The sequence below is a fragment of the Pipistrellus hanaki genome (genome assembly GCF_964339955.1).
Source record: "Pipistrellus hanaki genome assembly, chromosome: 9".
NCBI classification, from domain to species: Eukaryota; Metazoa; Chordata; class Mammalia; order Chiroptera; family Vespertilionidae; genus Pipistrellus; species Pipistrellus hanaki.
In genome coordinates this window covers 73,328,389-73,469,277 of record NC_140511.1, presented here as the reverse complement: position 1 = coordinate 73,469,277, position 140,889 = coordinate 73,328,389, and the positions used below count along the sequence as shown (strand labels likewise).

General features: G+C 44.6%; 1 protein-coding gene across 13 annotated transcripts; it reads left to right on the top strand.

Moving 5' to 3' along the window:
• The first annotated feature begins 49,098 nt into the window (after nucleotides 1–49,098).
• Nucleotides 49,099–130,525, top strand: CD44 (CD44 molecule (IN blood group)). 13 transcript variants are annotated; one of them, XM_084894440.1, is made up of 16 exons: nucleotides 49,099–49,358; nucleotides 82,594–82,759; nucleotides 85,993–86,126; nucleotides 91,827–91,895; nucleotides 93,723–93,953; nucleotides 101,198–101,323; nucleotides 103,835–103,948; nucleotides 104,381–104,497; nucleotides 108,242–108,379; nucleotides 110,799–110,900; nucleotides 112,927–113,016; nucleotides 113,835–114,026; nucleotides 117,608–117,661; nucleotides 121,145–121,216; nucleotides 123,145–123,223; nucleotides 129,568–130,525. In XM_084894440.1, exons 1-16 carry the CDS (start codon nucleotides 49,289–49,291, stop codon nucleotides 129,767–129,769), a joined length of 1,956 nt encoding a protein of 651 aa, XP_084750566.1. In that variant the 5' UTR covers nucleotides 49,099–49,288; the 3' UTR covers nucleotides 129,770–130,525. The 13 variants fall into 13 exon arrangements, with proteins under 13 accessions (XP_084750566.1, XP_084750572.1, XP_084750571.1 ...); XM_084894441.1 differs by having other exon boundaries at nucleotides 49,106–49,358; nucleotides 112,927–113,025; XM_084894446.1 differs by lacking the exon at nucleotides 104,381–104,497 and having other exon boundaries at nucleotides 49,101–49,358.
• Nucleotides 130,526–140,889: the final 10,364 nt, after the last annotated feature.

Genomic DNA, 140,889 nt, shown 5'->3' with positions numbered 1-140,889 from the left:
TGTTATAATCTTGTCATTTTTTAATTAACTTGTCATCTTTATTTTCTGCCTCTCACTTGACTTCCAGCTCCATGAGGTCAGAAATTTCTACTTTGTTTATTCCAGTTTCCCCAACATCTAAAACAAGGCCTGGTAGGCAGTGAATTCTCACGCAGTATTTACTCAATGAATAATGACTCCTTTGTCACTTCTACGTTATTGTCAGCATCCCAGCTTCTCTCTCTCTCTCACGCCTCCCTTTAATTCTGCATCCTTTCCTGGCAAAGCAAACACAAACAAACAAAATACCACAAGATGCTTTTAGTCTCCCCTTTCCAATTTCATGGGAATTCTGGTGTAAGTGTATTTTATTTGGGAGACTTGGGGTGTGGAATATCAAGGGAAGAGAATTTGGAGAACTCTTGACCAGGCGGGTCTCTCTCTGTCTTTCTCTCAGCTCCCCATTTATCTTCCCTCCGCCCTTGCTACTCACACTGTCCTCACATTCCTGCCTGCTGAGTTCTGCTCTTCAGAGGTGGGGTTTGGCCTGGGATGGCTGGAGACCACAGGTTTTGGCTTCCAGCATCCGCTCATTGACTGGGTGTGTAGCATCGGAAACGTGGGCGAGGCTGCTTCTTCCAAGGGCCAGAATTTGGAGGGGGTGGTGTGTTTGACTGAAGGATACATCACAAACACAAATCCAGAACTCCGGAATGGAGACCTGGTAAGGGGGAGGGCGGTTCAGCTCCTCAATGCTGACTGATTCTGTTTGTAATTTCCTCTTGTCACTATAGCAGTGTGTCCGGTTACCAAGGAGATAGAGAGGAACAGTCTGATGAGAGGCTCCACATGGGTGGTGGCAGTCAGTCAGTCATCAGGACAACACCCTAACCCTTGGCTCCACCCCTCCTCCCGCACCCTCCCCGCAAAAAACCCCACACATAAAGCTGAAGTTCAAGAGGCACTCCAGGGTTTGCTCACAGGTACTCTCTGGTCCTCTGTGCCTTTTTAAAGAGGAGGTTCTTCCTGTTGGCTCTGCCAGCTTCTCTAAGTCTTGGGCGTGTATTTGTATAACAAGAAATCACCTGGGTTTTTCAAAGGGCAAAAGAGATTGGCAGCTGAGCCGTTCTGTTTCCACATAGATGTCAGGTTGGGAGATGGTGCCCTGGATCACCACAGAGACACCAGTAGAGTGGAAGAAGATGGGCCAGGAACAAGGCCACCATGGTGGGGATTCCTCCTCTGAGCCCAGCCTTCAGCAGAACAAAATGAGCCATGGTCGGCAAACTGTAGCTCGTGAGCCACATGCAGCTCTTTGGCTCCTTGAGTGTGGCTCTTCCACAAAACACCACAGCCTAGGTGAGTCTATTTTGAAGTAGCATTAGAAGAAGTTTAAGTTGAAAAAATTTGGCTCTCAAAAGAAATTTCAATCGTTGTACTGTTAATATTTGGCTCTGTTGACTAATGAGTTTGCTAACCACTAGTCCAGAGACATCCACACCAAATCTTGAGGAAGAACAATGCCCCTAATCTCTAACTCTGGTGAGGAACCCTGCTCCTACATGCCAGTGTCTACACAGCGTACAGTAACTACATAACAATGCTGCTCAACGTAGCTAGTGCTTTCATCTTTACAGAGCTTGTCCATTCTCATTCTCCCTACATGATCAGGGGTTATGTCTCCCATTTTACAGAGGAGAAGGTGGAGGCAGAGTGAGTCACTGCTACCACAAACATAATAGGAAAGCATTTCAAACCCGGGTCTCCTGTCCCTATAGATGGGCTGTTTCCCAGTCCTTCCTGGTAGAAGAGTTTCTTAAAAATGAGCCTCCCAAGTCTGAGGCCTGAAACCACAATGCTTACTGATGTGGCTGTGAACTGCAGCTCTGGGCCAGAGCGAGCAAAGTCAAGAAGAGGAACCAACCACTTTGCACTGGAGGACCTTTGCCTGTCTCACACATGCCGAATATTTACATGTGTTCCCCACATGTCTCTATAGCAACTGGCAGAGGTGCAAAAATGCTTCACTGGTATTTGCGTGAGGGTGAGAAGAGAGCGCTCCAAGATCCTCTTTCTCCCAGTGGGCAGGGCTATTTCCATCCACCCGCTGGCTGCGTGACTTCTCCCAGCAGTCATTTGGCACGAAGCTTTCAGGCAGTGGAGAGCCAGTGAGCCAACGCAATAGGCATCAGGATGGAAGGCTTCATCTGCCCCCTCTCCGGGCAATTACACACAGCGTCAGGAAGGGATTTTGTTATTAAGAAATCTCAATAGGAGGGAGCTGAGAGGTTGTGGTTTCCAGCCTTTACCCACAACATTTAAGGCATGTCTTCATTTTTCTTATAGTTTCCAAGGGCGCATCGTTACCTAATTCTCCCTTAAGAGTGGAAATTGCTTTATGATGCGTATGCATCAATGATGTGAGCTGAGCCAGTAAACATCTTTCTCAGAAACCTCCCTTCTCCTCCCCTCTCTCACATTTCGAACTTGAGATGATCCCTTCTCCCCTTTCTGCCTGGGGCTCCAGAATGAAGTCTGTGTTGGCTATGATTAAAACTGTCATTCATTCAACTCCGCGTATGTGCGCCAGAAATATTTGATCTCTTGGCATCTCAGGCTGTGACTCCTGTGGTTTATGTGGTGTTTGCTGGTGCATTTGTGTCAATAGCACCATTCTACGTTCTTTGGGAGAAACAAGAAGAAAAAAATTGTTGAACATCAACTATCTTAGGATCTTGTTTAGCTTAGCTTTCGCAGGACATGGAACAAAGCAATACACACTCAACATGTGACCAACATGTCTGTTAAAACCTATATGGAAAACTAAGCTCCTATGCATACATCCAGGCAGGGAAGGATTCATGGGCAGACCACCCAGGCAGTCTCCCAAGACTCATGCTCAGAAGACCTTGCTTAGGGTTTTAACGCACTACCATTGCTGTCTTGCATTTTTAAATTTATCTTTGAATGTGTCTTTTGTAACAAAAGTCTGATGGGACAGCCGGGACCGGTTTGGCTCAATGGATAGAGCGTCGGCTTGGGGACTGAAGGGTCCCGGGTTCGATTCCGGTCAAGGGCATGTACAGTGGTTGCGGGCATATCCCCAGTGGGGGGTGTGCAAGAGGCAGCTGATCGATGACTCTCTCTCATCGATGTTTCTAACTCTCTATCTCTCTCCCTTCCTCTCTGTATAAAATCAATAAAATATATTTAAAAAAAAAAAAAAAAAAAAAAAAAAAAGTCTGATGGGACAATAGAGTCCTGTGACCACACCTCCAGTGTCTGGTGTTCCAGACCTTACCTGCCCTCCTCCTGCCCTCCTTGACTGTTGCCATCCTTTGCCCAAGTGGCTACCAGTTAGCCAGTAGGCAGGGAGACCCCATTCTATCTTTTGCTCCCTGTAGGAGATCTGGGAACAGAAGTAGGCAGTGTTGTGGTTGAGTATGCACCCATAGCATCTTGGAGAGGGGCATGGGAGTATTTGACTTGGTAGGGGCCTCTCACCCACCCCCATCTGAGTAGCTAGTGTGCTAGAGGTTGTCATCCCCAGAGGGCATGATAGGGTGAGGCAGCAGGCAGCAAAATGGGTTAATTCTCAACTTCTGAGCCACATGCTTATTTTTGCACTCAAGCCCCACAGTTATGTCCCAGACCAAATGGGCCCCAGCGACTCCCTCCTCTCAATCAAGGCAGGTCTTGAACAACTGTCATAAACATAGCCTGTGGAAGCCTACCCTGCTTTCCTATTAGCTCAATGAAAAATAAATCATGTTCAGTTCCTCAGAACCCATTTCAACCATAAAAAGTACCAAAACTGATTATGAAAGTAAGATGTGAGTACTACGAATTTGCCCTGTGAGTATATTTAATCTACTTGGTAATTTGGAATAGACAATATCATCATCATGATCTTTAGAACTTACTGTCTGTATAAAATGTGTTCCACATCTTTGTCTTCAACAAACCTGTTTATTATGGACAACCAAATTCAATGTAAAATTTACATTCTCAATGTGCCTCGTGCAGATCCTGGGCTAACTGAAGCTTTGTTCTCTAAACCCGGGCAGACATTTTAAGTGCTGAAAAGTGTCATCTTGATAATGATTTCTTTCAACACTCTTCCAGCTTTGGAAAGGAAGGGTTACAAATAACAAGGCATGAGATACCCCTCAGAGGTATGTTTTAGGAAAATAACATCTTGTAAACTTTCCTCTTTTTGCCTCATATGCGAGGCAACTGCATACGAGGTTGTTTCAAGATAACACACATTTACTGGACATCTGCCACCATCTGAGCTGAACCTGGGAACATAGAAGGTGCAGAGATAGATAAGAGGGTCCCTGACTCTAAGAAGCATATGAGGTCTGGCTGGTGTGGTTGAGCATGGACCTATGAATCAGGAGGTCACAGTTCGATTCCTAGTCAGGGCACACGAACCAGTTGCAGGCTTGATACCCAGTAGGGTACATGCAGGAGGCAGGTGATCAATGGTTCTCTCTCATCATTGATGTTTCTATATCTCTCTCTCCCTCTCCCTTCCTCTCTGAAATCAATAAAAATATATAGTTTTATAAAGAAGTGTCTGAGACGCTCAGCTGAGGAAAGGATATGACTTTGTAATTGTGGAAAAAAAGCTGGCTAAGGTCATGTGTGCCTGGTGAGACTTAGTGGCTACTCCACCCAGAGCACCATATTGTCAGCAGAAGGCTGCTTGGCCCAGGCTGGCTGTGGACAGGGCTTCATTTGTCCATTGGGAGTTGCTGTCCACAGCCTGACACATAGAGAGAGCCTGCTTCCTATCCTCCACCATGGAAATTGTTTCTGGAAAGGCACCATTTCTCGGATAGCATGAAGAGGACCCTGTGGAAGATCCTGAAATAGGAACTCTTATTATTAACAAATAGTACTGAGGGCTTGCTGTATGTGAGGCACCATGCCAGATTCCAGGATTATTATTGCCTCTGCTCTCGAGGTGTCATGGTGAATTAGAGGAGATGTACATGTAAGCAAATGACAAGATAAAGTGTGCCTAGAAATCGTGCACAGGGAAGTGATGGCCAAAGTATTTAACCTTGACTCTCAGCTCTGACCAGATGGCTCAGTGACTTTCGTCGAACCTTGTGACTTCTCTGGGTTTGTGCTTCTTTATTTGTGAAATGAGTTTGTGGCTGAGGGCAGAGAAGTTATCTATCTGTGTTTTCAAGTTGCTTTTCTGTTTAAATGGTCTGTCTCTTTGAACCTCCAAGAAATAAGCTGTGCTCCATTGGCAAGATTCTCTTCGACCTGTGTGTAAGTGTTCTAAGACTGCCGTAGCAAATAGCACACGATGAGTGGCCTGAACAACAGGAATGTACTGACTTACAGTTCTGGGGGCTAGAAGTCCAAGGTCAAGGTGCTGTCTGGTTGGCTCCTTCTTTGGGCTGTGATAGCCTCTTTCATTCCTCTTTCCTAGTTCCTGGTAGTTTTCTTGTCTTATCTAGTGCTGTCTTCATGTCTATGTGGTGTTCTCCTGGGTGCGTTCATAACCAAATTTCTCTTTTTTTTAAATAAGGACACTGGTCTTACGGGATCAGGTTATATATCTCAGTATAATTTCATTTCAATTGTGTAACCTTATCTTTTTTTAAAAATATATTTTATTTATTTTTTACAGAGTGGAAAAAAGAGGGATAGAGAGTTAGAAACATCGATGAGAGAGAATCATTGATCAGTTGCCTCTGGCACACTCCCCCTCGCCCCCCCACTGGGGATGTGCCCGCAACCAAGGTACATGCCCTTGACCAAAATCGAACCTGGAACCCTTTAGTTCGCAGGCTCTATCCACTCAGCCAAACCTGTTTCGGCACCTCATCTTAATTGCATTTGTAATAACCCTGTTTCCAAATAAGGTCCTGTCAGAGCATAGCCCAGCAGGAGCCCTGAGTTGTTCTGAGCATCTCTGAGTGGTTGTGAGCCCATGTATTCTTCTAAATTCTCGTATCTGACTATGCCAGGGCTGTTCTTCTCAAACCCTGCCCACTGTGCTAACTATTGGGAACTCAGTCCAAGCTCCTCCTTTATCCCCTGCTCATTTGTAACAGGTGTTGTTTCCGAGCCCCCTGCCTGAGACTGGACCTCCTAGGTCGCTAGGTCTTAGATGGAGAAGCCATGAGAGGTTGTGAGTATATAAGAATGAGTCTTTATTGCAGAAGCCAGTGGCCATATAGGCAACAGACAAGAACAGTCCTCAGCAAAATCCATACAGGCAGGCAGCTGGACACTAGCTGGTGAACATGTATCTTTCCCATAAAACAGCATCAGTCTCTATACCCACAGTTACTATCTGATAGCCGCACGCTGCCTCCTAGACTCATCACCTCACATCGTAGCGGTTCCTGAGTTCTCCGGCTCAGCAGCTTCTCCTGTCTCTCCTGCCCAGCTGCTCTCTCTCTTGCAGACTTCTTCACACACTCCATCCTAGTTGCTCTCTTTCCATACTCCTGCAGACTTCTCACTCCTGCCTCTGCCCACTCCATCTATTGTAACTAGCTAGTCAATAACCTATTTTTATACTATTTAGACAAAGAAGGCTTCGTGCCCACAGTGATATCGATCATATTTGCTATAAAAAGACACCGTGTACCTGTGTCCTTGAACCCGCTCATGGTATCTTGGCCTGCTTAGAATTCTCAGGCTCAGAGACCTTGAACATTTTTTTAGGCACATGCCCAGAGCGGCCTTTGGTCATTCTGGTGTATTGATAGCAAGGCCTTTGTTCTCCCACTGGCCTTGACTATCTGGAGACCTGGCATGGTTTCCACACTCCACCCCTTACACCAAGATGGCCATTCTAGGGGTGCTCTGGCCTTCTTGCCAGTTCCCTGAACTCAGAGTTCAACACAAACTGTAACATGCTATGGCGGGTACTCCGGCCATAATAGCAAAACCTATGGATTCCATCCCTCCTGCCCTATACCCCTATATCTTGTAGGGTACTGTTACATTGCCAGGTTTGACTCAAGAGGTGCGACTATAACTTATAGTTGTACCTGGTTCCCCAAGGGAATGGAAGGGTTAATCAGGGTCCTTCCCTAGTAACAGACCATAGCTAGGTCTATACTATGTTTCTTCCCTCTCTGCCTAAGGAAAGGTCTTCACAAAAGTTCCTCTGTTACTTATATCTGCACATGCAGCATGAGGATACTTCTGTAGTAGGGTTCCCTATACGTGACCCATCCTTAAGCCACACAAGGTCTCTGGGAGGGGCAACACACCCTTTCAGAACAGGAAGTGACTCCTCCACATGAGCTTTATCCATAGGGTCTCACATGTCACAGGACCTCACCGGGTCTATAACTCCTGTGACAGGGGGCTGGTACTCACCACTTCCCTCTGTTCCAAACAGGCCTCCCCCACTTTCCTAAAGTTGAGGTTTGTGCCACCCCTGATGGGCATTGTCACACAGGCCTGCAAGGCAGCCCACTCGGCTGCTAATTGTCTACCAACAACAAGAGAGCATTGGCTCCCAGTTTTCCGTCATAACCTGGACCAAAACCTGATGGATAGCCTTCTCTACCTACCTGGGCAACTGCCCTCTCAGCAGCTAGGCACCCTCTACTTCTGGGGTTCAACCCCACGTAACCCCCTTCCAAGACAGCTAACACACGGCCATACCAATGGCGCTCTGTGTGGAAAACTGAACACTTGCCAGTTACTCCCAAAGACTACCAAGGTCTGTAGACCAACAAGGTCTACAGCAGCTGCATGCAACCTTCAAAGATTAATACAACATATTAACACAATGAAACATACTATTTGCACTATGGCTGCTTCAGGCAGCCAAATCTGGGGCTACCAACCATGACACGTGGTAGGACTCTAAAATATCTTTGAGGGAGGGCAACTCAAGTTCACTATCAACCCTTCCTACACAAAGCAAAACTGTCCTTGACTCTCTGAAATCACGTCCATCACGTAGGGCCGTGGTGGGCAAACTGCTGCTCGTGAACCACATGCGGCTCTTTGGCCCCTTGAGTGTGGCTCTTCCACAAAATACCACAGCCTGGGCGAGTCTATTTTGAAGAAGTGGAGTTAGAAGAAGTTTAAGTTTAAAAAATTTGGCTCTCAAAAGAAATATCAATCATTGTACTGTTGATATTTGGCTCTGTTGACTAATGAGTTTGCTGACAAGGCATTGCTCTACTGCCTGCTCCATGCACTTTGCTACAACCAGCACCTCGGAGTGTAGCAGGGGAGTCACCTTGCTCAGTCCTCTGCAGGCCACTGTCAGGGCTGTGCGTGGCCGTCGCTTCTTCTCTCTAGCCACAAACACATTTTAGTCCAATCTCCCTAAAATGCACTCTGGCACGGGAGAAAGTTGTTTGCTGCATACAGGCAGCTTAACCTCCACACAACAACTGGGCTCGCACCTCTCCCAGCAAACTGCAGTCTACAAGTTCAGCATGTGGCCTCCAGTCCTCCTAACCCAACGGGGTCTTGGCCAGTCCCTCAGTCAGACTCCTCCTCTCTGGGGGAGTCTGAAAGTCCGAGCTGCTCTTAGCTCTCTTGTTCAGAAGGAATACCTTCCCTCTGCCCTCTCCAGTTAACCCTGTTTACCAGTTACAGGGCCTTGCCACACCTGTCTCTCACCACTGCTTGGCTCCTAGAGGTGAGCCAAACACAGCCGGGGCTGCAGGGAGAGACAGTTTGCACATAGCAAAGCGCTCCTGCAGTGGTGGCCTGGGCTTCAGGCCCTACCATGCTGCATGTCCTCCTTCTTGACAGCTACTTGGCCTCTCCTGTGGGCTCCCTCCTCAGAATGGGGCATCTAGCCCCTTCCCTCCACCCAGGTGTCTTGGCCCACCCCTTAGTCTAAGAGGTTAACTCTTTCTACTTCTCCAGGAGAGTTCAAAGTTCTGAGCCCTCCAACTCAAAGGAGTATCTTCTCTCCTGTTAACTCCTTGCTGCACTAGCAGCTGCTGCTGAAGTCTTAACTCTTTTAGGACAGTTACAAATGGGAATCTTTACCAGCTTCATCCCCGGCCACTTTACCAGATCCCAGGGCCCGTTGCTTGTCTCCCTTTAACCAGCAAGCCAAATGCTTAAGACTTTTATTATGTGTTGTAAAACACTCATAACTCATTGGGCAGCAGCTCAGGTGTCAGGTCACTGCCTGGCATCCCCCACATTCTCGCTTCTGCTTCTCCAGGTGGCTGCAGGGCACTCAGGCATCCAGCCCCTCTGCCTTCTTTCACCTGGTTCCATGGGAGCTCAGTCTTTGATCTGGCTGGCAACCAGCTCTAAATCACCCAGATGGCTGTGGACTTGAGCTCCGTCTCTCCTCCGCCGGCTCCTGGAAGTTCAGTTTCTCCCAAGCTATGCCTGCTCCAAGCTGCACTCTGGGGATCTGCTTCTAAGTCCCCTAGGGGTGTCACAGTCAAAATAACCTCCCGACGGGCACTTACCCCCAAAGTCCTATCATGAGGCGGAACATTGGGACTCACTGCTCCTGAGTCCTCTGCTCGAACCTGCACATCTTCTGGATCCCTGTGCCTCAGTTTCCCATCCTGCCGACTATGCCAAGTGTCAGAGCCAGCAGCAAGAACATCATACAGCTCTGCTGGTCTGACTGGCTCTGAGTCTGGGTAGAGCTTGGCAGAGGGTCTTGGGAGACGGAGAAGGAAGGAGATGGAGAAGTTGTAGGTGTATATAAGAATGAGTCTTTATTGGAGAAGCCAGTGGCCATATAGCCATCAGACAAGAACAGTCCTCACAGCAAAGCCCATACAGGCAGGCAGCCGGACACCGGCTGGTGAACATATATCTTTCCCATAAAACAGCATCTGTCTCTGTACCTACAGCTATTATCTGAGCAGCCACATGCTGCCTCCTAGACTCACCGCCTCGCATCGTAGTGGTGTCTGAGCTCTCCAGTTCAGCAGCTTCCTCTGTCTCTCCTGCCCAGCTGCTCTCTCTAGCAGACTTCTTCACACACTTCATCCTAGCTGCTCTCTCTCCATACTCCAGCAGACTTCTCACTCCCGCTCAGTCTAGTCCATCTAACTAGCTGGTCAGTAACCTAATTTACATTATTTAGACAAAGAAGCGTTCATGTCAACAGTGACATTAGTCATCTTTGCTATATTATAACAGTGTACCTCGTGTCCTTGCACCCGCTCATGGTACCTTGGCCAGATTAGGATTCCAAGGCTCAGAGTCCTTGAACACTCTGTTTCGGCACATGCCCAGAGCGGCCTTTGGTCATTCTGGTGTATTGATAACAAGGCCTTTTCGCTCCCACTGGCCTTGATTATCCGGGGACATGGCATGGTTCCCACAGGTCCCAATCCAAAGGTTAGACTTCAATGTATGAATCGGGGGAGAGGTAGTCACTATTCAACCCATTTCATTCATTTCCACTTTGGAATTCTTGGTTCATTCGATGGTAAATCTCTTTCACTTTAGTTGCCAGCTCTGAGTAATAGGAATGAGTATCTGGAATGTTGCACAGAGAAGGGGTGGGAATTGACATCCAGGATTAATGGGAAAGTTTCCTGGAACTGGCTTGGAGTTTTTTCATGGGTATAGGATATAAGGAACAGGGTTTGTCGTGTGTCTTCTCAACCAAGGAGCTGGGCTTAAAAACCCCGCTGCTCATAACTGAAGCAGGAACCTCCCCAAAAAGTGAAAAGCCTGCAAAAGAACAGCCTTTTTTTTTTTTTTTTTTTTTTATCTCTTTATTTGAGATGATCACCAAATGCTGATTGCCAATTTGCAACAATCTTTGCAGGGCCTTCTATCGCAGCTCATGAGAATGATCAAATCTTTAACAGGACTGAGCTAGTCCATGATGAGAGGGAAGGGCGTTAATCTTTCACAGACATCATCAGTCCGAGCTTTCTGAATGTTTTCCCTACATTCAGAACTTGCTTTGCCTGAAGAGTTGCAGCTGGAACCAAATAGGAAGCGAGTTTCTGGAAGCGCCAAAAATGAACTCTCACTCCTACTCTTGACACCTACAGCATCAAAACCACCAGAGGAAGGCAGCTGCTGTGGAACTCTAATCAAGCGGAGGGGTGCCCAGCTTGAGCTAGCCAAGCTGGTAGTGGAGCCAGGAGAAGGCAAATGACAGGAAGCCAGCTGTCTGTGCATGTGGGTACAAAGTGTACTTTTAGAAGAGTGACTGGGGACTTTAAAGATAATCTAGGGTAGTCCTTCATTTTTGTTTCAGCTGCTGAGGTCCTTGAGACAAACCTGGCAGACTGACCGAGGCCAAAGCTCACTCACCACCAGTCCTTTTTTTTTAATTTCAGAGAAGAAGGAAGAGGAAGGGAGAGATGGAAACATCCATGGTGAGAGAGAATCATGGATCGGCTGCCTCCTGCAAGTCCCCCACTGGGGATCGAGCCCACAACCTGGGCATGTGCCCTTGACCAGAATTGAACCTGGGACCTTTCAGTTCACAGGCAAACGCTCTATCCACTGAGCCAAACTGGCTAGGGCGAGAATCTTTTAATTGAGGGAAGACACAGGTAGAAGAATTATTTCGCTAACAAGTCTTTAAGACACTGGGGGCACAAACTCTCCAACTTTGGGTTGCCCTCTCTTTGCTCCATCTTTGACTGAGGTGGTGCGGGACTTGTTTTTTTCCACATCTGTCTAAACAGCTGCAGTCATTTATGCATTCAGCAAACATTGAGGGGAGGACATTGCATTAGATTACATTGAGGGGAGATAAATGCTTTCATAAGGTAGAATCCGTGCCCATGAGATATCCACAGACTGATTCACATTTAAAAACAGGTTGTATCTTATTGACTCTGATAGATTGGTAATGGCTGCCTAGAGCACTCCCTGAAGGAGCATTTGCTAGGTCTCATCCTAATTTGGAGGAGTGCTGTGGATGACTAGTGATGTCTACTTTGGCCACCTACTTACAATCCTGGTGGCCTAGTTTTATGTCTTATCTCCTTAGTAACATTTGGTTGTAGACCCATGAACTTCCATGTACTATATGTACCACCCATCTCCCACTGCCTCTTCCTGCCAAGGCTAAGTGACAAAGGATGGATATGATGCTGAAAAAGGTGGTTCAGACTTAGCATTAATTTTGTGTTTGTTTTTTTGGGAAACAAAGGAGCATGATCTTTTCTCTGTATCTATTTCTGCTCCTCCCCTATAAGTTCAAAACAGAGGTGGGGTGGAGTTGAGTGTGGAGGAGAAACCCATGGGCAGTGACAAAAAAGCTCTCCCTTCTTCCAGAAGAAGAATATAGGGTTTGGGGGTTCGGAGACTGTAACCCAGCCTTGAAAATAAGCACTGAACTAGGACCAGCCCATACTGACTTGACATTACGTGGGCAACAAAATACAGGAAGTGCACTCAGTCAGGTTCCTTGTATTTGTCTAGTCTGAATGTGGTTAATGTGTTGACAGCTTGGCAAGTCTGCAGGACTGGACCACAGTGGGCGGAGCTCCCAGGGGGCATTTAATGAACTGTGTTCCGTAGCCCCGCTGAGGAGCTCAGTCTGGACTTAGATGCACAATATTCAGACAACTGTGGGGTGACAGAGATTTTAAAATTCACTGTGCTACCCTGTCCCTGAAAGTCTGTTGGTTTTGTGAGCCATCTAGACCTCAAAGGCTGAGTTCTTAATTAAGTACTTAATCGAATATGGATTTTTGTCATCTGCCAGATCTTTTCTCAAATCTCTGCCATTCTCTACTGCAGTGAATTTGGGAAGATGCCTTCACGCTCAGGGTCTTCATCTGAAAAACAGGGATAATAGTAGGACCTACTTCTCAGGGATTTTGTGAAAATAGAATGAGCATGTAAAGGGCTCAATAGGAAGTCTGGCATATAGTCAATAAATGATGGCCAGAATTAGTAGCAATGAAACTCTGGGCCCTTTTGGAGTATCCCCCACACCCCATCCACTTTCTGCCTCTTCTTTATACTTATAAGCAGTACCAGGTTCTAACTCCCCATGACCAGAAACTCTGGGCACAGTCCCCCACACTCTCCCGTGGATATGGATCTCCCTCTCTTCTCCAGCTGTGGATGTTTGTCTCCCTTCTCTTCCCCAGCTGTGGACATGGGTCTCTCCTCTATTCTCCAGCCCTGCCTCACCCCGCCCTGTAGACACACACCATGTGGCGGTGCTCGTGTTTCCAAAAAAAATATGCTATTTCCTCAGCAGCTCAACTCCCATTTCCAGCCAAAGCCCAGTGTGTATGTGAGGCTGGGCCATTGTGACACTGTATAATGAGAGGGATGGGCAGGGGAGGAGAAACCGGAGCTGCTCAAGCCAAAGCCAACAGCATCCTGGAAGCCAAAGTGCTCTGGCCAAGGGCTGTTTACACTTGGCTGTGACAGCACTTGCTCTCCAGAGGCAGGATCTCAACACCCTAAGCCATAGGGCCCAAGCAGAACCACACCTGCCAGACTGTCCCTCTGGGCCACAATGATCCGATCACCTGGCATGGACAGGGTGGTGGCGACAAGGTTAAAGAGAAGGATCATTGGATAGGGAAATAGGAAAGATGCCCTCTGGTTTGTTCTATGGGTTTCCATTTGCTTTACGCTGCAGGAAAACAATACTGAGAACTGAGCGCCTGCCCTGTTGTGTGAGCGTGGAGAAAGCCCAGAATCTGTTGGCAATGGCTCAGCTTCAACACTTGTCTCTGTTGCCTTCCACCTGCATTGTTTTAGTAGCATCTCACAGTCTCTCTGAGCGTCCTCAATTTCCATATCTGTAGGGAGGTGAGTCATCATTCCCAGAACAGCCCAGTTTCCAACCCTGAGGAGTGGAGGCATGATCCAGACAGTCTGAATAATGCCAGCCATGTAACTGTCTAATTGGGCCAACGGGTCTGGCCCCTCCCCTCTTAACTGCCTCAGAGTCACCAGTCCCACAGTGAAGATTATCTCCCGTATTTCACTTGACGTTGGTTTCCATGGCTTTCTTCCATCCACCCTTTTCAATGCAGGCTTAGAACCTGTTTAGTGAAAGTAACTCAGAGCCCATTCAGCCCCTCCCATGTCTAGTTTCGTTTACTGTAGAGCATCAAGCCCCTCCTCTATCAACACCAGTATTTCCTGTTGCGAATGTAACCCATTGGAGGAACCTCATGAAAGGGCTGGCAAGTTCTTCTCTTGGAACTTTGACTTTTCTTACTTATTCAGCTTAAAGTTTCATCATCTTCATTCGCAGAGAGCCCCCAGGCCATAGTTCCACCTTGGAGAGAAACACTACGTGATTCACATTTTCCTGTGGAGGAAGGTAGCAGAGTTGGCGCCATGGAGGCTAACTTCTTCTCTGCAAGACGCAGACTGACCTTCTCCTAAAAGCAGGGCCCTGTCATTGTCTGGAACCAGTTGCCTCTTACAAACCCTCTCTGGGGAGTGGACTTTCAAACCACTGGCCAAATGTCAAATATGTGCATTTTTTTCCAGTCGGTCACTGGAAATAGAGCCCAGGAAAGAGCCCTAAAATTGGAAAGTACATTGCATAGCAGGTTTTTCCACCTAAAAATAGAAAGGTAGCTTTGCCGTGTAAAAGGCAGGACTGGGGGCCCTAGACCAGGAAGGAGAGGAAGGCTGCCCTGGCTGGCAGGGTCTTATTCTGGAGAGACACCCTCCCCCAACTTCCTTACTTTGGAAGGGGTCTCCTGAGATCTGACTTCAAGACCCTGGTCATGACCCTCCTGTTACTCAGACTGCTATGTTCCACATGAAAGGTGTGACCCTTCCACCTGTCACTGTCCTGCCCAGACCAGTGCGTTCATTGCCAAAGATTGCTTTAGCATGGGTCTGGGTTTTTAATACTGTGCACTAGCTCCAAGAATAATCAATGTTTTGGAAGAGCCAGTAGATATTTAAGGTGGTGGCGGTGTATCTGCTCAATGGACAAAGATAAGGATTTGTATTCTCGCGTGAATTTAAAATGTGACCTGTGTTTCCCGAGACTGTGTCCGGCAGGTTGGCAAAACTGGGATGCAGGTGACATAGTCATAGTTCACTGGTCTCACCTCCTGTTACATACCTCAGGCCTTCTCAAAGTGTCCCTCAGGGATTTCTGAGCTTTCTTGGGGGGTATTTCAAATGTACTCATAAGCCAGCCTTTGTCATTTCCACTCGGTGCCTGCCATTGTCCTCATGTCCACCTCTGGCCTCTTCTAGGGCAAGTCTCATGCCCATAAGTATTCAGCCAATAGCCAATGGGAGAAGGCTCACACCCAAGACTTCGTCCGTGCGTTGCAGGCCACCATTCTGCTCCATCCTCGCCTGCAGGTCTGTGATGCTCAGGTTTTTCTCACAGCCCGTCTCTCCCCAGGACTCTGGCACTGAGACCACATGGGGCTGGGCTCACTGAGATAGCCAAGTGACATCACCACACTGGATCTGGCAGCATCCTGTCCTTCCCACAATAAATGCTTTGGTATCAGGCCAAGCTTCTCTATTGACATTCTCTCTCTCTCCTTAATATTCCAGTCTTAGCTCTGCTGCTGACTTGCTGAGTGACCATGGACAAAACATTTAACCTTTCTGGGTTTCATTCAAGGAATGTGTCTTTAAAGTAATGGGAGAGGTGTGAGCTGGTTGCTATTGTCCCTTCTGTGCCTGGAGCTGATGACCCTTTGGAGACACAGTGCCTTGTCAAGGATACACAAGATGTTATCAGTAACTTCCCTGGGCTAAACACTGACCAGGTGCTCTGTAAATAGGGAAATTGTATTTTATTTTCTCTCTCAGACAAAGAACAGAGCTCTCAGACCACTATTCTGCTTAGAACCCTCCTCGGCTTCCTGCCATATATAGACAAACACCAGACTCAGATGCATCCTCTCGCAGTGACATCAGTCATACTTCTCTCACTCTTGTGTAATGCATTCCAGGTGCACCAGCCTCCATCTGGCCCTGCAAGGTGCTGCATCCTTACCCAGGGCTTGTTCAAGTTCAAACTGTCCCATGGGGAGTGCTCTTCTCCCAGGCCTATGATTGGACCTTGCTCATCAGGTTCCCAGAGTGCTTTATTTGACATCCTCTTCCTAACTCCCAGCTTGTCCAATCCCAGGGCATGGCAAATTATGGTCAGGGGTCAGATCTGTTCACCTCCTTTCATTTGCATATTGCTTATGGCTGCCTTTGTATAGACAGCAGAGATGATACAGGATTCCTTTGCTTTCCGAAAGCATAAGGTCCTATGAAACCTTCATAAGCTGAAATGATGTGGAGGAAGCAATCACCATGGGCTCACATAGAAAAGTCTTTGAGTGTTCCCAGAGCCCCAAAATAACCTACCAAACCATACCAGGTATGCTGCATTACGTCCAGTTTTATGCTTAGGGTTAACAACTCTCTTTCTATGATCTCTCTTAGGCTTTCTCATAGGGCCACATCTTGCTAACAGATGCACAAAATAACTGGAGGTAAAGCCCAGATGCTCGCAGACACAGGTCTCAGGTCTGGCAGCTTGACACCGAGATGCTGAGTGTGGATCCCTGAGAGTGACCTTGGCGGGTCACTCTCTCTGCTCAGGTTGCACGTCGCCTCTGTGACCGCTGGTCACAAAACACAGCCTGAATGTTTTATCAAGTATTAAAGGCTATGTGTCTTTATTTTCAATTCAGTGGTACCTCAGTTATTGAGTGAGGAGTGTTTCCTCGGTATGCTTCCCGTGATTGTTATTATTAAAGAGGATGTACCGGTGTGGCCCAGTGGTCCTCGGGATATGGTCCCAAAACCATTAGCATCAGTCTCATTTGGGAAATAATTAGGTGTGAAAATTCTCAAGCTATACCCCAAACCTCCTGAGTCAGAAACTCTGGGGTGGGTCCCAAAAATCTGTGTCTGAACAAGTCTCTAGAGTGTTCTAAGAACCCCTGATCTGGAATGGTGGCTCCAAACTCTGGCTGCCCTTAGAATTGCCTGGGGTGTTCTTTCCAAGTAGCAAAAGTTGGGTCTCACCACCAATCCACTGAATCCCAGTCTCTAGCAGTGGGAGTTTTTTAAAACTCCCCGATCACTTTCTGTTGAGCAGCTAGGTTGAGAACCATGGATCTAAATATTGGCATTCGGTATAATCATGGTACAGGCATGGAGGTAAGCAGCTCTCATGCCAATCAAACTGACAGCCTTTTAAAATAGAGTCACAAGCCGAAACCGGTTTGGCTCAGTGGTAGAGCGTCGGTCTGCGGACTGAAGGGTCCCAGGTTCGATTCCGGTCAGGGGTATGTACATTGGTTACGGGCACATCCCCAGTAGGGGGTGTGCAAGAGGCAGCTGGTTGATGTTTCTCTCTCATCGATGTTTCTAGCTCTCTATCTCTCTCCCTTCCTCTCTGTAAACAAACAAACAAACAAAAATATATAGAGAGTCACTAAAGAAAGTGCTGTGGATGCATAAGGAGTAATCAGCAAATACTGCCAAATGCTCTAACAGATATATGTCCAAAGCACTGGTTGGTACCATCGCACTTCCTTCTTGCTCCATGCAAGCCCAGGGCAGAGCTGCAGGTCTCAGCTTCACGCAGCCACTCGAGAGGACCAAGCTCCGTCCACCTTGTGGCTCCATCCATGCTCCCTTAGGTCCTCAGAGTCTTCCCCACCCAGCTGCTGAGTGCGGAGACACAGTATGGATCTCAGGTCCCCTGGCCCCACCCAACTGTAGGGGAAGGTATGAACCCACAAAGAGAAACTGAGCCCCCTCCCTGATACATTAGATGTGATTTTTTTCTAAGTGACTGTCAACAAACATCTGGAACAAGCGAGCCCCACGTTTGTTGGAAACATATGACTTCGCATTCTCATTAATAACATATAGACTCGCCATACTGGTCAAAGGAAGGTAAATGAAGTGGTTATATAGTTTGGATTACTTGGATATAGGAAAGGCATGAATGTTTTGGAGACAGAGCAAAAACAACAGTTTGGAGGAGAAGGTACCAATAAAGGAAAGAGGAGGATGAGGAGACTGAGAACCTTCCAGAACTCATGGACAGGGTAATTTTACTTCATAAAATAACCGAGATGCTTAAGATAGGAAAAGCACCTGACAATAGACCTGCAAATGCTTCCTTGTACACACTGATGTCTTCTCAACCAAGCCCTCATGTGGGATGTGCCCCTTCTCAGCTCTGATCATTACTTGGCACCAGAACCTGCCAGAGGGTTTGCGCGAGTGCCCTTCCGGGTCTTGTAGCAGCAAGTACAGGGCTGCCGGGATGGGCTGTGGGTGGTTTAGGAAAAGGCAGCGGTTCTGGGAGAGGCCGGCAGTTACTTACAGAGCTCATACACAGTGGTGTTGCATATTTTAGAAAACCCAGTTTTAGAAGCTAGCTGTTTCAAAGATGTGTCAATGGAGGTTTCAAATTGGCCGGAGATGATGGTTCCTGGATGGAAGGTGGGCTAGCTTCATCTAGAACCAGAACTCAAAGGGTTCTTTTATCGTTGATTCAAGAAAAGTACAGAATGTGGGATGTTTGCCAGAAACTGTTAGCTCAGAGAATGCACTGGGGATCAACACAGAAGCGCAGTCACCCGCCCTAGCAAGGTAGTGTGATGAATCCCCTGTGGGATCTTAGAAGGCATCCAAGGCGGCACTGAGTTAGTTCTTGGAGGAAAAGGTGTACTGGTTATAATTGTGCTTGTCTACCCCCACCCTAACCTCTCCCTAGGGTGGCGTGGGTGTGGTAGGGGGAAAGAAACAGTGGCTTGCACAATTAAAAATGTTTTATTGGGTCGGCAGCTAAGTAATTGCGGATTTTTTAAAGAAAATCAAAGACAATTTTTTCATGGAACTAAATAACTTTATTCTGTAATGTATTGCCCATTTTGATCAATGACCTTTTGCCATCTTTCAGGCAGCATCATAATCCCACGTTCAAAAAACTTCTGGTTTTTATTAGCAAAAAACTGAATCAGGTACGATTTGACATCATCATCATTATTGAAATTTTTACCATTCAAGGAGTTTTGTAAAGATCGAAACAAAAAGTAATCAGATGGTGCAAGGTCAGGACTATATGGTGGATGTGGCAAAACATCCCAACCAAGCTCCATTAATTTTTGCCGAGTGACCAAAGATGTGTGTGGCCTTGCATTGTCATGATGGAATACAACACCTTTTCGATTTGTCAATTCGGGCCGCTTTTCTTCAACTGCATTGTTTAATTTCGTTAGTTGTTCAATGTAGACATCAGAATTGATCGTTCGGTTGGGTGGTAAGAGTTCAAAGTAGACAATTCCTTTGTAATCCCACCAAACTGATAACAAAACCTTTTTTTGATGAATATCAGCTTTTGATGTTGTTTGAGTTGGTTCACCTGGCCTGCTCCACGATCTTTTCCACTTGATATTGTTGTAAACAACCCATTTTTCATTGCCAGTTATCAGTCGTTTTAAAAATGGATCATTTTCATTACGTTTCTTTAGCAAATCGCAGCTGCTAATGCGTTGCGTTAACTGTGATTCTTTCAGTTCGTGAGGAACCCATGTATCGAGTTTTTGAACATAGCCAAGTTGTTTTAAGTGATTTTCAATGCATGTATGTGATACATGAAGCTTCTCTGCAATCTCACGTGTTGTACTGTGACAGTCCGAATTGATTATTGCTTTGATTAGGGCGTCATCAACTTCAACTGGACGACCAGAGCGTCTTTCATCTTTGAGTGAAAAATCACCAGAACGAAATTTGGCAAACCAATTTTGACACTGCCGTTCTTTTAAGGCTTCGTCACCATAAAGAGCACATAACTTTTTATGAGCTTGCGATGCGTTTTTCCCTTTGCGGAAATAAAAAGGCAAAATATGACGAAAATGTTCCTTTTGATTTTCCATTTTTCAACGAACGCCAAACAAAAACTACAAAACAGATCAAAAAACTTTTTTTACTTATTAACAGCTGAATAGCCAACTATCAAATAACAAAATGTGTTTTACATTTGTACTACGTCTGCAAACCTAAATATTCAACTGAAGCCATATATGTGTGAAACCCGCAATTACTTAGTTGCCGACCCAATATATCCAGAAGTAAGCAGTTCTGGGCTATATGACAGCTCAAAGGCCTCATCTCAGTCATTCTTAGCATATGGGTCTTGTCCTTACAGAGCTCATACACAGTGGTGTTGCATATTTTAGAAAATATGCAAAATAGCTCCTAAACCTCCAAGCATCAGTTCTATCTCCCAGGCAGCCAGACAAGGAAAAGCAGATGGTAAAAGGCCAGATGCACCTGCTGGAGGTTTTCCAGCATCTCATTCCAATGCGGCCTTATCTTTTTTGGCCACGACTGTGTCCCGTGGGTCCGCTAGATGCCAGGATAGTAAGACATGGAGCTCTTGGCTCTAAACTGTGCCAGCGCAGACCAAACTGGACTTCTCTTCCCTGGAAAGAAGGCCAAGTGGCAACAGGGGAGGCAGTTACAACAGTTGGTCCCAGGGGTTGGGGTAGATGGAGGAAGCGAGAGCTGCACTCCTGACCCTGCACTGTTGCCCTGTGGTTCCTTTCATAGCTCGTGACCCAGTCTCACTCTGATCACAAGGCTGGAGCAGGTAAGCGGTATAGGCTGAAGCCTGAAGCCACTGCCCCCACTCCTGCCTTTTGAGGCAGACCCCCAAGCACTCTAGGCATGCTCAATGTTGGAAGGCAACCATGAGCGCCACAAATTTCCTGCCTTCCCCTGACCTCACATGTCACGTAGACATCGGAAAGCACCACCATCCCAGTTAAAGCAGTTTCATGCTTTTCTCCCACCTCGTGTTAATTCCTCTCAGCAAACAGCAAAGGAGAGCAAGCCTGTGGTCTCATTGTGTGCACAAGGACTCAGGAGCCCAGAGAGGGTTGAAACTTGTCCAAGGCCACACTGCTGGTCAAGGGCAAAGCCTGACGAGGACCCAGGGTGTCTGCTTCCCAGGCCAGTGCTCCCTCCTCTCCAGGGCCATGTCTTTCCCGGAGTGGATACCTGAGAGTGTGTGTTGAGCAGGACAGAGCGGAGGGAGACATGGAGAAGAGCACCGGCCGGGATCGCAGGTGCAGCCAAACTTGCCATCCGCCAGGTCGGATCTGTCCCCCTGCCCTGCTCTCACCAGGTCTTGCAAAGAGCAAGGGCGGTGGTTTCCCCACAACCAGAGATTTCAGCAAGGAGCTCCCATCTTAGCCTGTGGGATGCATCTCTCTGGGCTGGTTCATTCTCTCCTCCCAGTCAGGCCCGCTGTTCCTTCCCCTCCCTGAGGGGCTTGGGAAGGATAGCCTGATTCTGCTCCTCCTCGTTCCCCGTTCTCCCTGGGCCTCCCTGGCCATTGGCAGCATGTCTGCCTGGTTCGGTGTGGAGCTGCTCAGAACCAGCTTTGGGAAGGAGAGGCCCTGGCCATGCCCCGAACGTGCCTTTTTTCTTCACTCCCTCCAGCCAGCATTCACAGAAGTTCCCTCCCCGTGCCCGGTCCTGCAGCCATGGCCTCAGCATTAGATGCCAAAGGAACATTCACGCTCCTGCATGGCCCAGCACCTGGGCACTGAGCTTGGGTGCCAGGCCGGTCCTCATGGAGGCGCATGGAGGGGTCTGTGTGGACCAGGGTTGCTGGACCCCACCTTTCCACCACTGTTCCGCAGCCTGCAGTGCTTTTCCTGCTCTTGCCAAGGACAACATATGATGCAGGGCAAGTTTATCTCTCCTATGGCAGGTCTTTCTTGGCCCCTGCCCCCTCTACCATCAGAGTTGAGGGGATCACTCTCCACTGCCCACCGGTCTCAAAGCACTCACCCCTGGCTCAGTGTATGTGTGTGATGTCATGTCTCTCTCCTCCTGCCCCTTGGCTGTGAGATCTTTGCATTCTCCAGATTTAAAATAGTGCTGCCCTAGCTGGTTTGGCTCAGTGAACAGAGTGTTGGCCTACAGATTGAAGGGTCCCGGGTCAAAGGCACATGCCCGGGTTTTGGGCTCAATCCCCAATTGGGGGCGTGTCAGGTGTCAGAGACTACTGATCAATGATTCTCATCATTGATGTTTCCATCTCTCTCTCTCTCTCTCACCCTTCCTCTCTGAAATCAATAACATAAACAAATACATTTTTAAAAATAAATAAAATAGTGCACTTAGCAGGCCCTCAGTATAGATTGGGTGGATCAAGGGTGTACCGTGGTGCAGAACAGAACGGAGTCCTGTGGGAAAAGCTGTGTCACGCTTTTCCTGAGATACCTGAAGCTGAAGTACTTGCTGAGAAGGTGAGCAATCATAGTGGCCCGTGTGTGCCAAGCACTGTGCCAGGCCCTACTAGCGGCATGTTGCCGGTGTTATCTCACCAGATTCTCACAATAACCCTGTACGTGCTGTGCGCTCTCTATCTTGCTCTGTAGGAAACACAGGCACAGAAACATTAAGGAACTTGCTCAGGGTCCCAGAGCCTGGAAGTGGTGGAGGAATTTCAACTGCAGGGCACAAGCCATTAACCCTCTTCCGGGCAGGCTGCATGTTTGGTGCCAGCTTCTCTCCCTCCCAGCCACACAGGAGCCTATACATAGCATGGGCAAGGCATCCTTGTGGGGATCAAGTAGACAAAAGGGCAAGACGCTGCCTGCCCCAACCCTTAGCATCCAACCCTTGTCCTCGTGCTAAGGCAGGTGAAAGGGGGGAATTGCTGAGGAGGGACAGGAGGGACGCAGGGAGGAAAGGGTGTGTCCTCAGCAGCCCAGGAGGACACACAGGAGCAGGGTCTGCACTTCTGGCCGAGGAACTTGGGCTGTTCCTCAGTGATTCATCCAAGCCAGGCAAAGAGCAGAGAGTGGGCCAAGAGCCAGACCCATGAGGGGGCGGGAAGAGAAACCACCACCAGCTTCCCCCCAACCTGAGGACTAAGAGACTTCTCTTTATCAGTCAAGGGTTGGCTGAGCAGAGGTCCTAATGACACCACGCTGGTGTTTGAACCAGGGCAGGTTGTCTGTCTTCTACTCTGGAGCGAGGCAGAACTAGCTGTCACCATAAATGTCACCATAAATGTCTCCTCTCCTTTCAGATACTTCCATGCCCTCTGGAAAGCCACCACTAGTGAGAGATTTGGGAACAGGATCCCTTCCTCTTCTGTCAAGGTAGAGTTTATTTATGCAGCCATAGAACTTGACCGCTGGCTAAAGGTATCCAGGTTCCTTATCTGGCGAAATCTCCCAGCACGCCTAGGAAGCAGGCAGTGTCTAAGCTCCCAAGAGACCAGGCTGTTTGGAGACACTTCTGACCAACTGAGAAACCCCAGACGACTCATTCACCCTCCTGCCACCTTAGCTGTCTTTGCCTGTAGGCGGGGTGATGACAGTGCCTGCCTCACAGGACTGTTAGGATTAAACTAGAAGCCCAATGCATGGGGGCGGGGCGAGGATGGGGGGCCTCAGCCCAGGCCCGCCCCCCCCCTGCTGTTCTAATTACCTCCAACTGACCCCCACTGATGGCCTGCTCACTCCCAACTGGCCCCCCTACTGGTCTGCTTACTTCCAACGTCTCCTGCTGTCCCATCCTGGCCTGATCACACCCCCTCCCCACCCCACCCCCTCCCCCGTGACCCAAGGTCCTAGCCCCTCTTTTTTTCCAGTGCCTCCTTGAGAGAAGGCCAAGGCTGGCTGGAAGCAAGTATCTAGGATTTATTTATCTTCTATAATTGAAACTTTGTAACCTTGAGTGGAGTCCAGGGCCGGCCAGGGCAGGCGGGAATCTTGGCTTCTTTCATCACCCCCACCACCACCATTCACCAGCCTCCCAAAATGGCACTACTCCTTGTCATGTAGACAGGACAAAAATACTCCTGGTGGAGAGGATTAAAGAGAGGGTGATGAGAAGGGAGAGCAATGCTTGTTCATCTCCTGCCATGCACCAGGCCTTTCGGAACAGGGCTTAGCAGAGTTTGCTATGTCAAGGGACGGGTAGTAAATATTTCAGTCTCTGTGGGCCATCTGGGCCCTGTCACAGCCACTCCACCTGCTGCACACAGACAGGCACAAGGAATACAGGACTCAGAGGGCGTGGCTGTGCTCCAACAAGGCTGTAAGTACGGACACTGAATTTTGTGAGACATTCCTCTTCTTTTTACTTTTTTCAGCCCCTTTGACATATAAAAACTGTTCTTGGCTGGTTCCCCTAATGGGTCAGAGGAAGATGTCCCACTGCAGGGGCCCCTTGAGTGTGTGGTGGCATTTCAGCCAGGGCACTGGGCTGGGACCACAGTCCTGACCTGGCATGCGTCCTGGGGCAGTGGTTCTATCCAAACAACCCTTGTCGAGCTCCGTGGTGAGGGTGACAAGACCCCCACTCCCAGGGCTGTACTCGGCAAGAAGAAGGTTGGGAGTTCCCCATGGCAGGCAGCCCTCCTGGGATAACCCAGAAAGGTGGCTCGGTCTCAAGGACGTTGGCATCAAAGCGGGCAAGTGGCAACACAGTGTGCGTGTCTGAAAGACAAAACGAGGCCATGAGGTTTCCTGTAGGGTGTGGCCTGGGACTGGGACAATTCCCAGCAGGGCCATCTGGCCTTGATGTCGCTCTTCTCCCCCCCATTCCTGCCCCCCCCCCCCCCCTGCTCCACACAGACCTCAGGCTGGCCTCTGCCTCAGACCTCCAGACACAGCGGAGGCAGCGGTGAGGCCGGGCCAGGCCCTTCCTCCCGGTGCACACCGGAGACTCAGCCCTGGCTGCCCGGCCTCAGGTCTGAGCTTGTCTCCACTTCACCGGAAAGGAGAACGCCCCCGCCTTGTGCCATGGGTGCAGTCTGGTCTGGGAGCTTTGGCAAGCCCAGCCTGACTGAGGGAGGGTAGGTGGCACCCTAGAACATGTCTATTTATTCTGTACCTTTTGAACGTGGTTGTTACAAAAACAAACAGTCTCAAAGCACAAAACTTAGAAAATATGGATAAGACAAAAGAAGAGGCGAATGGAAACCCATCTCCTACAGGTTACTTTGTTTGGCATTTCCTTCCAGTCTTTTTTCTGTGCGTGCATGTGTGTGTGCACTTGTGTGTGTGTGTGTGTGTGTGTGCACGTGTGTGTTGTGCTCCTTATCCAAATGGGGCCATGGGATACATTCTGCTTTGGAGATGGTTTCTTCACATGGGTGAGCATGCTCCAATGTCCAAACACAGTTTTCTTGGCCATCCTTTCGCCCATCATCTGTTTGGGACTGGTCTTCTTTCAAAGGTGTGTGTGGTCCTTGGACTGTGGTCGCAGGTTGCACCTGGATCACAGGATCCAGGCCTCTCTGGGTAAGCATGTGTGATTCGGGGTCAGGACACAGCCCCCAGGCTCCCCGTTTGCATCCAGGCTTCCTGCCCCAGCCCCGCCCTAACTCATGGGACTGTCTCAAATTAGTCACACACCCCTCTGGGCCTCAGTTTCTTCACTGCTAAAATGGGATGGTTGGATTAAGGGCTTTGTCATCTCTAATGTCCCATGACTAAGCACTTGTAGGCTCATGGGATCCCAGAAGCCTCCGGGAAAGGTTTGCTGCCGAGGGGGAAGTTGCTTCTCCCCTGGCTGGGCTGGGGGCTCTGTCTGGAAGGCCTGACAACCCCTCTGTGTAGCTAGTGCCCTGTGCTAGGGTTTCCAGGGCTCCGAACCCCTAGGTTCTCTCAGCCTTCCTACTCTTCCCCCTTCCTCCCCCCAAAGTGGAGAGGGAAGCAGCGGCCCAGTGCCAGCACTGACCTCACAGCTCCGCCACTTCTCAGAGTATTAATAGCTGGAACCAGCGGCCAACAGCTGCCGGTTACATTCTGAAATGGAAACCATGTGACTGGGAAGAAAGCAGGCTGGGCCAGAGCTGGGATCTGGGAGGGGCCCAGGGAAGCATCCTGGGGTGGCAGAGCTTCTCCACCTCCCTCTCCTATCCCCACCCCCGTGCCCTGCTACCCTTCCTCGGTGGCTCCTGGAGCCTCAGCTGGCCTTCGTCTGTCTGGTTTGGGGAGTTGTTGCCATGAAACTTGGAGGCCAAAGCAACTGCTGCTTGGAGGCTCCGAAGGGGAAGGAAGATTATGAAATTGCAGCAGCAGAATCCCTCTCCCGGAGGCTTGGACTGTCTGCCTTCCCCATTCTCTTGTGGAAATAATAACAGGAACAACTGTGGTAGCAACGGCGCTACCATGTAATAAGTGTTTGCTGTGCGTGAGGCAATGGGCTGTTTCCCTCTCTTCATCGTATTCAATCCTCATCAGACAACTCCCCAGAGAGTCCGGCTATTGTTACCCCCATTTTACTGATGAGGGTGTTGAAGCTCAGAGGATAAGCAGAACCCACCCTCCTCCCACCCGCCCCATCCCCCACAAACACACAGCTAATGAGCTGCAGGGCTGCGGTGGACTGTCTGACCTGAGCTTGTTCTCTCTCTCTCTCTCTCTCTCTCTCTCTCTCTCTCTCTCTCTCTCTCTCTTTAAATATATTTTATTGATTTTTTTATAGAGGAAGGAGAGGGATAGAGAGTTATAAACATAGATGAGAGAGAAACATCGATCAGCTGCCTCTTGTACCCAGGTACATGCCCTTGACCGGAATCGAACCTGGGACCTTTCAGTCCACAGGCCGACGCTCTATCCACTGAACCAAACCGGTTTCGGCAAGAACTTATTTTCTTAAGAGCCCACCCCTCCCCCTGAATTTCATGCCGTGGGTAGGTGGGATCCCCGCACTGTGCCAGCACTTTCCTAGATGCAGGGATTCCCAGAGACCTCACAATTGTATCAGTTTCAGGAGTTTACGTGCCAGTGTCAGGTCCTGTCCTCACCAAGCGTGTACCTCAAAGGTGTAAGGCTTGGTCTGTAAGCCAGGAGTTTAAAATGTCTTTGATGAGGCAAGGGATCTAGAGCCTCTGGGCACTAGGATGCCCTTATCTTCCCATGGCATCCCAGAAAGAGGGCATGTTTTACAGCTGTGCTTCCTGCCAGGTGGATTGCACCTCTGCCACTTGCAAGTGTGTGTCTTTGCGCAAATTGCTCATCCTTTCTGTGCTCCAGGTTCCACGCCTATAATACAGGGATAATACTATCCATTTTACAGGCTGACTCTTGAGGGTTAAAGAGTATGTATATAAAGTACTGTCACCTAATACATAATAAATGTTAGCTCTTGTTATAATGACTGAAAGAATAGGGTCCTGAGACAGACAGCCTGGGCTTGGTTCTACCTTGTCTGCTTATCAGCTACAGGAGCTTGGATTGTTTCCTTGTAGCATTCTGTGCCTCAGTTTCTTCCTCTGCAAAATGAGCATAATAATAGGACTGTTGTAAGAAATAAATGAATGCATACATGTGTATCAGAGCAACAATAAGTGTCTTAAATATTGACACATATTAACTGCTCAATACATGCTCACTTACATCTCTAATTATTACTTTTTATAAGTATCATTTCAGTATTATTGACAGAACTAAATCATGCATCTGATTTATGAATTCAAAATCACCTCACTGACACTCCTAGATGACTATATTTCTATTCATGACACTACACATATGCGTAGGTCACCCAAATTTACAACTTCAGAATCATGTTTAATTCCCCCATCTCCAATCATCCTGTAAAGTCCTATCTGGAATGTTTCTCCCATGAAAATTCTCCTTCGCAGGCCCCCTGGTGTTATGTCCCAGCAGTCATTTCTGCTGGATGTGAATGAGAATAGTGGCTCCTCTCCTGGGAGCCATTTCTGATGTGGGAAGAAGACATGGTGACAGTGGGCACCTGGTAATTCCACATCCATTCCCCCTGCTTGGTTATTTCTGACCAAAACATCCCATAATCTCTACTCAGTTTTGTCGACTCTTCTGCTGAAAAACAATCAATAGCTCTCCATGGCTTTTATTTTATACTAGAGTCCCGGTGCACAAAATTTGTGCACTGAGGGGTGGAGGGAATGAATTGTCCCTTAGCCCAGCTTGCACCCTCTCCAATCTGGGACCCTTTGGGGAATGTCCAACTGCACCCTCTCACAATCTGGGACTGCTGTCTCCTAACCGCTTGCCTGCCTGCCAGCCTGATTGCCCCTAACTGATTCTGCCTGCCTGCCTGATCACCCCCTAACCACTCCCCTGCCAGCCTGGTTGTCCCTAACTACCCTTCCCTGTTGGCCTGGTGGCCCCTAACTGCCCTCCCCTGCCAGCCATCTTATGGTGGCCATCTTTGGCCACATTGGGGCAGCCATCTTGTTTGATGGTATGACAGTCAATTTGCCTATTACCTTTTTATTATATAGAATACAGATTCTAGAGGCTGAGATTCAAGAATGTGCACAGTCTGGCCCAAGCCCACTTGCTTACAGGAGTCACTGTGGTTGGCTCCCTACCTTGCATTTTGCTCAGGTAATTACTTTATACCATTCATGGCAGTTCCACTGTCATTGATTAGACCAGGAATGGGCAGTTCTAAGCCATTTAGCATCCGTGGGATGTGGGTAGAGGTTTGCTCAGGACGGGTGAGAGAGCAAAGCTATGTTTTCCCTATGCCCTGGATGCAGTTAGCCATTCCATAACCATGTGAATGGCCAACATGAGGGCCATGTGAAAACCAAGAGAGGAACTTGACCAAGTTGCTCCCGGAGTTCCCCTGCCTCGGGACCTCCAGCGCATGATACATTTATGTCTGAAACATACTTTCATTAGTTTCAGCTCAAGAACCCTGATGCACCCACCTTTCCGGCTTTATCTCTAGCCATACAGAAACACGAGCCTCTTCTGAAGCTTCCCCACAGACTCCTGCCTTGGTGCCATTGCTCCTCCTTTTCTTCAGATGGAATGCTCACCCCCAAGCCCCACTTGTTTAAGTCATTTGCACACTCCAAAGTCCAGATCTGAAAGCACCAGCTCATCCCCTCATTCTGAAGGGTGCTCTTCCTTCCGGGATCTCCAAAATGCTCTGTGTCCCAAGAGCAGCCAGCTTCCCAATGTGCTCCTTTGCCTCTCCCACTGGGTTGCATATTCCACAGAGGCTGTTTTTCTCTTATTACCTCTGAATCCCTTTGTCTGAAACCAGGTATCTTGGCTGACAATTATTGCATCCAAATGTGGAATTTAATACAAATGATCACTAAATCTCAAACGATGGTACAGTAATAACCATTGTTCTGTAAGAAAGGGTTAAGATCTCTATGGGCTGAGAGGCGAGGAAAAGGCTGTGCCCCAGTGGATGGGTAGAATTTGGACAGGTTGGGGTGGGAGGGATTCTCCCATGGAGAAGGCCAAGCAGGTGCCAGGCATCCGTTTCTCAGCTCCTCCAGCCACTGCAGGGCTGTAACCGTTGAGAAATGTGGTCTCAGTAATTAAGTTTTAGTAGGCAGGAGAGGAGGAAGGTAGGTTTTGATGTATTCATTTTTTTCTGTGGTTATAAACGAATAAACCAGAAGTGGCAGTTTGGAATGAGTATCTAGAGACTGTCTTCTACAAGCCCAAATATGTAAAACCTGGGAAGGGGAAGAGGGAAGGAAGGGGTGTCTTACCTACCAGCACTCTTCTTCCAGGTATTGAGTCACTCTCTCTGTTTCAGGGGGCTTACGTATTGTAGGTTGCTTTTTAGGGGGTTGTCCATGTAGGTACTGTCACAGACACATTGGTATGTCTTCACCAACCATCTAACTTTCTCCACAGACACACAAGACCAGCTGCATTTTTTGCCCCCCTTGTATCCAAGTGCTGCCATGTGACAAGCTCTTGTTTGCAGAATGTGAGTGGCAATGAGGTGTGCCATCTCCATGCCTGGCCCTTTGAATGGCCCGTGCAATTTCCTATGATCTCTCTCCTGACTTGCTGTCTGGCTAGATGCAGAAGTACCAGGGAAGAATCTGAGGGGGTCTTGGGACATGGCAAAGCCACCAGATGGAAGAAACCTGGATCCTTGAGTCACTGCTTGGAAGTGAGACTGCCCAGGAATGCTGCTTGACCAGGAACATCTGTGTTGAAAATATCTAAGAAAGAAAGAAAGACAGTTCTACGGTGATAAGCCACTAAAATGTTGAGGTTGTTTTCTAGCTAGCCAACTCTGCCTAATGTGGGTGGTAAAGAAATGGCTTAGCAGAATCTCTAGGCACAGGTGCACAACAGTTCTCCCAAGGTGATCAGCAAGTGAAGGGAAGAGGCCTTTACCTGACGCCAGGAGAGAGACAGCTAATCGAGGCCCTCAGCACTGGAAAGGCTCAGTGTTCACTCAACTGGCAAGGGATGTTGATGTTGACTGATGTTGACTGCTGGGCATTGCCTCAACCCCTGTTCTTGGAGGCCCCTCTGGTCCTATTTCACAATGGTTCTTCTTTTTACTAGTAGGTCCAATAGCCCTGCTACCAGCTAACGCACAACTGAATCTCCTCCCCTCCCTGCTTTTAACGTGGATAGATATTACTCAATCACCAACCACAGAAAAATAAGCCAAACTCAAAGTCCCATTTGTTGTTTATAGGATGGAGGTGGGTGCCTATTTCTTTTTTTTTTTTTTTAGTATATTTTATTGATTTTTTACAGAGAGGAAGGGAGAGAGATAGAGAGCTAGAAACATCGATGAGAGAGAGTCATCGATCAGCTGCCTCTTGCACCCCCTATTGGGGATGTGCCCGCAACCAAGGTACATGCCCTTGACCGGAATCGAACCCAGGTCCCTTCAGTCCCCAAGCCGACATTCTATCCATTGAGCCAAACAGGTTTCGGCATGTGACTATTTCACTCCATACTATCCAGCATTGCATATGATCAAACTTTAATTTTTAAAAAAAATTTTATTGCAGTAAAAGATGCATAACAAAAAAATTTTACCATCTTAACCTATTCTAAGTGTACCATCCAATGGCATTAAATGCATTCACATTGTTCAACCATCACCAGCAGCCAGCTCCAGAACTTTTTCGTCTTGTAAAACTTAAACTCTTCACTTGCTGAACAATAGCTTCTCCCCGCCCCCCCCACCCCCCCTCCCCCACGCCCCTCACCTCCCTTCAGGCCCTGGAAACCACCGTTCTATTTTTGGTGTCTATGAATTTGACTACTCTAGATACCTCGAATGAGGGGAATCATACAGTATTTGTATCCTTGTGACTACCTTATTTTCACTCACCATGTCCTCACGGTTCATTCCATTGGTCAGCCTTTCTTTTTAAGGCTGGCTATTGTTCCATTGTACATATACACCACATTTCACATACCCACTCACCCTCCAATGGACACTGGGCTGCTTTCACCTTTTAACTACTGTGAATAATCCTGCTTTGAATATGGTTGTGCAAATATCTCTTCAAGATTCCACTTTCCATTCTTTTGTCTACATACCCATGAGTGGAATTAGTAGATCACGTGATAATCCTATGTAGGCATTTTTTAAAATATATTTTATTGATTTCTTACAGAGAGGAAGAGAGAGGAATAGAGAGTTAGAAACATCAATGAGAGAGATATCAATCAGCTGCCTTTTGCACACCTCCTACTGGGGATGTGCCCACAACCAAGGTACATGCCCTTGACTGGAATCGAACCCGGGACCTTTCAGTCTACCGACCGACTCTCTATCCACTGAGCCAAACCAGTTTCGGCCTATGTAGGCATTTTTGAGGAACCACCATACTGCTTTCATCTATGACGATATCGTTTTACCATCCCAACAACAGTGCACAGAGGTTGCAACATCTCCACTCCTTGACAACAGGTTTTATCATGGCGGTCCTAATGGACGTGAGGTGACATCTCCCAGTGGTTTTGATTTGCATTTCTCAAGTGATTAGTGACCTTGAGCATCTTTTCATATGTTTGCTGTTTTAATCTGCTTGAATTTGTATTCCCCTTTTCTCCTTCATTCCATTTGAATGTCAAAGAGAACTCCTGTCCCAACAATGAGATGTTTGCACCTTGGCTTCCCAGAGGACTACCTCATCTTTGCAAATAACTGCTCACGCCTGGAATGAGTCACGCCTCGGAGGTGTTGGGGGAAGCTCATGGTCTGTTATCACACTCATTAGATGCTAGGCTTACCCCGCACTTCGAGGTTTACATGTTATCACACTTGTTTGTCACAGTAGCCTCGAAAGGTACAGAAGGCAGATGAGGAAATTGAAGTTCAGAGATGAAAACACAGCAGCAGGAGGAGAGGTTCTTTAAAATCATAACCACTGAAAAAATTGCATAGTTAGGCACAGCGGGTATGGCTGGCTGCCCACCCAACATGCACCCGCCCTGTGCCTTTTGGCAGGGCCCCGGTTTTGTGAGGTTTTCCACCCTCTCTACTCAGAATCCAGGACTAGGTCTGAGAGGGTAATGGCGACTACATCTTCCAGCTCAGAGATTTAGGCCAACACAGTGTGAGGGGGATTTTAGGAAAGATTTCTTCATTTTATAAAAGATAAAACAGAGATACGATGGCCCCCTTTACTTTTTCTGAGTGAGGTGGTTCCTGAGTGGGATGCCTGGAATTGCATCTATTTTAAGACCGCAAGTGGGACCAGTTTTAGGATGAAGCCAAGAGGCAGTTGACTTAGCAGAAGGATAGAAAGGACCTGGGTTCAATATCACTGAGTCACTGATTATACCGTAGTAGGATTTTCCCTTCTTGTGATGTGAAATAATACATTTTCTGATGGCTTGGCCCAATTCCAATTGGGATTTTTGTTTTCTTCTGTTTGTTGAGTGATATGATGGATGGAATTATGAATTGACATGAATGCAATGTGAAAACATGATTGAAGAGCTGTAAATGTCAGAGCCCAGGAAGAGGGACTGGCTGGGGGTCACAGGGGAGGCCAGGAGAGAAGGAAGGAGAGAGAGGGTCTCTCCATGGCTGTGAGACAGCACAAGGTCAAAATGCTGAGACTGAACCTAATCCATCATGTTCATCAAGCAAGTCAGCGTGGGATCAAATATTGGGTCCAGGAAAAAACCTCTAATTCCCTGCACTTAAAGTACTCCTTAGCCTTGCTGGCATGGTTCGGTGATTGAGCATCGACCTATAAACCAGAGGTCATAGTTTGATTCCTGGTCAGCACACATGCCCAGGTTGTGGGCTCTATCCGCAGTGTAGGAGGCAGCTGATGAATGATTTTCTCTCATCGTTGATGTTTCTATTTCTCTCTTCCTTCCTTTCTGAAATTGATAAAAGTAAATTAAAAAAAACACACACACAAAAAAAAAACAACAAAAAAAAATACTGATTTGGCTCAGTGGATAGAGCATCTACCTGTGGATTCGGGGGTCCCAGGTTCAATTTCAGTCAAGGGCATGTACCTTGGTTGTGGTCACATCTCCAGTAGGGGTGTGCAGGAGGCATCTGATCAATGTTTCTCTCTCATCGATGTTTCTAACTCTCTATCTCTCTCCCTTCCTCTCTGTAAAAATTCAATAAAATATATTTAAAAAACACACAAAGTACTTCTCACCTCTCTGATCATCCTTTTACCCGCTTCCCATTTTTTGGGGGGGACAGTGAGTTGGGAGAAAAATCGATCTTTCTCCCCTTAGCTCTTTCCTCTCCCTCTGTTTCAGATAAGCCCACCTTCAGCAATAGAAAGTCCACTCTGGGCTCCCATCCACTGTGACAAGTAGGGGAAGCCTGATGGTGTTTTTTTTTTTTTTTTTTTTTTTTTTTTTTTTTTGGGGGGGGGGGTGTACTTCAAGTTCACTTCAGGGAATAATATTAGAAAGTTTTCTATGGCTACATATTTGAGCCATATTCCTTTCTTCAGCTTTTCCCGATAATGAAGCTAGTGTCTTAATCTCCATCTCTCTGGCTTATGAATATGTTTCTTAATTTGTTTTGAATTCAGGAAGGAAGGAAGGCTCATTATTCATTGAGCCCCTAAACCTTAACCCAAACCACAAAAACAAAATCAGGAAGTATTTAATTTAACATAAAACATCAGGTTACACCTACTCCTCATGGCTCCCATATGGCCTGCTGTTCCTATCTATATATATATATATAAAAGCCTAATATGCAAAGTGTCACCATGAGAGTTCGATTGATTGCTATGATGTGCGCTGACCACCAAGGGGTGGTACGGAATGAAGAAAGGCCCTGGCAGGCAGCTGGCAGCAGTAAGGAAGGCCCCAATTGGCCCTGATCTCTGGCCAGGCCTAGGGGCTCTACCTGTGCACAAATTTTGTGCACTGGGCTTCTAGTATAATTATATTTCCTGCAGGATGGAGAAGGGGTGGTTTAAACATATCTGATGTGGTCCGGTGTATAGTGTCCAAAGTTAAGAAACCAGGGTCCCACAAAGGCCTTTAAAGAACCTTACAGGAGACCAAGTAAGAACCAAGATATGACCGACATCAGACTCAAGAGGGATGATAGATTTGTGAAGGCAGCTGGTGACTTGGGTGAGAGTTCTAAAATCTTTGACCTGTGAATGACTGCAAACCAGCCTGCATTGGCTTCTAGAAAAATATTTGGGTTTCAGCCACATGGTGTTGAATCATCATAGTCTAAAGGAACAGAAAAATCCTGTTAGTGGCAGTCATAGTCAATAGGACTAGTACTAGTAATAGCTAATGTCCATGGGATAGCAATTATTTCATTTCATTTAATGATTTTATTCACTTCTCACTATAACCCTATGGATTGAATATTATATCTCAGCCTTGTTTTACATTTGAGGAAATTGAGACTTTTAAAAATATATATTTTATTGATTTTTTACAGAGAGGAAGAGAGAGGGATAAAGAGTTAGAAACATCGATGAGAGAGAAACATAGGTCAGCTGCCTCCTGCACACCTCCTATTGAGGATGTGCCTGCAACCAAGGTACATGCCCTTTACCTGAATCGAACTTGGGTCCTTTCAGTCAGCAGGCCGATGCTCTATCCACTGAGCCTAACCGGTTAGAGTTAGGAAATTGAGATTTAGATTAAGAAGTTTTTTCCAGGTCACACAGTTGGCCAGTGCCAACCCTGGGTTTTTAACCTGGTCACTGGGATCCCACATTTAATACTAACTGCATATTGCAATAGAACTGCTCATAACCACCCCCATTCCTGGTAAGTTTTCTGAGGAAACAATTTGATAGATGACAAGGGTTACATGCATAAAATTCCCACTAAAATGTCTTATGCCATTGGGACCAGAGGAGGCAACGTACATGCACCTTGGCAGCAGGGAAATATTTTAATACATTTTGCTACATCTAATCAATGGAATACTGGACATAATTTAAAATAGTAATTATTTTGGAGCTTACATTGAAAAATGAGCATAATAGATTACATTACCAAGGGAACAAAACGAGAAAATGGTGTGTACACCATAACAGCAACTGGGTACAAAGGAAAAATAGGTCCACATATGATTAAAAAAAAAAAAAAAAAAAAAAAGCAAATATGCCAAAACAAAAATAACTTTTAATAACAAAAAATAAAAAATCCAGGTAATTTTTTTTAGTTTTTATCCAAGAGTGTTTTCAACATTGCAGAGGCGCTACCTTGTCAATCAAAGCAGACAAGTCTGCCTGGGACGTCCTGGGCAGGATCACGTGCTTGTACACCAGCTAGTTCATTGGTGAGGAGAGGGGTCCCTGGGCATCATAGGGGAGCTTCATGAAGCTCAGCTTCCTCCCAGCCAGCACCTTTTAGCCTGACCTTGAGAAGATTGCAATTCTCCTTTCCTGATCCCAGGCGTCCTGTAACTAGAGGCAGACATTGAAATCCCAAGAGCAGTTTCCCATAAGCATCCCCTGGGGGAATGAAACTGGCTCTGACTTCAGACCTCATGAATCCCAAAGATCCACCCAGCACAGCAGGAAGTTTTTTTCCAGAACTTGCCCCAGGCTCTGGTGACATCACTAAGATGTGGGTGGAGAAGTCCTTGGGGCAGGAGAAGTTGTCTACACCATAAAGCTTCCTGGAGGAAATGACATGCAAATGAGTAAAGGGAAGGACAGAGAGAAACAAATGCTGAGGTGGTGACAGGAGCCATTCTTGGATGGTTAAGATAGAAAAAGGCAGACTTACTGCCCAGTTTTCTCCATTCTCGAAGGCCTCATTGCAGTGGAATGAATAGAGGCTTTAGCATGAGGCCAAAAGGTTCCATCTCTGGCTGTACTGGTTCCTTGCTGTGTGACTGTGGGAAAGCCACATAACCTCTCTGATTGTCAGATACTTTATCTTGAGGCGGCCATATAACACAAAATTCAGCAAATGTCCCCAGAAGCCTTTCTCCCAGTGCCTCCCAATAAGCTAAATGTCTACTTTACTGTCCTCCCTTTCTCTCTCCCTCCATACAGACTCTCCTTAACCACTGAGACAGCAACAATACCCTGTACCCTCCACCCCCACCCCGAGAGATAGCTCCCTGTCAATCTCTCCCACAGGAGAAGCCTGTCCCTGCTTCGGAGGGGAGGGACAGCTGTGACACAGGCTGTCCTGGTGCTGCACCCCACAGCCATCCTGCCGCTCAGAAGGTGAGTTTCCAGATTGCATGTGATGAGAGTGGAAACACATGAGGGGCCCGCATCAGGCTGCAGGGGCTGACACTCTGTGGGTGGGGGAAGAGAAAGGGACAAACCCAGGCCGAGGAGGTGGCGGAGGGCAGGCCCAGGTGAAGGAAAGACAGTGAAGTTTTAAAAGGGGCATCAAGTGTGGCTGGTGGGAGAAGTCAGTCAAGTGTAGAAATGAAGGGAAGTGGGAGAGGTGGAGCGACGGAGTGACGAGAAAGTGAGGCGGGCCGGGGAAAGAAAGGGAAACACGTCAGGTTTAAAAGAGGAGAGAAAGAGTGGGAGTGAGAAAGAGGGAAAGTACCAGAGGAATTGATAGGACTCCCATCCTTTCCGCATCCTGCAGACTTCATCCACCCACGCCCAGCACAGGTATCTCATGAATTTCATGCACCAGGCCTCTAGTAATGTAATAATATTGTGGTCATGTTATTTTAAAGAGCCTTTATATTTTAGAGATAACATTGACATATTTGCAGATAAAAAGATATGACGTCTGGGATTTGTTTCAAAACAATCCAGTGGTGAGGAAGGAAGTAGGAGGGGCAGATAGATAACATGGGCCAAGTTGCTAACTGCTAAAACTGGGTGATGGGTGCATGGGAATTTACTATACTTTTCTCACTACCTATATGTCTGTATTTATGTTAAAATGTTCATAATTAAAAAGTGAAAATGTTTATTTTCCTTTTGTGCCATATGTTTCCTATCATTTACTTATTTAGAAAAAAAATAACCAAGAATCCCATCTCATATTCTTCCAATACTTTTTTAAATAGTACTTTTTAAATTACAGTTTACATTTAATATTATTTTGTTTTAGTTACAAGTGTACTGCATAGTGGTCAGACAATCAGAGTGATCCCCCTGATATTTCAAGTACCCACCTGGCTCCATACATAGTTATTACAATATTATTGGCTATATTCTCTGCTGTATTTTATAGCCCCATGACTATTTTGTAACTACCAATTGGTACTTCTTACTTCCTTTAACATTTTTACCCAGGCACCACTATCCCACTCCTCTCTGGCAATCATCAGTCATATCTCTGTATCTACAAGACTGTTTCAATTTTATTTATTTTGTTCTTGAGATTCCACATACACTGAAATCATGTGATATTTGTCTTTCTCTGTCTGATTTATTTCACTTAGCATAATACCCTCTAGGAACATCCATGCTGTGACAAATGGTGAGATTTCATTCTTTTCTATTACAGTGTAGTATTCCTTTGTGTAAATGTACCACAGCTTTTTCATCCACTCATCTATTGATGGACACTTGGGCTGCTTTCACATTTTGGCTTTTGTAAATAATGCTGCAATGAACATAGGGATGTATATATTCTTTCAAATTAGTGTCTTGGGTATTTGTTTGTTTGTTTTTCAGATATATATCCAGAAGTGGAATTGCTAAGTCATAAGGCAGTTCCGTTTTAATTTTTTGAGGAACTTTCGTACTGTTTTTCCATAGTGGTTGCACCAATCTGCATTCCCACCAACAGTGCATGAGGGTTCTCTTTTCTCCACATCCTTGCCAGTACTTGTTTGTGGATTTATTGATAGCTATTCTGACAGGTGTGTGGTATTTCTCTGTGGTTTTAATTTGCATTTCTCTGATGATTAGTGAGGTTGAACATCTTTTTATATGTCTATTGGACATCTGTATGTCCTCTTTCTTCCAGTCCTTCTTCTATACTTAGATAGACATAGAGATAAATTGCACTCTATTGGGATTTGTCACAATATGTTGAAAATAAGACCTTGTTTATTTGATCAACATTAAAATTGTGCACACTCTATTTGAAGGATTTCAAAATTATGTTTTGAGTGAATTTTTAAAAAAATTTCTGAAAAAAAAAAAAAAGGAGGGGATGTCTATAATTTGGAGGAAAACTGCATACCATGGCTTCCCTCTCTTATAATGAACATTAGCATTGGATTATATTCTATTGGAGACTAGGAACTACAGGACATATTCATCACTGATCCGCAGGGCTAAGCACAGAGCCTGGCACTAGCAAAACATTAAACAAATGGCTGATGGGTAAAGTCTTTCTTTAAAAAATAATAACTATAATTTCTGGACCCTACTGTACTCCAAATTCTGTTAAGCTAAATAGATATATAATTACTTTAATTTTCACAATAATTATAGAAAGCATTAAATGAAGAACTGAAGCTCCAGAAATTGAGTTAATTGCCCAAGGTTACACAGCAAATAAATAATGCTTTTTAGCATCATATACTATTATATCCAAAATTATAACTATCAAGAGCCAGGTAAATGCAAAGAGCCCATTTTGGGATGGTGGATGGGGGTGGACCATGGAAAGAGAAGGTCTTGAAGTGAGGAAGATTGAGCTAGAGGGTGACCTTCTAACAAAACTATCCATCAAGTTCTCACTCAGAGATTCCTTCCTGCTAGAGCCTTTCTGAAGTACATCAGTATCCCTCACAACTCTTTGAACTCCTTCATTATTTACTATTCATCCAGCTCATTACAAACTGCTTTGGAGGGTTACTGGATTTTCTCTAAAGTTGACTTATATGCTACATTTTTATTGCTTACTTATATGAGGTTCTTCTCTACCTTTAGGCACATTCAGGTAATGGAGAATTACCCTTCCCCGGCCTCTTTGCAATTTGATGGGGGTCATGTGACTAGTTCTAGCCAGTGTGTTGTGAACAGATGGCATATATTTTATCTGAGCAAAAGCATTTAAACACTGGTATGAAGTCTTCTACTGTTCTCTTTCCCTTATATCAGTGATTGTGTTAGAAGGGAGGTGCCATAAAATCAAAACACCCAGAATCACCAAGCTACTGCATAGGAACTGTCTTGGACTCACAGCAGACTTAGCATGGCAAGAAATCACCTGGGTGATTGTGTCAAACCATTGAGATTTTGGTGATGTTGTTACTGCAGCACTACCTGGACTATTCTGGCTAATACAACTTAAGATTTCATCCTGATCAGAAATGGCAAATACTGACTATTCATGTTATCATTTCCCCATCCCACAGAGGTGATATGTACTATTAACCCATCACTGAACTCCCACCACTTGAGCTGTAAGGTCTCAGAATCTTTCTCATCACAGTGACCTAAGCAGTGACAATAAACTAATTAGAGCTGAAAAAATAAGGGGAACCCCACCAAAATCAATGCACTGAAAACATCATAAAATCCAAACTTCTTATCATGAACTTCAAGGCCACACAAGAGCTAGACCTCATCCTCCTCTACCATCCCATTTTCTCAGCACATTTCCTACCACTGACCTTTTTCTTTCACTCTGATCCAGCCACACTGGCCTTTTCTGTTCCTCAAAAAACAAAACAAAAACAAAAACAAAAACAAAAACAAAACCAACAACCAAGAACATGCCTAGCTCAAGTCTTTACATTTGCTGTGACCGTTGTTTTTGCAAACCTTTCTCTCATATTTTTGCAAGTTTGGCTCAAAAGTCACCTCTTTAGACAGACTTTTCTGTTCACCCTATTCAAGTTACCCTCCATCCTCCACTCACCTCCTTAATGATCATAAAATATAGCTGTTTCTTTTCTTTCTTCCTTCCTTCCTTCCTTCCTTCCTTCCTTCCTTCCTTCCTTCCTTCCTTCCTTTTTTCTTTCTTTCTTTTTTTTTTTTTGCCTGTTGTATTCCTAGTGCTTAGAGTAGTGCCTGGTGCAGACAGGTGTTACTAAATATTTCTGAAACTAATGAAGGCAACTGATTTGCCAACACTGATCTAGACCATGATCTTTTGAAGACAGAGGGCAGGTCCAGTTTCTCTATGGCTTTTCCTCAATGCTTAGTTCATGTAGTGCATACAATAGGTGCCAAGTGAATTCCTGATAGATGGTTAGGAGACTTTTACTTTCCTTCATGTCATACTGGATTCCTGTCTGTGCCTTCTGTACTTCTTCACCTCTCTTATACTCTCTCTAGTTATGTCATCTTTCTCTCTCCTTTCCCTTCCCTCAACACATCCTCTTCTAATTAAGTTCAATTTGAGTCTCTTTCTTGCCCACCCAATGCCTTCTAAAGCAGCAGTCTCCTGTGGTTGAGGAATGGTATCCAGCAATAGAATGGGTCCTGGCCTGGCCTCATATCCAAGGTCAGCATCTACTTCCTTCTCTACCGGAGTTGATGGCAAGCCCCGTCAAAACTTGGCTGCACTGGAGCCCAGAAGTTGTGCCCTTTGGGTGTTTGGGAGAGAAGCAGCTGTTACCATTTGCCAGCTGAATGGGTTTGCCTTTGAAATAGACTGTAAGGCATGTTCAGACAGAAAGGGGCTTTCTGGAGAAGTCCTGGGAAGCCAAGACTCCGAATATCTGCCACTCATTTGGATTGCCATGCAACTGTGGGCAATCATCAGAGATGTCTAGATTCTATAACAGTGAAGGAGAAATAATTGCATCCTTTGGGTATAATTAGATAATATGAGGGAGGGGTTGTAGAGGAGGTCAGGTGGTTTTAAGACAATGGAACTTGGAACCAGAAGATCTAAGATTTAGAGTCAGAAGTCTGAATTCAAGGCCCAAATATAGGCATCCCCCATTCATTTGAGCCTCTGTTTACGGTAAAACAGGGTGATGCCCTCATATATTCAGTAAGTCTTGTTTGTTGCAACAGAAGCCAGTTTAAAGTTACCACAGGGAAAATAAAAAGGGTTTATTGAAGGCTATCACAGAAATCAGGGACAAGAATGGAGTCGCGTCAAAATGGAAAAAAAAGTGTTAGAACTCAAGTTTTTCTGCTTTTCTCCGAGCTTCTGCCTTACTCCTCTGTCTCCAATTTCTCCATACACATGAAGGTATACATCTAACCCACAACTTCCAAATTTGCTTACATATTCAGCCACACTCTAATCCCAATTTTTTAGAGTAAAGACCCTGATTGGCCCAACCTGCGTCAGCTGTCCAGAGGAGGGTCTACAATATATGGGCTGGACCAGCAATTCAGAAATTGCAGAGGAATGAACACTATTCTCTGTTTATAGCTCTTGAAAGTTTCAGGTCATGTAGCTATCTCCCAATGATATAAGGAATGAAGGCAGTCCTATGTAAACCTAAGTTTTTCTAGTAGTAAGTATTCAAGGTCTGAGTCTATGAATTTAAAGTTGCCTTATTTTAGGAACCTAATTTTTCATTGACAATAAATGTTCCCCACCGTCTACCGTAACAACTTTCTCTCTAGCTCCTCAACTCTAACAAAAGCTTCCAAAGGAGATCTTTCTTCTGAAAATAAATTTACTGGAATAAAATTCAGTAAAAACTAAGATGCCATTGAGTTAGCATTTGTGTTAGATCAAGAATCAAGAAAGGCTCAAAATTTTCTATTTCTACAATTCTTACTAGCAAGAAAGGTTTTCTTTAAGTAAAAAAAGAAGATGTGCCCCTGGATAAGTCACCTCACCTTCCTAGGCCTCAATTTCCATATCTGTAAAATGGAAATGAACTTTTCATGGGCTTGTTGTGACTATTAAATGTCATTAGACTTGATCTGTACTGGGTACTGGTGGTTAGCTGCAATGTTGATTATAATGGTGGTAGCGGTGTTGGTGTTGGTGTTGGTGGTTGTGGTATTGTTGGTGGTGATGTTAGTAGCAGTGGCGAAGTGGTGATGATTAATTATGACAGAATCAAGAATGTTAAATTTCTGTCAGCACATAACAATCACATATTGAATGAATAACAAGAACAAGCAATTTTCAGACAACCCCAAGGATATTAGTCACCAGGTACAGGAGTGAACAATAATAGGTTTACAGCTGTGAATACGTAAAACAGAGTTTATTCTTGTATTATTATGTATTAATTATTGTATTATTTATCATACAAACAACTGAAGCCCACTTTTGCCCACCCCTGTATATATTAACCATGGATGTGACCAACACAAAATGTGCTTAAATATTCATTATGCAAATCCCTTAAAATTCTTCCAGAAGGAACTTAAGTAACAATTTGTTTGGAGAGGAGAGAAGATGAGTAAATAAGAATTTTAGTTACTATATGTACTTAAAAGGAATAAAATTACATTTCTTTTAAATAATAGCGCAGCTCTAGGCAGTTTGCTCACTGGGTAGAGCAGTGTTTTTCAACCTTTTTTGGGCAAAGGCACACTTGTTTCATGAAAAAAATCACGAGGCACACCACCATTAGAAAATGTTAAAAAATTTAACTCTGTGCCTATATTGACTATATATAAAGTAATTCTCTTGAATAGGAATCAAATAAACACAAAGAAAGTATTTTATAATTACTTTATTATGAAATATTAAGTAAACAAAATAGTGAAAAATTATAAAATTCTTGTCTTGTCTGCACCTACGGCACACCAGGCAACATCTCGCGGCACACTAGTGCCGCGGAACAGCGGTTGTAAAACGCTGGGGTAGAGCATCAGCCTGCTGACTGAAGGGTCCTGGCTTGGATTTTAGTCAAGGGCACAGGCCAGGATTGCTGGCTCGATCCCCAGTAGGGGGCATGCAGGAGGCAGCCAATCAGTGATTCTCTCTCATCATTGACGTTTCTTTCTCCCTCTCCTTCTCCCTTTCCCTCTGAAATCAATAAAAATATATTTTAAAATAAATAAAAGTGCACACAATATACTCTTTCATCTGTCTTCCTCCCAATTAGCTTGCTACATAAAGTCACACATCATTAATTAAAATTTTGTCTTCAAAAAATGACATTTCTGTATTTGTTACCATCTACTTGTGGGATCTGGTCCTACTGGCATACTATTTTTTAACATCCCAAAGTCTGTGTAAAACCCGTTTTGCAACTGACATATCTAGAATCTAGAAGCACCTTGTCCCCTTGGAATTCCCAGGGTGCAGCGGTCACACCAACTACTTTATTTTCCATAATTTGAAAGCCTTAGTAATTCTAAGGCTTCCCAACTTCATAATCACACTTGGTCAGCTTGAGATTAATTAGTTACTCATTTACCGTGAAGATTGCTTCCCAAATTACTGGTTTATTTAGACTTTCCTAATAATTAGTTCACGAGAACTTTTCCTCCACTGCTCATTTGCATATAGAATCACACTGTGAGAGTGAACTAAGAATGGATTTTTTCTTTGGGTTAAAATTTAACTGGAATGGAACTTTTCTCTTTACCTTGACATTTTGCTCCTTCTCTGGGACACAGAATTGAATGCTGTCCTTTTATTTTATTTTATTTTATTTTATTTTTTTAATACATTTTATTGATGTTTTTACAGAGAGGAGGGAGAAGGATAGAGAGAAACATCGATGAGAGAGAAACATCAATCAGCTGCCTCTTACACACTCCCCACTGGGGATGTGCCCACAACCAAGGTACATGCCCTTGACCGGAATCGAACCTGGGACCCTTCAGTCCCTGGTTGGGCCAAGGGCACATGCCCAGATTGTGGGCTCGAGCCCCAGTAGTGGGCATGCAGGAGGCAGCCGATCAATGATTCTCTCTCATCATTGATATTTCTATCTCTCGCTACCTCTCCCTTCCTCTCTGAAATCAATAAAAAATACATATACTAAAAAAAACAAAACCGCAAGGGATGGAGGTTGGGGGGGAGGGGGGACGGTGTAAGTGTTCTAGTCTGATTAGATGGAGCTGGTTGTCCCTCAGACCGATTAGTGCTGGTCGTGGAGGCTGTGGGCTGCAAGCGGCTGTTATTGCTGGCCTGCAGTCTTGCCCTTGGTGCGGCTGCCAGATAGGGTAATCACTGGCTGTTCCATGACATGAGGCTGGGGCCCCTTTCTCATTCAGGACTTTCTGGTCCGCCTGAACCAAATGTCCTCTACTGGCCTGTTCTACAGGGGTCCTGCCTGAGGCAGGTCCTTGAATCCCCCAATGAGGCAGGCAGCCCCCCCGTAAAGGTCTTAATGCCTTCTTTCACTTACTTACTACTCCTAACAAACTGTGAGGAAGGTCTTCTTAGTCTTCTTTGGGGCACCAGAAGCTCCCAGAGGTTAAGTGACCGGAGTAAGGTCACTGGCTGATCATAGGGACAGTCGGTGCTCAGAGGTGGGCTTTCTCAGCTGTGGATTGTGTCCCTCTCCAACTTTCCTGTCAACCCAGATCAATCCATGCTCTCTCTTTTTTCAGTTCCCCACCTGCCCTGGTTTGGCTTGTCTGGTGCAACACCACACAACAGGTATTGAATGTCTAAAATGTGTCACTTTAAGGATTGAGTCAGTATGGAGGCTCAGAGAAGAGCATGGGAAAATCTTCGTGAGCCAGTGGTGAGGGTGGCGTGTCTGGACTGGAAGGAAGATGAGCGAGGAGCGCAGAGAGGTGATCCAGGAGTTCCCTCAGGCCGGCCCTGACTCAGTAAGTCACCAGGTCAGCTTGAAATGAGTCAGTTGTGGCGTGGGGGCTAACAACCTCAGTCCCTCAGCGAACTGTCGGGAAGCAGGCCAGCCGAGCAGTCCCCACTGGGAGAATGATCCTAATTACAATCCTTAGAATTTGCATGTCCCTCTATAGTTTACAAAGCACAGTCCACTTGTGTCTTCATTTGCTGACTGCTTCCTGTGCAAATGCAGGAGGGTCCAGGGTTTGAGATGACTTAGTAATCGTAGATTTTATATTTGTTTATAAAGTAAAACCCTTTGTCAAAACGAAATCTCACACAGTAGTCTAGTGTATAAGATGAACGGGGGTGGATGGGGACAAGGGGGAGGGAGGCACAGCCCATGCTTAATTAAGTCTTTGCTTTGACCCCTGTTTCTTGAGGGGTCTCCAAGGAACCTCCAAGTTTCATGAAAGGCAGTAGGAGAAACATTGTTTGAATATCCACCCTGCTCCACTCCCCTCCTCTAAAAAAGAAAAGCCGAATGCCCTGGAGGTAACACATCCAAGGTGACTGTCTAGAATTCACCAGGTCTGTTTTCTCACTGTGGTTAATGCCTGAGGAGCTACCTACCTGGGGGCCAGTTTGCCCTCCAATTGTCTCAAGAAAATGACTCAGAAAACAGCATTTTTGAAAGAGCCTGCTCTTCAGGTGGGGCTCAGAGGCACTTTCAGACAGGCCATCCCTTCAATCATGGAATGCCCGCTGAGTGGTTGGGGAGTAGGTTCAGTGATTTTTTTCAGTCCCAAACATTCTCCCTATCAGGATGCAGGCTCTCTCCAACTCAAAAACTGACATGGAACTTGACTGTGGTTGTTATTAGCTGAATGTTTGTTGCCTACACAATTCATCTGTTGAAATCCTAACAGCCCCCCACCCCCACCCCTCCCACATACATACACATCTCCCAACTGCGATGGTATTAGGAGGTATGGCCTTTGGGAGGTAATTAGGTCATGTGGATGGAGCCCTTATGAATGGGATTAGTGCCTTTATAAGAAGAGGCACTCAAGAGATCTTGCCACTACGCATGTGTGCACGCCCCCCACCCGCCCCCCTTACCTCCCTACTTCTCTCTTCCCTCTATCATGTGAGGTTAGGAGAAGGTGACCATCCGCAAAATAGGAGGAGTGTTCTCACCAGAATCCAACCACATTGCACCCTGGTCTTAAACTTCCCAGCCCCCTGAACTGTGGGAAATACATTTCTGTTAAGTTGCCCAGTCTGTGGTATTCTGTTATTTAGCCTGCACGGACTAAGATAACGGTGATGGTTGCACAATTTTGTGAATGTATTAAATGCTACTGAATGGTTAAAGTGGTAAATTTTATATTATGTGAATTTTAGCACAAACATAACAACAACAACAACAACAACAATTTAATAACAATAAGATATACATTGGCTCCCTATTTCCAGGGATGAAGTTCAAATTTCCTGGTATAGTTTTGAAACAGGAATTTTTGGGGTAAAATAGGACATGTTTAGGAAATTTTAGAAATTTTGGAAATTCAGGGGGCCATGGAGGAAGCACAGGGCTGCAGAGCAGCAGAAGGTATATTTCCATAGAATAGGGGAGCTGAAAAGGTACAACAGATACATTTCCATAGAATGAGGGAGCTGGGAACAGAAGAAGGTCTATATTTACAAAATAAAGAGAAGGAAGCTCTTCATCCAGAAGGAGAAGAAAGCCCAAAGGGAATAGGAAAACAATAAGAAAGGAGGGAGGGAGAGCCTCACACATCCTGTGTGAGGTTTGACTTTTGAGCCCAGGAGTTACTATACTAACCAGTCTAGGGAAATAGTGAATAATCAGAGGGTACATTAAGGCACCAGGATCTGCAGCCTTTATAAGCCACAGGGAAAAGGAACTCAGTGAGACCCTTTCCCCCTACCTACGTGGGAGTCCATTCTGTGGGACTCTTTCCCTCTCTTCCTGTGGGACTCTGTACTTGTTCTTCAATAAATCTCCACCTTTGCTATACCACTTTCTGCCTGTGGATTCACTCTTCGATTCCGACGGACAAATAATCCGGGTTCCAGTCCAAAAATTCCATTTCCGGCCGAAACCAGTTTGGCTCAGTGGGTAGAGCCTCTGTCTGTGGACTGAAGGGTTTGGGTTCTATTCCGGTCAAGGACTTGTACCTTGGTTGGGGGCACATCCCCAGTAAGGGATGTGCAGGAGGCAGCTGATCAATGTTTCTCTCTCATCGATGTTTCTAACTCTCTATCCCTCTCTCTTCCTCTCTGTAAAAAGTCAATAAAATATATATTTTTTAAAAATTCCATTTCTGTTTACAACCTGCCCTTGCTTACATCTCTAGCCTCTTGCTTGTTGTGTGCCTCAAACTCTTCATCTGGTCGAATGTTCAAGTCACTCCAAATTGCTCTCCATTGCTTCAACAAGCCATGCCCTTTCAGGTCTCCATGTTCACTCACAAGTTTGCTTTTAGTAATTAAAGCAAACACTTATCATAGTGCTTACCATGTGCACATATACATATATATGTCTGGTGCTTAATATATGCAGAAGGTTTGATTCATCAGTCTTTACCAAGTCCACGAAATATACTGTTATTAACCCCATGTTAGACTTGAGGGAATACAGGCACTAAAAGGCTAATTGACTTGTTTAAGGCCACAGAACCAGTAAGCAACCAAGGCAAGGTGTGAACCCAGGCATTCTGCCTCTTGAATCCTTACTATTGATCGCAACAGAGTACTGTCTGTGGACGCTCTGGCCCTGTGGTTTCTTCTGAAGACTTCCTTCTCCTTCTTCAAATATCTCTTCCACTGTGAAGCCCCCCCCTGGACATTCCCCAGGAAAGGGTGAACGCTTTTTGCTAGGATGGACAGCACTCTGTACACACATATTGTGTGGAAACAGCTTGCTCATTCCCTACCAATGTGTGAGGTCCTTGAACACAGGGCCGGTCTTATTTCTCCCGATGCCTCTGAGCACTCATTCCATATCTGATCAATTACAGATGGCTGAGTGCACTTTCTCTCCATTTTTTTTCAAATTCTTTCAATAAGTAACAGAATCAGAAGGGAGTTATGTTCCCTCAGAAATTGTGACGTGGCTCCTTCAGGGTCTGGCCACAGTCACTGAGCACCACTATCATTTTCTGGGTATCTCACCAGGCAAGACGTCCATTCAGATTTCCGTTCAGTAGTCCACATGAACAGTAAATACCACTTTTGATTTTCAGATAGTAAACCACACTGTATTAGAGGTAGATAGGAAATGATAATGCAAATGTGATTTTTTTCAAACTCAAAATGCATTCCTGAAGAATATGACAGCCTCCTTCCTTGTTGAGAGTTACTGGGTAGGATGGATGGGGGGAAGTGGATTAATGTTTGCACAAATAGGAATATAAATTGGAACAAGAAACTGTGGGAGGATAAGAGGACGGGTAAAGTGATGAGCAGATATGTGGATGATGGATGGATGATCCATGGATACTGATGGACAGATATGTAGGTGGATGGGTGGAGAAGAGGTTAGATAGTGTATAGATGAATGAGGGTTTATGAAGAAATGTGTGTGTGTGTGTGTGTGTGTGTAAGTACGGAAAGATAACTGAGAAGTTGTATGGGAGAGCGGTTGGATAAATGGAGGGACAGCAGGATGGATGGACATGTGGGCCCTGGAAGGATGTAAGGAAAGATGGGTAGATGGATGAATGAGTGGATAGAAGAATGGAGGAGAGGGTGGGCTAGAGTGTAGGTGCATGGATGCATGAATGGTGGGTGAATCCAGCCTGGGCCTGGAGGATACACATGGGTTAGTGGCTGATGCTAGTCCCCTGGCTGACCATCATCTTCCTCTGACCAGTCCTGATAAGAAGCAAAGCTCCTGAGCCAGGTGGACTGGGCTGCTCTTTCTCTCTCCACTGGGAAGAGTCACAGCCTTCCACCCTTCTTCCCCAGTGGGCGGGGAAGCTCCAGGATCCCAGCTCCTGTCCCAGCTGCCTGGGAAACCCTGAGACAAGCATCCCCCACCCAATTCAAAAGGAAACTTAGCTGAGAGGGGAGGCCAGGTGCTGAACTCAGGGGGGTGAGGTTTTAGGACTCAGTCACCCTCCTCCCTGAGGCTGCCCTTCCCCAGAGGACCTGGGGGCGGGAGCAGAAAGCCTGCTCGTCCACCCCCCACCCCCCCTTTCCCCGACCCCCTGCTGCCCTTGGGGCGCTGGCCCAGGAAACCCCGATTTACGATCTCCTTAGAGCACATGGTGAGGGCGCAGGGACTGGCTCAGAGGAGAGGGCTGGGACGTTTTCAAACCTCTGCCGACTGCTTAGTCACAGCCCCCTCGACTGGGTGTGTCCTTCGCTCGCTGGCTCCCTCCCCTCCCTCTTAGGTCACTTGCAACCCTCAAATAAAAACGGCGGCCAACTTCCGAGGCGCCCTCATTGCCCAGCCAGCCCCCAGCCTCCGGCAGGTTCGGGCCGCCCTCCTCGCCCCTATCTCTCCAGTCCCACAGCCCAGCGCGCCGGGACGCTCCTGCCCCGCTCCCTCGCTCGCTCCTCGCTCTCCTCGGTCCGCTCCGCTCCGCTCCGACACCATGGCCAAGTTCGAGTGGTGCGCCTTGTGGGGACTCTGCCTCCTGCAGCTGAGCCTGGCGCAGAGGATCGGTGAGTGCCTGCCTGCCGCCGGGGCAGCGGGAGGGAGGGACTGGAGGCGTCTGGACCGACCCAGCAGCCGCGCCGCCTGAGCTGACCCTGGGGACCGGAACCAAGGGGGGTGCTGCAGCTCGGATTTGGTTCAGGGGGGCTAGGATTTGCGCTAAGCTTGTTGGAGAGCTTGTTGGTTCGGAATACGCTTTGTGGAAAGGAAAAGAGAGAAGAAAGTTTGCCCGCGCGCAGTTTTGGGCGAGGTCGCCCAGCGAGAGCACCAGGCGGAGAGGAACTGTGCTCCTGGATGCGCGCAGCTTGCCTGCGCTCCCCGGCTCCTGTCCCAAAGGCGCTGGAGCCAGGCCGGGCTGTGGCGGGGCCAGGGCAGGGCTGGGCAGGGCAGAGGCTGTAAACCCGGTGGCCACAGAGGTAGGTGGCCACAGTTGCATGAATGAGAACTGAGAGCCACAAGCTAGCTTCCCGGGAAGGGGCCCTGCCTTCTCGCGCCTGCCCATTGCACCTGGGTTTCAAAGCTTTTCCAGTTGGCTCCAGTGGGGGACTCTCTCAGCGCTGGTGGGAACTGGAACCAGCCCGGCGGGGGAGCTCCGGGGTCTCCAAGAGGTGCCAGCCAGGGCCAGGGAATGTGAGTCGGCAGGCGGCAGGCAAGACAATGACTGGGCCAGCTGCTCAGCCCTTGCACACTCCTGCTTCTGCCAATCCGTTAGGGGAAATCCAGACGGTGATGTGGCGAATATTTCCTCCCTGGCAGCCTTGGAGGAGGGCCAGGAGCCTGGGCACCGGGGACCCCGGAGCTGGGGCTACCAGGGTCCCCTCCTGCCCTGGTTTGTGGCTTTCTGTGGTTGTGGAGGGGTGGCTGTGTGTGAGGTATTCTGGCCAAGCTGAGCTCCAGGTGTTTCTTTCCTTTGTCTATATACGTGCAGATAATTACATGGCTGATTTGCTTATCGCTAGGAAAATTAATTTTTCTTTTAAGGCGTGCCAGCTGGGTCATTAAGACGGCTCAGCCTATGGTTAATTCTACCCGGCAAGTGTTTATTAAACCCAGCTCTGGGGGTACCAGGAAAGTAAAAGACACTGTCCTAGCCACGGAAAAGTGGGGAATCCCAGAGTTAGATTCCTGAAATAGAAATAATAGGAATGCTAATAGGAATGACAAGCACTAGCAAGCATTTATTGCACACTTCGCTAGCCCAGAACTGTGCTAAATTCTTTTAAAAAATATTTTTATTGATTTCATAGAGGAAGGGAGAGGAAGAGAGATAGAAACATCAATGATGAGAGGGAATCATTGATTGGCTGCCTCCTTCATGCTCCCTACTGGGGACCGAGCCCAGAACCCGGGCATGTGCCCTTGGCGGGAATTGAACCCAGGACCCTTGAGTCCACAGGCTGACCGCTGAGCCAAACCAGCTAGGGCATTTTGTGTGTGTGTGTGTGTGTGTGTGTGTGTGCGCGCGCGCGCGCACGCGCTAAATTCTTTACATGTGTTATGTCATTTTGCCCTCATTCTGGCTCAGTGAGAAGTGGCCTGCTATTAGCCTATTTCACGGGGCGGGGGTAGGGGAGTTGGGGGGGTTACAAATGGAGGCTCAGGGAGGTTAAATGCTTATTTGCCCGTGGATCAGTGTCATGTGAACGCAGGCCTGCTAGCCTGAGCTTGAGCAGAATATGTTGGGCTCTGAGTATGGCATGGACAAAATAAAAAAGGCATTGGGGAAAGCGGGGTTGTGGTGGGCCAAAGGCCTCAGCAGAGGCCAAACCTGGAGAGCCAAAGAGCCGCACTTGGGAGGGGAGCGAGTAGGGAAACTTGGGTACAGGGAGAAGGGGGGCCTCTGGGGAAGTTTAGTTGTATGTTACCTTCCCTTGGCCACTTCTGCTTTGTTCTGAGGATTCGGGCTCCTGCCAATCTGTCTGTTTGAGTCTTTGAAGGGACCCCCTCCTCAAATAGTTGGCGCTATCCTGACCCTCGAGGTTCTCCCAGAGAATAGCAGACTCACTCTTGGGCCCGCGTGTACACACACACACACACATACACACACACCATTTTTTTATGGTCTCTTTGGGCAGCGGCATGTGGAGGAAGCACAAAAAGTGCCAGCAGCAATACCGGAACCCTGGCTTCCATGTGCTTGGAAAGTTGTCCGGAGAGAACTGAGACTCAGAAAGGAGAGAGACATCACTTCTCCGTGGGCTCAGGCTGGGAGGGAGAGAGCAGAAGCAGAAAGAGGAGGGGGGAAGGAAAGGCACCGTTGTTGCCCATTGCGGGGAGAGGGGGGGCAGGGGAGAGGGGGAAAGAAGGGGGGCCTCCAGCAGACAAAGAGGAAACTGAAAGGGGCGGGGCTCTGGGGAGGAAGAAAGGTCCAACCTCAGTATTGCAAAGCAAAAAGGAGAGAAATGGCTAAATGGCGGTAAAAACCACATTGGACCCAGAGATCCTGAGCTGGAGAACAGATACCTGGAACTAGGTCTCACATGTGGCAGAAAGAAAATAGCCTTGGGTGAAGGGAGGTGGAACGAGTCCTCCAGCACACATCTATCTCCTCTCGGTGAGGGCCAGAGGCCATTGCCAGAGGCCATTGCCAGGGAATCAAGCTCCTGGCATTGAGAAAGAGGGGTGCATCCGAGAGCCCTGGGGCTTGGGGCTGGCAGTGCCCTCGGCTGCCTCTGAGCATTAGACACCCCGCATGGGCATTAGAGCTTCAGCTGCATTTTCCTGGGTGAAGGAGCAAGGCAGCAAAGCTCCGTCGCAGCTGAGGTTAGCATCACCTAATTCATTGCCTCCCCGGATACACATCGGACATCTCTCCAGCACAGGCAGGGCGCCAGGTGGGCGTGTTTGAGGATGGCAGCCCGTAGGAAAAGGTTCCATTTACTTTTTTTTCCAAATGGCCTCACTCGGGAGGGGATGTTGGGCAGCATGAAATTCTTAGTTTATGACAGGCCCCTTCCATTCATTCAAGAAGTATTTCTTGACTCAGACCCAGAGATGGGACTCCAAGGATCTTTCAGAAAACCCCTTCTTTTCCCCCAGGAGAAAACAGCTCCTGAAAGACAGAGGCATGACTTGCCACTGAAATGCCACTATGGACCACTGGCATGAGCCCCGCCTCAACCCCCTCCCATGGGTGGGGCAGCGTGTGGTCTACTGGTGTTTCATGCCTTATGTAGTATCTTAAACAGGCATCAGTTTCTACATTACAATGTGGTGTAATACTCCACATTACACCCAGTTTGAGTTTAACCTGAGACTAAGGAGGTGGATGAAGTCTTACCTTAAAGCACCGTGGATGCTCAGTGAAGAGTTTGTGTACCGCCTGGAACTTCCAGGGCCTCCTGGATCATTGCTGGGTCCCTGAGAGCCAGGAGCACCCAGTTTTATGCGCCTGACTCTCAGCGATTGTACCGTATGCTTCTGCCCAAAGTAGGGTTGTAAGTCCCCAGGAAATACCACTGACTGAGCACCAAGTCTCCGCTAGGCCTTCAGCGACACGGATAGTGTAGGTCCTCTTATAGGAGCCTCACAACAGCCTCCATACATTTAGCTCCATTTTCTAGAGAAAGACATGGGGGCTCAGGGAGATGCTGTGACTTTCCCGAGGGCACACCGCCATGGAGCAGGGGTCCCCTGTTGGCTCACATCCCCCAGGTTAGACTGATGCCTGAGCTCCTTTACTGCTTTGCTTTGCCTGTGGGCGACTGTGTAAGTTGTGTGCGGATCTCCCACTCTCTCCACCCCTGTGGCCAGCTAATGTGAGGCCTGGCATGAGTGTTTCTCCCCCCCCTCCCCCCTTTGCCAGGCTATGGATGCTTGGCTGCCCTGTCTACCCTGCCCTGGCCTGTCTCCCCTCACGTTTGGCCACAGCTGTCAAGAGATACTAACCTAGTTATTTATTTCTAAAATAAGTCAGGGCCTTATCAGAGTCCAGCTGCCCTTCTAGACATGCTCTCATTCGCAGGCTTGGAAAAAAGGGAGAGGCGGCCTCTTGTCTCAGAGGCAAGTTAGGGCAATGCCCTGCACCTGGAAATGAGGGAGAGGCTCTGCGGAGGGAGGCTCTCACGTGGACCGTGTCAGCATTAGATGCACAGACCCAGAAAGCCCCCTCTGCAAATGGCTCGTTGGAAACCCTGGGTGCTTAGCAGGTTTTGTGGCCTCGGTGGGGGAAGGTCTTGAGGACCCGGGATGACACAGTTCTCTATGAAAGTCAAAGATCTTAAACTGAAAGCCAGCCTGGAGCCCCAGGTGACACGTGCACAGCCAAGTGAGATTCCAGATCAGCCTGTGATGTCAGATGGCTCCAGGCTGGGGTCCCATGGCAGAGGGAGGCGGTGTGAGGTAGTCTTTGCTGGCTGGGCTGGGGCTGGGGCTGGAGTTGGGGCTGGGGCTGGGGCTGGGGCTGTGTTTCCCCAGCACCTCCGGTTTAGCTGACTCCACCCAGCACCTAAAAGGGAAGTGGCTCTTGTAAAAGAAGGAGTGGAGCAGGTGGCAGATGCTGCCAGACAAAGCACAGTGCTCAAAGGGGATCTTTTCTGCCCCGAGAGAAATTCTGGGGGTTTGCACAGCAAGAAACTGATGACTCAATTTCCTTTGTGGCGCTGCGTGAATGGGAAGCACACAACTGTTCTTCAGAATTACCAGGTTGGCTACTGCTTCCTCCCCCAAATTTAAACCCCACTTTTCACTCACACAGGAAGTTGAAATTGTTCTTAAAGTGTGTGCTCCCTGCAAGCTGGCCAGCCAGGGTGCAGGAAGCCAGCCCAGTTTTCCAGAATAAGGAAGCGGTGCCTTCTGAAGTTTGTGGGTGCGGCCTGGCATGGCACAGTGAGTGTGCGTTCCTGACATGCCAGGACAGCTGGGATTTCAAACATGCAAATGCTCTTCCAGCTGATACGTAGTATATACTTTGATTAAATGTTTATGCATTTAATGCAAACAGATGCATGGCTTGGTGTGATTAGAACTCAAAAGCTTTGCAAGACTTTTTGCATAAGTACATTCATAGCTCTACAACTCCTTAATCCATCTAGTCGCTGATGAAGTTGAGGTTTGGTTCAAAGATGTGCACTTTAGGGAGAAATATTAGTATTCCTCTGTTCTCCATTTCTTGATCATCCCAATATACGAAGCACCAGGAAATGCCACATATTTGGTTCTTTCTTGCTAAGGTGGACATACACACGTGGAGTGTCTGTGTCTGCATCTGAACGCATATAATGTGGGTATTGCTGATCAACCGTTAAGCATTTGTAAGATGTCCTGCATGGGGCCCCACAAGGTGTTGAGTACGTTGGCGACTTAACTGTGCGAGACCTGAGCCTTGCACCCCAAGGACTTCTTGGTGTATGGCATAGTGCAGTCAAGTGACAGCCTGGACACTGTATAGAGGATAGAAATAGCATTGCCAAGCAACAGCACAGCAAGGAGGACTGGAGGAATGGATGCCAATGCAGACAAGGCAGGATTTGAATATGTGAAGAGGAAAGGGTGAGAAAGTAGTGTGCCTATTTCTGTTACCCTGCTATTAATCTATCCCCCCAAGTAAGTTAATTAATTAACTAGCCAAAGTATTCAACCAATGTTCAGGCACTGCCTACTCAGTGCATCAGGCAGTTAGGACTGGAGGGGTCAATGTCAGAAAGGATAGTCCTCACCTCTGCATAGCTAAGCCCAGTATAGGGTTTCCTGGGTAATGACTGACTACCACACGGTAGATTCTGGTTGTGTGCACCCCCATGCCAATTGTGACAACAAACAATGCCAAATTAGGGGGTGTTAAAGTAGCCTCACTTTGAGAACAGTTGGTGTCCAAGATGGCAGCCATCCCAGCAACCTCAGCTCTGACAATGTGGGATCTGGTGCCCATAGGTCCCAGTTAATTCACCGTAAAGCCTCACAGTAATATCATGTAGGAAGGCCTGTGGGGGCCACGGGGTACGAGTGACTTTCACACTTATCGAAGGGGGAAACCCCCAAACCTGACATATCTTCTCTTACTCATCTTCTGCAGTGCTATGGGAGTCCCCTGACATTAGGGGTCATTTTCATGGTTCATGCGCTCAGTGCTGGCCCATATTGTTCCCAGTACCTGTTGAACTGATGAACATCTAGAATAGAGAACTAACTCTATCCATCTTTAGGGTCAGTACACCTCAGAGGCGAATACCTTGATGTTCTATGATAACAGTGACAATGGCTGTCTTGCTCAGGGCAAGCCCAAGGAGGGTGCATGACTGGCCAGCTACCCAACATGGGACTCATGCATTTTCTGCCGAAAGAGGGAGATCACCCATCTGTTTGTGGCTTTGGTGGCTCCTTGCTGGGATGTCTATCTAAGGACAGGGTTACTATTTCTGAGCCAGCACAGGAGGATGATGACACCAACCCCCAAATTTAAGCCTCGAAATAGAGCGCTCCCCAGGAGCCGCCCGCTGAGAGGGCTGGTTATTTTGAAGATGCTTACCTGAGGTCAGACTCCCTGGGTGAGAGCCACACCCGTCCAGCCCCATGCCTACTTCCGGAAGGTGGAGGCAGCTGAAGGAGAAGCAGAAGAGCTTCACAGAAGGTTTCTGCCTTCTTGGTGGGTCTCCTGCAGCCACGAAACAGGGCAAATCTCAGGGAAGCATGGCATCTGATGGGGAACTACATTGGCAAGGACGACCCATGCCTCCTCTCCATAGAGCTTGCCAAGTCTGAAGTTGCCCACCATGGGGGCAGGTCCTGCCTACCCTTGGCCCATCTGCCCAGTGAGACTTTGAGACAGGGAGTCAAGCACAGAATGGGGATGGGATGTTGAGGGGAATAGGACCTTATGGCACCCAATCTCCCCGAGTTTGGGGTGCACTGCCTGTCCGGGTGTGTCCTCCTGGGGCAAGTACCCCTCTTACATGCAAGTGTGGGCAGACGGGTCCCAGGCAGGTGGAGAGGAGCTGAGTCACCAAGGAGGTGATTTGCAAAACGCAAACCCCGGAATCCTCCTTGAGTCTTCAGCTTTTGAGAGTAAAGGTTCATTGCAAAACTCCAGTGTGGAGAGAGTGTGTTCACCCAGGCTGGTAATTCTGAGCATTTGCAGTGGTGCCCTTGCCATTCTCCCTTGGTGGTGCCTAAAAGCTCATCTTTCTTCCCCACACCCTGGCCTCAGAGTTAGAGCGCTTGTGCCTTTTGCACTTGCATCTTTGCAGTGAGTTGTATATTTAAAAAAAAAAAATCACCCCTGATATTAGTAATAATAGCAAACACTTTTAAATAGAGTGCTAACCATGGGCCAGCCCCAATTCTAATCATTCCCTTATACTAACTTGTTCAATATACCAAGTCATATTTCTCCAGGCTAGTATATTCCTGTCTACTAACTTGTTTAATCCATATACCAACCTTATGAAGGCGTGCTAATATTATCCCTCTTTTACTTATGAGGAAACTGAGGCATAGAGAAATTAGCTTGCCCAAGGCTACAAGGCCGGTCAGCAATGGAGCTGGGATTCAAACCTGGGTGGTCCAGCTACTGGGCTCCTGCTCTTAGTGATTACATTACTGTGCTCCTCTTAGTATCTCAAGATGTCAGGGTACCCCCAGAGACTCAAAAGAGGGTACCTGGTAGCACTCCAGTTGTTTTCATGCGCTCCCTCTGGGAATCGGGTGTGGCTAGAGTCCTAATGTCCACAGAGCTGGTATTGTTCTCTTTTTTCTTTTTTTTTTTTACACCCAATTTCAGAGGCGGGGTTTGGAAATTAAAAAATAACAAAGAAGGCATAATGGAAACTTCTTCCCATTCATCCTCTGAGTGGCTCATTCATTCCGCTCTCTGGATAGAAGTTCTCTTCTGTGTGACCGGAAGTTGGGGAAGAGGTGGGACTGAAAGGGATGGTGAACTGAGCTGTTTGCTCATTAGCACGTCATGACCGGTCATCTGGATGAAAGGAGATTGCCGATTGGTATTTCTCCCTCGTCTAGGACCTTGACTTTTGATTGGGCAAAGCTGGAAAACGAGCTAAACAGCAGCAAAACTCAGCTTAAGAGTCCTTGGTTCCAGGGCCTTTTCTCTACTAGTAGGCACTGATGAGGGAGGGAGGGAAGCTCAGAGAGGAGGCCTCCAGGGATCAGGCTGCACTTGTCTGCACGCAAGGGATTGAGCTGAAGTTAGAAGGGTACTGCAGCCCCTCTTCGCAGCCCCAGCCCAAACCACAGGCCTGGCTTCTATTGGCCCAGCAGGGGGACCATTGCCTGGGGAGGTGGGTTTGGCCTGGAGACAGAGATTCATTATAAATTACCAATCTGTCTCAATTGCAGTGCATCTCTTTGCACGAGCAGGTCTGCAATGCCTTCTAGAACAACCCACACACAAGTCCTGGATCTAGGCAGCATCTTTTTCTATTTCCTCTCTCAAAGAAAACCCGCCCAAGATATTAGAGTGATGATTATAAAGCTCCTTCACATGTGTTCACCACTATGCAAATTGAGACACCAGAGAGAAACGACATTTCCACAAAGTCAACACCTGGTCTCCTGCTTCTGGCCTAGAAGGTGTTTCTGCTCAGGACACAACCCCAGTCCAGTCTTTATACCACCAGAAGTATTAAATAAATATCTACTATATGCAGTCACACCTGTTGCCATTTCTGAGTGTGTCCAGTCCAAGAGGCAGAATCCAGCAGCTGAGCATCATCTTACAGCCCCCAGGAGACCAGCTGATGTGACAGTTAGTAAGCCACACAGCCACCACTTCCCTACAAGGACAGACGAGGGTGCCTACAAGAGCACTAAACATGTAGATGCAGACAAAAGCTCAGCAGGGGAAGTGATGCTTCCATAGACGTCTCTGCCCAGAAGTTTGTCTTTGCAGTGACTCCTCTGTGGTAAGACTGTCTTCCCAATGTCAGCCTTAGTGGACAGGTACATCCTCTAGACTTCCTTGAGTGACTTTTACTTTTCCTATTGTTTCCTGGTTGTTTCTCCCTTACATTTCATAAACACCCTAAAAAGAAGTTCAAGGAATACCTCTAAGCTGGGTATGCCACTCTGTTCTTGTTGGCCCATGAACATATACGCCCTTTAGGAAGACCCCATGCTTTATGTACATTGTTGTATCTCCAGCCTCCCAGCTGTCGGCACAGTTCCCCACTTAGTAGGTGCTCAATAAATATTTGGCTAGCTGGCCGAATGAATGAAATTTCTAGATTTGACTAGCAAAGACATCTTTATCATTCCTTACCTTTTGTGATTCTTTTTCATCCTTTACAACCTCCCCCCCCCCCCCCCCCCCCCCGGTCTATAAAACCTTTTTATTTTGATATTCTAGTGCCTCCTGTAGTGATCCTCAAACTTCCTTGAAATTGCTTTTCTCTGCATACTCTCCAATTTGAGGATATCTTTCTTGAGGCTCACATATCAGGCAAGGTGTTGGCTTTTTGGTTATCATGTTAAAAGGGGGAAATAAAGAGGGTAGACGGGAGTTGTTTCTTTCAAGGGTTTAATACTAACCATACCAAAGACCAGCATATGTTGAGTGTGGTGGAATGGGAATGAAAAGGTTTGGCTTTGGAAGAGAGTTGTGTAGAAGGAGGAAGGACAGTGAAATAAGACCTTACTGTCCCTCTCTGCCACTTAAGAGCAGCATGGCACTGGTTTGGCTCAGTGGATAGAGCGTTGGCCTGCAGACTTGAAGGGTCCCAGGTTCAATTCCGGTCGAGGGCATGTACCTTGGTTGTGGACACATTCCCAGTAGGAGGCAGCTGATCAATGTTTCTCATCGATGTCTCTGACTCTCTATCCCTCTCCCTTCCTCTCTGTAAAAAAAAATCAATAAAATATATTTTTCAAAAAGCAGCATGAAGACAGTTGCACATGTTCAGTTCTAGACAATGTTTAGCACATAGAGCTGAGTGTTTAGCACATAGAAGGTGTCTCAATAATAGAAATGGCTATTATATGTTAGTTCCTCTCTGTTATTGATTCACTGTGTGAGGCCAAGTGAATCATTTCACCCCATTTGCCTCCAATTTTCCATGTGTAAAAGGAGAGGGTTGGATTCTCTGTGGGCCCACAAACACCTCAGCCTCACAAAAGTTAATGGAAAGAATGACGCGATTATAATGCAGTGCCAAAAAAAGGTGACGCCTTGTTTGCATTAAATGTCAGGCGTGAATTATTAATCCCTGTCAGAAACAAGGGTATTCACCCAGTTTCACCCTAAACTCCAGTGGGCGAGAATGACTCTTAGAGACGAGGTACTTTGCTCAGGGGATTCCACCGAATCCTCTCAACCACTTGAGCGTGGGCAGGTGAAGAAGCTCGGGCCAGAGCAGCTAGCAATTGTCTCAGTCACAGAGTTAAAAATGTAGGTAGCCAGTTCTGAGGTTAAAAATGGCAGGATCTGAAGGTAATATCTGCTATTGTACACTCTTCACAGCATTGTTTTAAGTGGCCAGAAAAGTCACCCCCTCGAGCAGAAAAGATTGGGTCCTTCACTTTCAAAGTTCCATGAGCACCTTGGATACCTCACCTTCCCTCAAGGGAACTCGGCAACATATTGGTGCGAAAGGAACCAACATATTCAGCCAAAATAGTGCTTAGAGCATGAGTGTCCCATGGGTGGCCATGGGCATCTAAAAATAAGAAAATAAAACAAAGGAATACACACACACACACACACCCCAGGGCACTGAGTCAGTGGGCCTTTGAGATGGTGAATTGTTGCTTCTACTAAGAACCTTCCAGACTTCCACTAAGATATTTTCCATGAAACCAGAGCAGCTCTTGCTCAGAAGAAAATAAAAGGGAGTCAGAAAGACTGCATTACTTAGGAGTTTGCCAAAACTTGTCAAAGACTAGATCTCATGTTGGGGTTCTCGCCTTCCATCAGTCACTCAAAGTCCTTAGTCAGATTGTCATCCATCCTGGATATGCCCATTTCATATCCATCGGAAATCTGCCGAGTAGAAGTTGAAATAAAATAGCAGATGGGTTTGGTTCTCATGTCACACACAGTGCTCCCCATGGTGGCTGGCTATGGTTCAGTCATCTGTATCTCCAGCCAGTCCCCCAGACAGCCCTCTAGGAGAAGTGAGAACCCTTGTGTAGCCATCAGGGGTTTAGCATTTCTCCGTCTCAGTCACAGGAAGACTGTGGGAAAGTTCTTCTCTTACTGATGATCTCTGCTTCCCTGGTTGTAAAAATGGTGATGAACTCGTCAATCCAATTCATTCAAAAGTACTCGAGGATTGGCTCTATGGAAAAAAAGTGAGGGGAGTAGAAGATTTTGTTTCTCTCCTTAGAGAGCTTACCATTTGGTGAAAGAAAAATTAAACAGAAGAAAGGACTACACAAGATTATATATCATCAAGTGTCAGAAGATGAGGAAAAGCAGCTATGTCTGTAAGTGGCAATTGTATGAGACAGCTTCATAAAGGAATGGAATTTGAGGATCAGATAAATGTGGGTAAGAAGATGGGCAGAGAGAGAGAGAGGAGAGCAATCTATGAAAGTGTCAAGCAGGAGCAAAAAGTTTGGCTTAATTGGGGTCAGGAGAGGGCTTAGCCTGTCTGAGTAAGAGAGTCTGTGTTGAAGAACAGTGAAGGATGAGGTTGGCCAGATTCCAGGTGATCAAGTAACATTGGCTCCATCTTACAAGACTCAATTCTTCTGGCACAGAGAAGTTCTCATGACATCCTCCTCAAACAGGGCTAGACAGAGTTCAGAATCAGGCCAGCTCCAACATTGGTTGAGATAGAACTTGGGCAACTTTGCCTGAGTTGGCTAGTGGCAAGTTAAGAGAATCCCCAACAAGCACTACAGCAGCAACAGCCTATGTCAGTTTCCCATTGATAAGTAGAGGCTGCCTGGAGGGCTGTGCTAAGAAGCCAAACCTTGGCTCGGCAACTGAGTTCAGTGATCCATTAGTGATGTCTGACACGGGCACAATATAGAGGATTTGACCTCAGGTATCACCTGTAGGTCATGACAGAAGAGCAGCAAACTTTTCTAAGTTATGCTTCTGATAGGTCTGGGTAACTCAGGGAATTTAGCCACTCAAATGTAGTCAACTGGTCCTACTGTAGACTCCACCTCCTTCCAGAGCAATATAAATGCAGTCTCATACCCAGAGGAATTGGAGTCGCTTGAGCCTTTTCTTATGATTCATTCCCACTGTGTTTTCCCATCATCACCCCAACTGAAGTTAGATTCCTGGGAGCCAGGACCAGGAATCTCCTCTGTGTGAACCAGAGCCAGACTTCCTGGCAAAGGGCCCCTTCTCCACATCAGCTTCTCCATCTGCAAACTGAGAAGACAAAAATGATGCCTCACCCACAGGGGTGATAGGAGGAATTACCAGCTAATGTGAGTGAAGCCTTTGAAGATGAAAGGGTTGTATGCACACGTTAATTACAACTTTTATCAGCCCTGGAGCCTCTGCATTCTCAGCTGCCACTCAGGCTTCTTCTGTGCCTCCCAAAAGCAGCCGGAGGCAGCATTCCACAGACTGGCCCCATGGGTCCCACTGGTAGCATCCAAAGTCAAGAAGGCTGGATTCTGAACTCAGACTGGCCAGCCCACTGTGGGCCGCTCAAGTTTCCCACTACTCATCCCCAAGGGAAAAAGTAAGCCCACTACCTGGGCGGGGAAGATAAGGTAGAACCAAGGTATAAACAAAAGGCTCCAGCAAACGTTGATTAGAAATAGCCCCCGGGTGAGATTAGGACACTCTGCTCTAATTCCCACCGAGTCAAAGCCTAATTGTGTGACCTTAAGCTACTGGCTTTATCTGTCTAATGCTTCAATACACTGTGAACCACCTGGGAAATAATCCCTCTGCCTCCCCTAGACCTCTCCACCTTTGCCTGCTGGTGTGAAAGTGTTTTGTGCTAGCTGGCAGAAGCATGTGATGTGGAACTACAAGGTCCTATTATTACCCAAGGTAACTTTCCTTTATCTCTGTCTCCTGTTGCTGGTTGACCCCAATCCTTGAAATTGTATTCTTTGGAATGCTCACCAATCTCCTCCGAGCTGCCGCCCCTCCTGGGCTGTGCTTATCTAGGAGGACCTGGTATGTGCTCCGGCTTCTTGGTTCTGTCATTTCCTGAAGCATGCAGAATGCTAACAGGCTGGCAGGGGATGGGGGTCCCTGCCAAGTAGAGTCCCAATGCCCTTGCTGCGGTAATTCAATAAAAATGCTAGAGGCAAGAATGGGAGGGTGTCCAGATGCTTTGTTGGGGCTCAGAAAGGGGCAGTCTGAACTGGGCCCTTACAGCAGCACCAAAGTATAGATCCAAAAAGGAGAAAGAGAAAAAGGACCCTAAGTGAGAAGTTATCATGGGGCTGGTGAGAAAAAGCCAGTGATGATGGCATATCAGAATGGGAAAGGGTGCTAGCCATAAGGGAAGGTCATCTCAAAGACTGTAAGTAACTTGCCCAAAGGCATGAAACTGGAGTCAAAACCCTGGTCTTCTGACTTGCTATCCACTGGCCTTTCCATTTCCCCCTTTGAGATGATAGAGGAAGAGCACTAAACAAGAGGACAATGGGCTGACTAGGGCAAGACTTGGAATGACAGAGAGGAATATAAAGGCATATTGTTTTTGCAGCAAAGTGGGAAACAGTATAGGTGGAGCCCACATTGTATACACGCCACTGCAACTTTCATTGTGGTTGGATCTGGTTTCCCACGCAGTACCTTGTGCATCCATATTAGATGTTTGTTTTGATCCTTTTTGACTTAATGAGCATTTTGAAACCAGAAGGTCCAGCATAACCTGGCTTGGCTTTTCTCCAACTGCTCTCAGCTATTCTGTGAGTCAAGTCAACAATTGATGGCTTTCAAAGGGTTCATTTGTTCATTCAACACATACTTATTGAACATGAAGATGTGCCAGGTGCTCTGCCAGGCACTAGGGATACAACTTTAAACAAGAGAGACTCGGTTTCTGCTCTCATAGAACTTATAGTCTATCTGGGAAGATGGAGTAAACAGCTAATTATGCTTTTATTTAATTACACTTGAGGTATACATACTGGGAAGGAAGAGCACATGTTCTTTAAAAAGCGTATAACAGGATAACCTCACCTGATCTAGAACATCAGGGAGGATTTCTCCAGACATGTGGGGTTAATAGTGGTAATTATGTTTTCAGGGTCTCTACAGTTCCTTGGGGGACCTGCTTTTTGGACCTCTCAATTCTACCAGCTCTCATGGAGACAGTCTGGTGGGTGGAGACAAAGCTCCCCATAGCAACTCTAGCCAGAGCAGCCTAGCCTTTCTTCTAACTGCCTCACACGTGGGTCATCTGAGAAAGAGAACAAGTAAAGAAAGCTCTTCTCAAAATTCTGTGAGCAACTGGTTTTTCATGTCTGTCCTGCAATAGACGGTGGTGGGAAGAGTGTTGGGAATCTCCAAGCTGACTCAGACATTTAGGAGCACATGTTGGGGCAGCAAAGGAACCCAAAGTCTGGGAACACTGTGTCATGTGATATCAGAGTTACTTTAAGCCATGGGGGGGGGGGGGGAAATTCATAATATTCTGGGGAATCTTTAGTGTTAAGTCTTAGGTTAGGAGGGGTCTTCAAACTACGGCCCGCGGGCCACATGCGGCCCGCAGAGGAGTCTGATCCGGCCCGCCAGGTTTTTTGGGCAGTGAGCGCAGCCGAGGTGTTACAGTAGGAATTAGTAGTTCATATAGTCCAGCCCTCCAGCTCTCTGAGGGACCGTGATCTGGCCCCCACTTTAAAAAGTTTGAGGACCCCTAACTGTTAGGTCATATCTCATCCATTTTATTGTCAGTTTCTTGGTTTTGAGCACTTCGGTAGCTGGAATGTGTGTGTAGGGGATGGTGTGCAGGATAATGTCCAGCAGCCATGCAGGTACATCTATGGGGTACAGACAGGGGGAATAGGCAAGAACCCTGGATGTCCAAGCACTTGGTTACAAGGCCCTCGTTCCTTTATCTTCTTGGTTGGTGGTAAGTACTGAGAGATGATCAGAGAGGAGAGTGGGACAGATATGATGTGGAAACAAAAGCCATCACTTAAGATGCTTCCAGAGGAAAGCATAGATAATAATGACAATATTTAGCAATTGGTAGAGTAAGGGCACCAGCTAATTCAAATGGTCAGTTATAAATAACTGTGTCTTATAAATGAGAACAGACTCAAGGATATCCCTCCAATGATAACATGACATCTGTCCACTTTTACTCAAATGTGCTTTCTTGGGTAGAAGAGATAGGGAGTTAAAAGCTATCACGATTGAACATAAGTACAACCCATCTATGCATCAAACTGTGATATCCCCATGAAATTGTTATCTGTCACATGCTTCTTAGTATACCCATATCAGTGTATGCCAGCTGAATATCTCTGTAAGTGTAACAGAGCAATCAACTCTCATAAAATGACATCTTCCCACAACAAGAAGTGTGGAGGTGGGACAATGCCAGGAGCTTAGTATTATCAAGACCCAGAATCCTCCCAGTTTTCTGCCACTCCCAGTGTCTTCCTATAGGTTAGCCCCCTTTTCACTTCCAAACTGACTCCCACAGTTCCAGGCATCCTATGAAAATCATCTCAACACCCATCACTGGAAGAAGGAAAGCTTATTCACAAACATCTCTTCTAAAAAAAAAAAAAAATGTGGAATAGCTTTTCCAGAAGTCCTTTTTCAGAAGTGACTTCCTTTTTTTCTCATTGGAAGAGGGAGCTCACATTCCATGGAATGCCCACACCAAAACCAATCATTGACAAGGAGTTCTCTGACCTCAGTGTTTGACTTAGACCCCTCATGGTCCATCCCATGGAGCTGGGAGTTGGAACCTCGCCTCTCCGGAAGTACAAGGTTGGGATTTGAGACAAAACCAGGGCTCTATGAGAAGAACTTTATTGCATTGGTAACAGTGTCTGTTACAAAGAGAAGGGCCTCAATGGGTGTTCACCTACTTGGTGGAATTGTAGTTGGATATGCTCTACAAGCTAAGGGGAAAAAGGCAAAGCGAAGTTATTGTGTTCCTAAGCCACACCCTCCACCTTCTGAGAAGACACACCTCATGGACAGAGTTCACTTGGGGGACACACTGCAGTTTGAGGCTTAGGTGATCTGTAGCTTATACTCTATCATAATGGCTATAACTTAATTTTTCCTCCTCCCAAGAAAAGCATATCAGGGAATAACTTTAAATCTGTTAACAATGTACAAGAATTCGTCTTTTGCACAGTTGAACGTTTGTTATTAGAACCTCACTATTGCAACCCTGATCCCCACCACTGGAGCTACACCACGCATTAGGACCACTGTCTGCAAGATCCATTTTAAATGAATCATTATGACCGTGGATGGGCATCTCTTCCTGTAAAGTATGAGACGATAACCCCGAGGCAGGTAGCTGGCTTCTTTTCCCTATAACTACTCCTAGCATGTTTTAACATGCTGGAAGTGTTTGCAACTCCATTATCTAATCTAGCCCTCACATTAACTTCATGGTTAGCATTATTACCCTCCCGCACAGGAGAGAAATTCAGTAACTTTCCCAAGGTCCTAGAGCTAATTAATGCAGATTCTGGATTCGAACCCTAGTTTCCCACCCCCAGAGCTGAAGTCCATGCCATCACACCATGTTGGCTCCCAATGGACAGGTCTTGCTTTCAAAGAGTCTAGAATGGACTATTGAAATTTAGGTTAATAATTGCTCTTTCATAAGCAGGAAAACTCTTATAGATTCTTTGAGTCTGAAGCTCGTGTCCAACATCCTAACATTTCAATAAGCCCAAAAATAACAGGGGGGGTTTTCTGGGCCAGCCCCATGCCTTCCTGTAGTTAGCTAAGGAAACTAAAAGCATGGGCGAGGGAGATATTAGGACTTAGAAATTTGTTTTCCATTCCTTACCCCCCCCCGCCCCATCTAAATACCACTAAAAGATTGATGATGACTACATGCAGAGAAGAGGAGCCCAAGGGATGTTTAATGTGGACTTCTAGGATGTGATTGCTTCTTATACAGGAAAGGGCTGCTTCTTTTCAGAATCTAATGATGAGAGAGAGAGAGGAAATAGATCCTATTAGACCAAAATGATGTACGCTTTATTTTGAAGATGAATTTCCTGACCGAGGCTTGCTGATTATTAGACCAGCCTGCTCATTCCCAATCCATCCCTTCAGTTCTCAGGGGAAATGACATTGCCTTAGAGAGGCATCTCCTGGGGACAGCAAAAGCTTTGTGGAGAAAAGGCTCCCCTTTAAACTAAATGCTGGCACCTTGTACTTTGTCACAACACTTACTGTGCTGTGGCGTGCACTTGATGAATGTCTGTCTTCTCTCCTGGCCCACAGCCTCCAATGAGACGTGACCTTGCCTACCTTGTTCAATGCCCTGGTCCCGGTGCCTAAAATAATACCCTGCACATGAGAATCACTGAATGAAACCTTGTTGAAGTAATAAATTTGGGACTCCATTATCTTTCCTGAAGGCCTGTGTTAATCTCAATGTTGGGTTGGTTTTATGAGATGGTGACATACCATGGTGGATTCAGGCTGTGATCAACTCAACTAAAAAAAAATTATAATAAAAAAAACCCTGTCTATTCTGTTCTATTCTATTCTATTCTATTCTATTCTAGAGATAAGAGCTTAAAAAGCAGATGAGGGTCAGCCCATAGGGCCATATCTTCTCTTATTCTTTCCTTGCTCTTCTCACGTCTGTGCTCCACCCAGTTCCCATCCCTTTTCCATGGCTGGCATCACCTAGGAAACAGTCTCTCCTGTGGCTTCTTGAGCGGGTGCCCAGGGAAGCTGAAGTGTACACTGTCTGAGCACTCAGGAAGGATATGAAAGACCAGGAGGAAACCTTTCTGTTTAGGGATGGGGAGGATTGGCCAAGGTTTGGGAATGCAAGCCTTGGGTACTTGAGACTTGCTGGGAGCAGAGGGAGGAGCTCCCCATGGCTCCCTTCTAGAACATGTTTTGAGCAAAACTCTTCAAACAAACCTCCTCAGATAATCACAGCCTTCCTTAAGGACTGTTTGTCAGGGTATAGAAAAAGTGCCCTATTATCTGTTTGAGCATCCTGTTCTTTCTATTGTCTGGAAGGCTAAAGTCAACAGCCACTCTGGTATTCTGCATTGTTTGTATTGTTCAAACCTTTGCGAAACTCATTTGGTTTCTTCTACAAATGAGTTTTCCACACCCCCTGGAACACATTCAGGAACAGGCCTCACTTCACACAGGCCAGCCCAGGACAGTGTCTCTCAAAGCCAGGCTCCCTTTCTTCTTCTGCAGGCTAGATTTGAGTGTGTTCCGTCAAGCCCACACAGTTCGGTCTCTGGGCCAAGCACCAGCTGTCAGAGATGCAAAGGGAGGCTTGGGCCCAGTGCCTCCAGCACTCAGCAAGGGGTGTGGGTTCTGGAGTGAGATCTGGGTTTGAATCCCGCCACTCATCAGTGATGTGGTTTAAGCAGCCAACATCTCTGAGCCTCCGTTTCCTCATCTTTTGAGAGTAAGAATAACTGCCTCTGTAGAGTTGTGTGAGGACTGCTGTGATCACGTGCCTGAAACTCGACGGAGTAACTGGCACGGAGTGAGCATTCATCCACAATCATTGTGATCCCAGTTGTTGTTAGAACTGGGACCCCTCCCCTCACCAGTCAGCCCTGACTGTGTTCCTGCTGCTCTTGAGAAACACTTCTTTCAGCTGCGGGGTGAGTGTGTGTGTGTGTGTGTGTGTGTGTGTGTGTGGTGGTGTGTGTGGTGGTGGTACATCATTAGCATTTCTGGGCACATCATTAGCCAATGAAATCTCATTTAATTTGGCAGGGAGGGCGCCCCAGAGTGCTGACAGGCACTGATGCTTACTGGAACAACTGTTGCTGAGTAGATAAAGTAGCAGCCGGGGTTGCTCCGGAAACCTTGGCTGTTGAGTGGCTCATGAAAGCGAATGGGGAAACCAAGCTCAGGTCCTGTCTTTACTTGCACAGCCAGTCGTCTCCCAGGCTGCTTGTCTCAGCAGGACCAGCCTCTTCCTGCCTTTGGTCCTGGCAGTTGGTGTTTGGGTGAGAGGAGGAGGTGGTATTTGCCTTCCTCTCTCTTGGGTGAAGTGTTTCTTTACAGCGTGGTTCCCTGGCCTCAGAGAAGGGAGGGGCTCTTAGGGACAGTTGAATGCAAGTAGCTTCCTTCTCAGTCTGGCAATTTTGGAGTTTTCCAGAGTCCACCTCTTCCCCAGAAGGCCATTCTTAGATTTTTCTGGTCGTGGATGGCGGGGGATCCGCTCCAAGGGCATCAAATGTCCATCCATCACTCACTGGGGTGCTCAACTCTCTCATCTCCAAAAATACCTGTAAATTGCCTTAAACTGCTTAGTTCTGCTCTCTTCTCCAGAAAGGGAGATCAGACCACGCCCAGAGGTGGCTAAGACTTTTACACCTTCGGGGAGTGTGTGTGTTTCTGTCAGGTTCTCATCTAGCTTTTATCTTCATGAGAACGTGGCTGCAGACCGTTGTTCATGTTGAAACAGACAATTACCCAAGCGCAAGTGATTTTTCATGGTATACATACAAGGTCACTTAGTACTCAGGGGTCCCCTTGGGAGAGCTGTGGCCAGTCATCCAAGGTTTTTCCTTCCCCTGATGGAGTGAAAAGTTGGACATTTTTAAAAGCACATGTTATAAACCTGGCTCAGTGCTGTTTCTTTATGAATATTTATTACCCAACTCTCATAAACCTCTCTTTGAGGTACCCAGGAAATATCCACTGAGTAAATGAATGACTGAATTTCCTTGGAGCCGTTTCACAGGCTGAGAAGCTGAGGCTCATAAAGGGGAAGTAACTTGCCTAAGAATGAATAGTTCAACTCCTACGTGGTGGGGTTGGAATTCAATCCTGAACTCCCCTTTCCTTTTAACATCACAGCACAAATTCCCATTCAGCTTTCTGGGGTTAATCCTGTTCTTCCATCCCCAGGACTGGAGGCCTTGAAAATCAAGGTGTTTCCTCTTCCTAAGAGTCTAGATTTTTCTTGCCAGTGAAGGGCCTTGAAACAATTAAGAACTGGGAGTTATCTTCAGGAAGGGAGGAGGAGGGAATGCCCCGCTCTCCTCCTTATGGGGACAGTGGAACCCCCACGACCACCAATGATCAGGAGCCAGTGGGAGGTGGGTGTCTGGACTCCCCATTTTGCCGGTGGGGGCTGCTTAGCAGCGCCTCCCTTGAACATTGTCTCACGCCTGAAGAATGGTTTGAGTTGGCCCACGCTGCTGAAATTCACTGCAGGGAGCTCTGGGGCTGCTTGTAGTAATTGAGGGGAAGTTTCTCTAAGGAAATCAGCAATTCTGTTCGTTTCCTCTTAATTGAAACCATTCTTTCCCTCCAGCTTCAGTTGGGGCAGGTTCTAGTCTCTGCATGTGCCGGAGGCGTTTATTTGGTGTAATCTGAGAGCAGGATGCTGGTAACTCGCTCTTGTTTTGTCTATTGTTTCTTTTTTTGCTGGCCAGTCCACTCTGCTAACTGCATTAATCACACCACTGCTGCCCTGATTCCCCAGTGAAATGCCACAATCCTGTAGGTGAGAGGGAGTCGCTGGGATTTCTGGAGTGTTGAGAGAACAAGTCATAAAACATAGCCCTAGATTTCTCCATATATAGAGAGGGCTGCGCTGGCTGGGGACCTGGAGACCATCAAATCCAATTTCTTCCTGGTCTGCTAAAGAAACTGAGGTCTCCAAGTACTGACAGCCTGTCACTGAGAAGTCCAGAATTAGACCTCAGGTCACTAGACTCAGCCTATTGCTTTCCCTCTAACCAAAGAAACATCGTTTAAGCTCCATACCATATATATCACACCTGGGGATATGAAGATGGAACCCACTTTGATTATGTGGGTTAATAGGACATTAGACAGGCTTCTTTTTAGAATATTATATAGACAGTCTATCATCCATCCATCCATTCACCCATCATCCACCCATGATCTGGTAAGAATACATATTATGTAGAGTAAGAACTCATGTATCTGGATAAGTAGGTTTCTGACTCCTAACTGGAGGTCTTGAGTGGCTGTTAACAATGATACAGCAAGAAGCTGACAAGTTAATTAAGAATTAAGTCAGAATATGAGACACTTGGTATTTAAACTGCTTCAAATGTACTTTAATCTTTGAGGTGATTGGCTCATATTTACCAGTATCAGGCATTTTTCTAAGTGTCAGGTACTTTGCTAAGTGTTTCAAAGGCGTTTCATCATTAAATCAACAAAAGTATCTAATGAGATACGGATTGCTTTCACTTTTCAAATGAAGAAACAGAGGTTAAAGGTCAAGAAACATGGCATGCCTGCCATTCCACAAGAGCCCAAGATGGGACTTAGATACAAATCTGTTTGATATGAAAGACTATGATCGCCACTATGCCATCTTACAATATCATGGGGGGTAAACAGCTCCTGTTACCAGTTACCAGTGACTATAAAATGAGAGATACTTGAAGACACCGGGTGGCAGAAGACTTGGAGGGCTTGTGAGTGGACGCATCTCATAGGCTGCTCTATCAGTCAGAGTTGTCTTCTTGAAGTTCAAGCTAAGACCCAGAGGGGCCGATGCACCCAACTCCCACCAACTCTGTACCAGCTTATGACTCAAATGGAACTCTTCTAGAAACCAGGTTATTCAGTTGCCACAGGTTTTGCCTTCCAAGTCTCCAATATACTCTACTAAGTCCAAATTCTGGAGACATCGCTTTATGGGCCCTGGAAAGCAAAATGAATTCCAAATCTCATTTACTCTGAATGTGTGTGGGAGAAATATTCCCTTTCACCAGGTGTCTGAGCTGATCTGGCCAAAGCCCCATAATAAATAAGTAATATGTGTCCAGAAGTTAATAGAAGAGTTGAGTGTCAGACCACAGAGACTTCCTGTCATTCTCTATTGTAGGATTGCCTGGTATTTTCTGTGTGGCACTGTCACTACTTGAAATTGCCTTATTTGTACATTAATCACTTACCTGTACACTGTCTGTCTCCCCATACTACAGTCTCAGCTGTGTAAGGGCAGGGACCTTGTATGTCTCCCCAGCACCCAGGACCATGTCTGACAGCTAACATCTGTATCTTCTAGAAGATGCGTTGAATTGATGTCTACGCCATGCCCTAGGGCGTAGGCAGACTAGTGGCAATTTTGGAGGCAACTATCTCACAGAAAGAGGCCCTGTTCTGTTCATCTGGATGTTTCCAGAGCATCTCGAATGCCTGTGGTGAACGGCACTTAGGCCTTCACCAAGTGTGGTCTCTGGCCATGTTTGAGGGCCACTTATTTGAAGGAAACTCAACTTTACCGAAGGGTCATTTGTAACTTCCTCCATCAACCTCCTGGGTCTCTGCATGGGCTGTGCTCCTTCAAAGCAGGATGTTATGCTTGGCCCACTCCAGGTGAACATAAAATGGTAAAAGACTTTCGTCCAAATCCTACTGTGGCTTGAGTAGGATTTAAAAACTTGTCAGAAGTGAGTTTTCTGGAGCCTGGCATTTGAGGCTGGCATCTGTGGTTACAGAGATTTCACAGATTGAAAACTCAGGAAGAGGTGTGAATTACAAGATATTAGCTCACAGGGCAATTGGAACTGGTCTGATCTTGGAAATCTTTGGCCCAGATTTTTCAAAATGTGCCCACTATCCAGCTTCTCCCTTGGCAGGGCTTCTGCTTTGAGACATGTGAGTTGCTTTTAAAAACTTCTGAAGAATGAATGGTGGTGGGTTGTTGGACTGGGAAAGACAGACACACACACACACGCACACACGCACACATGCACACTCCTCTTTACTTTAGCACCTGATAGTTAGAGGGAACGAGAAAAGAGTTTTTTTGAATTATTAAAATGAGACTTGATTATTTTTGAGCCCAACAAACTCAGAATTTGTGGAAATCTAGAAATTTCCTTGGTCACATGAAATACTGTTGCCAAAAAAAAAAAAAATGCTGTGTTACTAATCACTTCACTGTATTTGAAGAGGAAAGAGGTAGCCTAAAGTTGTGGATTTTGCCTGGCTGATGTGGCTCAGTGGTTGAGTGTTGACCTATGAACCAGGCAGTCATGGTTTGATTCTAGGCCAGGGCACATGCCCGGGTTGTGGGCTCCATCCCCAGTGTGGAGCATGCAGGAGGCAGCCAATCACCTAAGCTTCTGATTCAGGAAGTTCTGTCGGGCCCATGCCACCCAGACCCAGTCCCTGTAGAATAAGATTGGAAATTCAGACTCCGCAGTATTTTCCTTACGGGGTGAACCAGGGACAATCTTTGGGGAGCACTTTAAATTTCGAGGTACTTGTGTTCTTGAGACGAAGGGGGAAAACACAAAAATAGTAATAGCAAGCCTGATCACATGGAAAGCACTTTCCACTGTGCCTTTCATTTGGTTACAGCCCTGAGTGGCGGAGCCTGGCCAAGTACTCAACCCGCTGACTCTCTGTTTCCACGGCTCTCACGTGGGGTGACTAACCCTCTTAGGGAGCCCCGGGCGCTTTGCAGGCCTTGCTGGGTGGTAGTTATCATGGCTGTGATTGGCACCTACTGTGGTGATTTCCAGAGTGTTCCACGGAGTCTCCTAGACCGTTAAGGAGGGTGTCAAGAGACGATCGTGAGATGGGGTAGGGCGGGGGCTGGGCAAGAATGAGCAGTGGGTGGATGGAGGGTCTGGACTCTGTCTCTCCACCCTCACTCCAGCGGCCACTGGGGCAGCTCTGCTTTTACTTTCTAAATATTGTGGTTCTGCCTGCGACCTCATGGGGGGAGGGAGAAACAGCCTGAAATCCATACCTCTTCTCTCTGAGAGCGGCCATTTCCCCCCTTGGCAACCAGGGTGGAAGGGGCAGCTCCATGGGCAATGGAGAAAAATGGAGAAGATTCTGCCTCGAAGATCTGGTGCCAGTCTGGATTTTACTCAAATTCTGTATGACACTGAGTCTCTGAATCTCTTGTCTCTTAGTTTCTTCATCTCTAAAAGTCGACCAGTTCTTCCAAACGCTGGTTACAGACCTGAGCAAAAGCTTTACATGAATTAGGTGATGCACTCATAATTGTAACAGCCTCAGAGAAAACATCTAGCTATGAAGCGAAGTGGGATCCTTTGGGTTTTTTGTTTTGTTTTGTTTTGTTTTTGATTTGCAACAGGAAACCCCCATGCAGGCCCCAGATTAAATTTCATTTAACCACATCCTGGGTTTGTGCTGTCAACCTGCTAAACCGATAGGATCCAAAAAAGAAGAAAGCAAAGATTGCAAGGCCAGAGTGAGTGTTTTCCTGGTCGTCATGGCAACACACAGGGCCATACCCTGAGATTTCTCTCCCTCAGCCATCTTCTTGGAGGCTCGCTCACCAAAGACCACTTTGGCCTTTCAGAATCCTGCCCTGAGGTGACAGTTCTGGGGCACATCTTCCTTTGCCAGAAAGACAGTTGCACCCAGGCTGTGGAGTCGGGGCCTGAACAGACTTTTCCCTCCTTCTCCCCTCCTCCAGTTCCCATCCTCCCCCAGGAGACAGGGATAGGGCTCTGCAGACCGTGAAACAACCCAAGAGCTTCATTGAGTCAGTTTTTTGAGGCCTTGACTGAAGGGCAGAGTAGTGCTGAGAACCCACTGGGCTCTTCTCTGGATCCTTGTTGGTTCCATGTTGGCAGGCAGAGAGGTCAGGGGGTATAGGCAGGCACCAAGAAGTTGGGGTGCATGTCCTTTCTAAGTGTTAAGAGATGAATAGTTTGGTGGGAAGGCACCCAGAACATTCTGGAGGAAATTCTCTGGATGTGATGGTACATGACTATTTTCTCTGTTCCTTTAACCCTTACCCACCTCCTGAGCAACTCTGGCAGAGACTGAGTCACTCAGGATTCAGGGTCTGCACTGAGAAGCCAAAGGTGATTGGGCCAGAGTGTGAGTTTGGCCTCATTCGGACGGAGATGCTGAACAATAGAGCCTTTCTCCAGGAGCCCATCACATGGGCGTCAGGGGATGCAGACAAATGACATGGGGGCAGCAGAAGGCGTGCCAGTCTTCTGGATGGGTGGGGCTGGGTGCCAGTAGGGGCTGTAAGAGCTAAGAAGACTCCCAGATGGAAACGTCTGGGCTTCAAAGACCTCCATTGAATAAATGAAAACCAGAATGCCTTCTTTGTCTTGTTATGAGAATGGATTATAACTTGATGGGGAATGGCTTGTGCTGACCTCTTATAAAAGCAGCTCAGTGGTAAGAGCACTGGTCTGGAGTCAGGAGTTTGGCAACCATGGACCCCTAAGGCCCAGCTTTTCTCAGAACTGGCTAGGGGACCATGCTCACTCATTCTGGATTTTGTCTTCTATTGTGTTTCCAGAGAATTGGATTAGAAGCTGTCTGTTGCCCCTTCTGGCTTGAAACACAGATGATCCAATTAGCAATGATGGGAATCAAGAAAAAAATTGACTTTTCCTACTTTGATGAGAATCATACTGTTAGCTTTGTGAGTTGCATAATCTTTTCCAGACATGAACTCAACATATCAGAAGACAGAAACAGAATCCTGGCTATATCATGATAAACACTACAAACGTTTTTTTAAGTGGAAAACTCATCAGTGCTTTGGGCTTGCATGCGACAGACTCCCAGGAGCTCCAAGAGGCTTGCATGCAACAGTGTCTCAGCTGGGACTGTGAGAGTTCAGATTGGGCAGCAGACATCTCATAATGTCACTAGGGTACCCTGTGGTCTGGCATCCGAGGCCTGGCCAACCCTGAGTCCCGGGGTCTTCTGGTCACCCTGCCTGACCGAGGCCAGAGCCCTCAGGCTGTAAAGGAGGGAAGAGGTCTGAGCTGTAGCTTGGGCTGGATTCTCAATTCCCAAGGGATCGTGGGAAGAGAACAGGTAGGATCAGAATGAGGTAGCAAGCCCGATGTCGGGGAAAGCCAGTTACCATGGAGAGCTCAAAATCTTCTTCCCAGGGAGAGGGTGAAAGTTCTACCAGTGAGGGGTTCCCCCACAGAAGCCTTGCCAAGCTCTTGGGCAAAGGGTCCTGCCCTTTTTAAGCCTTATGGTCTGGAATCAAGAGAAATATGATCTTAAAATATTAATTTACAAGCTCAAATTCCCCTCTCCAGAGCTCTCTTTTAATGCTCACCTTTCCACACTTTATTTTTTTAAAATATATTTTATTGATTTTCTACAGAGAGGAAGAGAGAAGGATAGAGAGCTAGAAACACCGATGAGAGAGAAACATCGACCAGCTGCCTCCTGCACACCCCCTACTGGGGATGTGCCCACAATCAATGTACATGCCCTTGACCAGAATAAAACCCGGGACCCTTCAATCCACAGACTGACGCTCTGTCCACTGAGCCAAACCGGTTTTAGCACCTTTCCACACTTTAAAAGCCATTTGGAGCCCTGGCTGGGCTCAGTTGGTTGCAGCATTGTCCCATGCACTGAAAGGAGGTTCCATTCCCATTCAGGGCACATATCCAGGTTTGGTCCCAATTGAGGTATGTTTGGGAGGCAACCAATCAATGCTTCTTTCTTCTCTCTCTCTCTCTCTCTCTCTCTCTCTCTCTCTCTCTCTCTCTCTCTCTCAAAATCCATTAGAAAAAAATCACACAGAGGATAAGTGGGTTTCCTGTAGTTTTAGCATCTGCCCCATGCCCAATTCAACCCTGCAACGTGATCAGCTGGACTGCCCAGTCTGAAACCTGGGTTCACGTCTTACTAACTCCGGGTGTTCACATATTCTCAGTGAATCAGTTACCTTCTGTGAAAAATTGGGGATAATACACCATAGAGTTGTTGTGAGAATAAAATGAATTCTTACAAGTACACTGTTGAAAACCTCATATGACCCAGAGTAGGTGCTGAGCGCGTGCTCGCCGTTGTCATCATGGCGTGAGAACTGCACAGTCATTGAGTCATGGGAACTGGCTTTATCCCCATCTTCAAGAAAAACCAACTTCCTCGGGGACCAAGTCAGTAGAAAAGAAACATCTCATTCTGCTGCATCCCTCCTGAGTTGACAGATAGGGACCAGACACATCTGGGTGGTGCATGTTGGGGAAAAAAATAGTTTCTTTTGAACCATCTGGAGAAGTCTGTTTCGGAGAACTGAGGTCTCTGGCACAGTATGATGGCAGAGCATCTGCTAGTGGTCCTCACGCGAGTCCCACTGTGTCTGGCATCCTCCCTCAGGGAATCTGGCCTCAGAAATGGCCCCATGACAGGATGCAAAAAGGCTGGGCCCCTCTCTGAGAAGACCTTTTCGAATTCAGACAAAGCTTGTTACAAAACTGAAAGTTGGTCTCTGAAACATTTGTTTCCAGGGAAAACACCAACGTTTCCCAGAAGCAAATGCTTTCTGTTGAAGAATGTATTAAGTGTCCATTAGGGAATTCTCAACCAGGCCCAGCTGGCGATTCTTCAGAGATGATGTGGGGAATGGACCTGAGAAGGGGCTCTTTTTGCCCCCCACACGTGTGCTTGTCCTGTCAGGGAAGGAGGAGAAAGAGAACATTCATCATTTAGTTGTTTAACCTGTGCCTATTTTGTGCACTACTGTGCTGGGTCCTGGGGACATGATGATGGAGGAGAGACTAATGCTGTCATGAAGCCCACAGGGAAACTACAAAATTCCAGAATCCTGGAATTTGATTACTGAAGAGACCTTGGAGAGAACAATCCTTATAATTGTGTTTTTATTTTTAATCCTCACTTGAGGACATGTTAGAGAGAGAGAGAGAGAGAGAGAGAGAGAGAGAGAGAGAGAGAGATCACTTTGAGATAGAAACATCGATTGATTGCCTTCCATGCATGCCCTGATCAGAGATTGAACCCACAACCCAGATATGTGTCCTGACCAGGAATACAACTGGCCACCAACTGAGCCACACCAGCCGGGCTCCTTGTAATTCTTTGTGTTTGTGCCATAGACTTCTTTGAGAAACTAATGAGACCTAAGGGTGTTGTTCCCATTAAAATACCTACATATACATGCACACACACGCACACAAGCATACACGCACATACTATATACGTACACACAAATTTTGCATACAGTTTCACAGTTGTATAGATTTCCCCTGAAAATCAGCATGTAGATCCCAGGTTGAAAGCTTCCATGACTAGCCAGCTGTGTGACATCCCACCACACCCCCACTCACCTCTCAGGAGAGTTTGGGAAGATGTAGGTAATGGCAACTTCGGTGAAAATTACACAGTGCTCTACTCCCAGCAGATCCTGTGATTTTCTACTACTCAGGAAACAACTAGGGTAAAAACCAAGAAGCTGCTCGTCTCAGGCCCTGCAATTTAGGCAAAGTTTCAAAACGTGGAGGGGTGATTTTTTACTAGAGAAACCTACTTCCCTTGATCTGAGGCTGGTGGAAAAGAAAGTTAAGATTAATTGAGTTATCCAAGTAAGAATGGCTTTACCCAGAACCTGCCGTAATCGGCAGCATAGCACAGAGGTTAGAATCCTGAAGTACCAACCTTTGTGTGAGTTTGGTGCCAGAGTAGGGTTAAACAACAGACACTCTTAAAGAGCTCCTTTTTTAAATCTTCCTAAAAGCTCACCCTGATAAACCTCTTCCCAGGTTGGTGAAGAGATCCCTGAGTGCCGGGCCCCGTGATCCTACTGTCTTCTTGGCCACCCTAATGGCCCGGGTGGCATTTTTCTCTCCAGAGAGGCTCCACCCTGAATTTAAAAGTGGCCTCAACCCATTGATGTTGCCCTTTGGGTGCCTCTGGGGGAGGAACTTGGGACTGTTCATTTATTACGTGACACAGGAGATTTATTGGAGACTAGAGGGCTCAACGGAAAACGTTCTTGATTTATTTCCAGTTGGAAAGGCTTGTTGGAAAGACGCATCAGCCAGTTGCTATTAGCCTCTTGAGTCACAGCAGATCCCTAATCACAGGGGCCTCTGTTTCTCAGGAGAGGCATACAGACATCTCAGGAGTCCTGCGTGTCTGCAGGGTTTGCAGCGTGGCCAGGACCATTGCCACAGACCCTGGGGCTCGCCAGTGATCTGTAGTCCATGGCTACTCACGCCTCAGCCTTGCTCTAACTTTACTTAGACCTTGAGAATATTTGCAGCCATACACTGGGGGCACTGAGAGGCTGCAAAAAGTTACTTAAGTGTACAGTTAAGTAGTGGATAAGCCTGTGAACTGCTGGTGCCAAACTGGTTGGATTTGAATCCTAGCTTCATCATTGCCAGTGCCGGGAACCTGGGCATGTTTTCCCCCTCTCCGTGCCTCAGTCTCCATATCTGGAAAATGGGGATAATAATGGTACCCACTTCCTAGGGTTGTTTTAAGGGTAAAACAAGTCAGTCCTTGTAAAGTGCTTAGGATAGTGCCCAGCATATGCATAATAAATGCACAAGATGTATTAGCTACTGCAGTGGTCTGCAAACTGCAGCTGACAAGCCACATGTGGTTCTTTGGCCCCTTGAGTTTTTAGCAAAGGCCAGCTTAGGAGTAACGTAATTAAGTTAATAACAATGTACCTTCCTATATAGTTTAAGTTTAAAAAATTTGGCTCTCAAAAGAAATTTTAATCTGTTGATATTTGGCTCAGTTGACTAATGAGTTTGCCGACCACTGAGCTACTGTTATTGCCGTTGGTATTAATAATGCCCTTTGGGGTAATAATTTTGGTTTGCATAAGAGTTAAGGAAGCCCATTGGGAAGTCGTCATAAGTTAACAGGACTAGAAGGACACACAGTCCTGAAGGTTTGGTCCCTTTTAAGGTACAAAGGACCCAGAGGGAAAGAATTGTGAACACTCATGGGCTAGTTGACCTGAAATGAAGTTTTGGCGCCATCTTTGCAATTCCAGATGGCCGAATGCCGTCAGGATTAAGAGTTGGACTTCATGAAATTAAGATAAGTGTATGCTTTGGAATTTCCACATTTGCATAGAATCTCGTCATTCCATTTGGCAGCCGTTGGCTGATGCCTACTGTATGTCAGGCCTTGTTTAAACCCAGGGCTGAAGATTAAGTTTACCCGTTTCTTCCTGTCTTGGCTGAGCAGAATACACACAACCATACACCACTACTTGCATACACACCTATAGACACACTCACACAACGCATGCGGGTGTCTCAAGTTACACTGGCTTTGGCACGAAGGGCTTTATTCAAAAGTCTCAACCTGAATTGGTTCCTGTTGCATTCGCATGTCTGTGTGCCAGGTCGCAAACCAGAATCTATTTTAGTAAGACAGAAACTGCCACGGAGCGCCAAACCACCGCCACACCTCAGCCTTTCGTTTTCACCTGGGAGTGACAGCCGCCGCCTGGCTGAGCCCTGCCAGGCAGTGGGCCTCTCCTGCCCTCTACTGAAGTCTCCCCTACCAGCCTCGCCTCCAAGAAGCGAATGGGGACGCTTTGTTTTTCTTTGGTGGGCTAGACAAAGAGAGCCCCCGGAAGGGCTGCCATCCAGATGATAGTTGCCCTTTGCTGAGATTGGCCAACAGAGGCCAACGCTGAAAATGTCAGTAAAGACAAACACTATTTCAAAAGGGCCTTGTGCGATGCTTCTTTTGCTTCATCAGCCACGTGCTGTGTGACTGGGTCAGAGGGACATCATTACACCCAAAAAGGAACGAATCTCACACAAGAACACATGTCCTCCATTTCTCCTACTTCTGAAGTTTTTTTTTTTTTAAAGCACCTACGTGCTAATGATGCAAACAAAAGCAAGGAAAACCAGTTGAGATGGGCTTACTAGTACGTCTTTTGAAAGCTTCATTGCTTGTTTCTTCTTTCACTCTTTTCCAAATCAAGAAAGGGAATGCAGGAGTTCACTTATCACCATACTTTGCATTGGTCTGACAGCTTCGTAGTGGTGGGAACCTGCTTCTGCTCAGAAAGGAGAGAGCCCTTGTTGCCTGTACAGCTCAATACTACGGACCCTCTCTCTACTCTTCTGTCCCAGGAGCATAGGCATTCCTCTCTCCTTCAGAGCGAAATATTGTTCTAAGAACATGGGACCCTAGGGCAAGTGGCGAGGTGGTTTGGAACACGAGTTTGATATCTACACAGACCTAAGATGAAATTCCAGCTCTGCCACTTACTAGCTGGGAAAGTCGTTTCCTTTTTCTGAGCTTTAGTTTCTCCACCTATTAGTACTATGTACAGATTTACATTAAACTCACCTCCCCTAGGATTCTCGGAAGCTGATGCAACCCAGAACCCCAGAGGTTCCGGGTACCCAGGGACAGTGCAGTAGTAGACTTCCCCTATTCCAGTTATTGGCTCAGAATATAGAACGAAGCACCTGAGATTCTGGAAAGTGACTACAGGCTTCAGACAGAAATCCTCACTTCCTTGGGCAAGTCAGTTCTCTGAGTCTCAATATACTTGCTGATTAATATGCAGAATCTTCCTGATGATCTGCAAACCAGCACACATGAGAGAGAGAGAGAGAGATTGAGTTTGAGTTAAGGCCAGATCTGTTGGAATCCAGACCTGGCTCAGAACTAACACAGTGATGCCTGGCCTGGCACCAGCTCCACCATGGGGAAGGTCCCCAAGGAGCTGTCGGCCAGAGTCCAAGAGTCCTGTCTTGGAGGCTGAAGAAAGTGCTCAGGAGGAATTAGGCTTCCCCAGGACAGTGTCAATAACAACCTTTCGGTGTTGGAGCTTACTCAAGTGCAAACTGGGATAACAGTCCTAGAAAACGAATGAGTTTTCAGTGAAGGCCTTTTCAATCTTTTGAGATTGTTACAGAGGATCCTATGGAACCAGAGGATTGTTCAACTCCTTATTGAGGTTTCAGATTAATATCTGCAAAACTCCCGAAGTCCTTGGCTCAAATCACTTTCACCAGTGGATAGCAGTTAGGTTTCCTATGAAATGTCATTACCTCTTGGGAGCAAACACCAGGCCTTGGACCTAGCTGTCAAGATGTCAGAAGGGTGCTTTTGAAGACGTTTCAATGAGTCGTTCATTCATTCAACAATATTCCCCTCTCTGTCAGGTGCTGTTGTGGGCATTAGAACAACACTATAAACCGGTGGAAGGCCTTTCCTTTTTTTATTTTTTGAGCTTCCATCACAGAAAGGGCAGATGGGTAATAAGTAAATGCACAAATAAATAAACATAAGCCAGGTGAGGCGAGGGAGGCACCACAAGTTGGATTAGAGTGTTCAGGGAAGGACGCTGAGAGGTGATGTGGAGTTGACCAACAAGAATGGGATAATCCAAAGACAGAACGTTCCAGACAGAGGGAAAGGCAGATATACTTGTTGGAAAGTGGGAAAGAGCCCAGAATGCCCAAAGGAACTGAAGGGAAGCTCTGTACCCGGAGCAGAGGGAGCTACCTAAAGTTTAGAGAGGGATATAGGATTGAGAACATGTAGATTTTATCTTATCAGCTGTGATAAGGAAATTTAATCTGGGTGCAGCTGGAAGTCAGTGGGAATTCTAAGCAGGAGAGCAAAATCACGTGATTGTGAGAAAATGCTCCTAATGAAAGATTAAGTGGGGGGAAAAGACTGCCAAATATAAATTGTATATTTAGTATTATTTTAACTAAAAACACACATATACATATTCAGAAGACAAATTGAAAGAAGATGTTTGTTTAAAACATTAGCAATGCCTTCTCAGTGGTGGGCCGGCTTTTCCTTTATTACTTTCCAGAATTTTGTAAGTTTTCAACAAGTTTGTATTGCTTTAATAATCAGACAGAAGTCATATGCTTTTTCTTTTTACTTATTCACTCGCCTATTGAGGTATGTCTTGGTTGATTGCGGAGTTTGGCCATCATGAATAAACAGCTGTGTGTAGGTTTTTGTGTTGACATAAGTTCTCCATTTCTTTGGGTAACTACCAAGGAGTGTGATCCCTGAGTCAAATAGTAAGAAAATGCTTGTTTTGTAAGAAACCATCAAATGGTCTTCTAAAGTGGCTGTGCCATTTTGCTTTGTCACCGTGCTAAGAGACAAACTGAGGCTTATTCAACATTTTAAGAGTTCGTTTGAGCAAAACTCGATTTCAAGCAACACCAACGTGGTTTAGCTACGTTCCCAATCATACGCTTTTAAAAGAGATTGTTGTGCAGCAATCGATGGAGAGAAAGTCACAGAGTGACATGACTTGTCTGTGTGTCAGCTCAGATATGAGCTTAGTGTGATGGTGCTTTGGAATGTTGGAGCAGAAGAGAAGTTTATTTGGCTTTTGAATGAGGCTGCTCAAAAACAACCTTCTTACCCCTCCCTGATTATGCATGCAAAGAAATATTAACCTTGCTTGTTTCATCCCACAGATTTGAACGTAACCTGCCGATACGCAGGCGTATTCCATGTGGAGAAAAACGGTCGCTACAGCATCTCACGGACTGAGGCAGCTGACCTTTGCCAGGCTTTCAATTCCACCCTGCCCACCATGGCCCAGATGGAGAAAGCCCTGAGCGTGGGGTTTGAGACCTGCAGGTGAGAGCCACTGGCTGCCTTGGCCTGGGGGGTGGGGCTTAGCACCGGGAAGGTTCCTCCCTGGTATCTGATTGGATGATTGCCTGTAGGCCTCACCTATTCATTTGGCCAAGTTAACTTAGAACTTGCCTGACAGCAGACATTTGAAACCCTCTAAAGACACCTTTGTAAATGATAGCGGGGCTACCCAGAGGAGGCCATGAAGGGTCAACAGCTGGACTCCTAATGCCTGCAGTGCTTCCACATGGTGCTCTCCTGGCTTTGAAGAAACGTGCAATGCTATTGTCGGAACCACAAGAAAATGTAAACCAAATAACAGTGATTAAAATAAATATGTGCCTGGCGTAGTCTAGGCCCTGCAGACTTGGCTTAAAGCAGATTTTCCAAACAATCCTCTCTCTTTCTGTTTCTTTATTCTCTTCTATTCTCTTGCTTTAGTTTGAGAGGGTTACAGAAAAAAAGGGGCGTGAAAATTATTAAGACAAATTACTAGCCACTGGGAAAGGATGGGAGGGACTCAGAAAGGCCTCCTAAGAGGCTTCTGTGTGACCACGTGCTCTGTGGAGCTTTCCTCAAACCCTCCGGCCAGTGGTGCCCTTTAAGAGCAAGCTGTGGTGGAAGGCCACAGGGAAGTGGATGCTTTGGCTGGTTTTCACTAGAAACGCTCTTAGTCATCTGAATAACTGCTCGGTTTCCATCTCAGGCCACTGCTACCCCCTCTGTGCTTTTGCAAAGGGATGCCACTAGGAGCATGCAATACATCCATCTCTGTGCTTGGTTAGAGAGGAAGATACCCATTGTATGAGCAGGAGCGGAGGCTCTTGCTGGAAAGGAAAGACTTTACGTCTTAAGTGGTAACCATTTAATTAGAATGAAATAAAATGAAAACCTGGATTCTTCAGTGGCACAGTAGCCACAGATCTGTGCTGATCACAGACTGTGTCCATGATCACAGACAGTGGTAATGCGCAGCACTGCTTTAACGCAGAGAGCAGCTGTAGGAGACATCCGCATGCATTCAGATAATGTTGGAGAGAACGTGCAAGGAGCAGAGAAAGGGAGATAGCTCCGCTAGCTGCTCACCCTGTGCTGCGGTCTGTAGCGAAGAATCCATTGATTCTACTCCCAAGACTAATTGTTTCACCACAGCTGGGACTAGGACAGCAAGAGAAATCCACTGAGAGCAGGGGTTTAGTAAGCTGACTTTGATTGTGAAATGCAGACCATGCCTACTTACAAAATACAGAAATGTTCTCATTAGGCCGAAAAAGAGGGAAGTTGTTACTGTTTGAACTTCCCAATCAGCATGCGCACAGATGCTGGGCACTGGCCCACCCCTCACTTAACTCTCAAAGGGCACCACAGTAGGGTTATATTACCCTCCTTATGGATGAAGGATCAAATCTCAGAGAAGTTCCCCAGCTCGGCCTGGGCCACATCACTGGCGTGGGGAGGAGTCCAGAGTCAGGTCCTGCTTCTGGACAAGATTTTAATGACCAAACCCCAAGGAAGGACTGAGAGCAAAGGGGAGATACAAGAATGATGCATGGATTTGCTGAGTATTTCTTTTCTCCCTGCGAACAGCGACCCACTCATGCAGTAGGCACACATAAATGTTAACATTCCCAAATGTACAGTGGAACACACAAAACCGGCCGTCGACACAGCGTGGCAAAAACTCGGGCATAACTCAACAAGGGAATGTAGATTCTAGATGGTCAGTGTAAAACAGACTTGGTGCCTGCAGTAAGGGTGGGATGGGAGTAGGCTCACCGAGTATTATCATTAAAAAAAGAAAAGGAGAAACGCTATGCCAAAGAAACCTATTGTTCCACCCATAGTTGACACGAAGCATTGCAAAACTCATTTCCATAATTTCACTCAGGTAGCCATGAATCAGCTATGTGCCACGGCACCAATGGCAGCGTCCCAGGCTGTGAGAAAACCTTCGCTGTCTGCCCCACCCTGATTAGCAGCAATTCTCAGATATATGGGAATTTACTAACCTTTAATTGCGACCCCTCCCCCCACCAAGCTAAGGAGTTTTTGGAGAAACCAGTCTGTTGGTTTAGATGAGCAATTAGTCATGCAAGCTGCAGTTGCAACACAGTCTTAATGAGTTCTATGTGCTTGGAAATTTCAAACGCACAGCCGTTTCCACGGATCTTGCAGGGTCATGCACTGTTGTTGCCACTGGCAGGAGAGATTAAAAGGATCAAGGTTGTGCCTTAGCTTTGCATTAAAAAAAAAAAAAAAAAAATTAGCTTATCCTTCTCTGCCTTTCCCCTGCCACCACCTCGTCCCTTGCAAATGATATTTTCTCAGCCCGCATCCCATATTTTGTTTGAGGCATTTACTAGTATATTCCGGAGAAATTGTGCAGTGAGTAGACACCGTGATGGTGATGGAGGAGTCTGGGTGCTGTGAGTTTTATCTGAGGGAGTCTCCAGCTCCCACATGCTCCCAGAAATACGTGGGTGGGGACAGAGCCGTTTAAGTGCTTCTCTGGCTGCCATGCTTCTCAGGAAATTCCTGAGCTAAATGAGGCATTGATATCTACCGGCTCAATCGCTGTTACTCCAGTTTTAATGACGGTCAATTTACTTCCGCTGGCGATGAAATTCTGCCTGGGATGCTTGTGAGGCAGAATGCTCATGTATCTGGCATGTGAACGATCCTTCGTGTTTAGAGTAACGGCGTTTGGAGGAAGGGATCACAGGAAAAGGCGAGGCAGGGAGAGAAGAGTGGGGATGGGAAATAAGGCAGATTTGACATTTGCGGGCTGACATGATCAGCCACCTAATTCTGTAGTGAGGGAGCTGGTCATTGTATGCATTTCCTGAAAGGGTATGAAAGTCATGGAGCGAGCCATAGTGGATTTCACATCATGAGTGGTCATTCTTTTATCTCCTGTGTCTTGGACTTCCTTCTGCTTGTCCAAACTGATCTGACCACAACTTTTATTAGAAACTATTTTCTTCATGAATCTCTTAAAAAAAAAAAAAAAAAGCTTTTATAGAGCCCTAAATGAAATCACTTTGTCTCTATCAGCCTTGATCCCTCTCCCTCTGCTGTTATTTTTGAATTTCACATAACTCCCTGGCTGAAACCCTGAACGTCCCTTTGGGATGAGTTGAATGAAGCCATGCACTGCGTGATATGTCATTGGATGGGGTGGGGTGAAATACCATCATGGCCTCACAGGTGGATAACCGCTGCTGTTGCTCTTGCAGGTACGGGTTCATACAAGGGCACGTGGTGATCCCCCGCATCCAACCCAATGCCATCTGTGCCGCAAACAACACGGGGGTGTACATCCTCACCTCCAACACCTCCCAGTACGACACGTACTGCTACAATGCTTCAGGTGGGTTCCAAGCGATTGTCTTCGTGTGTGGGGTCGCATTTGGCAGGCAAGCCCGTGGCAGTGTGGCCAAGAGCGGTTCAATCTGGGCTCATGTGGGGATTCACGGAGCTTCCAGATGTTCAGGGAACATCTACAGCAGAAAGAAAATTCCTGTCTACAGAGTGCTTGCCTGCTAAGCTGGGGAGGCTAACAGTAAGCTAGTAAATATGAAACACCTTATGTGAAGCCAGACAGAGAGAAGAGCTGAGAGCTGTAAAAAGGAAGGCAGAGCAAGAGGCTCAGAGTGCCAGGGGAGCTTTCTTCCGAGAAGGCGGTCAGGGGAAGAGCCTCTGAGGAGGCTCATCTAGGAGAAACGCTGCATGAAATGCAGGGGAGAGCCACGAGCAGAGTGGGTAGCCGCTGCAGAGCCTGGCAGCGTGCGGGAGCATCGGGGCTTGTTCCAGGAAGAGCAGGGAGGCCAGGCGATCAGAGGAGAGAATGCAAAGCAATGAAGTCAGAGAGGGAAGCAGGCGCCAGATCACCTCAGGCCTTGTAGGCCACGGCTGAGAGTTTGGGTTTTGATCTCGGTGCGATGGGAAGTCACTGCAGGGTTTGGGATGGTGGGGCTACATGAATCCAAGGACGGCACTGGAGCACAAAGCAACTGGCTTAGCTCAGACGTATTGATCAGATGTTAGGGATGGAGAGAAGGCTGGGAGGACATACCGTACGCCTTTGACCTTATCGAGTGTCCCTGCCTACCCAACTAGACAAGGAGAGCATAAGGAAGCTACCTTAAGATTTGCATGCTGGGCTGCTGGCCAGGCCCCTCCCTGTCTAAGGGGCTTGCTTCCAACTACTGGCCTAAAAACACAGGTTTGCGAGTCGAATTCAGGCCCCAGCAAAACTAAAGAATTCTTTGCTTAGTGACTCTTCTGGGTCTTTTGAGGAGGGTCAAACCCTGAGATGTCAATGTTGTGAATGCCAACAATCAGATATCTTGCTCCCCAAAAAGGTTTGAGGTTGTGTGGAGGGGATGATAAAGGCACCAGGTGGTAAACTTGACACTTCTGCCGGGCAGACTTCTTGTCTTTCCATGAGCTGGAAAGTGACTGAAGACGTGTTCCGTATAAGGCAAACACAGATATAGTTATATGGTAACCTAAGGCGTTATTTTTATGAGACGGACACAGATTGTATATATAGTAGTAGAATATAAAATCTGCATGGCTTTTTAAGCTAAAGTATGAACATCAAAGAAATTGTGAGATGACATCAGTATCTTTAGGTTACGCCGTGCCACCCACTGTTGCATTAGCAGCAGTGATCAGAGTGAGAATTCAGAGGGGGAAGTCTAGAGTTTAGGACAAAGAGAAATTTCCAGGGCTGGTTAGTTGAAATGGAGTGACCGAAAATATATACAGGACACTAACATCTATGGAAGAACACTCAAAATAAGGAGAAAACTATAGACTATTTAATCCTCCCGATCATATGAACAAAGAACACAAATGGCGTTTGACCACAAGGAGGCCAGTTCAGCTGAGGCTACACAGTACAATGGCCCATATGCAGGTCCCAAACCCATACCCAGAATGTCCATTCTAATGGCATGAGAAGAAGAAAAACCCCGTGCAAATAATTAGGAAATAGACACAGAGCCACATGTGGTCAAGCTAGCGGTCCTTGAGGTCTGAAAGGTTGGCGACCGCTGCCCTAGAGTGTCTGTGGGTTCTGCCTGCTCTGTCTTCCGCCGAGCTGTGTGGAGTGAATGTATGCAATATATTATGCTGTTGCATATCCACGTTGTCTCACCTGATTTACAGGTTGCTGTCACTTGCAGAAAAGATCCCTAATTCAAAAGGTAGAAGCTCACAATGTTTTATTGCCTGGAAATGAAATATTCTAGGCAAGTTACTACTGAGACTTTTCTCCCTGTCCTTATTTTTGCCCAAGATCGGGCCTGTCCTCAGAGAAGTGAGTGAAGAGTACTGTTCACTTCCCTCCTCTTTGGAGAGGGCAGAGGATGGGGATATGTTAGTTGAAAAGTTGAAAAGTCCTGGGAGTGTATTGCATACCAAAGTGGCTGTATTAAAGTGAAATTCAGAGTGACATTTATCTTTTTCTCTTTTCCAATTTTACTCGATATGGGTAGGCTGCTTTCAAAAGTTTTCCTTGAAGTTTTTAAGTCTGTTGGTTGATTGACTATATGCGCTCAGTACTGTGCTGGGCAGAGTGAAATAAGAAAGAGCCGGGACCCTATTTCTTATCTTGAGAATTAATCTTGTTGAAGCAACAAGACAAAAAGTGAAGGCTTTGAGAAGAATGTTTATCTAGAGATAAACTCCTTTCATTAAACTGTCTTAGCCAGCTGATGGGAGTATTAAGTAAGCTACAGATCTTGATAACCTCTGCACAACGTGAAGGATCTCCCTGGAAAGATCCTTGCATCCAACTCAGCCTGAGAACTACCAGCAGGACCCAGTGATGCGATCAACGCCCCTCCCCCGGCAAGCAAACTGGAAGCCAGCTCAGTCTTAGCAGATAGCTTCTGCATGCTTACAACTTCAGCAGTGTTTTTGTAAAGCACATCCTGTGGTTTACAAATGAAAACAAGGCAGACCCTGCAAAGGCTTGGCGATTTTTATTGCCTCATCTGTCAGCGATAAGGCCCAGCATGAGCCTGGTGGCTTCTGTATAAACAACATAGAGAACTCACTTGAATGAGTTCATTTTTAAAATTGGCTTTGAGCCGAAACCGGTTTGGCTCAGTGGATAGAGTGTCGGCCTTGGGACTGAAAGGTCCCAGGTTCGGTTCCGGTCAAGGGCATGTACCTTGGTTGTGGGCACATCCCCAGTAGGGGGTGTGCAAGAGGCAGCTGATCGATGATTCTCTCTCATCGATGTTTCTAATTATCCCTCTCTCTTCCTCTCTGTAAAAAAAATCAATAAAATATATTAAAAAAAAATAAAATTGGCTTTGAGTAAAAAGCCTCGCTTTTACAGGAGAAATTTAGGGAAGATTCTATATTTACTTGTTTATTCCTTTACTCTTTTATTGAATAAGTATTTATTGACTTCCTATAATGTATCAGGCATTGAGGAAGGTAGTTTTCAGTCTGGGGCCGAGTGACGGGCTAGACCAGTGATTGGCAAACTGTGGGTCGAGAGCCACATGCGGCTCTTTGGCCCCTTGAGTGTGGCTCTTCCACAAAATAACCACGTGTAGGTGCGCACATACAGTGCGATTGAAACTTCGTGGCCCATGCGTAGAAGTTGGGTTTTGGCTCTCAAAAGAAAAGAAATTTCAGTCATTGTACTGTTGATATTTGGCTCTGTTGACTAATGAGTTTGCCGACCACTGGGCTAGACTGAATAGTTAACATTTCCTTGGGGTTCTTTTTGGTGCAGTGGAGGCCAGGTTTTGAGATGCAGCCCACCAGAAAGCTCACCTCAGAGTCTTCCTAACAAAGCTTTAGGTTCAGGAAGACCGCACCAGCCCTGATTCTCCCAGCAACGCAATGCTCATTAAACAGAATGAAAGGCCTTCTAATGAGGCCCTGCTGTGTGACACGGGAGCATGAACAGACTGATTGCACATTTGGGTCACCATCCTGCCAGATTTTATGTTCTTTTGTAAGAGTGAAGGTGAATTGGAGCATGAAGGGGGTCCATTTGGACAAATGCTCTAATCATTTACAAAACACTCTTAGAGTTTTTGACATTATGTATCCTTCTATTACAATGTAATGCCTAGAAATTCCCAGTGTCACCTGCAGTTATGTTTGAATTGGGGGGATGGGGAGTGCATTTCCATTCTTGCCATTAAGAAGTCATAATCCAATGGGTCTATATAGTGTAATAATGTCAGAAGCATGTCACAGGTCAGTCTTGTGGTGTCCCCCTAGCAGACTGGTAGCTGCTCTCCAACATCACCTAGATCAGTGGTCGGCAAACTCATTAGTCAACTGAGCCAAATATCAACAGTGCAACGATTGAAATTTTTTTTGAGAGCCAAATTTTTTAAACTTAAACTATATAAGTAGGTACATTGTTATTAACTTAATTAGGGTACTCCTAAGCTGGCCTTTGCTAAGAAGTCAAGGGTCCAAAGAGCCTCATGTGGCTCGCCAGCCGCAGTTTGCCAACCACTGATCTAGATCGACTATTTGCCCGGATTCTTAAATGAGGGATTTATTGGAAAAATATTTTGAAGATATAAAAATCTGACAAATGTTAATTATTATTGTCCCTCATGATCTTGTGAATTCCTCAAAAGCAGGAACAAGAAAAAAGTTTTTTTGCTTTTTTTTTTTTTTTTTTTTTAATTATTATGTATTGAGTAAATGCCTAAAATAATGAATACATGGACTGATTTATCTGGAGTTAGCTGCCTTTAATTCTTTCTCATGGCATTGCCCTTCAGGGTTTATCTAAATATTTTTTGATCTGTTTATATTTTTGGACTATTTGTAGGGGGGAGGGGTTACATATTAGGCGTGTTTACTAGAAGAATGGACTTTTTTTTTTTTTTCCTTTCTCAACAAATATTTGAACATCCCCTCTCCCCCATCACACATAAATATCCTGGCCAAGACAGATAAGGTTCCTACTCATCTTGCGGAGCTTAACTATTTCTATGGAGGTGGGTGTTGGCAGTTGGTAGGGGTTGGGAGATGTGCCATGAGCAGTCATTGAGGAAAGAGAACATGATAGTTATAGGTAGTGGTAAGCCTGAGGAAGAAATGAGGGCAGACAATGTGTGATGGTGACGGGCATGGGGGAGTGTTGAGGGGCCGGCTTATATTGGATGGTGAGGAATGGCCTTCCCCAGGAGGCAACTTTCTTTTTGAAGAGTCTCTCTTCTGAGAAATCTTTGCATCAGCCTTTGCAAGAAGAGCTTTTCCTAAAACTTGCTTTTCTCTAGTTGAATATGTAAAGCTGCCACTTAGTTTCACTCTGAGGCCAAAGAAATAGGCAGGTGAAGGCCATCCTTCACCTTATCTATGGGAAAAGATCTCCTAGGAACCGGGAAGCTGGAAGCAGCCAAACCCTGTTTTGTTGATGTTTTTGTCTAATGTTATGATACCAGGTGGTTTATGGCAGGACACTTAAAATATTGTGATAATAGCCTTTCTTGTGATAGCAATTTGCCTGCCTGCCTCCATCTATATATCCATCCATCCATCCATCCATTCATCCATCCATCCATCCATCCATCCATCCATCCATCCATCCCTCCATCCATCCATCCATGAATGCATCCATCCATCCCTCCATCCATCCATGAATGCATCCATCCATCCATCCATCCATCCATCCATCCATCCATCCATACATCCCTTTCTTCCTTGCTCTTTGCCAACAAGCCATTCTAATGTGTGCTTCATTAGGGAAAGACCATGCCTATCTTGTGCATCGCTGTACCCCCAGCCTCCCACAAAGCCTGATATAGAACATATGTATTTGTTAATGAATGAATTTGTTGGGATGGGAAGAATAATGAGTGAGCTTCCAAAAAACATGTAATGCTAAATAAAAATGAAAAATGCATCACAGAGGCCAGAGAAGTTCCCAGGAGACTTAACCAAATTTCAGAAAAGGAAAATATTTGCAGTAAGTTATAATAAAATTCCATCCTAATTAACTGAAAGAAATGGGAATTGATTTGCTCATATTTTTTAGCATTCTCATGCCTTTTTTTTTCCTTCTACCTCATAGCACCAGAGAAAGAAGATTGTGAGTCAATCACAAGCCTGACCAATGCCTTTGAAGGATCAATATCCATAAGTACGTATCTCTTCTAACCTTCTTGGGAAAGGGATCAAGTGTATTTCAGTGCTTTATATTTGACTAGACTAGCAGTCATTTCCCTAAGGCTAGGCCCACTGGCTATGATTCCATGTTCTTTCCTCTTTTCCTTCAATGGCTTGAAACTGTTACCTGGTTTACCCAATGCACTGTTTCTCAAGCTTCAGTCATTTGAAAAACTCTCACTTTTTTTGGCACTTCTATGTACACAGCACTATTATTGATCTTTTTATTTATTTAATTGACCCATTCTTTTCTACTTAGAAGAATGCATTTATTAAAACAAACAAGCAAACAAACAAATAAAAAACAAACAATGCAAATGAAAAGCCAGCATCCCTGGACATCATTAGAAGGTACCCTTAAAAGTAAATTTAAATGTAGTGGAGATTAAATAATGTTCTTCAATTCTAGCAGCTGAAGGCTCCAAACTATATTCTCTCTCACAGAGGGGGATTATGAAGAGGAGGATAGGGACGTTCTAGCCCCCATGATTTTGTGTTTGATTTAACTGGAGTGTTGAAAGATAATTACAAAGGGTATAAACTTCCTGATTCAACATTATCTGAAATGATCCCCAGAAGTAGGCATCTGGCTCTGTAGAAAACAGTGTCCCAAACAAAACTTTCAAATAGGTCGACTTATTAACTCTGACCTTATTGCCTCTGAACCTCACTTCTTGAGAACTATGACACGTTGGGGAGGTCTAATGTGTGCCTGCTAAGAGCCAGACCTCTCAGTGTGCCTAGCAATAGTGGTGACAGTAGCAGGGGAGCAAGAATCTCCCTGGACCATACAAATCTAGCCCCCACTTCTGGAGGGATGTGTCCCTGGCCTGTGCCTTGCAATAGGAATGGAGGCCTGAGTGTGAGATGTGCTGTGTCAGCCATGTCTGGTGTGGAATCCCAGTATCTTACCACCTGGGCGAACTGAGAGGAGCAACTTACTCTTTCTGAGCCTCCATTTCTCATCTGGGTAATGAACCAACAGAGGTGATTTTTGCCCCCTGAGAATTAAGAAAAAGCATATGTCTAATGCATGCCTGGTCCCTAGGAGATGCTCAATCAATGTCCCACCTCCTTGGTCCCCACAGATGCCTTCTGAAGTCCAGACCTGTGCAAATTCATGTGCAGAAGTCTGCTTTTGGCTCTCAAAAAAAATTTCAATCGTTTTACTGTTGATATTTGGCTCTGTTGACTAATGAGTTTGCCAACCACTGACTTAAACTGACAAAATTGTACTGTAAGAAAGAAAATGTTATTCTTCTTGGGTTTGCAACTATATATTCCCAGATGATGCTAATAGCCTCTGTGTCTCCTCCCTCTTTTATCCTCTCTGGAAATCGATGGAACTAATAGCGCTAAGTTAACATATGCTTGAGAAGGGAAATAGGGACCAGGCAGGAGATTTATTACTTATTGAGCACCAACTATACTTTGAATACTGTGCAAACACTTTACACACAATATTACCTCATGCTCATAACGGAATGAAAAACTGAAGCTCAGAGAGGCACCTACCTTGTCTGGAGCCACACAACACTGGAATCCAAACGGGGGTTCCCAAACACAATCTCTTTTCCCCTCTCCATTTCCCCGGTGCGTGAGTGGTCAGGGGAGTGTCCACTCTTCTCAACGCTTCAGCCACACATCCCCCCCACTAGACAGGTAGTGTAGGATTTGCTTTGCCTAATAAAAAAAGAAAGGTAGCTCTACAGTCATCACCTTCTGTGATTGAAATTCAGTCTTTCCTATATTCAGAAAGTGTCAGGTGACACATTCTAAAAGTGCCTTCTCTGTCTCCCAGCTATCGTTAACCGGGATGGTACCCGCTACACCCAGAAGGGCGAATACAGAACTAACCCTGATGACATCAACAACAATACCACCGCTGAGGAAGACTTCACCAGTGGATCCTCCAGTGAAAGAAGCACTTCAGAGAGCTACATCTTCCACACCCACTTTCCGACTACTTACCCCACCGAAGACCAAGACAGTCCCCGAGTGCCCTACTTCCCGGAGGAAACCCCCGACCCCAGTAAGGACAATGAATCACTGGGCTTCCCACTGGCGATTCATTTGCAAAAACATCTCGGTCCTTCCTGAGTGATATGCACTCACATGTGGTGTGTCTCTCGCCTCTGGAAGCTGGTGACGGCCTTTGGGGAGGTGGGCTGTGCTGGTAGTCAGTGCCCGGTGTGCATCGGCTGCTACTGCCAACGTTTTCTCCTTTTTTCACCTGCAATTCTGTTTTTCTGCCTTGGATACGAAGTGCCATGTCAAAAGTTTTTTTGTTTTTTAGAACTTTCCTCATTCTCTTATCCCAGGGATATGATGACCTCAAGCCTGATGCAGAAATGGTTCTCGGTTTTGCATGTTTCCCGCTGGTTGTTACCCACCTCTGGATGAGATTTCCTAAGCTGGGGCCACAGCGGATGCATACAAGCCATTCTGTTTCTGTGTCTCTTAACTTCATCTTTTTTTCTGTCTTAACCTGATTTATACTCATGTTATGGACTATGCAATATTCAGTCCTATTCATCACCCATCGTTTCTGAACAATTCCTTTGGTTTTTGGTCTAGGGAAGCATAGCTGGAGGAGTTACCTGATCACATGAAATCTGCTTAAGAGTTTATATGCCAGCTGTAGGGAAAGGCTCTTAGCACTGGCTTGGTCTGTGAGGGTCATTCATTACCTTGGGACAGGGAGGGTGGGGATATGGAAGCAGCGCCTTCAAGGTCTCTGGGTTTGGGCCCCTTGTGCTCCGCTTGCATTGGGAAGCGTTTACATATCCTCTTGTCTCTTCACTTTCCTCCCAGGTTATTTTAAAACATATTTCCAGATTGGCTGTGTTCCTTTCGTGGAAGATTATTCAAACTCAGGCAGGGCGTCTGCCTCTTGAGTAGCTTTCCTAGTATGGTGTGGATTTGCTCTTTTCCTGGCTGTGGCTCGTGAGGGGTGGAACTCTGCTCTCCAAAGAATGAGGCAGAGATTTACTGGGTTGTGAATGCTCCAGGCGGCGACCCTTTCCATCCCATGTCACCCAGAAGCCAGGAAAACCTCCAAAGCCCCGAGAATCAATGTAAGATTGCTTGCTCAGCCGAGGATTAAATTTCTATTAGCAGTTTGCTGAGTGAGGGGTGCATGTAGGTTTGGGGTCTTTGTCATCTTCTGCAGATACTTTGAAGCATTTCATAAAGCAGGCACTTGCAGATTGCCCATGCTTTCCCAGAATATCGGCTCTCTGGAGCCAGCCATTTGTCACTCCTTGTTTCTAGTCCCACAGACAGCCTTTCTTGAGAGAAATTTCTGCAGACCAAGCTGGCCGTGCTGCTGGCTACTTGCTGCCCCTTGATTTCCCTGCTTAAGGTCGCCCTGCTGAAGGTGCTTATCATCACACACTCATCTGGTCAGATGCTGGCAGATAGCAATTACTGGTCTCAGCAGGAGGCAGGTCCTGATTACCCTAAACCTCCATTTCCCAAAGAAGAAAATCCTGACAAACTATATCTTGTGAGAACTAGATGTAGTTATCGCAGCGGCCAGTAGCCTATCTAACACAGGGATTGTTTAACCTGTGCTTTAAGAAAGCCAATCAGCACATTTAAGAAACATTCATAGCACATCTTTTAAGGGCTGCACTTTTTCTGCCTGTTAGTCAGCAAACAAATATTGAATACCTACTATGTATTGGGTTTATTCAAATGCTTAGGACCCAGTAGACAATACCCTTAGACAGTGATATAGAGGAGAAGTAAGGGTTAGTAAGCTAAGCTATTCATTCAACCAATATTTGAGGTCTCTGTGCCCGATGCTGCCCTCATTACTGAGGAGTTGGAGTTGGACCTACTTTCATGGAGCCTTACACTGTTCAGAAAGCAAGGAAGGAGTGTGCTAGGAGGTTTTGCTGAAACACAATGCAGGATTTGGGGTGAGAAGAGAATTGTGCTTCCCTCTTTCCAGAGCACTTAGCTAAGTTGCTTTTAGTAGTTAAGGAAGATAGAGACTCATTTGTCCATCAGAGTGAGTTCAGGGCTATAGGACCCAAGTGGACCGATGGCAACTCCAAACAAACCAATGCATGCAGAGAAGAGTGTCACAGAAAACAGTCAGGGAGAAACTTGAAAGGAGCATGTAACAAGCTAGAAAAGTTAGCACCAGTAAGTTCCTAAGTACGCCACATGTTCTAAGCCCAAAGATTCTCAAAACATCATGACTGTTGGATCGAGAGTTGGAACTTAGTGAGAGGGAGTGATTGCGAATCCTCCCCAGTTCATGCAGGAGGACAGAGGTCAAGAGGAGGGTTGGCTGAGTACCTAGAATCGCTCTTGGGCTTGGTTGGCTCATCCCTTCCTTAAGTGTCCTTAGTGGGTGGGCAGTAGGGAAAGCCAATAAAACAGCCATCTGGGTAGGTTTTGATTGCCAGCAGACTTTTTACTGTGTTATTTTTGGAAGAGCCCTCCTGGAGGCATATCATCAGCTCCCTTCCTATCTGTGATCTGGAATTCTTTGGAATCCAGAAACTATACTCATTCAGGAAACATTCAGGAAACTACCTAGGAACAGTCTATTTCTTGTCTTCTGGGTGACTAAGAATGTGTGTGTGTGTGTGTGTGTGTGTGTGTGTGTGTGTGTGTGTTGTGTGTGTGTCTTTATTTACTTATTTATTTTTCTTTTTGGTCTGGCATGGCTTACTTGGGTGGGGGGAAATTGCTCATGTTTATCTCAGGGCATCATTGGTGAAATTGGCTCCTATCTCTCTACTCTTTATTCTGAGCAAATGTGTCCTTGATAGCATTGAAGGTATTGTGCAGGTGGTTGACATTTGCCTGTAGAGAGTTAAAGTTTTTAACCTGAAATTCATTGACTTCCAGCAGATTCAATGACAGCCATATGGTATACAAGACCATCTGAAATAATATGCAAACGTTTTAGAATGTGTATGTGTAGGATCACTTTTTTAAGGAAAAAAGAAGTCATAACTTTTATCATCAGACTTTAACAAGTGGTTTAGATTTATATTCTGGTGATATTTGACATTCTTCATCTACTGGGAAACATTTTGGATTCAGTCCAACTTGAGATTCAAATGAGATATTTCAATCTGTAAAATATTACCAACCATCCTTTCTCTAATTTGAACAGAGTCCAAAAAAATTTTTTTTTAACTTGAGAAAGTTTGTTTTTCCTTTCTGGAAATACATTCTGAATTAGAATTAAAAGTGACAGAAAGTGATGGAGGAATGCTTGAGATCTGATTTCACCACCTTGAACACATACCCTTTGCAAAGTTCCTGCTTGACTTATATAAAGTATAAAGCTTGACTTGAGGTTAGTGAGTGACAGTGGAGCTTTCAAATGCCAGTTGTCATCACGAGCTACCTGGGTAAAATGGCAGACGCAAAAGATACAGGTGCACCTCTTAAGACACTCCAAAAATAGATGAATAAAAGCAACTTTATGAAATTCTATGCTGAAGACCTTCAGTGTATAGCTGAGTCATCCATTCAAGTAAATATAAAATTTCTTTCCATTATAGGTGATTTAGTTGCTACTTGATTTCTCCTTGAGTCTGTATTCAGGGGATTCCATTTGAAGAATGAGTAGCTCTGAATTGACACCCATATAAGATTTGCATTTCTGATCTTATCCTAAGCTTCCAGGAGACTTTAGGAGAGTGGAAATGTAAAAAAAAGGCCTCAATCCTTCTTTTCTAATCTTCATTCTATAATAGACACAGACATTATGTATACTAGATAGAGTAACGAATTTGTAGAAAGTCCTCACTAAACGATGTTTTCACAGTTGATTCAGTTACTTCCACTGAGCACTCAAACAGCCATGCAGCAGCTCAGGACCACATTCCTTGGATATAGTCTTGGTTTGATAATCCACAGCCTAAGACTCAGGATCAAACAATAGCAACAACCGGTAAAATGTTATGTCTTCTGCTTCTCTGCTGTCCCAAATGCCAAGTCTTTCAGTATTGAGGAAAAGGACATCTGTTATCATTTTCTACTGATGCTCCGTCGTGATTGTTAGTAAGAGCAGGGTGTGATACCATCTCATTTATGAGTCTGGGATACATACTACTGGATACTCCCTAAGCAACATGCCAAATAATCAGAATTATTGTTTCTTTAGGGGCTTCCCTTAGAATCCTTCAGAGCAACTACTTTAGAAAAAAGTATCAGAAAATGCATACTCCTCTTTTCTGCTAATTATCACAGTCAATAATAACAGAGGCAAACCTTGATCTTCAGAGGGAACACATAGGCCTGGGATAATTGTGTGGACATCTAAAACCTCAACTGCAAAATGTAGGAAGCGACCTGCTCTTTACCTCAGAGTCGAGGCCTCTAACAAGCTCCTTGGATCTTTGACTGTTAACCTTAACCTCCTGCAAAGTATTTTGACCTGAGAACTTTTATTGGAAAAGATTCAAAGACTATAGTAATGGGAGATTGCAAGCATGTCTTCATTTATTAACTTTCATTGATGGAGGATTTGGTCATATTTCAAAATAATTAGGTATTCTTTCTACAGAAGGAGAGCCATCAAAATGGTCCTTTACATTTGCTTAGCTGTTAAGACATTGAATAAAATGTATTTGTTATTTTGACAAATGCTCAAGGAAGGAAAATAGTGCCAATGTTATGACTGCATATCATAGTGATTAAGATAATGCTGGAGAGAGGGAGCGGGGAGGAGGAAGATAGATAGTGCAGAATAAAGAATATGCTATTTTTAAATGTTTGAAATGTTCATCTTCATAGGATAAACATTGTGAAGGAAACAGACTTGTCAATGTTTCACCTTGGGGCATTTCTGAACTTTCTTTTGACAGCTACAAAATGAAATCTAATTCAGCTTAATTTTATATTTGGGAATTTAATGATGGTTTCAGTCTCTCTGTTTGAACTTTTTCCAGTTTGTCCTTTATTAGCTAATGTTCTTCTGATGCACGTCATGATTACAGAAATGGCAGTCTTTAATAGTTTTCAAGTCATGACTCTTACTTCTGGTCTTGTTAGTGAAATCACTGGGTTATTTCATCTCTGTCTTTCCTGAATAATTTTCCTCTATCCAAAACTGGAACTCAAAATGTCCTGCTCTGTTACGCAAAATATAGTGTTAATATAAAACGTGACCATGGGCAAGATTGCTAGAGGATTTGGACTCTAAATGGAGAAAAGCAGAAAGGCATTTCCCCCCCATTTTTCACTTCTTGTGTCATCCTTCTGTGTATTTGGGATAATGTGTCTGGAACTGCTCACAGAAATATCATATCCCAAATTCTGGAGAATGATATTGGTTGGCCAAGATAGAATGTGCAGAAGATGAAGGGCTAAGAATCTGAAGAACTAGGTTTTAGAATCATAAATGCTCAGATTAGAAGATCTTAAATGGTCTAGTTCCATCAAAAGTTCTAATCATTTATTCTTTTATACAACTTTCCTCCTAAGTGATCTTTCTGATGGTGAGGGACATCTTTCTTCATGAAGAAGCTCATTGTTGGGTAGTTCAGATGATTAACATTTAAATTCAACATTTGGAAGAATAGTCATCTCCAGAAAGGTCCCAATTGAGCCTTTTTGGAGCACAGACAAAAATTTTAATTCCTCTTTTACATTATTGCTTTTCAGAATTCAAAGACAGCTTTCATGCTCCTCTTGAGACCTTTCTGTTGTTTAGTTTTCTGACTTCACACAAGTCAAGATCTGTACAGCACAGTTTTTTCATATTTTAAGATGAGCAGCATGAATCAGATGATATTTAGGGTACTTCCATCTCTGGCATCCTATGAACTCCAGTTTGGGCCTCTGAAAGAAATGGAACTTCTGTGCTTTTAAGAGGCGAGAAGTTGAGGATTGGTTTTCATGGTTGTTTCAACCATCAGAGTCCAAGAACCATCTTCACACAACAACAGTAATGGCTGGTAGTACGTTATTATTATCTCATTTCATATGTTTTCTTGACAGTCTTCAATAATCTTCATTGACCTTGGGGATACTGTCAAAGTCTACAGTCCATTCTGGTTTTACAAATGTTTTTAATGATGTTAGAAGGACCATGAACTCTGAGGTCTATATATTGATTTTATAGCACTATTAAGCACATTTCTTCTTTTCATTCTATAGAATTTAGATAACCCAGGAGGAGGCTAATAAGGGGAAATGTGAAAAGGAGCCAGGTACTTCTTCATGTCAGACAAAATTTTGACTATGAAGGTATTCTACAATGATTCAAGTCATTTGACATTGTTTTACTTTTCAGGAGAAAAACAATACAATAGCCTGAAAAGTTATTTGTTAGCTAGAGCTAACAAAATACAGCACATTTTGATCAGTGGAACTATTCTTGGGGTAGATACAGATGAAAAGACAAATGTTCATTCCAAAAGAGCGTGAATCTGATTCGAAATGCAGGAAACCCTTTGTGTAAAGAGACATCTGCAGTAACCATGAAGAGGTGGAGGGTTTCCGTCTTTCTTGTGATTGCTTCCACAAGGAGAAGAGGGAGATTTCTCCAAATCCTGGCTACTGTCTGCCACTTTCGGCAATCAGAAGGGTTGACTAACAAATGCTAGCTATGACTTCCTCTGTTAATTAACTGACTTTTGCCCCTTGCATGCTAAAGTATTGCTGGGAACTGCAGTGTAGCTTTCATTTGTCTTTACAGTACACTGATATGATGCTAGAGAAGATAAAAAATGAATTAGCAAATTGTGAATATAACTATGAAATTTTAGAAATGACTGATGTATTTAGAAGTCTAAGGGTTTTTTTTAAAGTAGCTTGACAAAGCAAATAGGCACACATACATGAAACATTACCATCCTATTCTGGGCGTATGGGAAAAAAAAGCCAGAACTCTTGCCTTCAAGGAACTCGTGGTCTATTGAAGCAATGGACTTGAGAATGTGATTGGAAGGATATTAATGACACGTGCTTAATAAGTTATTAAGTGTATCTAAAAGCATGCGGCAGTGTTTATTTGCCTTTCATTCTTTTACTTCTTTGGTTGGGTTGTGTCTATATTTATTCTTTAACTTCTTAAAAGAGAATGTTCAGTTGTAAAGATAATAGGAAATTGTTTTTAGATCCATAGTTTAGCTTCAGAGACCAAGATATGTTAATTTAGAGGTATACGCGCCAAATGTTTCACTTTCTTATTAAAATCTTGGCAATTCCATCTTACACTCTGTGCCTGATTTTCTTCCTTTATCGAATGGGTTACTTGGCATCCAGCTCAGCTACTAATGCAAGTCACCACAACAGGTACGGATTCAAATATCATCTCAGCAGGCTGGGCGCCAACGGAAGAAAATGAAGATGAAAGAGACAAACACCCCATTCATTCTGGAACAGGCATTGATGATGATGAAGATTTTATCTCCAGCACCAGTAAGAATAATCAATTACAGTAGAACCATTTATGCAAGGCTTACCAATTAATCTGAGTGATGCCCAAGAGTACCTCTTTTGGGAAACAGTTGATATAAACAATGAGCATAAGCCTATGACCACACCTTAGTCATACCTTGATGAGATATTAAAGGAAGAAATATATATATATTTTTTAATAGAAGCCAAACTGTATTTGGAGGAGAAATGGGAAAAGCATCTTTTATGAAATTCCTAGTGCCTCATGTTCTTCCTGTTTTATTTATGTGGTCTGCTGCTACAGGTTTTTTTTTTGAACCATTGAACTTTGTCAGAAAATGGCACAGTAAAATATTACAAGAAATACTCATTGAGTAGTCACTGTGCTTAGGTGCTGGTAACACAAATATGAAAAAAAGTCAGAGCTCTTGCCTTCAAGGGACTCATTTAATTCAAAGTTGTAGATGATCCTAAATTAAAGACTTAGAAAGACCTAAAAAGGCTTAAACAATGGTAATTAGAACTCAAGAATGTTCTTAGATAATCAAAACCTGATTGAGATCAAGGAAATAAATCCAAAGTTTTAACAAACAAACTGGGCACCAATATAACAGAAAGACATTGAAGCAAAGAACAAATGTCAGGTGAGCTTGAACAAAACAGTGCCAATTATTAAGAATAAATAGTGAAACCACTGCATAATAGTATTAAAATTTGTGACAATTATAAAACTTTTTGAGAAAATAGATGGAAATTGAGCTGAAAAAAAAATGTCCTTTAAAAATACAATGATTGGTCTAATATTCTGTCAGATGAATGAGTTTCCTATTCATACCTGTAATGATCTAGGATATTGCTGAACAGACATGAAAATCCTAGACCTGATTTCATAACAGCTCTGCTTTTCCTTAGGGAAGGTTCCATTTAGGGTGCCACATGAGCTGTTTTGGGTTCTGTCCATTCTAATCTGAGAGAATCATCCCCAAAAGGACAGCACTCAGGAAGGGAGAGAACCAAAAAAATAGTTTAGGCCTTGAAAGCATCTAAAAATATTGCATTGATAGAACAAAAACTTGAGATAAACTAGATGCATTATGGTATACTCCTTAGCCTGGAGACCTCTGCAGAGGTTAGTCTAAAAAACTCTTTCTAGTAACTTCAGGAAGAAAGCTAAATAACCAAAATCACTGGAACTTTATTAATACCCAGTCTCTCCTGAGTTAGGATGTAGCCCCATCTTCCAGGTGGGGCCACCAACAAAAAGATGGTCTAGAAATGAGAAACTAAACACTTTTGGGTGGCAATGCAAACAGATCAACCTAAAAATAAATTTTGTGATCACAGTACAGAGGAAAACTTCCCTTGATATTTTTCATCTTTGTGGTATATTTTCCGGTTTCGTTTAACTTTTCTGTTTGGCACCTGTGCACATAATTCAACAGGATGCCTCTCTCTTCTGTAAGGATGTGAAAACTGCCACTTTTTTCATACTTATTGAGAATATGGTCAGTGATTCCACACCTGATTTTTTTTAACTTGTGAAATAGAGATGATAGTAGTATAGTTCTGAAAAGAGTTTTGTATTATTTGGGTATCGATATAAAGTTTGAAAGAATTAGGATTTGCCAATATACCTTTTCACATAAGACATTGGTTCTGATTTTGTCATAATCCTTCTGTTGGGTGTGTCTCCTATTCCGGCCCTATCATTTTGGGTGACAGTATCAGAGCACTGGTGGATATATGATTCTTTTCCCGCCCTGCCCCCTGGTGAGCTGCTGTGATGCTGGTGGTTGGTTCCCTATGGTGTTTTCCTATTGGATCTATTCATCTTGTTCTCTGCTCCCCCATCCCGCTCCCTCCCCCCCCAATGGCTGTGAATGGCTTGCTGGTTAAGTGCTTTGTATTTGATGAGTATATCATAGGTGTTTGATAAATATTCAGAAGTGTATAGCTAAATCATATGGCTGTTATAGGTAGATAATCTTTCTTAGAATCATCTATAGGAAAGTTCTGGATGCCCAGAGTATTTCTTTTCCCACCAAAACTACAAATGAGATAAAGTGATCATCATGGAATAACTTCCAGGTACCTACTTCTTCATCCTGAGGATCTACATGTAGTGCACTTGCCAGTGATGCAAGTTCCTTGGGCTTTCAAATGCAAAGGACATTATTGACTGCATGGCTGCATGGATGGGCAACGCTCTGCCGTCTTTGGTTATCCTCGGTGGAGGGCTGGTGTTTCCAAAGCTTTCTTCTTCTTCCTGCTGCAGCTTTTTTGGCTGCTTTCTCCAGAAGATCTCATGTTCTCGCCCCAAAGGCAGAATGCAAAGGACACTGAGATGCTTAACGATATGTCTGGACCAAGCCGAAGGCACTCTATGCTTTCCTTCCATTTCCACTCAACCATCTATACAAACTGGTATAGATGATTCACTGGACAGACCAAAGAAGGGGGAAAAGTGCAAAACAGGTGGTGAAGGCTCAAGAAATAACCATTTTCCTAATAACTTCATCATCGTTACCACAGTTGCAACCACACCACGGGTTTTTGACCACTCAACACAGAACCGGAATTGGAGCCAGTGGAGCCCAGGCTTTTTAAATCCAGAAGTATCACTTCAGACTACCACAAGGATGACTGGTAATGGGATATGCATTCTTAATTAAAGATATTTTCCCCCTCAAAGTCAATTGATAGGACACAGTGGGAAATGTAGTTAATATCTCATCACAAATTTTTAGAGAATTTTCATGACGATCCTCAGTTCAACTTAGGGGTCATTTATCAATCATACCATCTGGGCACAAGATATTTTATGTTGCTCCATTATAAGAATGAATACATTAAAATGGTTGATGGTGCTGCCCTTGAGAAAGTGGTTATGGCGGAATAACAAGTCGTCATTAAGAAATTCCGTGCCCAATGGTTTTTTTTTTCCCTTGCAAGAGATTAGTGAAGTCGCTCAGAAGTGTGGATAGTAGATGCTCAGGCTGTTCAATATCATGTACTGTAATGGAAGAACAAACCATCAAAGGTTAGTTGATAAAAAATTACAGTGTATATAAATCACAGATGTGGACAGAAGTGGCACCAGTGATTATGGAGAAAACTGGGCCCCGGAAGACCAGTCTCCTCTCATTCACCATGAACATCATGAGGAAGAGGAGACCCAGCTTTCTACAAGCACAAGTAAGAAGGATGGCGGTCAGCAGTTCTGGGTTAGATGAGCCAGTGAAGTGATTCCAAAGAATAGGGAAGACTATTTTTAGACACGGCCACATCTTCTATTTCCACAGAGTAAAATTTTTTAAATCCCCAGAGAATGAAGAGCTGTCAAATCTGCACATAAGTCTTAGAAATTGGAAGAAAAATGCTAACTTGCCAGGTTGCCCCAAAAGACAACATACTTAAAAAGTGAAACTTAAAAAATATCTTGAGGTAAGGTTTTTGAGTCAAAGATACCTAGTGGTTCCAGTTGGGTGACTTGTATGTGTTTATGAAAATGTATAATGAAGAGTGTATTCTGTTGGTGCTTACTAGTGGCACCTTGAAAGAAAGCTTGACTGGTGCCATGATCTTTGGAATTCTATTTTCTATGAAGATCTTTTATGAATGCAGTTTCTTCTTCACATTCTGTTCCTCACTGCATTATAGAAAGGCATCCCTTTTACTCTTTGGAGGAGAGTTAATAGCTCAGATGGTCTATATTTGAAAACTACGGCTGTTCTTTCTCTGTTTTTAAGCCAGTGTAACTTCGGGGCATATTTTTTGCTATTAATTGTACTTATATGCAAATATCTCAGGTTTTCTAGAACACTCACAAGTCTCACTACTAGACAATGAAGAAAGGACAAAAAAGTAGGAAGTATACTTCTCACCTGTTTCTTGGAGAGATGCCTATCATATTTGGAATAGAAGAAGCTTTCATTTAGGATAACAGCCTGTAGCATTTTTTAAACTATGCCTCAATCATCATTCTTGGATATTCCTAAATCAAAAATATAAGAAACATCCACTTAGAATCCAAAGGGAGAAACTAAAAGGGTTTGGGAATTCCTTGGTTTGAGGAATGTTCCTCAGACAACAAAAGAAACATTTCAGGCATCAGCTAAGACATAGATTAATACGTCCTGGATATTGCACTGAATATGTCCAACATGCCTAGACCTCACTACTTACCTGATAGATTGGCTACATGCCTGAGGATTATGGGCTGAGTTAAGAACAGAGTTTTCTGACAGAGGAAGGTAGAGTGAGAGAGAGAAACATCTTCTGATAGAAGAAGAAATAAGTTGTCTCTTCAGAACGGGATTCTGTCACAAAAATAAATAAATAATTACAAATTAAAAAAAAAATACACATGCAAAAATAAACAGAAAACAGAATGATGATTCTGTACCAGTCTTCTTTGGGACCCAATACTATATTTCAGAGATTATTTAAGACAATTTGTACTTAAAAAGCAGAAAGCTACTTAAAAAGCTTGGAATTCATGAGCCTATTGTCAGAAGGTGATGGTGATGTGGGGTGGGGGGACATCATTACTGGAGGGTAGTTGAAAATCCAGACATAACAGAACCTCCCAGAGGGAAAGCAGCACTAGCCTCAGCAATTCTTTTCTCAGCACTTGCAAAACATAGAGATTCCGGTGGTGACCTCTGGACCTTATCAATGGAATGTTACAGCACAATAGACATATCAAAGAATTATGTGGCTATATCACAGGTTCTGAGGAAAGGCCCCAGGGAAAACTGATGAAGCCCATGAGTGTTATACAGAAATGACCCCCTTTTTGATTATAGTACAAAGCTCAAATATGAAGTAAGGATGTGATAATTTAATTGGAAAAATTATGCAAAAATCCAAATACTTAATTTATACTTGTTCTAAGTATTTGTATATAGTTAAATAAAATTGTTGAATGAGAACATTATACCTTCTTAGAAGAGAATCAACCTTTATATTTCACAATGGAAATTCTACTCAGTTAACCCATATGTTGAAAACAACAGTGGGGTTACTGGGTATTTAAAAGGTCATTTTGCTTATAAAGATAATGATAGAAGACCTATAAAGCAGTGTGTATGTGAGGGGAGTGTATGCACATGTGTTCATGCATTTGAAAACTGAATCAATAGGTTATGTTTGGATGAAATTTTTCTTGTTTATAATCCATTCAGTGGTTTTTCTCACTTCATTACTTGTCAGGAGGCAATGATTCAGTCAGTGAGAAGCAAAACTTAAGATTTTGAGGTCTTTTTCCCTCCCATTGATAACAAGTGAACCCCAGTGCTAGGGTAGAATGAAGACAATAAGATTTATTTATTTATTTATTTATTTATTTATTTATTTATTTATAAAATATATTTCTATTGATTTCAGAGAGGAAAGTAGAGAGAGAGAGAGAGAGAGAGAGAGAGAGAGAGAGAGAGAGAGAGAGAGAGTCATCAATGGTAAGAGAGAATCATTGATTGGCTGCCTCCTAACTGGAGATTGAGTCTAAAACCTGGGCATGTGCCCTGACCAGGAATCGAACCATGACCTCCTGGTTCATAGGTTGATTCTCAACCCCTGAGCCATGCAGCTGGACAATAAGTTTTATTTTTATTTTAGACACAGACAATATGCCCTTGTGTATGGCATTTTCAGGTCTAGTTTGGGGCATTCCCTGGTGAGGTTGTAGCAGAAACTCTGATCTTGTAAAATACTCCCTCTGGTTTTATAAATGAATCTACTCTATGATGTGCATCCACACTTTATAGCATGGTTCTATAAAATACTGGGCTTGTTAGAAAGCATCTGGTCAGAACCCCAAAGTTTGAAGAAATGAAACCAGACATCTTGAGAAAAATACCTGTCTGATATCATCTGGCCATTTTGCCATGTCTGTTTGAGATTTCTTCTTGATTATACAAGTTCCTCCTCTCCCACCCCCACCCCCCAGACTTATAAAATAAATACCTTCTCTATTCTTGAATTGTGGGATTGTGGAAATTGGGCTCAAGTCTTGTCACCATGTCTAAGTGAGGCCAGATAACTTGACTCTGCGAGCTCCTATGCATGATTTTTTTGTCTGCATCACAGAAACATTGCAATGCACCCTGTCTTGTAAAAGAACACGAATTCCCTTTAAGAATGATATTTTCACTTAGTGTCAGTGAGAGATATCCCCATGCTTCCTTTGGCGACATAGAATATAATGCATAATGTACTTTATGTGTGTGGCAACTCCTGAACGCATTCCTGGCAGAGCAACAAATTCAGTGACTGGCTATGTGATGTGGTTGGTTGTTGCTAAGGGGCTATTGTTGTAATCTTTTCTACCTATCCTTCTTCATTGGCACGGAATGAAGCAAAAGGATGTGCTACATTCTTACATGTCATTTGTGCCATAAATCTCATTGTTAAAAGTTAATGCTTCTAAATTAAAAAAAAAAAAGTAATGCTTCTAATGGATTTCATTCATGCTTTTGAGATAATGGCACTTACTCTCATGTTTATCTCATGAGAAGCTGTTACCTGATTCCTTCTTTAACTCACTACCATCCTAATGTGCATTTCACTAGGATGTGGTTGTCTTGGAATGACATCATGGGCTTGGACTCTTATACTTCCTCCTTTGGGGAATGGTGGCAACATGGCATGGGTCAAGAACTTTTTCATCTTCACTTGATGTCTGTAACTCATCTCCTGTCCACTGGAGAAGTCGTCAGTGCTTTTGTGTTCTTCAGTTCACATGCTGCTTGCTAAGAAAATGAGCATGAATGAACTAATATCTGCTAAAACATTCTGTGTTTATACAACTTCCTGGCCCTCGATACCAGGAAAATGTTTTCATTGTCTTGTTCAGATAAAAAAAAAGTGTATTTTAAAAAATCAGTTATTCCTGGTCAGATGTCAACTAACACTTTGACAATTGCTTGAACTGCATAGTCACACCAGCCTCAGCTCATGACACCCATCCAAATGAAAGAATGACAACACCGAGTCAAGAGGACAGTTCCTGGACTTATTTTTGGGACCCAATCTCACATCCAATGGGACGAGGTCATCAAACAGAAAGAAGAATGGGTAATAGCCTCTGAACCTTTTTATATTATGTTTTGGCAAAGTCTACAAATGGCTCTTTTCCTAGAAATAAGCCCTTGGCTTTAGACCACTCTACTTTCCTAAGACGGAAATGGAAGTTTCTTCAAAAATGTGTTTCCTTTGTAGAAGTGATATGCCCATTTATCTGAATCTGAAGTGCTGAGCTGAGAGTGAAGAATTTGGCAGGAGAGTTAAAAGAGAATTGGTCCTAAAATGATAGGAGTGAAAGTCATTTTCTTTGAAGAGGGAACAGTCTCAAGAGTCCTTTTTCATTTACTCCTAAGTGCAGGGCTTTTAAAAGAATAAAGTGATGGATTTCCACTGTAGACTCAAAGATATAACTTGTCTCTGGCTTTTTCTACTAAAAAAAAAAAAAAAAAAAAAAAAAAAAAAAAAAAAAAAAAAAAAATTGGTGAGTGCTCCTTCTAAAAAAATAATGAAAAAGCTCAGAAAACTTTATCATTTACTCTTACCACATTTAGAGATAAATATGGTACTTGTGACCTAAGATTTAGACCACTCTTGATCCTCAATAAATGTTTATGAATTTCATAAATGGACACAGATTGGAATCTGTTTTCTTAAACATCATTCAAATTACCTATCAGCAATTAAGAAACAATTAAATGAGAGAGAATAAAAAAGATAGTAGTTGTAGTTCTGTAAGAATGGAGGCTATAACCAGTTTTTATATTTAAAAAGAAGTCTTCCTTTATCACAACAGATGACAACTTTCCCTAGAGAATCTGCAAGAATTGGTAGCAGATGATGACCTTTTCACAGGCTTTCCTAACTTAAAGAATCCATGTTCCTTATTATACCCATGAAGAGTTACTCGAGTTTTATTATTTAACAAGATGCCTTGGTCACAGAAATGTAACATTCCAAAAATGGAGATAAACCAAAGATCCAATATGGGATTGAGAATTATTATTTATAGCATTGTATAATCTGGATTCAAGCTACAAAGGGAATGTACAACATGAACTTTATTAAAATGAGTTCCAAGAGCACAATGACCATGTCTCTTGGTAGTGAATTGAACAAAGTTATCTCCAAAATGAATTTAACAGTTTTTATGGTTTCGTATCTTTAGAACCCCCTAATTGTGTCATTCTCAAATACTAATGAACAGTTATTGCCAAATTACTAGTGATTAAAAGCAACATTGACATTAAATATTGACTGATGTTGTACAAGGCATGTGGTGCCACAATAATGTACAATTCATGGTTCATGCTCTTTCCATACTGATGAACAGAAAGAGATTCCATTAAATTGATAAGCATGACAAGGACAAGCACAATGGCTCAAACTATAGTACCGTGTGATACCTCATGAAAGATTCTGCTGATAACAGGGAAGGTAAACAAGAGTGTCTAGAGATCCTCCACAAACAGGACTTTTTCTGGGAAAATAGCCATGTGAGGTTTTGATTTGGGTTAGCTAGCCTTTCCTCTTTTTTGAAATCTGGGATGATAGAATCAACCATGTTTTTTCCTCCAAAGATCTTGATTTTTCTTTTCTTTTTGAATGTAAGGGCTGCAATATAGATATGGGTGCCCAATATTCCATTTTTTTCCCTCTGGAGTCATCTGGAACTGATTAAATCTCCCTAGAGGCAGCAGTGTGGTGGAGTTTGAATTGGAAAGCCAATAATAGTGATAGTGTTTATAGGTTATTTGGTCTTTACTTCACTCAGGACTTGTTATTTCAACAGAATTGATTTATGATCACCATTAAAAAAGCATTTGTGACTATTTCAGGGACATTTCTGTACTGCTCAACATTGTACATACCACATATCTGTGTTGACAGGATGACTGATTCACTGATATTCATGGCTTCTTATTCCTTGCTTCTGAATACTTCCTGTGGCTTCTACTTGGGTCACAGTGGGTGATGAATTTATGTTTTATTTGCATGTTCCCTTTGTAAAGTGGAAGAGACCAATGCAGGGAAGAGGGCTGTAAAAAAAAGTTATTTTGCCAAGTAAGGGTGTATGTGACAAAAGGGTACTTGAACAATGTCTTTTCTCCATGTGTTGGATCCCATGTGTCTATAAGAAAGTCAATATGTATGGAGTGGGACAGTCATACTGGCTTATGTGTGTCTCTCTGCAAGGTTTGAGAGGCCCATCATGTGCTCAGTTGGAGTCCTTTCAGACTCAGCAAAAATAAGCAAAATATTGTAGCTTTCATAGAACTCAACCTTTCAATGAAACTTCTTGGGATCTCTTGAAGAAGCCTTAATCTACTCCAATTCTGGAGACATGAATCAGTATGTGCTTTCTTTCCTTTTATCCAGGTTTGAATATAAGAATAATTTGGCTCTAGATCATAAACCACCCTCAGGTAGTAGTTTAGGAAATCCAACTATAACACTGATTTAATTCCTTCAGATATGGACTCCAGCCATAGTACAACACTTCAGCCTTCTGCAGATTCAAACACAGGTTTGGTGGAAGACTGGGACAGGACAGGACCTCTTCAAATGACAACTCGTAAGGATAATGACACTCAGCCCTTTATTGACTTGTGTTCCTGTTTCAGTTCTTGCTCACACTGGCCCAGATCCAGAGCTTGGTGGTGGAATGGTGTATTAGTGCTTTGTGGCTGAGCTCAGAAATTTATTTCTTCTATATTTTCTTGGTGGAGTTCTTTAAATGTGATTTTTCCCTTTATTCTTGGTACTTTCAGATTCAATGACTTTATGTTTAAAAAAAAAAAAAAGTGTGATTCCATTCAACTTGTTTTTTCCATAAGTAGTAATTATGGCAGTGTCATTTAAGCCCATGGCTAGGACAGTGGTTTTTTTCTATGTTTTAACTGACCAACCCCTTTTTAAAATATTACATATATTTAAAAAAAAACGATTTTAGAGAGGAAGGGAAAGGGAGAGAAAGATAGAAACACCCTACTGGGAATCAAGCCTGCAACCCGGGCATATGCCCTGACCGGGAATTGAAGGGTGACCTCCTGGTTCATAAGTTGACATTCACCCAATGAGCCACACTGGCTGGGCACTGACCACCCTCTTTTGATTCCCATCTTTTCTTCAATTGAAGAAGAAGAGGGATAGGGTTGTTTTAATGGCGGTGAAAAGACCATTTTAGGACATATAATCATAGAAAATAGGGAAACCACATCAGCCTATAGAAGAGGGGCAAAGCATGTTACTGACAACTGACAAAGGTAGCAAGGCTTGGGTACAAATTAGAACATTTTCTAATGCTTCTTCCTATCACTAAACGTCTGGTAGAAGCAATGCTAAACTCAATTTTCATTATATGTACAGGGCTATCCCAGATATCAGCCTAAAGTCATGCGTAATTTCTTGACAGACAATGAAAGAGTTCCAGAATTAAGAAGGCCTCATTTCACTGCTTGCTATGCATAATGGACACAGTTATTTATGTGTGCCCTTCAGACAAAGGAAAAAGTCAGCAAGCATGGGTTGACTGTCAAAAATGTAACAATATGCGTAACCCATAGTGTGGTCACTGGAGGAAAAGGGGGGCATTTGTAATACTTTCAATGATAAAAATAAAATAATGTAACCAGCACAGTATTAAGCATTAAATAGGATGCAGATACACCAAAGAATGGTCCCTGCCAACCGAGGGTCTTGTATTTCCACTTTATGTCCCTGTTGACTTTTGTTTTGATGTTTGGTTTGGGATTTGGTGAATGTTTCTCTTCTGGTTGTAATGTTTACTTTGTTGGTGGACATGGCTTATGGGAGTGCTTTATGGGGTGCTTGCACCTGTAATTCAGAGGTCAGTCCTTTTCTTAGAATACAAAAGAAATTAACTCACAACAGTCAGAGTGATTTCAAATATGGGCATTAGTTCAACCACAAATTGCATGGACTACAGGGAGGGCCCTGTGTTTGCCCAGGCAAGCGTTTCCTGGTGTTTCGGTACAATGATGAGAAATCTCCATCCATAGATGAGATCAAAAACCTAATAGTGGAGTAAAAAGGCAACTTTAATTTAATGTTCCTTAGGAGGGACTAAAACATTTCCTTTTATACATTTGATCTGAGTTACCTGAGCAAGTCATCCTAGATGAACTTCTTCCTCTTTTGTGGTTATGGTCATACCACTTGTTTCCCTGCAGGCACACTTCTTGACACACAGCTGGGTGCTCTTGGTTGCTGATGGGAACACTGGGATTCAAACATTGCTCTTCCTCTGTGTCTATGTACTCTGGTTTTCCTCGGCGATGATGGAAGCAATGTTATCATTGGGTCGGGATGATCTGGGATAGATAAAGTTTTGGCTCAGGCTTTATGTTTGGCACCTTATCTTTGTTGATTATACTGAAGCAAACAAAGGCTCTTGAGAGCCAACTGGTAAAACAGAATTCTGTTGTACATTTTAATCAATCAGATGGGAATGGTATGCACAAACCTTGGTATTCTTATGCTCTTACCTGATACTCTAGCTAAATCCTCTCTGTCAGCAAGATAACAGGATTTGTTTTATGGCTTCAAACTAATGCTGGATTCATCCCTCATTGAAACAGAGCAGAGTCATACTCAGAGCTTTTCTACATCACATGGAGGCTTGGAAGAAGATAAAGACCAGTCCATGATGTCCACTCCAACATCTAGCAGTAAGGATGGTAAAGCCCAGGTGGCTTCAGTTATGGGTGTCTTTGCACAGTGTCTTTGGTGGAGGCGCATTCCTTGGCTGTTGTTGTGCTGTTACTTCTGATTAGAAGGTGTGCTGGTGATGGGCCTCTGATTTTTCTGCTTTGTAGACTTTTTAGAAGCCATTGTACATGAAATGCAACTATATATCTTAATCTTAAAAGTCGGGTTTTTTGAATTCTAGATTTAGATTGCTTATTTGTGATTTATAATTGGTATAAAGATCTGAATTATACTTCCTGTTTTCCTTGCATTAATTATAATATTTTGCCATTTATACTCTGGACCATTAATCCATGGAATTGGTGATTAGGAAGCAGTGCCTTCTGGAAAAGGAAAAAAATAAATCCTCAGGTCTTGGAATCCTTGCATTGGCTATTCCAATCACAGTACATTTACCATTTAATCCAAAGATAAGTTTCCTCCACTCCCTTATAGGTGGGTCCAATTGAGTAAGAGCTCAAGATTATCTAGAACCCGAGTTGCCTTCAAGGTCACAGTTGTAGTGGCATAATCCTTATTTTAATAACCCAGGTAGATGTTACAACGAATATCTTTTCTGGGCATTAGAATCACCAAAATCTCTTCCGTGAGTGATGTCCAGGTATTGTCAATTGCAAAATATAGATTCTGTGCAATAGTGTAACTCAGACTATCTTTTGCTCTGTGATCACAAATAAAAGTGGGAAGCTTTTACAGTAATTGCATGTTCTAAAGACAAGCACACGATGGGTGGTGGCCTCACAGATGTCGGTTTACCATTGACTCCACCTCTACACAGATAGGCATGATGGCGGAGGTGGAAATCTTCCTGAAGACTCAGCTACTTCAGTGGAAGGTTATACTCCTCATTCCCCAGACACTAAGGAGCACACAACCCTCATCCCAGTGACCCCTGCTAACACTGAGTCCCCTGGAGTTACTGAAGTTACTGTTGGAGATTCTAATGTTAATGTTGATGGTCACTTGCCAGGTAATGTAGAAAAACAACACATACTTTCATGTTATACGGGGCATTTTCTGTGAAGGCTGTGATTAGGCTGATTTGTGACTTGCGAAGGATTTTTATCATGTCCTCGTTCTAGTGCAAGTAAAGTTAGGCCTTGTTGAGATTAAGAATGCTTTCATTTGTTGATGTCATTTCTATTTATTTTGGTAGAATTTCTTTCTTTGCCTTGTTTCTGATCTTGTGACATATTAAGTTGATCCATATGAAATTGATAGTTTTGTAGGTCAAAGAAGTTAAATATTAGCTATTTTATTTTATTCAACTAACAACATGCTGCCTACTTAGTAAGGTTTTACCCAACATGTGAATAATTTCCATATACTAGTACCTTGGCTCTGTAAGTATTATCTCATACTTTCATGAGATGGATTGGTGAATTTTACGTTTGGTGAAGGGCTTGTGGATAAACCTCTAATTATGATGCATATTTAAAACTTTATGATAAAATCAACTATTAATGAATAGGCACTATCTCTTGTTCTAGTGGCAAAGAGATGGCTGAAGATGACATTCAATTAAGTTGGACATGGACTCAGAATGAGACTTGTTTTCTCAAACAGTTCTCCTTACTTCTGCTTTTTTGTTTGTTTCTCCATTTGTATTAAAAAAATAACATTGTAGAAAAAGGAACTGGAAAATACCTACTCTGGCTAAGAAACTAAAATCCTCTCCTGGTTATTTAAGTACTAATACCACTAATGCCTATTAAATATTAGTGATTTTAAACATGCAGTTGTCCCCCCTTAATCTAGGGTTTTGTTCTCCATGGCTTCAGTTACCTATTGTCAGCTGTGGTCTGAAAATATCAAGTGGACAATTCCAGAAATAATTCATATGCTTTATATTGTGTGCTATTCATAGTAGTTTTATGAAATCTCATGCTCTCCTGCTCTGTCTCCACCTGTGAATCATCGCTTTGTTCCATGTATCCACACTATATATGCTACCCTCCCTTTAGCCACTTAATAGCCATCTCCATAATCAGGTAGACTGTCATGTCATTGCAGTGCTTGTGTTCAAATCACCCTTATTTTACTCCCTAACATCACATTCACATAACTTTTATAATAATATACTAGAGGCCCAATGCATGAAGATTTGTGCAAGAATGGGCCTTCCTTCCACCGGCTGCCTAGAGGCCCATAGAGTCTGGGGTGGTGCAGAATGCCTGCATCATCCCCACTGCTCATGTATGCAAAATAACCTGCCATATTTGGGTTAATTTGCATACTCACTCCCGATTGGCTAGTGGGAGTTGCAAAGGTAAGTCGATTTGCATCTTGCTATTTTACTAGTGTAGATTGTTGTAATTGTTCTATTTTATTATTGTTGTTGTAAAATTCTTACTGTGCCTAATTTATAAATTAAATTTTATCATGGGTTTGTATGTATGGGAAAAAGGGCATGTATAGGGTTCTGTACCATCTGTATTTTTCAGGCACCCATTGGAGGTCTTAGAACGTATTCCCAGTAGAAAAGGAGGGACGACTGTAATTTTTTTGTAGCATAAATTCTTTCTCTCCCTTCCCCAAAGAAGAATAAATCTTATGAGAACTCAATATATTTAACAGATGACTGATGTGGTGACAGAAACCCAGAATGTCACTTGTGTAGTCTCTTTCCTTGGCTGCCCATCCCAGAGATAAGGAGGGACTACTGATAAAGTTTAATTTATAAAAAATTAGGCACAGTACGAAATCAACAATAATTAATAATGAAATGGAATTACAACAATATATTATAGTGAAAGTTATGTGAAAGTGGCATCTATAATAATAAAAGCATAATATGCTAATTAGACCAGACATCCTTCTGGACGTTGAATCTGGGGCTGCCAGGGAAGCCAGTGCCCACAGCCTGGGGAAGGAAGGCCTACTCTTGCACAAGTTTTGTGCATCAGGCCTCTAGTTAGTAAATAAAATAAGGATTACTTGAACACAAGCTTCATGGAAAAATATTAATCTTGGCAATATTGGCAAGACAGAGCCCCTCACACTCTTTGGTTCTTTGTTCAGCATGGTTCCACCCTCAGTCATTAAAATTTCCAAGTATCATTTTCAGCTTTTTTCTGTAGAAGTGAACCTTAGAGCATTGCCTAATTTTTCTTAGCAAAGTGAGACCTGTCATGTGACATATAAGTTTAAATTTTAAGTAGCAATTTAAATAGTTACAGTAGCCTAGAAAGATTACATAGACTATTGTTGGTAAATAAAAGGCTTTCTGCAAAATTGGTATCAATGTACTCTCACTTCTTCTACATTCCATGGTGGTACCAATAGATTTTTCATGGTTCTCCATGGATTAAATGATTAATAAGGGATCCAACTCTCATTTTTTTGCTTTCTTTCAAAATTCAAAAAGTTCTCATTTCTTCCAATTTTTCTCAGACTTTATACTTAACCTTAAGAATTAAAACACCTGAAATTGTGATGGTGATGGTGTTGTTGTTGGTTGTTGTTGTTGGTGGTGATGATGATGGTGATGGTGGTAGTGATTTTGAGGGTATTGGTCCTGGCTTTTCAGCAAATTCTGTTTTTCATTATTCTAACCATCAGCCAAGGAACAAAGCAATGTGTCTCCTCTATACAAGTACATGAGCCATTATAGGTCACCTACTTCTACCTTTTGGGAAATGGTGGTGATCAGACTATGGTATTTTCCTTATAGGTACCTTCATAATGGGTAACTATAGTCATTTTATGAAATAATTGTCTTTTTTGTTTTAAGATTCCAGTATAGTTTTGGGAAATATGTGGGAGGAGGAGGAGGAAGAAGGGTAAGAGTTTCCATATGCTAAATTAAATATTTGACCTGGGGATCCAGAGTTTAGCAATTCATGAACTTGTCTCAATCAAGAGCCTTTTGGTGATGGATATTGGAGAAGATGAATTATATTAACTCTTGGTGTTGAAAATGCAGATTTCATATTGGAAACATGTTTTAATAAAGAAGTACATTACTCACACATTAGCTATCATCTCCCTCTTTTCTTTTTCACTTATTTTCAGACATTTTCTTTAAATAAACAGTTGACTTCTCTCTTTGAATTTAACCCCAAGATCTTATATGCATACCAAAACCTTTTTCTATTTCCTGCCTCGGAGAATACTCTTCAAATGTCTTATGCCCTAAGCCACAGAGTACATGCATTCCCAGTGATCAAGTTTGTCATCATTCAAAGCATAGAGTCCCTATTTCAAAGAAACAGTATCAAATCCCAACCTCAGGCCTGTGAACACATGACAATCATTTTGTTCTCGTGTTACAGTTATTGGGTTTCTACCAAAGCCACACTTCCTCTGGTCCTCCTGATGGTCTGTGCTGAACCAGGTTTCCTAATTTTGATGAAATCTCTAGCCCACTCATCAGTGGACTAAGAAATGAATAGAAATTCATATTGTGGACCCATTCACAGGTCCTTTGCCATCATTTTGCTTACCTTTAACAGGCTGAGCTTTGTGACGAAAGCAAAGAGCATGAGGAAATGCTGATGGCAGTGTAATTGGAACACACGGTACTGAACCTTCTCTGATTGTTCCTTACAGATGAACAAGACCCCAGCCGAAGGCACCCTACCACGAAAGGATCTGACTCAACCGGTGAGTTTGAGCCACTTTAGTCATTTACTCTCGTCATCATGGAACCTGCTGATAATTCATGAATGATGTTTGAGTCACTGTCTCTCGAAAAGTGGTTCTCAAACGTTCTTAGCATGCCTCACCATAGCGGGAAGGGCTTATTAAACTATGCTGCTGGGCCCCATCCTTAAAGTTTCTGATTCTGCATGTCTGGGTTGGAAAGGATCAGGGAGAATCCAAGCAGGGTCTCAAGGTAACATTTCACTACATCAGAGCAGTTAAAAACCTGGGTTTTGGAATAAGACTGGTTTGACCCAGCTCCTCCACATACTAACTGGGGATGTTGCTGAAAGGATCTGAGACTCAATTTTCTAACCAATAAAATAACAATAATAATTGTCACCGGTCTGGTTTAAAAGATTAAATGATAGTACACATGGCATAATAGCTAGCATTTCATCAGAATTCATTGTGTATTAGGATAGACCCTATCAAACTGCCATTTCTGTAGGTCAATAGTCATATATGAAATTAAATGTATTTTATATGTTTCATCTATTATTAACTCACTTACTCATCCTACATACCCTGTGGCCCACATAAGAAGTACTATTATCCCACTATTACCAAGGACACAGAGGTTCAGAGCCGCTAAGTAACTTAGCTGAGTTGACATGACTAGTGAGTTGAGTGGTGGAGCCACGTTTCAAACCCAGGGGTCTCCTATCGCCTCTCACAAGCAGAGTCAGGAGAAAGCAACCTGTGGTGACTATAATTGCCACCTGACATGCATTAGTCAATGGATTCCTGTTTACCGTGACTCAGAGCACACTCCTGGAAACATTACTCCAGGCAGCAAAAGTCTGACACAAGCTGGTTTCCTGGTGACCACTGATGCTAGGGCTGCTGAAAGGCTGTCTTACCAAGGTGACCCCAAGCATCACCGGTCCAGGCGCCCCATGCAAGTGAGGTCATCCTTATAAGCTATCATGCTTACATGGAAAGTAGAGTTGCCTCCAGGCTTAGAGATTTGCACACTTAAAGCACAATGAAGATGGGCATTTGCATAGTAGTTTTGGCAGTAACCTTTTACCTAAGGGGACAGGGATGTAGTGGGCTCATCAGAAATGCTTCTAACGTGAGGACCAAAGTCCAAAGCTCTCTGGGGCCCAGGGATGGGGCAGTCAGCCTTTCTCAACCTCCATTTCCTTATTAGGTAAAAAGAGATCAGAACACTGGCCTTGGTTACCTCCTGGAGTCCTTGTGAAGAACATGAGACATCAGGAATTTGAAAGTAATTTAGAAACGACAGGGAGTTGTTACTAAAAGACATGCTCTCTAAAATCCAAAGACTCCAACGATTCCAAGTTACGGTCCTTAGACCCGTAGCAGAGACATCACCTAGGAGCTGGTTGTTAATGCAGCATCCCAGCCACCCTGGACCTACTGACTCAAGAGCCTCCCGCTCCACCAGGTGGATTGCATCTATTATCAGGCTTGAGAAGCATTGCCCTAGATCAGTGGTCGGCAAACTCATTGGTCAACGGAGCTAAATATCAACAGTACAACGATTGAGATTTCTTTTGAGAGCCAAAAACTGACTTCTGTGCATGGGCCAGAAAGTTTCAATTGCACTGTATGTGCGCGCCCACATGTGGTATTTTGTAGAAGAGCCACACTCAAGGGGCCAAAGAGCCGCATGTGGCTTGCAAGCCGCAGCTTGCAGACCACTGCCATAGACTATTTTTCTCACAGTTAAGGCAAATCGAATGATCTCTGTGCACATGTCTCAGATTGGCTCTCCTCTCCAACTGCAGTATCAGTGTTCCCCTTTGCAGAGCTTGCCTTGCCTGCCAGTCCTTCCCCAGCTGCATTGCAGACCTCCTGGGCGCAAGGGGAGACCTGCTCTATCTAGTCTATCTTCTTGGCTTTTGCCTGAAGTAGGCGGGAGCGGCCTCTTTTGTTTCACTCCTGTGCAGGTGTCTATTGTTCAAGCAGGCTGCTCCATCTGGCTGTACACACACCCAGATCTTTCCTTGCTGGGAGCACTTTTTTGGAAAATAGACATAAAGAGATTATGGTCCTTTCGTGGCCTCCCTTACAAATAGCAGAGGCTGCCGTGAGTCAGGGAAAGACCAGTGAGGGTGACTGCACCTTTGAGGTGGTTTTCGAGGCCAATGATCTCTAGTTAAATGGCCAGTATCCACTGACCTGTGCAGGTGGACACTGGCCAGTGACCGCAGACTCTGGTAGGCAGCTAGAGAAAGAGTCTTGGACTCTTTCTGAGGTTTGTAAAGTGAGAGGCCACTGTCAAAATGGCATCAGTATGTTGAAATGGCCAGACTTAAGGTAAAACTTGAGTTTAACATCAAGGTCAGATTGCATAAGCAAGAGCCACCTATTTAAAATCACCATCATAATCAAGACTTCAGTACCTGCTGTGCATAGTCCGAAGGTTGACTCTTTTAGGAGAGTGTCTCATTATAAGCCCAGCCATCTTCATTCATGGACTACCCACACAGCTTCCTGTTTTGTTTCTTCCCTGGGAGGCCTTCAGGATTCAGAGTGGAATCCTACTCTGTAGGAGTTCATGTTAGTGGGATATTTTCATTTTAGTGGGAGCCGTAAAGGAAGCATATAAAATACAAAGGGTCTGGCCAGCTTGGCTCAGTGATTGAGAGTCGACGTAGGAACCAGGAGGTCATGGTTTGATTCCTGGTCAAGGCACATGCCTGGGTTGCGGGCTCCATCCCCAGGAGAGAGAATGCAAGAGGGAGCTGACCGATGATTCTCTCTTATCATTGATGTTTCTCTCTTTCCCTTTTCCTTCCTTTCTGAAATAAATAAAAATATATTTTTTAAAAAGAAAAATACACACAAAGAAAAAGCACAGCTTGTTCCTTTGGGTGAGTCTCTTCACAAAACGTCTCAGAGTTTCTTTTAGAACATGACGCCTCTGGTTTTAGTAATAAGCCTCCTGTTCCGACTTGTGGATCCTTTGTCTTGTGATGCTTCCTTTCAGTCTGAGATTTTTGTTTGTTTTCCTGTTTTGTTTTGTAGCAGAAGAAAATGTTCATTCTTTAAACACAAAGCATGTTTCAATAATACATTGGCCTGCATCAAACGGAACATTTCTGGGGAGATTCTTTTTTTTTTTTTTTTTAATATATTTTATTGATTTTGTACAGAGAGGAAGGGAGAGAGATAGAGAGCTAGAAACATCAATGAGAGAGAGTCATAGATCAGCTGCCTCTTGCACGCCCCCTACTGGGGATGTGCCCGCAACCAAGGTACATGCCCTTGACCGGAATCGAACCCGGGACCCTTCAGTCCGCAGGCTGACGCTCTCTCTATCCACTGAGCCAAACCGGTTTCGGCTCTGGGGAGATTCTAGTAGCACTTTATAAATGCCTGTGGCTTCAGCGTACAGAGGCTGGCTCCGTGTGTTGTAAACCTCGCTATGTCCTCCAAACTTTGGATGACAGATGTTGTTTTTCCCCTTAGGACACAACAGAGATAGTCAAGCAGGTGGGGCCAACACGACCTCGGGTCCTATAAGGAAATCTCAGATTCCAGGTGAGTTTTGAACTGTGTGTGTGTGTGGGGGGGGGGGGGGGGGTGTGATGATGCTAAAAGCAGGTCTTGCTGAATGTCCCAGAAAGAAAGAAGCCAGCAGTTGGAAAGCACATTTTCCTAAATGTCCAACCCTTGAAATTGATAGTTCTTTTTGGCAAGCTAAAGATGGATGACAGTAACAGATCGGAAAAGATGAAACGTTCTTTTATCCCAGGTCCCAAAGCAGAGCCATATTAGTTCCTAAAGCTTCCTCCCCAAATGCACGATGGTCCAGGGGACTCCATGTCATGCCCATGTCCTGCTATCGCAGTTCAGTTTCCCCTTTATTTCTGGGGTTGGGGATGACATGTGTAACATTCCTCTCACATTGCAGACAGGGCATTGGGTGGAGTGAAAACATTCTTTTGGTCCCCAAAGTGCTTTTTCTCAAGGGACGGGTCTTCACGGATCCAGACAGACAAAGTTTCAGAAAGTGTTACGTGTGCAGTGAGGGGACCGAGACAGCTGGCTCTTCTGAGTGTCAAGATTTAAGCCATTAGAAGGAAATGCTTAACTTGACTTGGGCTCAGAGTTAAGCATTTGTAAGAGGGTTTTCCTAGGGTTGCAAATTATCCCTCCTCTTCAGAGCTCTCCAAGCTGAGCCTCCTGTGGGAAAGGGAAGAATGTGCTGTGGGCCCGGACCCCTTGCCTCAGCTTGCCTGGGCTCAGCTAGAGGCAGAGCACGTGGAGAAGGCGTGGGCTGCCAGGGAGGACAGGGCGGGTGGGATGAAATTTGCAATCATCAGGCAGCAGGATTTGTCCCAGCCCCAATGAGAGGGAATGGGAGGCATCTCAGGGTTAGGGATCCAGGAATGAATGGAAGTGGTTCTCTCCTGAGGGCCTCTCCACCTCCTGATTCGACCCTGCTCCCCAAGCTCACCTACCCCGGGAGAGGTCAGGCAGAGGCAGCACTCCCTGAGCAGCAAATCAGAGGAGAACCAAGACTCCCAAAGGTGAATGGGCAGTGACTGACTGTCCATCTTGATTTCCCAAGCTGTAGTTCATTGCACAGATACACAGCCCACTTGGCAGCTGAAATTATTCAAGTTGTCCGATCATATTTTAGTATCTTAAAGCTTGATGTAAAAACATGTGTATAACATGTTATTAGTCCACGAGTGATGCGTTAATTGTTGCAGACATTTCAGAAAATGCAACTGAAGGACAAAAGTACAAATCAGTTATCTACCCCCTCTATCCAGAAGTGCCCTGGTTACCATTTTCATAGATGACCTTCCAGTCATTTTCAATGTAATTTATATATAAAAGTGTAATTACACCATACATGCTTTGTTTAGCAAATTACAATTCTCAACTGGGGCGGGGTGGGGGGGCGCACAGCTTTCCAATGTCATTGAATATTTCCCCACACACATTGTAGTACATTATATAATGAATGAACCCTAATTATGTAATGTATGAACCTAATGTGCACAAGTTCAACCACCCACAGGACTGCCCTTTCTCGCACTCACTAGACTGTGGCCTCCATTTTTGCTTCTAATCGAATGTAAGATGGGTGCTCTGATACAGGAAAGAATGTTCCTTTTAAGGGGAGAATACATTTCTTTCCGTCTGGTTAATAACACAGGGCATCTACGAGTTTCAACAGGTCATTCTGCATTTTTCTGGAAACATGTTTCTCCTGGAGGGACTTGGAAATCCTGACTGATGGTGAGAGATTAAAACATGAGGCCGGCTGGACCAACAGCTATAGCAAAATCTCTCTTCTCGTGTTATCTGCCTACTGGCTGGGCCCTTTGGTTGAATTTATCTGTTGTGCTGACTGTGGTTCTTGTTTGGGCCAGGTCAGTTTTATAGAGTGCATGTTTATTTTCACAAAGTGTATTTCCCGACTTCATGGGTGTCTTTTTCTTCACTCCCACCAGAGTGGTTGATCATCTTGGCATCCCTCCTGGCCTTGGCTTTGATTCTCGCAGTTTGCATCGCTGTCAACAGCCGAAGAAGGTAAGGGGATGCTCCTCAGAGCCTCTGATTTGGAAGGACATCATTTAAACTTGGACTCTATGTCCTTGCTGCTCAGAGCATAGCCCTTGGAACCAGCAGCCTCAGCACCTGGGGCTTGTTAGAAATGCAGGACCTCAGGCCCCACCCAGACCTCCTGTGTCAGAGTCTGTTTGGACGAGGCCTCAGACATTTATGTGCATGGTACAGTCGAAGTAGCCCTGCTCTGGCACCTAGACCTTCACTTCTAAATAGTGGTAGAATCTCTTGAGGATCTTAATGATTACTTTTTATATTTTTTAATTGATTTCACAGAGTAAGGGAAAAGATAGAAACATCATGATGAGAGAGAATCATTGATCAGTTGCCTCCTGCATGTCCCACACTGGGGATGGAGCTTGCAACCCAAACCTGTGCCCTTAAGCAGGAAATGAACCGTGACCTCCTGACTCATAGGTCAGTGCTCAACCACTGAGCCAGCTGACGAGGAAATCTTAATTATTTCGAGGGTAAACCCCATGGAGACTCTTTCTGATAAAAACCGTGAAACACCTCATCAAAAAGGCATAACACCATATATTCATTTATTGATTTATTAAACCAAATATTTAGTAAGTGCATTCACAATGCACAAAAACACCATATAAAGATTCAGGGATTGGTCATCTCCTATCTGAGGCCCATGGAGCTTTCTAGAACCCTTACTTAAAACAGGAATTGAGTTTGTGTGTTAATTTTGTAAGGATACTATTTTCTATTTTCTGGCCACAGCAGTTGAAAGGATTCAGATCATGGCCTCAGAGAGCTCCCTGACAGTGTGGTCTATGAAATAAGGAAGAACGTCCCATAAGAAAGTCTGAATAAAGACAGACAAGTCCTTAGAACTGACATGGGGGCTGTTTTCATCAAAGGTTCCCCTCCCTTCCTCCCTCCCTCTCTCCCTCTCTTCCTTCCTCCCTTCCTCCCTCCTTCTCTTCCTCCACCAAGGCCGATAGTTTCAGCAGCTATTTAAACAATATATATTCCTGGTTGAGCTGTGACAAGGCTCCAGAAATAAAGCCACTTAAAGTGAAATAAAGGAAAATAGTCATTCTAGCAACAGAAGAAATGAACTTAGACAAAGATACTCCACAAATATAAGCCTCAATTTCCTGCTTAAGACACTTTCAAGATGTGCTTTTGCTCTGAGCATTTGCTTGGGAACATTAAACCTTCTGTGTCTCTTGAGATTTCTTCTTTTAAGGTAAAAGAATCTTCTTTCCAAGTAAGGGTTCCTTTTATTGTATCACTGGAGCATCTAACAGGCCAGAAAAATGCCCCGGGTTTGGGAGAGGACCTGAGAAAATGATTGAATTCTTCTCGTTGGCTTTTGGAAAACAGCAAATACCTAATTCCACTGCTGTTGGGGGGTGGGGGGCCCAGGCAGTATCTCTGATTATCCGAGGAAATTAAATAATGCCGCCTGACACTGGTACAAGTTAATAAAAGTGCTATATTAACGTTGAAGAGCTGTGTTGCTCTCTGTGCCTTTGAGGGCATGATAAAATTAGTCGTGGTAGTTGATTGTATAATGTATAAGGAACAAAACGAGGAAAGAAAATCTGAAAGCCCCTAAATGGAAAGAGATTTTTTTTTTTAGTTGAATTTAAATAATGTGACTTGAGGGACCCTTACAAAAAGTCTTTATACTTTCCTTCAGCGTCCTTGTTTTTCCTAGGGTTACTTTTGCTCAGCTAAATGTGAATTCCCGATTGTTGGAAATCAGTCCTTTGCCCCAAGCCTTAGAATGCACTGCCACTGCTCACAGGTACAGTCCGTGAGCTCTGCATGTCACCATGGAAACGTGGCCCCTGGTGCTGTCGATGGGGGAGACCTCAAAGAAGCATCTTTGCTGCCCTTGAGAGCAGCCAGAGCTCCTACAGTGCAGCTGGTTAGCTCACACGTCGCTCCCCATCATGTGAGCAGCAAAAAGGGCCCCAGTGCACCCTCCCCCTCTTCCCAAGGCCAGCAGTCACCCTAGCAACGGGCAGACAGGGACACCCGGGAACCAGCACAGCACGTATCTCACCAGGAAAGTAGCTGCTTGGGCGCCATAAATTACCATGTCCTGATCTGATAATCAAAAACAGATTTGCCAAGCAGCTAACGAATGGTTATGGCTTCCCAGGCCCCTTCATGCGCGCTGTGTTTCTGAAGTCGCCAGCCTTCTTCTAATCCTCTTAAAGTCTGGGCCTTTCTGCTCGGAGCATTACATTTTAGAGAGACACAGAATCCTATTTTCATCCAAGAAAGTTGGGTTGAAAGTAGGGACCTACAACAGGCACTTCTTTATTCGACAGACATCTTTTGAGGGGCGGCTATGACCCTCAATCTTGGTGAGGAGAAAGAGAAGATTAAAAACAAAAAGTACCACCCTTTCCCTAAAAGAATCTTGAGGTTCGGGGGCAACATCGGCCTGTTGGATTGGACTCAGCTGACGTGTATAGAGCACATACTCTGTGCCAGGCACTGTCCTATGAATTATGGTTAAAAGATAAAAATGGAAAAGCATTAGTCACTGAAGTTGACAGTCAAGGGTTGACCACAGGTATCCATGACAACATCATCTGTGAGTCATGTCATCTTAAAGCTGCTCATGTCAGGGTCCCGTTATTCCCTCTGCTCTTCCTATCCTCATCATAACCCACATCACCTTTCCTAGCTGTTCTTCATGTAACCAGAGTCCCTGAATTGCAACTTGCCAATGAAAATTGTACTTTAGTCACTGTCCTTAGGAAAAAAACTATTAGGTTTTAGGAGTCATTTGGGTTGGTTCTTAAAGGAAAAAGTTAAGTGCCTTTCCCTTAAAGAATTTATCCGATTTGTACGAAGAGGAGAAAAATAATGACCAAAAAAGGCTTCACAAAACAGGAATGATTCAGGAATGTTTCTACACTGACTGCAAAAAAGGCCTTCACTAGATTTCACTCTCAAGGAGATAATCCCCTGTGGCCAGTCCTGCCTTCCCTTAAGCTGCAGCCCGGCTCCCTAATCCCTCCTCACCCGACCTCGGTCCACCCTGGAGAACACAGCCGCCCAGCAGAGCTGTCTAAGATGACTGAAAGATTCTACATCTGTCCTGTCCAATCCACAAACATGAATCCTGGGGGCGACTGAGCACTCCAAATGTGGCTAGTGCCACTTAAGTGAATTTTAAAATTTTATTTATTTTAATTAGTTTAAATTTCAATAGCCACATGTGGTAGTGGCCCAGCTCTAACAGAAAGAACGATACATCTCTAAATGGCTTTAAGGATTGTCAGGTAGAAGAGACATAAGATCGGTTGTTAATTTACCCCCTACGTCTTTCAAAAGAAATTCCTCTGTGCCCTAGATGTACCTCCACCCCACCCCCACCCAATCCCATCACCCAGGCTGCCCACCCTCTCCTGGCAAGGCTCCAGCCCGGGTCCTTCCACATTGCGTGGTCACTGTGGACAGCTAATGAAAGGATTTCCAGGCAAGGTGGCGTTCGGTGGAGATCTCTGACCTTTGGACTCAAAAAGTCTTAAGTCGTAGACACCATCGCCCTGTCATAGCTAGCAATGCGGTCTCAGATAACAGCCTTGATTTCTGGGATCAGTCTCCAGTTTCCACAATGAAAAGGCTGGGCTGGCTGGCCTCCCAAGTTCCTTCATTGCTGATGTTCCTTTTAAAATGTCTCTAAGAAGAATAAAAAACTTAGGACTTGAGTTTTTCAAGTGCTTATTTCGATGCCTGGAGCACAGCAGACTGGGCTGGGTTATTTATGAGAATCATCCTGCCCTCCTGAAAAAAGTCAGGCAGGGACCAGACACATAAATCCACAGGGTCTCGGGGGCAGGGCAAAGCCCAAACCCCGCAGGTCAGATGTTATTCACTTCCAAAACCAGCTTTGTCTCCGTGAGTAACATGAATTCACTTCACCCCCGTGCACGAGCCTGTTTATGCTTATAAATCACTTCCCTGCAATATTTCATTCAACTTCTCTAGCTCCCATTACTTTCCTGAGACACCCCTCTTTCAAAGAACACCGGAAATACCACCCGAGAATCTAAAATAGCATGAGCAGTGTTCCACCTTCAGGCTTTTAAGTCCTCTTCATGGTAAATGTAACGAAGTAGTAGAGGCAGCCAGAGAAGCAAGGGAAACCCATTTCATGTGGTGCTCACTATATTAATCACAGCAGTAATTGTTTAAAAAGAAAAAAAAAATTTATTGATTGTAGAGAGAGATGGGAAGGGAGAAGGAAATGGAGAAAAACATTGATGTAAGAGGAATATTGATCAGCTGTCTCCTCCACGCCCTGTATTGGGGATTGAGCCCACAACCTAGGCATGTGCCCTGACTGGAAATAGAACCCTAGACCTTTTGGTGCACAGGACAATGCCCAACCAACTGAGCCACACCGGCCAGGTCACAGCCGGTGATTCTTGAACATCTACTGTTTTCCAGATACTATTCCAAGTGCTTACCCAAGGCTTTGGTTTCCTCACCCACAGTGTAAAAACAACAAATAAAACAGTGCCAGGCTCTGTTTTGAGGGCTTTCCACAATCTTGTGAAAGCAGAACTTCTAATAGTCTGATATTTCAGATAAGCAAGTTGAGGTTCAGAGAGGGTAAGTGAGTTGCCCCAGGTCACATGGCAATAGAGTCTCAAAACCACGCTTCCAGAGCTCCATTCTTGTCTATGTGGACAGCATCCACACTCCTAGTCCCATGGGTCTGCAGCATTGGTCAAGCATCCTTCCTCTGCCCTCATCAAGCATCCGGCCAGAGGAGACAGGATCTAACTCCTATAGAGGAGGTATAATTTCTATTTCCCCAAACAAGAGATTAAAGTTTATGGCCTTGGCAGTGCTAGCAGGAATGGCCCATGATCATGAATAATAGAGGCTTTGTCTCTGCAACTCCAAATATCCAGCGGCAAAGTGAACAATTCCGACTACATACTGTTTCCCCATCTCCAGATGGTTGGCAGCATGAAGAGAGCTGGGCCGATTCCAGGCTTTGGGTCATAAAGGCCTGGAGTTGAATATTGACTCTGTCTTATGAGTTGTGTGATCTCAAGTTAGTTATTAAACTCCCTGGGCCTCAGTTTCCACTGACCTGTAATGGGAATATAAGAACAGCATTGTGGGATTATTGTGAGGACTACATAGAGTTACATGTGAAGTGCCTGGCACTCAGGAGGTGTCCAATAAATGCTAGCCCATCCCCCTCATCCCCCATAGTTGTGAGGATCTGCAATTTTGCTTCCGTGAAGCACAGTCTGACTTCTAGATGTGCAGCCACAATCATGTTACAGGAAAGAGGAAGCGTTGCGTCAGACTGTGTGGGGTGAGGTAATACTGTGATGCAGGGACAAGATCAAGGTCATGCTCTTCCATAGAAAACCTTTGGCATTTGCATCTTAAGGAAAATGTTAGTGAGAAACCTTAAAGTAATTGAACTATTTGCCTTGTGTAGTTAACCTATAACCAGGGTTTTATGGGAGGTAACCAATGTTGGGGAAAAGCAATACGGCCTATAGTTCTCGAAAAATGTTGTTTCATTCTTCTCAGTACATGCAGTAATAACCCCGACAAGGCCAACACAATGTTGACTGTGAGAGGCATTAATGGGACTTTTTTTTTTTTTAATTGTTGACAGTATTATAGATATCTCCCATTTCCCCTCTCCCCTGCCCATCCTCTAACCCCCACCCATCCTCAGGCCTTCACCACACTATTATTTGTGTCCATAAGCTATGCGTATATGCGTATATGTTCTTTGGTTAATCTCTTCCCATCCACCTAATGGGACTTTCTTGAATACACAAATCAGAATGACTTACGATCATCATGATGGGTTATCTGAGTCTTCGGAAATTGCTAAAGCACTAATAAGAGGCAAACATTTCCATTGCGTAGTATGGTGAAAGGAGAACTAGAACTTGGGAGTCAGATACTCTAGGGGTTGAGTAACCTGGGGTGAGTTACTGAATTTTCTGAGCCCTAAGGCTTCTTCACCTGTAGCAAGGAATAATAAATAGCATTGGTTTCCTGAGCTGTGACCACTGCATCAGAAACCCTGTGAAGGCCTTGATCCTGGGCCCCTCTCCTAGGTCTGGGCCCAATAATTTGCATTTCTAACAAGCTCACAGCTGATCCTTTAACTGCTGGTTCAGGGGACCTCACTTTAAGAAGTGCTGACTGTTAAAAGTCAGTAAGAGGAAGCATACTAAAGACCAGTATAAACCGAAGTGATGATGATGTTGGTGATGTTGTCCATGATGCTGATGATTGGGTCATTGCACCCTTTTCTCATATGATCTTTACATTATCAGGTGCGGGCAGAAGAAAAAGCTGGTGATCAATGGGAATGGAGCTGTGGAGGACAGAAAGCCAAGTGGACTCAACGGGGAGGCCAGTAAGTCTCAGGAGATGGTGCATTTGGTGAACAAGGAGTCATCGGAGACCCCAGACCAGTGTATGACAGCCGACGAGACACGGAACCTACAGAACGTGGACATGAAGATTGGGGTGTAACACCTATACCATGACCGTGGATAGAAATCACACACAACCGTTACAGGGAGCTGGGACACTCACAGATGCAATGTGCTACTGATTATTTCATTGGGGTTTGTTTTGTGTTTGGTTTTTTTTTTTTTTTTTTTTTTTTTTAGCATAACATTTTCTACTCCTTTTTGTTTATTGTGCTTTGTTTTGTGACGTTAGCTGAATTTATAAAAAGAGCATTGCTTTCTGAAATGAGGGTCCAATGAACAATCTGCAAGATTTTGACGGTTTCAGTTCACACCTAGAAGCCTCCCACTCCCTGGGGTGTGCTAGTATGGCGCCTAATAAAAGCCATAAATGCATCTTTCTGATCCTCAACCTTCCCTCCTCCCCCACCTCCTAGGTGACAGCCACATGCTAAGGACATCCCCGCCCCAGAGCTAAGAGGAATTGTTTCCTAAAAGGAAATCTGAATGGGTTACATTGTCCATCCAGGGGCCCAGTCCCTATGCATTGCTTTCCATGTGGGAAGGGGACTGGGATGTATTGGTTATACATCCCTTTCTACAAAGGCTGTAGAAATTTTCCCAATGCTATTGAGAATGCCCAAAGGGTCATGCTATTTAAATGTAGTAAGATATTTATCTCTGTTTTTGAAATATTAAACCATGGAGGTCCTGTAATTAGTAGGATTTTTGTTTTGTTTTGTTTTGTTACTTTGTCGGAGGCCTAAAAAGGGTTTCAGTTGATTCGTAATAAACATCTGTACTTCTTCCACTTTTACCCTTTGTGCTGTGATCCTTCAGGGTCTTAACCAGCAAGGTCTGGGTCCCAACAGCTCATTAGGAAGACGTGGGAGGGTCTCCCTGAAGATTTCATCTAAGAACTCAGTCCCTACTCAGACCTGCTCACCCAAAACTCACAGAAGATCCAGGAAGGCAGTTGGGTTTCTGAGGCTCAAAGGCTTTCTCTCTGGTCCTACAACCAAAATGGTGAGAGGAGGAACTTCAGCAGCTCTCCTGTTTTAATGGCCATCTATTCTCTCCTTGAAGGGCTATGAAAAGTCACATTACATTTGCGTGGTGTCCCATTTCACTGATCCCATCAGCGATGTCCAAAAACAATATGAAAGTGCCTTCTGGCCTCTTTTTATCAAAGAGAAGCCATGGACATGAAAGAGCATAGGCAGTAGCCAGTGATTGCACAGGTTGAGGAAGTGGGGGAGGGAGTAGTGTAGATCCTGTTTGAGTATTTTTATGGCCATAATTGTTTATACTCTAACATTCCAGTTGTCTGTTCCCAATGACGGTACTGCTCAGAAAGTTAAGTGCCTGGGGAATCTCAAAAGGTTACAGGGGTTCCCACCTACTCAGAATTATTACCAGATACCAGGTTTATGTCCAAATAAAAGATTAATGTCTTTATCCTTTGGTTGGCAGGTCCTCTGTGGTCTTTATTCACATCTTCAGAAAGCCCCATTCATCCTGGGACTTCTAAAAGCTACTTATAGAAGAGATTAGATCTCTAAAGTAAGAGCTCCTATAAAATGGGAGCTCCTTCATTAGGCCTCTATAAAAAGTTATCTGTTGCCTAAACTAATAATATGCTTAACTGGCAATGTTTCTCAGACGAAAAGAAAAAAACAAGAAGGAAAAGGAGGAGAGGGGGAGGAAGGAGAGAAAGAGAATGTGGAAAGGAGGAGGAGGAGGAAGAGAGAGAAGAGGAGGAGATAGAAGGAGAGGGAGGAAGAGGGAGTAGAAGTGGAGAAGAGAAGAGAAGGCAGGGGGCGGGGGTGGGCGGGAAGAATGAGAAAAAGGAAAGAAACTCCCACATGAATCCGGGCTGGGCTCACACAGAGTTGATTCTAAAGGAGATATTTAAAGGAGAGAAGCCCGCTTTCTGAGCTCATTTCCAACTTCTGCTCTCCCCTGTCCCCCTCACAACCCCCGCCATGGGTCTTTGAAAACCCCTTTTTCTTCTGTGAATGGTATGGCCCACTTCCATATTCAGCTGTCTGGTTTTCTTTTTATTTTCAAGTTGAAAGAAAAGAAAATGGACATCTATCTGGTCACTCCGTTGTTACTGCCACTGGTGTCTAAGTGCTTTCTGCTTTCCAAGATCTTTCCTGTCTTTAACCTGAGTGCAACAGGCCAGTCTGGGATCAGGTTCAGGAGGGCTTGTCCAGGCCTATTCTGTCCCCCAGATACTCTTTAGGGCCATGGATAGTCACTCAAGTCTCAGCTAGGAGTGGTTTTCCACCCCTTCTACACATTCCCAACAAATAGGCTGAGAGAAGAGATTTTTTTCCTACTTTATTTTGGAATGAAATATAACCTTTCCTTTTATTATTGTTGTAGTCCCCAGTGGGATATACCTCTGTGTTCTCGAGAAAGGAATAAGGAAGTCTAGAGCTTCCATCTCTTAGGTGCACTGCACCTGTACTATTGCCTGAAGCTCATGGACTGCGATGCATTCTCTCCCATTTGACATAATAGTGTGCTTATATCAGCCAGGGGCCAGCATTTCATTGTTTTGTGAAGTTAAAAGAGCAGCGATAAGAAGTCTGCAGAGCTGAGAGCTTAAGATGTAATTTTTCCTATAATCATAAGTCTTTTATGTCTCCTGAGGGCTTCCTTTAAATGAGCACTGGGTAAAAAATAAAATTGGACAAAAGACATCTATATTTTGCAGGTTTTAACCTGCAGAATGGATTTCTCCAACAAAACCTCTCAAAAAGCTGTACATCAAGACTATGACACCAATGACTAATTTTAGAAGGAGTAGGAGAAAGGAAACCTCTCACTTCTGTAGAAGATAAAATGTGCTTACGAACAATAGAACGGTTCATTCACTTTTGTGTCGTAGTTATACCTTTTGTAAATCCCTTTAAGTTTTCCAAGAGTATTTTATTGTTTGCATGTGTATGATGACCATTGTTATTTTGATTTTTCACAGTACTCCCTCTGAATTTTGTATATTTATTGATGGGCCAGTAACAACAAGGAAAGCATGATGTGTACATTGCCCAGTTGAAAGCATTTATTGGAAACTATTAAAAAGCTACTGTTGAAACATTAAAGAAAATGGACTCGGGAGTGTCTGATTTAAGAAGGATGGGAACATGGGAGGGGCACAGCTGGGATTATCTGCCTGTCGGGGTAATTTAGAAGCACAGGGTCAAAGGTTTAGCAAGTGGCTGAAGCTTCACACTCACGTTCTTTTTTCTAAAAGGAAAAACTCCATGGGTTTCCATCACTTGAGAAACTTCTTTTGGAGGAAGTTTAATATTCTATGAAAGGTGTATGGTCCACATATTTCAAACTAAATGAGATATGAAGTGTTATTTCTTTAAAGCCAAGAACTACTGGACTTTCAGGAAAAGAGAGGAAAGTGAACATATCTCCATTTCCTCATGCAAGGCTCAAAGGAGATTAGGAGGTATTCCAAAAAAGGCATAACCCAGCCGAAACTGGTTTGGCTCAGTGGATAGAGCCTGTGGACTGAAGGGTCCCTGGTTTGGTTCCGGTCAAGGGTATGTACCTTGGTTGCAGGCACATTCCCAGTAGGGGGTGTGCAAGAGGCAGTTGATCAATGATTCTCTCTCATCGATGTCTCTGACTCTCTATCCCTCTCTCTTCCTCTCTGTAAAAAAATCAATAAAAATATATATATTTTTTAAAAAAGGCATAACCAAGCAGGGCCAAGGAAAATGGAGGAAGACGCCATAGTAACACAAATCTGAAGTTGGACGTGGTAATTGGTAATTGGTAATTGACTGAGTACATTTAGAAAAACTAAATCTTAAGCCAGAAATGGGGGAAAGTTGAGAAGCAACCACATTTGTGTAGCAGAATCCCATCCCACCCTCCAAAAGGCCCAGGAATTGGCAGCATCAGTTACCTCTGGATATGGTAGAGAAGGCAAGACCAAAATTAGGAGGGTGAGTTTAAAGTCTACTTAAAAACCCCAGATCTCCTTCCCCACTCTAAGTAGCTGAGTGATTGCTCTTTCCCAATGCCAGCAAGTGACTGGATGTTTATCCTCTGCAAGGGACAAAGTAAAGAGTCTCTGAGTGAAGGGCAACAAGGCACACATAGTTGACACTGGAAACACAGCACTGAAAAGTGAAGCCATGCGTAAGGAATGTCGAGACTGCCTAACCTCTCAAAACTTGGCTCCCAGACATCAACAGCCAAGCATGGATCCTCCGGGCAGAAGTTCAGGCTTTCTGGGAAATCTGATAAGCCTGAGAGAAAACCGTAAAGATACTAACGTGATAGTTCCCCAAGGACATAGCCCAGCAAAGCAATCTACAGTGAGGATCACATCTCAAGCTTCAGCAGGACCCATAGGCTCTTAGCTTTCTGTAGTTCACTCTTGCACATGAGAAATCGAGGGGATTCACAGAAAAAAAAATAAATAAATAAAACAGATCCATCAATAACTTCAGTAATATAGGAGGATATCATATTGCTATGAAACAAGAACACAAGTAGGGCAAAAACATTCAGGGAACACCCAAAAAAGGAGCTTTTGAAAATTTAAACACAAAAGCACAGATTTAAAAATAAACTCAAAAGAAGGTTTAGAAAATACAGCTGCAGAAATGTCTCAGAAAATAGAGTGAAGACAAAGCAATGGCAACAGAGGAGAACAGTGGAGAATCATTCTAGGAAATCTACACATGCAAATAAAAGGAGTTGCAGAAAGAGAGAAAATGAGAAAGAAATCATCCAAGAAATAAATCAAAACCATTTCCCAGAATTAAACAACATGCATATCTAGCTCAGCACAATAGATGAAAACAGAGCCACAACAGTACATCATTTTAAGAAGTCATAACAATGGAGGCAAAAGAGATTGTTCTATATGCTCTAGAGAGAGAAAAATTGAGAGTAAAGAAGATCAAGAATCCAAATAGAATCAGACTTCCCAATAGCCATATTGAATACCATGAAACAGTGCATTCAAAATCCTGAGGGAAATGTTTCCAAGCTAGAACTCTAATTTAGCTAAACCACAAATTAAGTGAAAAGATAGAATGAAGACATTTAAATAGGCACTGTCATCAAACCTACTCTCCCATTCTCAGGCAACTCCCAAAGGATGTACTCCAGCAAAACAAGGGAGTTGCCAAGAAAGAGGAAGGCATGAGCTTCAGAAAACAAAGTAAAAGGAATTCCTAAGATGATGATAAAGGGGGATCCTGAGATGACAGCTGCACAGCAGATCTAGGGAACAATCAGTCCAAACTGAAGTACTGAATGACAAATGAAACAGTAAATGCCCTGGATTCATCCACCTCTAATTAAAGAGAAAATTACTTGTTTGTTATATTAGTTAGCTACTGATACATTAAAAACCACTCCACGTGTGGGGGGGTGCAGGAAGAGACTGGATTAAAATCGTGCACCCATGGATGAGGACAATGGGGGTGTGTGTGTTAAGGGAAGAGGGTGAGGTGGGAACCAGGTGGAAGGGAACTATGGGGGCAAAAAGGAGAAACAACTGTAATAATCTGAGCAATAAAAATTTATTTAAAAAAATAAAAATATGAAAACCACTCCGAAATGCAGCATACATTTATTATGTTTTATGAGTTCACCTATTGACTAGGCGCTTCTACTGATCTGGGCGGGGCCCAGTTGAGCATGACAACTCACACAGGTGTCTGTGGTTAACAAACTGGTCTAGGATGTCTCCACCTGGGAATGCTGGGTGACTGGAGTCTCTTTGTGTGTCCCTCACGTCCTTCAGCTGCCTCGTCCAGGGATCCAAGTGACAGCAGATGCCACAAGGCCTCTTGAGGCGTAGGCCCAGATCTCAATCATCCCACCATATCCTGTTCGTAAACAAGTCACAAGAGCAGCCCAGATTTAAAGGCTGAGAAATATATTCTATCTTTTAATTGGAGGCACTGCAGAGTCATGTTGCAAAAAGTGTGACTACAAGGAGACCAGTGATCAGGGCCATGAGGGCCACCAGTCTATGACAGATGTGTTGGAAGCTTTTTGTGCTAGAGGACACCTCATGTTTATGATTAATAAATACACACCATTTGGCCATATTGGCAAATAGCATTAACTTAGAAAACCATAAACAACTTCATAAATGCCATGTTATTGGGAAAGGAAGGAGCTGGATCTTGTGTAAACACATTTTCCAGAGATTACCTGGTATAGTAAGTAGAAAGAGCATGAGCTTTGGAATTAGGCAAACTTGTTATTGTTTTGGGGTTTTTTGCTTTTTTTTTTTTTAAATATGGTTTTTTAAAGTTAATTTTAGAGAGAGAGGAAGAGAGAAGGACACAGAGAGAGAAAGAGAAAAACATCCATTGGCTGCCTCCTACAAGCACCCTAATGGAGATTGAGCCTGCAACCCAGGCATGTGCCCTGACCAGGAATCGAACTGGTGACCTCTTGATACATGGGATAAAGCTCAACCAACTGATTCACACTGGCCAGGGCCAAACCTGGGTTTTAATAGGTATGCTACCATTAAACTGTACAACTCTGCTCACACATCTAACTAGCCTGTTTTCTCATCTGTAAAAGAGGGACAATAAAACCTTCATAGAGTCACTAGGAGGATTAAATGAGGTGATAAGTTCGTGGCAGTGCCTTGCATTTATCAGGTTCTCAAAAAGATTGATTCCCATGTGAATATTAATTTATCTCCTCCAGACACACAGTAGGTACTAAACTTCTCTCTTCACCGTCCTCTCCAGTTTCCTGAACTCTAACCAGCTTTTACGTGTGTGTTGTTATTAACGTAGGGTACCAGGGACCAGAATATTTCAGAATGGAAGTCTCTTTAATAAGGGAATTTAACAGAAATGCTGTTTGCTTTCAAAGCAAGGCTGAAGAGCAAGGAGTCCAGGAAGCAGATTAACTGGCATCCCGTGGTGAAATCTTGGCCATTCAAGCTGTGGCTGCAGATAAACCAAAGTTGGGGCTCCACCCAGGCTCTGATCAAAACCTCAAGACAGTTGTCTCATGCCACCTCTACCCAGGCTGAGCCCATTTCCTCCTCTCATGCCACCTCTTTATCTTGTCACATGTCACTGAAGCAGATCTTACTCTGCCATTTCATTAATTTGCCCCTGGGCCTGTCTCTTCCATGAGACAAGCAAGCCTCTTGAGGGCAGGATTTGGCTCTATACCTTCAACACACAATTGAAGGCCAAGATCAACAATAGCTTCAAAAGTTACCATTGACTGAGTGCTTATGGATGCCTCCATTTACATGTCTTTCCTCCTTGTAGGGAAACAGAAATATTACCCCATTTTTAAAAATATATATTTTATTGATTTTTTACAGAGAGGAAGGGAGAGGGATAGAGAGCTAGAAACATCGATGAGAGAGAAATATCCATCAGCTGCCTTCTGCACACCTCCTACAGGGGATGTGCCCGCAACCAATGTACATGCCCCTGACCGGAATCAAACCTGGGACCTTTCAGTTCTCAGACTGATGCTCTATCCACTGAGCCAAACCGGTTTTGGCAATTACCCCATTTTTAACAAGTGAGGCACTTGGGGGTGCAAGGAAGTTAATTATGTTCCTTAAGCTACACGTGTAGAAAGTGATAGAACCTGGATGGGAACTCAGGTCTGTCTAAAGTCTCCGAATTAATGTGCTTTATTGCCTATTGTCAGACGCTTGGTAAATAAATTTGTGCAAAGTGAGAGATGTCTCCAAATGCTGCAAACCAGGTCAGCATGTCCTTCTGAGTCTTCCAGAAACCACAGGAAGGGTTTGGGGATAAGTAAGTGATGCTAGACTCACCATTCAAAGACATACTAGTGATAGAATTAATTTAGAAAACTGTAAACAACCATATACATACTGTGTCTGTTTGAAAGAGAGGGAATAGGTCATGTGTAAATATGATTTTTGCTGTGAGGCCTCAGGTCAAGGGGTCAGGGGAACAGGAAGTCTGGCTAAACCATACTCCTTTCCCAATAACCAGCACCCCAGCCTCCAGCCCCCTCCCTTGCCGTGCTGACATCTGGCCTTCAACACCAGTAGCTTGCCTGTTGGGGCTCCAATAACACGCCTTTTCAGCCCTACCCACTCAGGCTTGCAGACTACTTGCTCACCATGTGATGACTCCACTTTTCCAGCAGCCTAGCCCAAACCACTTCCTCCTTCTTCATTCCTGAAAGAGGGAAGGCAAGAACCCCAGGAAAGGCAGCTAAAGTTTAGTTAGGAATGGTGGCCTTTAAAATAAGAGCACACAGCCCAAACCGGTTTGGCTCAGTGGATAGAGCGTTGGCCTGCGGACTGAAGGGTCCCCGGTTCGATTCCGGTCAAGGGCATGTACTTTGGTTGCAGGCAAATCCCCAGTAGTGGGTGTATAAGAGGCAGCTGATCGATGGTTTTCTCTCATCGATGTTTCTAACTCTCTATTCCTCTCTCTTCCTCTCTGTAAAAAATCAATAAAATATATTTTAAAATATAAATAAATAAATAAATAAATAAATAAATAAATAAGACCCCACACTCAAATCCAGCCCCTGCCACTTACTCCCTGTATGAACTTACACAAGTTATTGAATGGCTCTGTGCTTGTTTCCTCATCTATAAAATGAGAATAGTAATTACTACCAGAAAGACTGCCGGGGATTAAACAAGATAATGTATGTAAAATGTGTGAAAGATAGTAGGTGGACACAGATGTTCCGCCTCCTTCCTGCCATCTTCAATGTTTTTTCTGTGCGAATACACAGTAAAGGCACAGATAGAATATGAATCATGATGTAGAGTAAGTCAAGGTTATTCCAAGAATTTCTTTCTTTTTTTTTTTTTAATAATATATTTTATTGATTTTTCACAGAGAGGAAGGGAGAGGGATAGAGAACCAGAAACGTCGATGAGAGAGAAACATTGACCAGTTGCCTCTTGCATACCCCCCACTGGCGATGTGCCCGCAACTAAGGTACATGCCCTTGACCGGAATCGAACCTGGGACCTTCCAGTCCACAGACCGACGCTCTATCCACTGAGCCAAACCGGTTTCCGCTATTCCAAGAATTTCTGAGCCCCTTCGAAACCTTTGCAAGAATCTTGGTCCTAAAAACCTACCCCTCTCTTACCCCAAGAGGTTCAAATGGCCATCAGAAAAGAATAGAGGTTCCCTCTGTTTTCTGGGGAAGCTTGGAATATGTAGGCATATTATCGCCAACATGTCACCACACAAAAGCTCTGCCAGAGCCAAGCTCCCGGGTGGCTCCTATGTGGGCAGAGAGAAGAGATGGGGTGGGAATTCCAGGGCTTCGATCCAGAGATCCCGGGCACACACCTTGGGAACTTTTCCCCACAGAAGTAGCTAGATGGGTTTTCAGCTCTAAAGGCTTCAGGGCAAAGCCAACTCCAGGAGAGGTTACTAGAGTTCAGGAAGAGTGCCACATTTTAATTTCTCCTCCTCCCAGGATTCTTTAAATTTCATTAAGGAATAAAGAAAGGAAAGTCAGGAGAAGCTGTCAGATGGATAAGACTAAAGACAGAGGAATGCAAAGAGGACCAATACTTGAACAACTGTTCTGGAAGAAATTTATCAAGGACCTTCTGCATAGAGCACATATAGAAATTAAATAGGTATAACATAATCTCAAAAGAGTCTCAACCTAGACAGCGTCTCTCCTTTAATTTTCAGGGGGGTCTGCCAGCTGCACTCCTGGGCAGGATAGGCCACACTTGGCCTCTCTTCTCATCCCCAAGGCCACTGTCACCGAGAGCCTTCGGGAACTATGGCCCAGGCTACAGTCATCAGAGGTGCTGGGCTCTGTTTCAGGACAGCGCCGCCGGGCCTCTCTCCACAGGCACAGATTCCCTAACTCTGTTTGAGATCCCTTTCTCCTTCTCTAGCTTTGTTCAAAAGCCAACTGAGCAAAGTCCTATGTGTCGGTCTGGCCAGCCAAGAATGAGATCAATGGGAATTTTTCCAAGTTCACGTTCTTTCAGAAACTGTATAACAACCTAATTCAGGCAAGGTGGTGTCTGTTAAAGTCGAAAATCCATAATATAATAAAGTAGGTTTTCCAAATGAGGAATGCGTATGTTAAAAATTGACAAATTAGTTATTTTACTGTTTTTTAATCATGTTTGTGTAATTAAAATTAAGTATGTATGAAAAGTTTAATTTTACAAAAAAGTTCCCTCTACATAATCCTGTAATTTTAAATTTATACTGACTAGGTCTAGTAAATGCCTGCATTCACAGTCAACACCAGTACACAAATGCACCTGGCTGGGGCCTGGTTTAAGGCGTAGCTTAGGGCACTTGGGTACATTGGTGAACATGTGTTAAAACTGCTGCAGAGAGTCAGCCACGAGACAATAGAACCAATTACTGAGACCTGCAGTGTGATCATGTGCTAATCATTCCCTAAACATTGCTTAGGAATGGTGACTCTTGGATTTCAATATGTAGGCTACAGTTGTAGATTTGTATAATTACTTATGTAGGCGAAATTGCTACAGTATTTTGTCCAACCTACAGCCTATTTGTTAAAAATAACAGTGAAGGCACTAGCTGGTTTAGTTCAGTGGATAGAGTGTCAGCCTGTGGACTGAAAGGTCCTGGGTTCGATTCCAATCAAGGACACATGTCTGGGTTGCATGCTTGATCTCCAATAAGGAGCATACAGGAAGTGGCCAATCAATGATTCTCTCCCATCATTGATGTTTCTCTCTCCCTCTCCCTTCCTCTCTAAAATCAATAATAATAATAATAATAATAATAACAACAACAACAGCTAAGCCCAGCCTGTGTGGCTCAGCAGTTAAGCATCAACCTAGGAACCAGGAGGTCACCAGTTTGATTCCAGTCAGAGCACATGCCCAGTTGCAGGCTCCATTCCCAGTCGGGGGCAGATGAGCTGTTTGATGTTTCTCTCTTATCCATGTTTCCAATCTATCTCTTTCCCTTCCTCTCTCTCTCAAAACAATCAATAAAAATATTTTTTTTAAAAAGCAAAGCAATGAATAACAAACATAACCAGTTAAATTAATTAAGAGGGTATTACTTTTCACATATAAGGACTGGAAATACTGTCTGTTAAATCCCAAGTCCATTAAATCAAAGTCTGCAAAATTGAGGGCTTACAGTATATTCCCTGTTACTTCAACCATCTTGTTGGTCT

What these genes read in the sequence shown, in the direction of transcription:
- CD44 (XM_084894441.1), top strand. Translation starts at nt 49,289, where the DNA reads ATGGCCAAGTTCGAGTGGTGCGCCTTGTGGGGACTCTGCCTCCTGCAG. An exon ending in CCAGCTTTCTACAAGCACAA is followed by an intron (nt 104,498 to 108,241) that starts GTAAGAAGGATG and finishes TGAACTGCATAG; the next exon opens with TCACACCAGCCTCAGCTCAT. An exon ending in AACATCTAGCAGTAAGGATG is followed by an intron (nt 113,026 to 113,834) that starts GTAAAGCCCAGG and finishes ACCTCTACACAG; the next exon opens with ATAGGCATGATGGCGGAGGT.